General features: G+C 35.0%; 12 protein-coding genes, 1 non-coding gene and 4 pseudogenes across 17 annotated transcripts; 8 read left to right on the top strand and 9 right to left on the bottom strand.

Annotated features, from left to right (window-relative positions):
- The first annotated feature begins 27,349 nt into the window (after positions 1-27,349).
- Positions 27,350-28,678, top strand: LOC120185598 (annotated as a pseudogene).
- Positions 28,679-30,576: 1,898 nt separating this feature from the next.
- On the top strand, positions 30,577-30,649 carry TRNAE-CUC. The gene has a single exon. It is a non-coding gene; the product is annotated as a tRNA-Glu (tRNA).
- Positions 30,650-34,119: 3,470 nt separating this feature from the next.
- On the bottom strand, positions 34,120-36,809 carry LOC120185870 (annotated as a pseudogene).
- Positions 36,810-40,079: 3,270 nt separating this feature from the next.
- Positions 40,080-46,271, bottom strand: LOC120185619 (annotated as a pseudogene).
- On the bottom strand, positions 40,279-42,400 carry LOC120185728 (B3 domain-containing transcription factor VRN1-like). Its single transcript, XM_039189871.1, has 9 exons — positions 42,284-42,400; positions 42,066-42,181; positions 41,889-42,006; positions 41,611-41,793; positions 41,385-41,510; positions 41,024-41,152; positions 40,666-40,939; positions 40,490-40,581; positions 40,279-40,386 (listed from the first exon to the last, which is right to left on the bottom strand). Exons 1-9 carry the CDS (start codon positions 42,398-42,400, stop codon positions 40,279-40,281), a joined length of 1,263 nt encoding a protein of 420 aa, XP_039045802.1.
- A 378-nt stretch (positions 46,272-46,649) lies between the features above and the next one.
- LOC120185727 (DNA-directed RNA polymerase subunit beta'-like) lies at positions 46,650-48,804 on the bottom strand. Its single transcript, XM_039189870.1, has 2 exons — positions 47,497-48,804; positions 46,650-47,208 (listed from the first exon to the last, which is right to left on the bottom strand). Exons 1-2 carry the CDS (start codon positions 48,762-48,764, stop codon positions 46,650-46,652), a joined length of 1,827 nt encoding a protein of 608 aa, XP_039045801.1. The 5' UTR covers positions 48,765-48,804.
- A 16,066-nt stretch (positions 48,805-64,870) lies between these two features.
- Positions 64,871-68,696, top strand: LOC120185664 (mitogen-activated protein kinase kinase kinase 5-like). Of its 3 annotated transcripts, none has more exons than XM_039189830.1 (11): positions 64,871-65,471; positions 65,827-66,426; positions 66,504-66,591; positions 66,670-66,732; positions 66,835-66,998; positions 67,134-67,209; positions 67,481-67,540; positions 67,613-67,741; positions 67,868-68,027; positions 68,125-68,210; positions 68,311-68,696. In XM_039189830.1, the coding sequence occupies exons 1-10, from the start codon at positions 65,038-65,040 to the stop codon at positions 68,205-68,207; spliced, it is 1,857 nt and encodes a 618-aa protein (XP_039045761.1). In that variant the 5' UTR covers positions 64,871-65,037; the 3' UTR covers positions 68,208-68,210; positions 68,311-68,696. The 3 variants fall into 3 exon arrangements, with proteins under 3 accessions (XP_039045761.1, XP_039045760.1, XP_039045762.1); XM_039189829.1 differs by having other exon boundaries at positions 65,824-66,426; XM_039189831.1 differs by lacking the exons at positions 68,125-68,210; positions 68,311-68,696 and having other exon boundaries at positions 65,824-66,426; positions 67,868-68,087.
- Positions 68,697-69,017: 321 nt separating this feature from the next.
- On the bottom strand, positions 69,018-70,528 carry LOC120185666 (annotated as a pseudogene).
- Positions 70,529-73,812: 3,284 nt separating this feature from the next.
- LOC120185623 (probable 2-oxoglutarate-dependent dioxygenase At3g50210) lies at positions 73,813-77,777 on the top strand. The gene is made up of 12 exons (XM_039189795.1): positions 73,813-73,956; positions 74,279-74,394; positions 74,869-74,987; positions 75,088-75,151; positions 75,791-75,858; positions 76,247-76,305; positions 76,401-76,566; positions 76,684-76,703; positions 76,781-76,827; positions 77,219-77,299; positions 77,392-77,481; positions 77,558-77,777. Exons 1-12 carry the CDS (start codon positions 73,923-73,925, stop codon positions 77,684-77,686), a joined length of 993 nt encoding a protein of 330 aa, XP_039045726.1. The 5' UTR covers positions 73,813-73,922; the 3' UTR covers positions 77,687-77,777.
- Positions 77,778-93,156: 15,379 nt separating this feature from the next.
- On the top strand, positions 93,157-94,882 carry LOC120185578 (cyclin-D3-3-like). Its single transcript, XM_039189753.1, has 4 exons — positions 93,157-93,764; positions 93,860-94,061; positions 94,164-94,294; positions 94,380-94,882. The coding sequence occupies exons 1-4, from the start codon at positions 93,291-93,293 to the stop codon at positions 94,647-94,649; spliced, it is 1,077 nt and encodes a 358-aa protein (XP_039045684.1). The 5' UTR covers positions 93,157-93,290; the 3' UTR covers positions 94,650-94,882.
- Positions 94,883-99,545: 4,663 nt separating this feature from the next.
- LOC120185726 lies at positions 99,546-101,324 on the top strand. The gene is made up of 3 exons (XM_039189869.1): positions 99,546-99,905; positions 100,017-100,944; positions 101,020-101,324. Exons 1-3 carry the CDS (start codon positions 99,546-99,548, stop codon positions 101,322-101,324), a joined length of 1,593 nt encoding a protein of 530 aa, XP_039045800.1.
- A 3-nt stretch (positions 101,325-101,327) lies between these two features.
- LOC120185725 lies at positions 101,328-101,820 on the top strand. The gene is made up of 2 exons (XM_039189868.1): positions 101,328-101,648; positions 101,755-101,820. Exons 1-2 carry the CDS (start codon positions 101,328-101,330, stop codon positions 101,818-101,820), a joined length of 387 nt encoding a protein of 128 aa, XP_039045799.1.
- Positions 101,821-112,320: 10,500 nt separating this feature from the next.
- Positions 112,321-113,077, bottom strand: LOC120185809. The gene has a single exon (XM_039189919.1). It carries the CDS (start codon positions 113,060-113,062, stop codon positions 112,499-112,501), a length of 564 nt encoding a protein of 187 aa, XP_039045850.1. The 5' UTR covers positions 113,063-113,077; the 3' UTR covers positions 112,321-112,498.
- A 1,276-nt stretch (positions 113,078-114,353) lies between these two features.
- Positions 114,354-117,150, top strand: LOC120185807 (FRIGIDA-like protein 3). Of its 2 annotated transcripts, none has more exons than XM_039189916.1 (5): positions 114,354-114,477; positions 115,163-115,592; positions 115,686-116,238; positions 116,365-116,540; positions 116,630-117,150. In XM_039189916.1, exons 2-5 carry the CDS (start codon positions 115,197-115,199, stop codon positions 117,110-117,112), a joined length of 1,608 nt encoding a protein of 535 aa, XP_039045847.1. In that variant the 5' UTR covers positions 114,354-114,477; positions 115,163-115,196; the 3' UTR covers positions 117,113-117,150. The 2 variants fall into 2 exon arrangements, with proteins under 2 accessions (XP_039045847.1, XP_039045848.1); XM_039189917.1 differs by having other exon boundaries at positions 114,355-114,477; positions 116,010-116,238.
- A 9-nt stretch (positions 117,151-117,159) lies between these two features.
- Positions 117,160-118,165, bottom strand: LOC120185811. Its single transcript, XM_039189920.1, has 4 exons — positions 118,118-118,165; positions 117,841-117,955; positions 117,709-117,769; positions 117,160-117,640 (listed from the first exon to the last, which is right to left on the bottom strand). Exons 1-4 carry the CDS (start codon positions 118,149-118,151, stop codon positions 117,260-117,262), a joined length of 591 nt encoding a protein of 196 aa, XP_039045851.1. The 5' UTR covers positions 118,152-118,165; the 3' UTR covers positions 117,160-117,259.
- A 2,446-nt stretch (positions 118,166-120,611) lies between these two features.
- LOC120185808 (casein kinase II subunit alpha-2-like) lies at positions 120,612-124,320 on the bottom strand. Its single transcript, XM_039189918.1, has 10 exons — positions 124,075-124,320; positions 123,692-123,821; positions 123,206-123,400; positions 122,850-123,007; positions 122,207-122,297; positions 122,042-122,107; positions 121,495-121,577; positions 121,089-121,152; positions 120,911-120,979; positions 120,612-120,811 (listed from the first exon to the last, which is right to left on the bottom strand). The coding sequence occupies exons 1-10, from the start codon at positions 124,158-124,160 to the stop codon at positions 120,752-120,754; spliced, it is 1,002 nt and encodes a 333-aa protein (XP_039045849.1). The 5' UTR covers positions 124,161-124,320; the 3' UTR covers positions 120,612-120,751.
- Positions 124,321-137,731: 13,411 nt separating this feature from the next.
- LOC120185621 lies at positions 137,732-139,416 on the bottom strand. Of its 2 annotated transcripts, none has more exons than XM_039189792.1 (3): positions 139,205-139,416; positions 138,338-138,469; positions 137,732-138,253 (listed from the first exon to the last, which is right to left on the bottom strand). In XM_039189792.1, exons 2-3 carry the CDS (start codon positions 138,416-138,418, stop codon positions 137,870-137,872), a joined length of 465 nt encoding a protein of 154 aa, XP_039045723.1. In that variant the 5' UTR covers positions 138,419-138,469; positions 139,205-139,416; the 3' UTR covers positions 137,732-137,869. The 2 variants fall into 2 exon arrangements, with proteins under 2 accessions (XP_039045723.1, XP_039045724.1); XM_039189793.1 differs by having other exon boundaries at positions 138,338-138,458.
- Positions 139,417-144,179: the final 4,763 nt, after the last annotated feature.

The raw sequence follows: 144,179 nt of genomic DNA, 5'->3' as shown, positions 1-144,179 counted from the left end.
TCAGTTTCCTAAATTGATCCCTAAATTTCAAAAATTCTCATTTTAGTCACTGACCTGTATTTATGGATGTTACAAATCTCCCCTCCTTTAAAGAAAATTCATTCTCGAATTTTCACTTTACCTTGAGATGAAACAATCATTTATAATACTCAACAATTTTTATCTTACCCTTACTATTAACCTTTACTCATATACACTTCTCCTTTGACACTCAATATATATATATATATATATCTTTCTTACTCATTCCATAAACAACCTTCATACAATTTATTTACTTGGAAATCATATACTATTAATTCTTAACAATTCATTATTTCTTGCTTTTACTCAAATCTTCCCATTTATCTTTCTAATTACCACTTACTGAATACTATGTTGATTCCCAAATCTATTAAAAACCAAACTATTTTACCACGATATCAAAATTTACCTGCCAAAATCTCCGGGTCATCGAAATCTTCATCAGTCCTTAAATTATAAACTTGGGCATGTGGTTGCATATCATGTTGAGTGAATGACTTCGATCGATTTCTTCAATGACCCCTACCTCCATTTCTTTGAGATACCGCTATAAATCTTTCTCTCTGTATTGTCTCTTCAGTCATAAGTAGACAATCTCGAATAAAATGTCCAACATCACCGCATCTAAAACAAGCTCCTGAAATTATTCTACACACTCCTACATGATTCATTCCACAATATAAACATTGCTTGACTTGACTGAGATTTGATCTTCTATCAGGAAAAACATCTGATTCCAACATTTCCTGAGTTGTAGAATCACATTCTCTATTTTTCTTTGATGGCGAGGAACTCGAAGAAGCACCCATTCTTTTGGACTTTTGAACTTTATGTTCTTTAAATCTTTCATTCTGAGCACTCTCTAGAGCTTTAGCTCGATTAACTACTTCTTGAAACGATGACAAATTCAAGGCTATCAACAACTCTCTTAGCCTAGGGTGCAAACCCTCCACAAACCAATCACACACATCCTTCTCAGTCGTAATAAGTCAGCAGCCATATTCTAACTTGTCCCTTTAACAAAGAAACTATTCCATCAAATTTCTTCATATCAGAACAGTGGAGTCCATCTATCATTATATTGACATCATTCAACCAAAATTCCGCAGCAACCAGTTCTTTCTCAGCTTCACCCTTAAACTTAGGTGCTCCTAAACCATTCAATTCCTTATCTATATTCATTCGAGGAGCTGAGGGCGCACAAGGTTGAAAACACGACAAAACAACATTTAACGTCCCGAAAAATATCCCTTGATCTCTCACTGGTACTATTAGAGGTGTTCGCTCTTCACCATGCCTGGCCAGGGCAGGTGAATTGCTACTACCCTCAGGTCTATTACTTCTCCTTTCACTGCGAGGACTCTCACGATCAGACATCTAATACATAACAATATAACTTTATTAGAAGACAACATACTCATGACTCTATCAGATCAGAAACTTTCACTTTTTATTGGTATGTACACCTTTTCAAAATACTTTTGACTTCGTTTAAACCTAGAATCGGCTAAATCTTAGCTCTGATACCATTAAATGTAACACCCCCAACCCATACCCGACCCGGATACGAGTCTGATGTGTCACATTGACCAGTCAAATACTTTTATAAAATCCATAGAAAATTTAAAACTTCTATTTTATAAAGTAATTCTTTTACATAAACATGTTTAAAACCTTAACAGACTCTATCAGAGCATACATATATAATAACTTAGTTACATGCCAACGTACTAAATTATATGACAAGACATACTTTACAAAATATTTTTGATCTGAACTTTGCGCGGAGATATGCTGCTCTACGGATTCGAAGCTTGATCTTCTGACTGATCCACACCTACGTGTAAGACACTTACACGCTAGGTCATAGACTTAGTGAGACATGTAAATACATAAAGTAAACTAACAAATGCATGAACATCTTATATAATACATATTATACTTATATACCTATTGAACCCATCACTTACAGGTTTATCCTTACTTATTTCCTTGTCATTAATTCAATTCCATCATATGAGCATATATTGAATATAAACTTATAATATAATTTCCAAACACAACAATACATGAATAATTACTATGATTATATCATACATAACCATATAATATCTCATATCACCATTACACATATGCACTTGTTACCATTATTATTATATGATCCTAACTTATCACTTATACATATCACATATACCATTTCATGAGAAACACACATATCATTATATCAAATTATGTTTTCTTTTCAAAGCCCATGCACACTATTGAGAACTTAAGGTATGTGAGTATATAGAGGTTGTGCACAATGCTGTCACCACAGCTCGTATAAATCTCACTAGGGGCGCGTAGAATTTATCCCGTAGAACCACTATGTCCCGAAGGATCACTGTATCCCGAAGGACCACTATGTCCCGAAGGACCACGTAGAACCCTCGACTCTTGGCATGCCAACTATACCTATAGCTCTCATAACACATGACATGGGCATTACTTTTTATAATTTTTCACATATTCTCGTAGGAACATAGTTTACTTTCACATAGCATATTTTCATGTAATTCACATTCACTTATCACATAGCTTTTCACTTTTACTTGTATTCATTTTCACATAATTCATAGTCATGATTCTTATCTCATAACACATTTTCGCATATACATGTTCTCATACAATCCCTTCATTCAATTAGAACATCTAATCTATCTTATTATACTAACATGTATTCATATCATTCATTTCACATACATAACATATCATATAACATTATAATAGAAACATATATGAGTCATATTACTTTCACATATATTTTATCATATATCTCATGATCACATGACCTATTATCATAAATACATGCATTTACATAGTTCACACATAAAGAAGCATTCAACAATTAGACATATGTATTTACTCTTATACCATACATCTAACACTATATCACTACATGTTTATGCTTTAGTACTTATATCATATAATATCGAAATTAGACTCATCGCAAGTCTTAATTCCTTAACATAACGTACACTTACTATCATGTACTCACCTGGTCTCAATGAACACTCTTAAGCTCTTATTTTCTTTGCGTATCTTACTCTGCAAACCTATCCGAACTTTGCTTTCGATCGATGTCTACACAATCATATATTTATACTATCAGTATCCCATTGATATACTATAATCTATAATTTCTTAGACTAAAAGAAAGATTTATTCCATTTGCCATTGAAGTGAATCGGTACATTCTACAGTGTATCGATGCATTCTTTAACATGTGCATCGATGCACTACCCATGCATCGATACACAAATCACCTTTGATGTTTTCATTTTAAGGGGGTGCATCGATGTACTCCTTATGCATCGATGCACTAATGGCATTCGATGTTCATTTATTTGAGAGTGCATCGATACACATTGAAGATGCATCGATGCACACAACCCAGAAATTATATTTTAAGCTCGAAAATTCTTACTTTGTCTTCAAATTCTACTTATTAACCCCTTCTTATGCCTTAAACTTATCTATACATATGTAAACCTTCTTATAACACTATAACACTTCACTATCCCTCATAATTTACCATAATTCTTGAATAAAAGAATTTCATCAGATTTTCCATGTGTTCTCAATTCTATCACCTCTAACTTCTTAATTAACCTTTTGACAAGTCAAATCCATCATTAGAACTTCAAAAACCTTTCTATAACAAAAGTTTATTTATAAACTCTTAATATAAATTCATTTCTAATTCTCTATTCTTGGTGTTTTAAACTTATATAAGCTTTCCTTAAGCTTATATAATATATATAATACCCAAAGAATCAAAACCTACTTATAAATTAAAGAAATCAACACTAAAATCAAACTTACCCTTAACAATGGAAGCCAACGTGAAGAAGGAAGAAGAAGAAATAAGCTTTCCAGAAAACTCTCCCCATCCCCACGTGTTATCTTCCTAAATAAGGGAGATAAAATATCTTCCAAGCCAAATTACCATAATAACCTTATAATCTTTTCATATTTATCCTTTATCCAATATTTAAATATTCTTATAAAAATCCTTAAACTTTTTAATTTCCTAAATTGATCCTCAAATTTCAAAAATTCTCATTTTAGTCACTGACCCGGATTTCAAGATGTTACACACTCATTCCCACTTACATTAATTGAGGTACCTGAATCGACTATAGTAATCCTGAGGGATCCTGATGTTTCGCCTTGACTTGTTGGCATACTAAGCACTTGGTAACAAATTCGGACACTTCTTTCTTCATGTTTGGCCACCGAAACAATGGTTAGATCTCTGGATACATCTTGTTGCTACTTAGGTGAATGGAAAGGAAGGCTAATTGCGCTTCATGAAGAATCTTGTCATGCAGTTGCTTGTCTGTCGGCATACACAAATGCCCTCAGAAGTACAATACGCTCCCATTTCGTAAATCAAAACCTGGGCCCTCTCGTCAGAGGACTTGCTCTACTTAGGCCTTTAATCGGTCATCCGAACCTTGTAATCTCTTAACTTCGCCTACTAGCTAGGGTTTGACCCTTAACTTGGCTAACAAACAACTGAAATCAGTCGAACTTAGACGTGCTAGTAAAGCTCTCAGCTCTATTACGCTCTTCCTTCTTAAAGCGTCTACCACAATGTTCGCTTTACCCGAATGATAGTTGATCACACAATCATAATCATTCAAAAGTTCTACCCATCTTCGTTGCCTCAAGTTGAACTCTTTCTGAGTTAGTAAATACTTAAGGCTCTTGTGATCCGTGAAGATGTGACATTTCTCCCCGAATAAGTAGTGCCTCCAAATCTTCAAAGAAAAAAATTTGCATCTTTCTTTATGATGATCAAACTCTTAACAAATAAAATCATTACCAGTGATAATGACCTGGGGCCTCTCCTCGGAGGACTTTCTCTACTTAGGCCTTTAATTGGTCATCCAAACCTTGCAATCTCTTAACTTCGCCTACTAGCTAGGGTTCGACCCTTAACTTGGCTAACGAACAACTGAAATCAGTCAAACTTAGATGTGATAGTAAAGCTCTCAGCTCTATTACGGTCTTCCTGCTCAAAGCGTCTACCACAATGTTTGCTTTACCCGAATGATAATTGATCACACAATCATAGTCATTCAAAAGCTCTACCCATTTTCGTTGCCTCAAGTTGAACTCTTTCTGAGTAAGTAGATACTTAAGGCTCTTGTAATCCGTGAAGATGCGACATTTCTCCCCGAATAAGTAGTGCCTCCAAATCTTCAAAGCAAAGAATTCACATCTTTCTTTATGATGATCAAACTCTTAACAAGTAAAATCATTAGCAGTGATAATGACCAACCATTTGGATCATATTAGTTTCATCTTCTTCCATGATGACTGTCAACCTTTTGATGATTTGTCCCTAGCTTACATCTTGTCTTTGCAGTTATGGATTCCATGAAATCTTAGACTTTGAGCAGGGTTATCAACTATGGATTAAAGCAATATATGTTCTAAATACTCTTAACTATTTGACAATAAACGCTCAATCACATGTTGTAGCCGCTAGTGCTCGAACCCATGACCTCTAAGCAAAACGTGCTAGATCAGATCAATGGAAAACGACCCTTTAGCCATTGAGATGAACATGCGATGTTTCTCATTCAACAAAACAAAACATTGTACTTCCTTAACTACCACTGCCACCGAGGTGGTGGCGTCACCCATTTCACAACCTTCCACCACCATCACCACCACCAATGGTAGTGATGTTTCACTCACTCTAGGACTACGCCATGGCCGATAAGATTTCTTCTTTCATTAGTTGTAGAATTTGGGTCGAGGCTGGTTTTTCAATTTATCTCTCATGCTTGATAGTGGATGAACGGAATAGGTAAACAATAAAACCTTGTAATAATCTTTTGTCACATTATTCTTTTCCCCATTTTTCAATCTTTGATTGGGATTTGTTTGGTCTTTCAAGGAACTAGTATGTTGGGTTTTTGAGTTCAGCGAAAAGTTTGATATTTCCTTTGGAATGTATAGTTTACAAATAGATAACTTTTATGACATCTAACAAAAAAATATTGTATTATAGCATAAACAAATAGATAATTTTACGACATAGATCAATTATAGATGAAACTCTTATAAAACACGTAATTTGTTAAGTAAGACATGGTAACATTTTAGATTGAAATCGAAAATATTTCATTCTTCCTAACATTTAATTATTATAATTTTTATAATTTTTTTATTATAAACCCTAAACACATTGTAATGTAACTTTTTCGATTACAATAAAAAATGTTACGAATTGTATAATTTTTTAGATTAAATAGGATAATATTTTAAGTTGAAATCTATCTTAAATTAGTCTTAAATTAGATTATCGTACAATAGAATTACTCGTGTAGTGGCAATGATGGAAGGATACGAAAGCATAGCTTAGAAGGTGTCAATCCCAATATTTCGATCTTGTGGCAACCATTATGCAAGAAAATACTCTAAACTAAGAAAAAGCGATACAACCAACAAACCAACACTAAGGCCTAAGCCAACAATGTGACAAAAATGAGTCGATTACATCAAAGCACACTGTTTTCTCTATAAAACTGGAAGCAAACATAGACACCAGCACGATTCAAGAATCTTTTTGCTTTAAGAAAAAAAATGTGTTATAGAGTAGATTGCAATAAATGTGGTAAATACTCGTGGGACGGTTGTGGCAAGCACCTGTCGAAGCTTTACGCAAGCATCGACGAGGGAAAACGCTGCATGTGCCGACCATGGCCCGGCGTTATCACCACCACCATCCCATCAGCAAATAATGCAGCCAACACTAATCAAGCACCCGCCGCAACTCAAGCTCCAAGTACCATTAGTTTTTATTTTTCGTTTTTTCCCCCCTCATAGTTTTTGTTGTGATTTATTACATCTGAGTTTTTCTTTTGCAGGCATCTAGCAATCTTCGTAAGTGCTTTGAGTGCATGCCCGGTGATCCCACGAATAAAACAATGTAATTCTAGTTCGTGATTGTCAATGTTTCATTGACAAAAATCTCTCTTTTTCATGTGTATGGATTAATGAATAATATATCTTCCTCTCAACCCTAATACCCACCGGTTCTTGGTGGAGGAATAGTAAATAACTTTGAAATTTTAACTTGTACGATTAGCAATTCATTCTGGTTTACTCTATACATGGTTTGATGTTATTGGTTAGATCATCAATCTTCGGTTCGACTAACTCAACTAATCAGGTTCTGTAACAATTTCAATCTTGCCTAGACGAGAACCGAACCGATAATGTTGCATTGATTGATCATAATTGATTTTAACTTGAAAACAGACCAAATCGAACAAACACAAAGTCATTCAAGCAATCCATTGTAGGTCTGGACTAATATGTAAATGATACAAAGATTTGCAGCAAAGTACAAATTAAGCATAACAAGGTATAAAAGACTTAAAGATAGTTTTACATTATCTAACTATTGGTGTTAATACTAGACTATTGGTATCGATATTAAAAGAATAATACAAATACTTATTAAAAATATCGATACTAAAATAATGTATTATTTTTTAAAATTTGCTTAAGGTGAGGATACTCCTCAGTTGAGAGCAGCATCCAAGCCATATACACCAAATAATTGAAAACTTGAAATGTCCATTTAAAAGTGTCTTTAATCCTTCTAAACATCTACCAAACACCATGCAACACCTAAACATGCTAACTAACATTAAAACATGATCCAAACATGCGATGAACACGTAGAATTCATCAAGGATGTCATGTGAACTTTGAATATACTAAACATAATTATTTTTTCACAACACGAACTTCCATTTAGATCATCAAAGGCTAAACATGTACACACCATTCGTACACCAATTTACCATGTTTTTATAGGGGAAATCATGGATCTTGGTCGTACCCTTTTAGTATCATTAGTATGTTTTAAACATCAAAAGAACATAGCAAATCAAGACATGCATATCGCAGTTGTACAAACCACTAAACTTATACAAAACATATCTCAAATGCTACTCATCACACATAACAACACATCTATGCATAACCACCTTTCTAAGACTAATCAAAACAAATTAAAGGATGTCAAGTAACAAATCATAAACATATGGACATATCATATCACTTAAATGCATAACGAAGTACTTAAACATGGAAGACATACATGAATTGTCAGATTAAAATATTTTACAATTCAAAAAGCTCAATTTGTATCAAAGTGTAGTCCAATGATACATTAGTGTTATAAGAATACTAGAATTTCATCTCATTATCGGTAACACACAAAAATAATCATCATTCTGCCTCGTTAGGGACTAACGTTAAAATGTACATCATTTTGTCTCGCCAAAGGTCAAAGTCTATTCAGAACTCATACAAAAGTATCAAATCCATTGCTTGTCAATTGCATCCTAGAATCATCTAAATGATCAAGGGCTCAAGTGAGAAGTTGGTTTTAAGTTTTTCTCGTATATAAGAATTATTATGTGTTGCGAAAATATAGCGACCTTTTGAAGGTATTGAAGTAATTTTTTTTTATTTTGTTGAATCTACTAGAAAGATAGTGCGAACGTGACTTCTTTCAAGTTTTGAAGTACCTATTCCCCATATCATAACCGTTTGTTTAAATGTCTATATCAATTATGAAAGATCTATTTATCATGTATACCGACTTTCATATGTGTTCAAGCTACAAGAATATGAGTTCCCATAATGGATAATAAAAAAAATAATGGAATGCGGTTTAAACTTGGTCTACAATTCTATAAGATCTCATGTCGTGTAGAGATTCTTAGGGTCATCTAAAATCTACCATGAATTCATAGTGATATGGATATATGAGAGATGACCATGAACCTAATAGATGTGAGTAATGTAAACTATAATTATAATTAATTACATGTACACTTATTGTAGACACTAAATTTTTGTCCCGATTTTATTTATATTATTATTATTATATTATTTTTTATTATATATTTTTATTATTAATATTATTATTATTACAAACAAGCCCAGATTACACGGCCCAATTACAAATCTCGGAGGCCCAGATCTGGAAACCCAACCCATCAAGAAACCCTAAACCCAATTTAGGGTTTATATCATCTAACCCTAGCCGCCTCAGCATCACAGCCGTTGGATCTGAGAGATCCAAAGACCCACACTCATCCAGAACAAACCCTAGGGTAATGATACCCTAGGGACCACGCGGCCGCCGTTCGCCAACCTCTGCTACCACGCTGCCACGACGCCAACCGAAGGATCCAGAAGGCCAAGCCATAGCCGCACACGTTGCCCTCAATGGTGAGTCACCACTGGAAGTTCGATGACTCACCAAACTCTACTCTTTTACCCGGTCCGAGACAAGCGCCGGTGATGGCTATAAAAGCCACCATTCCCTGCAAAACGGAGGCAACCAACAGCCACAGAGCAACCAAACGGAGAGAAAAAATAGAAAAAAAAAACAAAGACCAACTCACAACAACCAGCAATCAAATCGAGAAGAGAGAATGAAGAGTTTACCTTACCGGAGAACCCCAAACGGCGCCTGAGAACCAAAAATACCTAAGGTATTTTCCTTAGATCTAGGAAAATCCATAACTTTTTAGGATAAAAGAAGGGTGAAATAGGGTTTAGGGTACTCGGATTTAGAGTTTGGGAAATTTCGGTATTCTCCGACCACCAGTGACGGTGCCTGGCGGTGAGGTTGGCGGTGGTGCAGGGCTGCCGCCCAGTGACCGGCTTCCCTCCGGTGAGGGAAGCTAGAGAGAAGCGAGAGAGAGTTTAAACTCTCTCAGTTTAGAGAGAGGAAAGAAACGAGAGAAATGAGAGCTGGCCCTTCGGGCCAGCCATTTTGGGACTTAAATACCCCTCCCCGAACGACGTCGTTTTGGGGAGGGGTCTGTCTATAATTAATTAAAAGTTAATCCCCGTACGCAGTCCAGTAACTTTGTAATTTTTCATTATAGTCACTGTAATCAAATTATGAACTTTTTAATTTGATCTCTTAATGTTATTTCTTTATAATTTAGTCACTGACATAAATATTTTAGACAAATAACCGATTTAGTCCTTTAATTCTAATTAATGTTATTTTAATCCCGGGCATGTTTTAATTTATTTTAATTTGACATTCGAATTTAATATAATTTTATTTTAGTCCATAAATTAATAAATGAGTAAAATAACATGTTTAATCCCTGTAATTTTAAATAATTAATTATGAATTAGGTATTTAATGCTATTAGTTTATAATTTAATCACTAATTTAAATTTTTATTTATGTTTTTTACAAGTTATATATATAGTTTTAATTTTATTGTTAGTTATATGTTAATGTTTATTTTTAATTATTATTACTATTATTATTATTATTATTATTATTTAACCATAAATATATATATTTATATAATAAATAATATGCATTTTATTTATTAAAATCTTAGATAATTATTTTTAACTTATTTTAATCCTATTTTAATATTTATTTATTTTCCAATATTAAGAAAGGGCAGTCTTAAAATAACTGGATGTTCATTTTCTGATATAAAAAAATATCTTATTTTATAAATTATATATTAATTATTTTAATTATTTATTTATTTTTTAATATCAAAGAAAAGAGTTTTCTTAAGGCACTTAGAAGTCCTTTTCTGATATTTCTAAATAAATAAATATTTTATTAATATATATTTTTCATAATTATAATTTTAAAATAATAGGATTATAAATTAAATATATTTTTAATTTTTAATTTCTAATAATAGAGACAATTTATAATTAAAAAGTACCAATTTTGGGCGTTGTAGGGGTGTTAATCCTTCCCTAAAAGTAACCGACCACGAATCCTTTTTTTTTTATTAAAAAGAACGAATTTTTGGTTAAAACGCAAATCAGTTTATCTTTTAATCGATGTTTTCTTAAAAACTCTTTTAAAGGATGATTTTTAGGTATTCGACCTACCTGACCCAAAAGGCCGATGGCGACTCCCAAATTATTTTTAAAAAAAAACAATTTATTCACATCACCTTTCCCGCCAAATAAATATCTCGTGCCCAGACGAAAATCGGTTACAACAGCTTGGCGACTCCGCTGGGGACCTGGTCAAACTTTAAAATCAATTATAAATTGTCTCTATTAATTATAAATTAAAAATTCATATATTTAATTTATAATTCTTTCTTTTCAAATTTTTTATATACTTATTATTTTTATAGTATTTATATTAATATTTCATTTTACTTGCAAGTATTTTATTTCATTATTTTATTTGTCTGTCAGAGGTTTGAACATTTCTCCTCACACACAACACTTGCATTGCATAACATAAAGCTCTATAATTGAGTTAGTCCCTTTTAAGTGGGAGTGTTCATTTTACTTCAAGTATTTTATTTCATTATTTTATTGTCTGTCAGAGGTTTGAACATTTCTCCTCACACACAACACTTGCATTGCATAACATAAAGCTCTATAATTGAGTTAGTCCCTTTTAAGTGGGAGTGAAAGCGACGTCTTCATGAGAATTTATTCTCCGTGTCAGACCTAGCCAGTAACTTTCGGGGTTCATATGCTCTATGTCTTCGTGAGAATTTATTCTCCGTGTCAGGCATAGAGAAGTGTATCCCCTCGAATTGAACTCGATCCACTTTAGTCTGTGATGGACTAGGATTGAGGGTTAGCAACCCAAGGGGGCACTAACAAGGACAATTCGAGTACCTTTATTCTTAGATCTGAAACCCTGCATAATAACCCTAGAACTCTTCCGATCTGAAGCCATGCCGAAATTTTGTCCAAATAGGTGTACACACAGAAATGAATTTTAACTTTTCCTTTTAATTTATTTATTTATTTTTTTCTTACTGAATAAATTGCATGTGAATTTAAATTATTTAAAGTATGAAGAAAGCATGTTTAAATAAAGATATTTAGTAGACATTATTATTAAATTTTTTTTTTTCCTTTATTATGTAACTAATTCATTTCTTTTTGTGTGTTCTTTATTTCTTCTGTTTGCATAGCATCATACAGGATAAAGGCATTGATCCTCGTGTTAATTGTCTCATTGGAAAACCTTCATCCATGGATAAAAAGTGTTTCAAATCAAATAGTTCTAAATTCAGAAGTAAGACATTGGGCTGAGGACTTACAAAGACAAGGAGGAGACAGTCTGGAGATGACTATGTATCTGAGTTAACCAGTTATGCTCCGGTTTCGCTAAAAGAAATGATATGCAAGATTTGCGAAGCATTTGGGAGAGTTGGACTCAAACAAAAGTTGCAGTTTTATCATACTTACGGAGACATCCCATATTTGCTCTATGTCGAAGTTGATGATGACTTACTTCGGCCCTAATTCAATTCTGGAATCCAGGGTACAATTGCTTCACTCTCAATAAGGAGGAATTGGTTCCTACTATTGAAGAGTACACACTTTGCTACATATAGAGGGGCTTTGGAGAATCGAATTTATTCAAGATCAATTAAAACTCAACCTTTTCGAGTTAAATTAGCAAAGATTTGCCGGAGTACGAGGAATGGTGGTATCCCGTATAAAACAAAAGGCGAAAGCGAAGGCATTGCTTGGACCAACATTAAAGAACTTATTCAGAGTCATCCAGACACTAACTACGATTCGATCTCTTTGCTCTGGGTATGTATGGTATGGTCATCTTCCCAAAAGTATTGGGATATATTGAAGCTGCATAGTAGATTTGTTTGAGCAGCTACCAAAAAGGATTAATCCTGCTTCTGCAATTCTAGCAAGACTTTCAGTCATTAAACGCTTGTAAAAGCTAGGAGGTGGACGATTCTCAGGGTGTACCCAATTGTTATATGTCTGGATTCGCAGCCATTTCTGGAGAACAGAAAAGGTTTCATACCAGCGTTTTAATATGGACTACTCACCATTGAAAGAATTTCTGGAGCAAGAATGGCCGAAAGAAATTAAGAAAGATATGTGGATTAATGCCTTTCGAAATCTGCAAAGCGATGACATTGTTTGGCGAGCCCCATGGCAAATCCAAAGGGAATTCTTTTACAAATGTGGTGATTACAACTGGATAATGCTGCTCGGATTGTGGGGAGGAATCGGATATGCACCACTTCTGGTCATAAGACAGTATGAAGGTCGTCAATTTGTACCTGTCACTGCTGGATTACATTCGTCTGAGTTCGCATTCCACATCAAAAATTATAAAAGAAATATCATGGAGGCCTTTACAGCTTGGAAAATAACTTTTTGTATCCGAGCTAAAGCAGCAAAAGAAATGTTAACTCCTGATTATGAGAAATGGAGATCTGTCAGGAAAAATGAAAATATTCCTCTACCAGACCAAAATGAGGATATCTCTATGGAAGATCGCATTAAGGTGGTTCCATCAGAGATTGAAATCCTGAGCTGAGTTTGAAGGAGAAAGAGAAGATTGGTCAAGAGAATTAGAGCAAATGAGACGAGATAAATCCATGTTGAGTGTTGACATTGACTTTCATTCATCACAATGTGCAATGTTAAGAGAAAACCAAGACAAAATTAATGGTGAATTCAGAACATTAAAGAAAATTACCAGTTATAAATCCCAGAAAGCATCAGGACCGAGCCGATCAACAGTACAGATGACCAGAGAATTGAACATCGAGAAAAATTGAGTTGAAAATCTGAAAAGAAAGAATAGCCATCTACTCAAAAGCCTTGAGAAAGGAAAGTAGAAAATGGAAGTTTTGAGGTTGATAGAAGAGAGCGAATTATAAAACACAAAGCTGAACACCGCGAGATCATGAATGAAATGCAAAGAGAAAGGGATCGAGCCAAAGATTTAGAAGAGATGAAGAATGACATCCTTGATAAATTTGAAGGTGAGAAAATATCATGTTCAAGGGATTTGAATCTGAAATGAACCATCTGATTGCCGAACTTGAAGTCAGGAGCCAAAGGATTGAAGATTTCAATGTTGAAAAAGAAAAATGGGAGCTGGAAAGAAAGAATTTCAACACCAAACTTGAGGTAGAGCAAGAAGTGGCTAGCAATTGGATGCAAAGATGCAGAAACAAGAATGTTCAAATCCAGAAGCTTAATCAAAGGACGCAAGAAGCGCGAACAAAACTTGAAGAAGATCTGGAACAGTCTAGAAGCAAAAACTCAGAGTTTAATGCTTACATTTTGCAACTTGAAGAATCATTATTTCAAGAAAAGGTTCGTCTAGGACCTAGTGATCTTAAAGAAAGTAATGAGGAAAGTGCTTCACTGCGAAGACGCATTAGAGATCTTGAAAAGACTCTGCACAATTTTCAAGTCAGAATCACTGAGTTAGAGCAAACTCTCGAAGGAACTAATAAACAATGGCAAAAATCAACTGGATTTCTATGTAGAAAAAAGTGAAGAAAGAAGTAATATGGTATTCGAGGCCATGGTACAAATGAGCGAAGTTGCTAGATATGTTGGGGAACTAGCTGTTGAAGCAAAAATAATTGAGCATCACGTTGATCCAGTTTCTAAGTTCGGAAAGAATGTGTCATGGCTAATGAAAGAAATTATAGAGCTTAATAGGAAAGATATGCCTTATCTGTAGTTATGAACTATTATAAAGAAACTTTTGTATGACGATGAAAGTTGTTCTATGACAGTTAACTTTTTGGGATCAATACCTTTTGCATACATGCATTTTTGCATACATTCATTTTTGCATACATTCATTATTCATTACATTATTTTCTTTATGTATAATTTTTATTATTAAGATAACATTCATTAATTAAAATTTGAAAAAATAATATCAAAAGAATTTTCAATCGCAGTTATTCTAGCCAAAAGAGAAATACAACATCACTACGGTACTAGACAAACTACTAAGAAAATTATGGAGGATAAAATACAACGTATTGAGGAACAGCATAATAAAGAACAAGCAGAGATGAGAATGAAGCTAGAGAAAATTAAAGCCAGTATTGCAAACTCACAAGACAGCATGATGCAGAAAATAGAAGACATGTTTAAAAGGCATGCTATCATAGGAAAAATGCATGAAAATCCTGTATCTTTCGACCAAGAACCTATGTATCCTCTAGGTTTCCCACCAGAACCAATTTATCACTCTGGTACTACACCTATACAAATCAATGCCCGCACATCAGCATTTCAAGAAGCCAAACCACATGAAAATCGACAAGTGGATCTTGCATCTTCAAGAAAAAAATCCACTTATATCAGATGTGAAAATAGGGGATTTTAATGCTGAGCATCTAATCCCAGATTTGAATAAGCTGAATGAGAAAGAAAAAATAAATGAAGAATTGACCAGACAGATCAGGAGCTTAGAAGAACGAATGAAATCTGTGGAAATAACTGAATCATTCTATGGGTTTGACGCTAGTGAGTTGAGTTTGGTTCCAGACCTAATCCTTCCCATTAAGTTCAAAGTTCCCGAATTTGATAGATATGACTGTACCACATGCCCTTCATCCCATATTACTATGTTTTGTCGTAGAATGGCAGGATATGTGAAAGACGAGAAATTGTTAATTCACTGCTTTCAAGATATTTTGACAGGACCAGCCTTAAAATGGTATACTCAATTGACCAAAGCCAACATTAGATCCTGGAAAGATCTGGCTAAAGTATTCCTAGAGCAATACCGCCACGTAACATACATGGTCCCTGATAGATGGACTCTCCAAAATTTGGAGAAAAAGAATAACGAAACATTCAGACAGTATGCTCAGAGATGGCGTGACACAGCAGCCCAAGTTCAACCACCTCTATCAAAAAAAGAGGTCACAGTAATATTTGTCCATACGTTAAAAGCTCCCTATTTAAATCATCTAATGGGGAATGCAACCAGAAATTTTGCAGATTTGGTCATTTCTGGAGAACTCATTGAAAATGTCTTGAAAAGTGGCAAAATTAAATCAAATGAGGGGTCTAGTTCCAAAAGACCTATGTACCAAAAAAAGGAGAATGAAGTCAACAATGCAAACTCTTAAAACAAGGATTCATCGAAAAGTGTTACAATAACCCAGCCAAGGGTTAAAAAAGAAGAAACAAACACTAATCGAGCAGAGTCCAGAGGATCTCGAAAGGAAAATGAAAGGTTGTCTTTTACACCTTTACCAGTACCCTATGCTGAGATCTATGATTCGCTATTAAAAGCAGATGTCATACGGCCCTATCCTTTGGTTCCCATGCAACCACCATTCCCTCCATGGTATGATGTAAAGGCACACTGTGTTTACCATAAAGGAATTACGAGTCATTCTATTGAAAACTGTTTGACATTCAAAAGGGTGGTTCAAAATTTAATCAACACTGGAAAGTTGGAATTCAATTCACCATCTACATCAAATCATCCATTGCCAAATCACGGAGATAAAAACGTGAATGCAATTCTGGAAGAGAACAGAAAGAAAGCAAAAACAGACGTTTCTGAAATTAAATCTCCTTTTGTTTGGATATTTCAACAACTCTCCTTAGCCGGTATAATTCCACAAGAATTCAGGCCAAAAAATAATGAAGGCAAGAATTATTGTGAATATCATCAAAAGAAGGGGCATGAAATTCAACCATGTCTTGAATTTAGGGATTTGGTGCAAAAATTGATGAATAACAGATATATAGAATTCTTTGAAGAAGAACCAGGGAAAAGAGAAGATGATGTTTGCTCATCAGAAGATTCTAAACCTAATCAGAGAACAAGTGATCCTGTGATCAGTAATGTGAAATCATCTACAGTGATTCCTGTACCAACAAAGACGAAAGTAGTTATCACAACTCCTCTACCATTTCCATACAAGGATACCCGCAGGGTACCTTGGAATTATACTACCAATGTTTCAATGGTAGGAAGATCTGTTTCTCTGGAAAAAAACAGAAGAGAAAATATAGAATCTGGATTCGACGTCTGAAGCAGTGAGTGAAGTCGGATTCTTTACAAGAAGTGGAAGATGTTACTCTCCTGAAACATCCAATGCATCAGAACAGGTGAAAGCAAAAGGAAAAGCCATGGTAATACCCCAAAAGGTATTTGATGATGAATCCCCTCCAGCATTCAATGAGCCTGTAACAGAAAAACAAGCGCAAGAATTTTTGAAATTCCTGAAACATAGTGAATATAGTGTGGTTGAACAACTACATAAACAACAAGCGCGAATTTCTATTCTTGATCTATTGATGAATTCAGAAGCACACAGAAATGCTTTGATGAGAATGCTTAATCAAACCTTTATCCCTGAAGATATATCCCTCAATAAACTTGACAGAATTGTGGGACATATAGCCGCTGACAATTACATAACGTTCACGGATGATGAAATACCTGAAGGCGGAATGGGGTCAGTAAAAGCTTTGAATATTACCACACATTGTCATGGTCATGTTTTGCCAGGAGTATTGATTGACAATAGATCCGCTCTTAACTTGATGCCTCTAGTCACACTTCAAAGAATGCCTGTGGATAAATCACACATGAAAAGTTATCATAATGTAGTGCGAGCTTTTGATGGCATTCAAAAAGAGGTACTTGGGAAAATGGAAATATCGTTGTTAATCGGACCAGCCGTGTACAATATTGACTTTGTGGTGATGGGCATCCACCCTATATATAATTGTTTATTAGGGAGGCCATGGATTCATTCTGCAGGAGCCGTTCCTTCTTCATTACATCAGAAATTGAAATTCGTTGTTGATGGACAATTAATATGCGTAGGAGCTGAAGAAGAAATCATTGCGTCTATAACAAGTGATGTTCCATATATTTAGACCAATGATGATGCTCTCGAATGCTCTTTCCGAGCTTTTGAATTTGTCAATGCAACCTTTATTGCAGAAGGAAGCAAAATTCCATATCCCAGATTGTCTGATTGCACCAAGATGACTGTACGACAGACTTTAGGCATCGGAGCTAAAACTGGGAAAGGTTTAGGAAAGAATCTTCAAGGGAGTTCAGTTCCTGTAAGTATGAAGATAAAGAAAGATCGTTTTGGGCTTGGATTTAAGCCCAATTTTCAGCAAAAGAACAAAGAGATGAAAAGAAGATGTGAAGATAGAAAGGCAAGGTTGAAAGGAGAAGAAATCCTTTGGGAACACATGTTTTTCCCATAATTGAAGACCACATTCAGATCAGGGGGAACAATTAATGTAGAACAACAGCTTGTTGAGGCCTTGAAAGAAGAAAAGTTGACGAAAGATCAAAGCATAGTTGAAGAAGATATGAAAGGATTATTTATCAACATGATCATGAATGACAACAAGACTGGCAAATACTTGGCTAGGATTCGCCCTTGTTTTCCTGGAGAAACACTCAACAATTGGACCACTGAAGACATTCCTGTAGTTTTTAATATTAACACAGAGTAATATTCAGAACTAATCTTTATGTTTAGCCCAAAAGTATGAAAACATTTTGTTATCTTGTAAAGGAAATTATGTTAAGTTCACCAAATATTAAATATAAGAAATTTTCTTTAAAATTTTCAGATGGCAATCATTCTTTACATTTTCTTACATTTTTACATTTATTTATTTCATAAATTTACTTTATTCTTTCGGAAATATGTCTGACTTAAATTTGCAGGTGTCACAATGTTAATAGCATGTTTATTCCTAAATTTAATCGAGAGATAAATTTAGAGTAGCCCATATGTCTGGAGGAAATCAATGAGTGTGAGGATGAACTGGAATGTGATGTTCCTACTGAATTATTAAGACTGATAGAAAAAGAAGATAAGCAAATTTTACCTCACAAAGAAGAGATTGAGACTATAAATTTGGGAACAGATGAAGAAATGAAGGAGGTAAAAATTGGTACTACTCTAACAATCCAGATAAAACAAGAATTGATAAATCTCCTTCAAGAGTTCAAAGATATCTTCGCCTGGTCTTATCAAGATATGCCTGGTTTGAGTACAGATAGTGATGCACAAGCTTCCAATCAATCCAGAATATAAACCGTCCAACAAAAGCTCAGGCGAATGAGGCCAGAAATGTTTTGCAGATCAAAGAGGAAGTGATGAAACAGATTAATGCAGGTCTCCTACAGGCAGCCAAATACCCAGAATGGGTAGCCAACATTGTTCCAGTACCAAAAAAAATGGTAAAGTTTGAATGTGTGTGGATTACAGAGATCTCAACAAAGCTAGTCCGAAAGATAGCTTTTCATTACCCCACATAGACACCTTGGTGGATAATACTGCAGGACACGCATGGTTTTCATTCATGGATGGCTTTTCAGGATATAATCAAAAATGAATCCTGAAGACATGGAAAAACAACATTTGTAACCATGTGGGGCACATTCTGCTAAAAGTAATGCCATTTGGATTGAAAAATGCAGGGGCAACGTATCAAAGAGCCATGGTAACTTTGTTTCATGATGCACAAAGAGATTGAAGTATATGTAGATGACATGATTGCCAAATCCCGAACTGAAGAAGAACATATTCAAAATTTGAGAAAGCTTTTCCAGAGATTGAGGAAGTATCAATTAAAGCTCAACCCCGCTAAATGTACTTTTGGGGTAACTTCCGGGAAGCTTTTGGGATTTGTGGTTAGTAAAAAAGAAATCGAGATTGATCCAGATAAAGTAAAAGCAATTCAAGATCTTCCACCACCCAATACAAAAAAAGAAGTTCGAGGCTTTTTGGGAAGATTAAATTATATATCTCAGTTCATTTCTCAATTAACTGACAAATGTGATCCAGTGTTCAAATTACTTCGAAAGAACAATCCAGAAGTCTGGAATGATGAATGTCAACAAACTTTGGATATTATTAAGAAATATTTATCCAATGCCCCCATTTTAGTATCACCAATGCCTGATAGACCGTTAATTCTCTACTTGACAGTCTTTGAAAATTCGATGGGATGTGTATTGGGACAGCATGATGAATCTGGAAGAAAAGAAAAAGCCATTTATTATCTGAGCAAAAAATTTACTGATTGTGAAATTCGATATCCACCAATACAAAAATTAGAAGACTCGACAATACATGTTATATCATACTACTTGGTTGATATCCAAACTTGATCCTTTGAAATTCTTATGGAATCACCATTTGACAGGCAGAATGGCTAGATGGCAGATGTTATTATCCGAGTTTGATATTGTATATGTCAACCAAAAAGCGATAAAGGAAGTGTCATAGCTGATTTTCTGCCAGTCGTGTATCGAATGATTATCAGCCTTTGAGTTTTAATTTTCCAGATGAAGATTTGTTGTGCATATCCATGAAGGAAGAAGTCGGAACAAATGATGCATCTTGGAAGCTTTACTTTGATGGAGCATCCAACGCCTTGGGACGAGGAATCGAGGCAGTGTTAATTTCTCCAGAAAATATTTATTTTCCCTTTACAAGTAGACTGGAGTTCTTTTGCACCAATAACATGGCGGAATATGAAGCTTGTGTCATGGGATTGAAAGCAGCCATAGAAGAAAAATTAATGTCTCAAGAAATATGGAGATTCATCGTTAGTGGTAATCAATTACGGTGAATGGGAAACAAAAGATCCCAATTGTTGGAATACCGAAATTTTACCCTCGAATTAGTGAAAATTTAAGAGAGTCACCTTCAATTATCTCCCTCGAGAAGAAAATCAAATGGCAGATGCTTTGGCTACATTAGCTATGTTTCAGGCAACTAAGAAAGTTGATATGATGCCAATCAAAATGCAAGTATATGAAATTCATGCACATTGTTATAGTGTGGAAGAAGAGGTAGATGGAAAAACATGGTATTATGATATTTTGCAATATATCAAAAATCAAAATTATCCACAAAATGCATCTGAAATTGATAAAAGAACCTTGAGAAGAATGGCTACTTGATATTTTCTTGATGGCGAGACTATGTATAGAAGAAGCAATGATCAAATGCTATTGAGATGTTTAAATACCAGTGGAATATGTGGAACACATGCAAACGGTCTTTCCATGGCTAGAAAAATAATGAGATATGGATATTATTGGGCTACCATGCACACAGATTGCATTGATTATGCAAGGAAATGTCATAAATGCCAGATATATGCAGATAAGATTCATGTACCCCCATCTCCTTTACATGTAATGACAGCACCTTGGCCATTTTCTATGTGGGGAATAGACGTCATTGGAGCAATCACACCAAAAGCATCAAATGGACATTGTTTCATCCTTGTGGCAATTGATTATTTTACCAAGTGGGTTGAAGTTGCTTCATATGCCAATATTAAGAGGTCCACAGTCTGCAAATTCATAAAGAAATAAATAATTTGCCGGTATGGCCTACCAGAAAGGATAATTACAGATAATGCTCTGAACCTGAACAACAAGATGATGACCGAACTTTGTGCACAATTTAAGATCAAACATGCAAACTCAGTGGCATATCGTCCAAAAATGAATGGGGCAGTTGAAGCAGCAAATAAGAACATCAAGAGAATCATTACAAAGACCACTGAAACTTACAAAGATTGGCACGAGAAGTTACCTTTTGCTTTATATGCATACCGAACTACTGTTCGAACATCTATTGGGGCAACACCTTTTTCTTTAGTCTACGGGATGGAAGCAGTCTTACCAATTGAAGTTGAAATTCCATCGCTTCGAATTTTGAGAGAAACAAAATTGGATGAATCTGAATGGATTTGATCAATTGAACCTTATTGAGGAGAAAATATTGAAAGCTATTTGCCATGGACAGATGTATCAGAAACGGATGATGAAGTCTCATGATAAGAAAGTACATCCAAGAGAATTACAAGAGGGTGATCTAGTACTAAAAAAGATCTTGCCTATACATAAAGATTTCCGTGGGAAATGGATGCCTAATTGGGAAGGGCCATACGTTGTAAAAAAGGCCTTTTCCGGAGGAGCGTTGATCTTGGCAGAAATGGATGGAAAAATTCTGAGAAATCCAATAAACTCAGATTATGTCAAGAAATATTATGCTTGAAGAAAAAAAGAAAAAAAAAGAAAAGAAAAAGAAAAAAAAAGAGAGAATAAGAAGAAGAAAAAAAAAGAAAAAAAGGGATCAAGATGAAAACCCACAAAGGGCATCTTGTAACCAAATGAAGGATTTGAGTTGAAAACCTGAAAGGGCGGCTCAAATGCATGTTGATATTAGGCATCTGGCAATTGAACCCTCTTAAGATTTTGATAGTTTGTGAGGAACTTCACATCTACAAGCATTCTCAAAATCTTACATCAGTACTCTAAATTATATTAATTTGATTAATTTAGAAATACTTATGCTAATAATTTGTTGAGTCATTTGAATTTTTATCATTCCCATGCTTGCCATAACTTTGAATACAATTCTATCTATTTATTAATAAATTCTAAGTTTATTTTCTCTAAATTCAATTTATTTGAGATTCAATTTATTTTCGAAAATTCAACTTATTCTTTTATTTGGTAAATGGATTAACATAATTTTGAAATAAGTTAAAGATTTCTGAATATCACTTTATGTTAATACTTTTAAAGGCATGGAATACAAAGTAAGTCTTATCAACGTTTGCAATCATTGTTAAAAAAGCAAACAAATTATTACCATCATAGAGTTATTTGGAAGCGGAACAAGAAGAAATCTGTTCTCAATTGGCAGATTATGAATATAGCCCCTTTTCAGTGTAGCAGCATGAAAATGCTTCGAATCTACAAATTCTGGTTTTACATCGAATAAGTATTGTGATATTCCAGTCCAAACATCAACTGGAGCAAGTGCCACGTTATCATGGTAGAAATAAGGAGACCCATTAGCATCTTCTAGAAGTGTTCTCTGAGTTATTTGATCTGGTTCGGTAGGAACCCCAGAACCAATCATTAGAATTGAAAGGTGAATTGCATGATCGTCTTCATTAAGAAGCTTCTTTTCAAGCTTCCTCTGCTTCTTCTTTTTTAAGAAAATCATAGCCCAAGTTTCACCTTTTCTTGTAATTGGGATCATTGTATAATGGCTTCCTATCTTTTACCGGAAGAAGTGTGTCAGCAGCCTTAGCCATTTGAGCAGCACATATAAAATCTGTCAACTCTGCAATTGATGAATCAGGATTATATCTCTATGACTATTGAAGACATAGCATTTGAGTATCCCATTTTCGTCAAGTATAACAGTTTACTCTCCTCATCAGAATCAGAATTCAGGATTTTCTCGGTATCAAATGAACTATCAATATCTGTGAAATCATATTGAGAGATCACTTCATAATTAGATGAGTAGTTATCAGAATCAACATGTTACATGAGTGCAAACTTTTCAAGAGCTTGTGCCATTGAGTTTTGTTCTTAAGGGGTTTTGTGACATTATATCCACATCTACATTTTTCACAGATGATAGATTCTCCGATTTAAAGAAGAAAGATTTATTGAATTTCTACACAACTGAAGAAATACTAAGTTCATCAATTTGAAATCAAATAAAAATAAACTTAACATTCATGCATCATATTTAGGCATTTGCAAAAATAGGTGTATTTTTATTCATTTTATCCATGTTGAATTTTGACATAAATTTCAAAGATTTTAGCAAAGATTTAAATCCATCATTCAATGGATCAACAGTGCCAGTTAGAGTTCAAAATGAGAAGAACTCATCTTAAGAAGAAAGAAGAAGTTCATAATTAGAAGAACTTGTTCAACTTTTTGCTTAAATTCATCACTCGGTGGATCAGCAGTGCCAGTTAGAGTTCATAATGAGAAGAACTCATCGAAGAAAGAAGAATTCATAATGAGAAGAATTTGTTCAATCTTTTGCTTAAATCCATCACTTGATGGATCAGCTTTTCCAGAAAAAGTTCATAATAAGAAGAACTCATCTGAAGAAGGAAGAAAAAGTTCATAATGAGAAGAACTTGTTCAACTTTTTGCTTAAATTCATCACTCGGTGGATCAGCAGTGCCAGTTAGAGTTCATAATGAGAAGAACTCATCTGAAGAAGAAAGAAGAAATTCATAATGAGAAGAATTTGTTCAAACTTTTGCTTAAATCCATCACTTGATGGATCAGCTTTTCCAGAAAAAGTTCATAATGAGAAGAACTCATCTGAAGAAGGAAGAAGAAGTTCATAATGAGAAGAGCTTGTTCAACCTTTTGCTCAAATCCATCACTTGATGGATCAGCATTTCCAGAGGAAGTTCATAATGAGAAGAACTTGTTCGACTTTAGTTTGATTGATGGATCAGCATTGCCAGAAGGAGATAGATCAGCATCAATATTTCCAGGAGTGTTCATAATGAGAAGAACTCATCTGAAGAAGGAGAAGAAGTTCATAATGAGAAGAATTTGTTCAACCTTGCCTTAATTCATCACATATGAAGTTGAATCAACGACACCTCTTTTGCGGATCAACATTTCCAGAAGGTGTTCATAATGAGAAGAACCCATCTGAAGAGGAAGAAGGAGTTCATAATGAGAAGAACTTGCTTAACCTTTTGCTAGATTTTATCACAGAATGAGATTGAAAATCATCTCCAGTGGAAAAGTTCATAATAAGAAGAACTAATCCCAGAGGAGAACTTATTCAACATTTCCATCTTAATCAGGAGAAGTCAATTGAACAAAAATTTATTGTCTTTTCGTCTTTGCTCTATTCTTGTTAACACAAGAATGAGCAAAGAGGGGCAGCTGTAGACACTAAATTTTTGTCCCGATTTTATTTATATTATTATTATATTATTATTATTTATTATATATTTTTATTATTAATATTATTATTATTACAAACAGGCCCATATTACACGGCCCAATTACAAATCCCGGAGGCCCAGATCTGGAAGCCGAACCTATCAGGAAACCCTACACCTAATTTAGGGTTTATATCATCTAACCCTAGCTGCCTCAGCATCACAGCCGTTGGATCTGAGAGATCCAACGACCCACACTCATCCAGAACAAACCCTAGGGTAATGATACCCTAGGGACCACGCGGCCGTCGTTCGCCAACCTCTGCTACCACGCTACCACGACGCCAACCGAAGGATCCAAAAGGCCAAGCCATAGCTGCACACGTTGCCCTCAATGGTGAGTCACCACTGGAAGTTCGGTGACTCACCAAACTCTACTCTTTTACCCGGTCCGAGACAAGCGCCGGTGATGGCTATAAAAGCCACCATTCCCTGCAAAACGGAGGCAACCAACAACCACAGAGCAACCAAACGGAGAGCAAAAATAGAAAAAAAAAACAGAGACCAACTCACAACAACCAGCAATCAAATCGAGAAGAGAGAATGAAGAGTTTACCTTACCGGAGAACCCCAAACGGCGCCTGAGAACCAAAAATACCGAAGGTATTTTCCTTAGATCTAGGAAAATCCATAACTTTTTAGGATAAAAGAAGGGTGAAATCGAGTTTAGGGTACTCAGATTTAGAGTTTGGGAAATTTTGAGGTTGGCGATGGTGCAGGGCTGCCGCCCGGTGACCGGCTTCCCTCCGGTGAGGGAAGCTAGAGAGAAGGGAGAGAGAGTTTAAACTCTCTCAGTTTAGAGAGAGGAAAGAAACGAGAGAAATGAGAGCTGGCCCTTCGGGCCAGCCGTTTTGGGACTTAAATACCCCTCCCCGAACGACGCGGTTTTGGGGAGGGGTCTGTCTATAATAATTAAAAGTTAATCCCGTACGCAGTCCAGTAACTTTGTAATTTCATAGTCACTGTAATCAAATTATGAACTTTTAATTTGATCTCTTAATGTTATTCTTTATAATTTAGTCACTGACATAAATATTTAGACAAATAACCGATTTAGTCCTTTAATTCTAATTAATGTTATTTAATCCGGCATGTTTTAATTTATTTAATTTGACATTCGAATTTAATATAATTTATTTTAGTCCATAAATTATAAATGAGTAAATAACATGTTTAATCCCTGTAATTTAAATAATTAATTATGAATTAGGTATTAATGCTATTAGTTTATAATTTAATCACTAATTTAAATTTTATTTATTTTTTTACAAGTTAATATATAGTTTTAATTTTATTGTTAGTTATATGTTAATGTTTATTTTAATTATTATTACTATTTTATTATTATTATTTAACCATATATATATATATTATATAAATAATATGCATTTTATTTATTAAAATCTTAGTTAATTATTTTAACTTATTTTAATCCTATTTTAATATTTATTTTTTCCAATATTAAGAAATGGCAGTCTTAAAATAACTGGATGTTCATTTTATGATATAAAAAAATAAATCTTATTTTATAAATATATTAATTGTTTTAATATTTATTTATTTTTAATATCAAATAAAAGAGCTGTCTTAAGACACTAGAAGTCCTTTCTGATATTTCTAAATAAAATATTTTATTAATATATATTTTTCATAATTATAATTTTAAAATAATAGGATTATAAATTAAATATATTTTTAATTTTTAATTTCTAATAATAGAGACAATTTATAATTAAAAAGTATCAATTTTGGGCGTTGTAGGGGTGCTAATCATTCCCTAAACGTAACCGACCACGAATCCTTTTTTTATTATTAAAAAGAACGAATTTTTGGTTAAAACGCATATCAGTTTATCTTTTAATCGATGTTTTCTTAAAAACTCTTTTAAAGGATGATTTTTAGGTATTCGATCTACCTGACCCAAAAGGTCGATAGCGACTCCCAAATTATTTTTTAAAAAAACCATTTTTTTCACATCACTTTTCCCGCCAAATAAATATTTCGTTCCCGGACGAAAACCGGTTACGACACTTATAAAAATATATTTAAAAATAATTTAAAAATATTTTTTGATGATGTGACATCATACATGGACCTGCTAATCAATAAGAAACGTTGACGATTACATTAGTCAGCTAATGATTTCCATCCACCGAGAGACATTTTGTTTCAAAATAAAATATTAGGTTTAAATTGTTTCAAAAATAAAGCTAAAAGAAAGTTATTATTTAAATAAATGTTAGAGGTAATTTGTTATTATGTTTTTTTTCCTAATATATATCAGCTCACCATGTTATCCATAACCTCAATAAATGAGAGTCATAAATTTTAAATAACTGCTAATTCTTCATTTACATACGAAGATTCACATTGAATAAATGAAATAAAAAATTATTATCGGTTAGAGCTACAATGACGTGGTAAAGCAGGACAATCTAATAATTTTTCGATATTTGGACTTTGTCCGGTTCAGCCCTAAGTTGAGTAAGAAAAACCAACCAAATTTATGTGGCCCCAAATCCGCACGAACCCCTCCACATCAGCTCGCTTGGGACCCAACACAATCTTTGAAACCAGAGTCACTGATTCATTCCCACCAATAGGATCATCCCTTATCCTCCACCCAGTTACTTACCACAAAATATAGATTCCTCCACACAAGAGATCTCCTCATCCTATCCCCTTGTTTTACATCAAAATAATTCCCACAAATATAAGTTTTTCTTCAATACAAAATACAGAAAATTTGTATATAAAAAAAAAACTGAACCATGGCAGCCTCACTACAAGCAGCAGCAACCCTGATGCAACCGGCCAAGGTTGGTGTGCCATCTAGGACTGGCGTACCGCCGCTCAGGTCCTCTCCGAGCGTTTCTAAAGCCTTTGGTTTGGAGCCTGTGTGTGCTAGGCTGACTTGCTCTCTGAAAACTGAGTTTCAAGACTTGGCTCAAAAGTGTGTTGATGCTACCAAGATTGCTGGTTTTGGTCTTGCTACTTCTGCTCTTGTTGTGTCGGTATACTTCTTCCTTTTGCTTTTCATTTGATTTTGGATTCCGGTTAATTCGTTTTGTAATTAAAGGGGCCTTGTTTTGGAAGGGAGCTTGTTTTGGAAGGGAGCAAGCGCTGAAGGAGTTCCAAAGAGGCTAACCTATGATGAAATCCAGAGCAAAACGTACATGGAAGTAAAGGGAACTGGGACTGCTAACCAGTGCCCCACCATCGACGGTGGTGTGGATTCATTTGCCTTCAAACCAGGCAAATACTACGCCAATAAATTCTGCTTAGAACCCACTTCTTTCACCGTCAAAGCGGAGAGCGTTAGCAAGAATGCTCCCCCGGAGTTCCAAAACACCAAGCTCATGACCCGTTTAACCTACACCCTCGACGAAATCGAGGGTCCTTTCGAAGTGTCCCCTGACGGAACCGTCAAATTCGAGGAGAAAGATGGGATCGATTACGCTGCTGTCACGGTTCAGCTCCCTGGTGGCTAGCGTGTGCCATTCCTTTTCACTATCAAGCAACTGGTTGCATCAGGCAAACCCGAGAGCTTCAGTGGAGACTTCCTCGTACCGTCCTACCGTGGTTCATCTTTCTTGGACCCAAAAGGCAGGGGTGGTTCCACCGGTTACGACAACGCCGTCGCCTTGCCTGCCGGAGGGAGAGGAGATGAAGAAGAATTGGCCAAGGAGAACAACAAGAGTGCAGCTTCCTCATCGGGGAAAATCACTTTGAGTGTTACGAAAAGCAAGCCCGAGACCGGTGAAGTGATCGGTGTGTTTGAGAGCCTTCAGCCATCGGACACCGACTTGGGTGCCAAGACACCAAAGGATGTGAAGATCACCGGTATCTGGTATGCTCAGCTTGACTCGTAGACTGATTACCAAATCTTGGTATAATTTGAGGTATCATGTTTGTTTGCTACAATTTAATGAAATCCGGTGAGAAGCACACTGAGCTTATTATCTTTTCTATATTGGCTTCTTTTAATGATGTTTTTATTATGTTCGACATCTTTTTTCATGTCTGACAAGTACTTCACCCTGTAAGAATCTTGTCTATATTGAACAACTCTCTTAATACAAGTATTATGCCTCAAAATTTGGGTTGCGCACCAAATATCTGAACTTGGTATCGAGGCCAATCCAGATGTCTAGTGATCCAAATTGATGAAACAGTGTCGGAGTTTGATTTCCGAGACGGCAATGTTGCAAAGAATAACTTTTATTGACCCATGTTTAACCTATTTACACCTAATCGAAATCTCTGGCGAATTGTCACGTGTCAAGTACTCATTGGTGTTTGGTTCGATAATTCGAATGATCTCTCTCGAAAAATGGAGCGATCAAGGTGATGACATCGAGATCTAGGCTGTTCTCCCATGGTTTTGGAATTAAAATTTGGAGGGGCAAAAGAAGTTACAATCCTCCATTGCCTTCACCCAAGAAAACCTCATTCATGATGTTCAAGGTTAAAAAAGAGGAGTAAAAATGTAAGGAGGCAAGAAGATAAGTTCCTTTAGCTTAATTTTTAATGCCTTCAAATTCCTTTTTGAAAATTTACCCTGCTTCTAAATGTAATACAATTTTATACAAACTTAAACCCAATTTTCTTTGGTAGAGAAACATAAAAAAAAAAGAGAATATTTCACTATGATATTATCTTCCAAGCATGGAGATTTCGAAAATTTCACTATGAACTGATGAAAAAACTCCAAAAGAATGTGAACAAACCAAATTATCTGCTGTGGTTAACAAACACCAAATTTTCTGCAGCTGTTATCATTTTGTATACAGGAGTTACAAACACTTTTCACGTCCAAGGTGGTGGCTTTGTCCGACCACCTCCCTGTCCTTTATGTTTTTTTCTTAGTATATTGTTGTTCGATTTTATTATTTTTCAATTGTATTTTAACGCATTTATAACAATGTTTAATCTTTGTTCTTTCCTTGATAAAATATATCATAATTATCTGTGTTTTTGGATTCCCGGTGCAAATTTGTTGTGTTGGTTTTCTTCTTGATCTCTATTTCTATGAGAATCCTTGATTATTTGCTTTCTTGATGTCTGGTTTTTTCTTTCGTTTGTATATGATATTATTATGGTTTCTAGATATATGTGTTGGTTAGTGTTTTTTGGGAAGATATTGATTTCTTCGTTCACCATGAGTTTACTGTGCGGACTAGATATTCCACTATCTATTCAGTTTCTGATCTCGCTCTTCTCGCAATGTCATCTCTTGATTGTATTTTTCTTTACGATTTCTTTTTGACGACCAATCCTTTGTCCTCCCTCGGTTCATCTTGTGATGATAGGATGAGATTGTGATTAAAGAGGGGTTGATTTTTCATTCGTTTATTTTGGATACGTTCCAGATTTTTCAGGTTCAATTTTGCTTATTAAGCTATCATTAGTTGTTTACCATTATATTTTATCGAACCAAACACCAATGAGTACTTGACACGTGACAATTCGCGAGAGATTTCGATTAGGTGTAAATAGGTTAATGCGATCTACGTACTTATTTTTTTTTTAAAAATAATAATGTGAACAACTTCACTTTCTTTTGTGCAAATGTTATTGCAGGTCATATGATGGTCAGATGTGTCTTGGTTTCTTGAAGCTGTTACGTACTTATTTTTTTTTTAAAAATAATAATGTGAACAACTTCACTTTCTTTTGTGCAAATGTTATTGCAGGTCATATGATGGTCAGATGTGTCTTGGTTTCTTGAAGCTGTATTTATATATATATATATATATATAATATGTATACGTCGTAAAGCATAGATTACGATTCACGAAACCGATGCAACGAATTGGGAAGTTCACCGGAAAATGAGCAAAAAAGAAAAGAAATGTTTTGAATTAAAAATATTAGTACACCGTTAAATATCAATCCGTTGTAGTCTAGTTGGTTAGGATACTCGGCTCTCACCCGAGAGACCCGGGTTCAAGTCCCGGCAACGGAATTACTTTTTTAGTACTTCTCCATTTTGCTAAACTTTTGCATGGATTGCTTCACTGTGTCAATTGAAAACTTGAAATTTGTCATGTATTATCCTTGTCCTGTATGAGTTTTAAATCCTTCCATATAAAGAAACCAAACAGCTATGTCTTAGCTAAACAGCAGAACTAGGTCTAAAATAAAACTACAATTCCATTACCAGAACTCAAACTCCAGTCCTTCCGGTGAAAGTTGAATACTCTATCCAACTAGACAACGTCGATTTGCAATGTCGGAATCAAAAGCTTTCCACTTTCAAATCATATTGCGTCTTTGGTAGATGATAGTGGTGCTATTTATGAGGGTGATGAGGAGTTGAGTCGTATTGTAAAGGAATATTTTGAGTCTTTGTTTACGGATGGGACCACTACACTACAAACCCTTGGGCTATTCTGGAAGAAATCAATAGTTATATCACGCCAGACATGAATGCAAACCATACTCGTAAGTTTACATATGTAGTGTTGGCATTGAAGTCCTTTAAAATCATCATGGACGATGGAGTGAGGGGCGTGTTCGACCAAAGCTTCTGTCATATAATGGGAAAAGATGTGCCAAGTTTTTGCCTTACAGTAGATGTCCCTCTTGAGTATGTTAACCACGCACGTATTGTCCTCATTTAAGCCAATAAGCTTATACAATTTCTTTAAAATTGCATAAAAAATGTTGGTGAACAGGTTACAACAAGTTATTTGTAATACCCCAATCCGTATCCGACTCGAATACAAGTTTGAGGTGTCACATTGATTTTTCAAACTTTGACTCTTGACAAAAATTCAAGGAAAATTTAAAACCTTCATTAACATAAAAGCGGTTTATTTACATAAAATAACCAAAACAACCAAAATCGATCAGAGCATTTATAACTGACACTTTACTTACATGCCAACATACTATACACGGCAAAATATATATTTTATCAGTTACTTCTTATATGATCTTCTCGCAGTACTGTTGTTATTGCCACTCCTATTTCGGTTCTGCTCGATTCTTGGTACCTACGTGTAAATCACTTACACGCTAAGTCATAGACTTAGTGAGGCATAACATAAATATATGTATACGTATGTATAACAATGGATTTATGAACATGCATCCTTACCATTGATCATGACATCTTAACTTGCATATATTTACTATACCATAACATATATGATGATAGTATGCACATATAAGACATATATTTTTATTCTGATTTCGCTTTAATTTATCTATGGATTGCCCATGTACATTATTGAGAACAAAGGTATGTGAGTACATAGAGGTTGTGCACTATGTTGTCACCACGGCTCGTATAATTCCCTCAAGGGGCACTGAATATTTGTCCCGAAGGACCACTGATTGTTCCGAAGAACCACTATGTCCCGAAGGACCACTGTATATGTCCCGAAGGACCACTCCTTAAGAACAATATACATAATACAATGGACCAAATAAGTGTACCAAAGTACCACATATATGTTCCACAGAATTACATATATGTCCCGAAGGACCACGTAGAACCCTCGACTCTTGGCATGACAATTATACCTACAGCTCTCATATTAACTCACATGGATTTAAATATGAATATATTTCTCATTTTTATATCTTCTCATCACTTTTCATATAAACATGTATTTCACTTCATATACACACATGTGATCACTTTCATTATTTCACATACCTGGATTGATCCTCTGACAATTTCATTCTTTCATATAATATCATAGTAAAGCATAAATGAATTATACATGAAATCACTGTATCCAATATATATATGTGGATGCATGTACATGAATATGAAATCAAAAATTCAACTATAAGAGATAGACTTATCGCAAGTCTTGTCTCCATATAATTATATCCAGTATGGGCACTCACCTTAGCCTTGCTTTGACTCAATTCTAATCTCTCGATTGTTCCGGAACGAGATTACGTTCTAAATCTACTTAGTAATACATTAATACATATCAGTATACTAATTGATATATTCTAAACTATCACTACTTAGGCTAAAAAGAAAGCTATTTTTATCTTTTAATGAAGGTATGCATCGATGCACTACATCATGTATCGATGCATCCCTTGACGGGTGTATCGATGCACTATCTATGCATCGGTGCATAAATCACATTTGAAGTTTGTATTTTAAGTAGGTGCATCGATGCACTCCTCATGCATCGATGCACTAATTGCATTCGATGTTCAATTATTTGATAGTACATCGATACACATTGAATGTGCATCGATGCACACAACCAGAATTTATATTTTATGCCCGAAAATCATCAATTCTTCTCTCAATTCTTCTATTTAAACCCCTATCATGTCATTAAATCCAACCATCATTACTTAAACCAACTTATATCCATGAAAATCATCTTTAACCTCAAAATCCTATCCCTCATATGTGATTCAAGAATCATATTCAAATTTCAATAACTTCTTCATCTTGTTACTTTAAAACAAATTAAGCTTTCCAAAAACTTAATTAGCATCTAAGGATCAAAACCATACTTAAATTTCAACAAACCATTAGCTTTTAAAAGATCTCACCTTTGTTTAGCCTTCTTCACGTGTGGAGAAAGAAGAGAACTCTGGAACCTTGTTTTTCTTTTTTCTCTTCCACGTGGAGTTAATATATAAATATCTATTCTTTAATTATTTCCCATGCAAATGACCATTTTACCCTTCTATTCCTTCTTCCTTGCAATTTAATCCTATACCAATTAAAATACTATTAAATTATTATGCTTTAGTCACCAAATTCTGAAGTTTTACAATTTAGTCATTAACCCGATATTGAGGCTGTTACATTATTCATTTGTGCATTGATGAATCTCACAGCACTTTTATCACATAACGATTCAATTATGACAATATTGTGGCTACTTATCACTCTTTTAAAAATAGGTGGTTAAGTAGAAAATAATACTTTCCAATTAAGTTTGATACGAGAAAGACATGATCAACTCAAATCGAAGATGGGTTTGTATGTATGGAGTGTATCTATGTGTTTTATCTCCTCGGTGTCATATTCGATGGTTCTAAATGAAGTGATTGATGCCCAATTTCAGCAATTCTTCACCTCTTTTTGATATGTAACGACGGAGACTTTGTGCTCATACATAAGTCTTCTATGGCCAATCGAGCTAGAATAATTAGGAGAGCTCTTTTCATTACACACCAAGTGATAGTTTGATCTTTAACAAGGCTACAAATGAGAGTAGTGTACACTTGTTACTCGATGCAACTTGAAAAATCGCCTTTTTCAATAAATATCACCCAACTTTATTTAACAAAAACATTGGAAATCTTAATTCAAATTATATCTGAATAATATAAGATTAAACAAGTATATGTTAAATAATCACTTTACCAATTGCTTTATACAATATCCGGTTTCAACATCGCTTGCAAGTTTCTTTTTCTTCTTTTAGAAAGAATAAAAATGATAAATATAGTGCAGAAAATATTATAATTATGGGAAAAAGGTATTCACAAAAATGATAAAAGAGCAAGTACTAAATAAATAATAAACAGTTACCGTGAGGTCTCATTCTCGCTGAGATGCATTAGCCAACGAACTGTTTGTTGAAGGTGAACTTCGTCCACTTAGCCAATCATCTTGGACTGAAACAGGGGAACTATAATCTCCTCTCCTCTGCTTCACAATCAGTCTCCGACTTCCGATCACCGACGGTGATGACTTGACCGTCTTTGTACTTAAAGATTTTGGCTCTCATCATCTGATGATGGAGAAGAGGTATCCGATGGTGATTCGATGCATAGGCCGGGAACCCAAGCAGTGAGCCGGATGTGTTCTAGCTCTTCAGCGACTTCAGACATGGTGGGCCTCATGTCACCATGGAAAGCAAGGCATCTAAATGCTAGCTCAGCCACATTATGAATTGATGACAGTGTCCATGCATCCCTATGTGGATCGAGATATGGATCGATTATCTCATTGATACGGCCTCTTCCTATCCGATCATTAGCGAGTGCAGCCAAGTTTACCTCGCTATGTGGACGGGAGAAGTCAACCACTTTCAATGCAGTTATTATCTCCACAAGAACAACACCGAAACTATAAACATCACTTTTATCCGAAAGATGGAAATACTGATGGTACTCCGGATCAAGATAACCCGGTGTTCCTTGCAGTGCAGTCGAGATGTGGGATGATTCGGTCATCCCAAGCCTTGAAAGACCAAAATCGGTCACCTTTGATCTGTAGTTATGATCCAATAGTATATTGCTAGACTTTATATCTCTATGAAAAATAGGGGGATTCGCAGAGTGTAGATATGCAACAGCCTTGGCAGTTTCAGCAGCAATAGTAAGCCTTACAGTCCATGGGAATCCTTGACCCCTCTCTCGTTGCAGATGCTGGAATAAAGTTCCGTTGGGCATAAATTCATAAACCAGGATAGGCTCGCCCTCCTCTATGCAGCAACCTAAGAGATGTACGAGATTTGGGTGACTGACCGACGAAAGAAGCTTGATCTCATTCATCACTTGATCGATGCTGGCAGGGTCTCTGAACCTGAACCTTTTTATGGCAACCCAATCAACATTTTGGAGTTTCCCTGAATAAACTGCACCATAGGCTCCAGTCCCAAGTCTATGTTTATCAGAGAAACCATTTGTAGCTTTTTCAATCTCTCTGTAGTCATAGAAAGGAACACTAGAATTGTTGGCTCCTTCACTTACAAGACGCTTTGCGTTCATCAGTTTGTTCACCGAAACAGTTCGCCTTCGTACATAGCAACATAAAAGAGCCACAGCACCCATCAGCAAAGCCCCACCGGCGAGCCCTAACAACACAAACACAACAACATGGTCCATATGTTAATCAAATTCGGGTATGAATTGATTTCATTTTTTCCGAAGATCTCTACGTATTTGGAGGATTATCTCGAAAACCCGTGTCCGGAATCCAGATATGCATGGGCAGGAACTATAAGAAGAATGATGGAAACTCGATTACCTCCAATAAGAACAAAGACTCTAGTATTCCCCCCTCATTTGCCAGACATGTACTTTGAAGCATTGCATTTAGAAATTGGTGAGTTGCTGCATTCTGAAGCATTGCATTTGGAAACTGGTAAATTGTAGAGGAGTTAGTGAATTTATCCAATTACATGTAAGCGAACATCATCAGAACAAAACATGCATTTAAAACTTTTGTTTCATTTATGTAATTTAAAAGGTTTTATCAAATTATAGCCTAATCTTCATATCAAAATACACGATGACGCAAACGTAGTGAAGTAGAACAAAATTATTGACCCAGTTGAGTTGACTCACCTCTCCGGCAGCCAGCGCCAGCTCGGAACCCATCTCCTTCAAACCCTTCGTTGCACAAGCAGTTAAACCCCAGCGTACTGTTACCTCTTTTGACTAACTCACAGCTGGCATTTCCATCACAGTCACAGGGCCCTTTAATCCACCATCCCAAGTTAACTCGCTCGAATTCCAAAGAAAACGACGAGTTCCTCGCCGAGTCAACCACAAACGAAGTCGACGAAAGAAAGAAACGGCACTCCGTTTTATTAACTTCCTCGAAACTGAGCAACCGCTCGCTCCGATTGCTGGCGAAGCAAGTTATGTTGTCGCTGTTAGCAAGGCAAGGGTCGAGATTGAGTGATGGGTCTAGAAACCTCGGCCTTATTTCACAAGGAGCTGGAATGGGTTTCGAACAGCTTTGGAGAAGAAGACTATTGGTGGTCGAAACGGCGTAGCTTTTGCTGAACAAAGCGGAGATCGAAGCGAGCTGTCGGTCGCATTTGGAGGGAAGGTGAACGATGATGTCTCTGGATGTTACGTTGTGGACATCGAAGTTTCCAATCATGGCCCCGGTTCCGGTGCAGTTGAGTCGGATCGGGCAACCCGACGAGAATCCGAATGGAAACGGTAAGGTTCTTGTGAAATTGCTGGTTTTGCAGGAGCCATGGCACGTATTGTTCTTAGAGTGAACAGATTTTGTTTGGGAGATAAGAAAAAGAACTCTTATTGCTATTGAAAACAGTAATTTTGCTTGAAACACTATCATTTTGGATTATCCAAGAAGAAAATAGAACAATCATCAGCTTCCTGAAGAAGAAGAAGAAATCAAACAAGGAGCTCCATTAAGAGAAACAGAGTAATCAATGGGCACCGAATCTCAATATATGCTAAATATAAAGAAAGGTGAAGGCGATTGTTTATTGGAATCTTCTTTTTTCGTTTACAAAAATTTCGTAAATTTGGATTAGTTGAGAATATTTATGAACTTCACCTCTGAACTTGTTATTCTTCAATGGCTGAAGGCATCTGTTATGCTTTTCTTTTCTTTTTTAAAAAAAGAAAATTTCATTGGGATTGAGATAGCTACTGATTTCTTTGAATAAAGTTATAAATAAAATATTATATAAAATAGACTTATTTAGTGGAATATTGTGCTTAACAAAATTAGAGGAAGGGTATGGACAGAAATTATTTAAGAAAACGAGATAGTTTTCGGGCTAAACTATATATTTAATCTTTTTTATCTTTCTGTTTTAAAGATTTTTTTTAATTAATTGAGATTGATATATATCGAACATCCAATTTTAGTGGATTAATATATTAGAAAAGACTTTTTTTTAATACACAAAGACTCGAATTAGAATTATTAATTTTTTTATAATCGCCATTAATATTATTTTTTGGTTTTATTTATTCTTTAAGTAAGTTTATTGGTTTTAAACAATAATTTAGGGTTGAGAGAAATTCCAAAGCATCCTCATTAATTTTTAAAAAAAATTGTGTAATAGTTAACTAATATTTGACTCAATGATATAAATATCGCAACCGTCTTTCGATTGGACCGGGAATTGAACTTCGACTTGAAATAAAATGTTAGAGTTGCCACCAATAATTTATTTTTAAAATAGAATGAGTTGATTGGATACCTCGATTTTTTACTTGATCTGCGCTTTACCGGCAATGTGTCGAGTTCGGGAGTCAATTACTGTCAAGCAAGGATTAGCATTCTTAAACTGCCCTTTCGATACCAATTAATTTTTTGGTTGTCTTTAATTGCAAAAATTAAAATTAAAATTTAAAAATTCAATTCAAATTACTTACCTTTGATTAGTTAGAATGTATTCTAAAAAGTCGAAAATGTGATATAAGAAATAATAAATAAATGTTAAATAAATCAAAATAAAAAAATATTAAATAACTCTCTCGTTGGGACAAGGACCAACACTGTCACAAACATATCAAATTTTGTTTTATTCAAGCTTAAACAAACAGAACGGAAATATATTAAATTATTCATTCTAAAAAAAATAGGCTAATTCCCATTAAACCGTATTAAGTTTCCTGCCTCCACATTCAAATTTGTCTTTGAACTCTGTGGAATTATATTATTCCGATAGTATCCAAAGAAATGGTCAATAGCATTATAAAAGAAAAGATCCAATCAGCAACAAACATGCAACTTACAATTTCAAAAAACTTGATACTATACTCATCAGCAAGAGATTGACCCTTGGAGGTCGGCACAGCCCTTCTGATCTCATCTGTATCAACTTTGTTTCCTACCAGTACCTAGTTGACATTGTCTGAAGCATGTTATTCAATATTACGAATCCAATTCCTGATATTGTTGAAAGATGACTCATCAGTAATATCGTAAACCAGCAAAATTCCCATAGCTCCGCGGTAGTAAGCTGTTGTAATAGCTAGAAATCGCTCTTGACCAACTTGATGAACAGAAAATCCACATGAGAGTAATCACCATGTCTGCAATTGCAAGCTTTATTGGACCCATTGTTTAAAATCGGACTTTTTCATACAAAGAATGAAAATTGAAGAAAGTGTTTTCAGGAAGACTGGAGTTTGCTTTGATCAGGAAGAAGACGTTGTTTTCCGGTTGAAACGTCGGGATCTTCTTGGCGAGAATCAGGAGCGAAACGCCGAGAGCACCGGCCATCAAGATCGATGCGATGGCTACGAGTTTGCATTTCAAAGCCTTGGTTCTGTTGTTGGCATCATGACGAGGAAGCAGCTCGTCGTCACAGGTACATTGCAGAAACCATGGAAGGAAGAGAAAGAAGGCCAAAGAGAGAGAACCGAGCCCCGTGTTTCTTCCCCCCGTTTTCGTTTGTGCCTTTTTGATGCTTTGTTCTTCCTCCCCCTGGTCTGTATCAAAAGAAGAAATAAATAGAAAGGAAGGGCCCCCCAGTGTCCCTTTTTCACACGTGGTCGTCCCCCCTCCAAAAATAATTTGAACATTTGTGTTTTATAGAATATATATATATATATATATATATATATATATATATATATATTCACAGTAAACTAATAAAAAAAACAAATAATGTCTCATTAAACAAAAGATTTGTTAAATTTCCAATAAGCTTCTGAGAATCATCTTTCTCATACTAAATACAAGGCATGCAATGAGCCAACTACAGAATTTGTAAGGGGCTCTGCCCTTGGGTTTTAGGTATACGTCAATTTATTATTTATTATTAGATGGAGATCAGCACATGTGTAGATATACTCATTTGTACGACAGCCCACACGTACTAGTCCTAGACAGCATTTGTGTTTCGCATGCGGTTCCTTGGGACAAAGGAAAATTCCCCGAAACGTGCAATTTAGGGTATAACGACCATAAATATATTGATTACCAAGTCATGCATGACCATTAGATTTTCATGGGTGGGTCCATAATTATCTAAGAAAGTCGTACATTGATTTTTCCCTCTTTACGACGGAGATATAAAGGATTTGAGTCGGGTTTGAATATTATTGAATTTAATTTAATTAAAAAGTTTAAAATTTAATTTAACTCAATCTATAAGTTCACAAACTTAAAATTTAAACTTGAAATATTCTCAGACTTAACTTAATTGAAGTTCAAACTCGAGCTCAGTTCAAATTCAAACTTGAACCTTACGTATATGAAAATATTTTTTGTATTTAAAACAACAACATATAAATATTAATATTATTAATAAATTAATTTTAAAAAATAAGAATTCAATTTATTATTTTTCTAGTTGTTTGTGAACTCTTCGTTTCGATTAGTTAAGAACTCGAGTTGAGTATATTTTGAATCAAAACTATTCAATTAAAATATTAACCGAGTCAAACTAGAGTAACTTGCGATATGTTTCGTTAACTTTACACAAGTGAACGTTGATGTAATATTGAAATAGTAGCACGAAGCTCTATTTGTCTTTCGAATATTATAGTAACAAAGCTCACATAATCCTATTCCCACGATGATCTATGGGGTTTGGTTTGGTTTGGTTTAGCTTTCATTTCACGCTGAGATGGATCGGAGGAGGCGATTGTTTTTTTAAAAGTTTGAAATTTTCATATATTCAAATTCATACTTTTTCCACCTGTAATTGCTCCAAACTAGAACAGAATGAAAAGGAACCCTAATCATATGGTTTCGAATAAATAAACAAAGAATTCATTACAAGTTCAATGACAAGACCTGGAAATGGATACATTTAACAAGCCATGAACCACCGTATCTACCTCGTACGCACATATATCTCCTCCTTTCAGTAAGTTGTCCTCTGCGAATTCGATCCAACCCCTTGTGAATTTAGCTAGCCGACATCACCGGTTGCTCGTTATCTTCACAGGCCACCATCGATCTTCAACCTTAAGTCTCACCATCTCGCTACCAGACGTTAAATATCGCTCAAAAATTGCATACGGCGTGCCCTGCACAAACCAGTTTTCCAGCATACTGTTATTGTGGGTTTAAAATAATGGACTGTAACGTATAACTTAATAAGCCTACCAAACGTTTTTCCTTTAGGTGTACTGGCAGCACAACTCTTTTGAACATTGGAGACTTTGAGGTTGAGGCCATATCTATATCGGCTTTATGATGCTGTGGAGTCGAGCATAAAGGTCCTGCACCAGAACCATTTGCCCGTATAAGTTAATCCGTGTTCGATATTTACATTCGGAGTCCGAGTAAGGTAATTTAAAGCGCACCTTTTGCATCTGCAATGGCATGGAATAAGTGTACTTTGAAGGAGATTTTAGTGTCATGATTTGTCATCTCTAGGACACATACATCACCAACATGTAAATTGTTGTCATCGACGAATGCCCTCCATCCATCATGTATTCTTACTTTTGAACTTCCCATGTTGCTTCTTTGGAGAAGCATTGCCGGCCATGATTTCCCGTTCGAAAGACATAGGTTTACATTGATGTTGGTGACGGAGCTCTCCAAATGTATCCAGGAAAAGGGTTTTGGTATACGCTGGCACAAAAACAAAATTCATAACAGTTGATTTAAAGGTTGGATTCCCACACTCACGTGGCGTTTAAATGAAGAAAAACTAACCAATGAATGGTTCATATATGATGCTCGTAAGACAACAACAAAGTAAGGATTATCAGAAATGAAAGCCAGAGCTCTCTGAAGAGCTGTTTCCTGGGCTATCAGCTTGCTTCCGAAAGCTGTCTCACCGCCCTACAGTGGCTGCTGGCATTGTTGATGAGTTGATGGCGAGGTTTCGGTTTTACTTTTTTCCGGACAGGGAACATCAGTAAAAGCTTGTGATCCATGAAAATATGACTTCTTACATTAGAAAATGGAAACTTTGAATGAGATTTCTTTGCAATTAATTAACTCGAAGGTGCAAACATCACCTACTCGTAAGTTTTTATCTCGTACGAAAGCACCCCATCCATTACAGTCTCACATATGCCCATCCGTTACTTCCAAATGTAGACATGTACTCGGCAGCCCAAGTTTTCCCATCAGAATCACAGAGAACAACATCGCTATTGTCCTTGAGATATAACCTGGAAAAGTCCTTTGGTATTCCCTGCACAAATGTAGAATAAAACACTATAAAATAACACACAAGATAAAATAACACACACACAGTGGCAACACTGAAATCTAGCATAGTTTTAGTAACTTACCACTGAACAGCTATGGTTGGTAATAGGACCTACATAACTTGGTGGCATGAAAACAGAAAAGAATGGATTTGTGGACTTGAAGGCACGGCTAACCGTTTGTAAAGCAATATATTTTTCATCAGATCTCGTACTCGATATCGTTTCACTCGTTCCAGCCCAAGACCCTGCAGGCACAGGTTTGACCTTGGGAACATTTGGTCTCACATCTTATGAAGCCGAGGACATTGCAGCCCCGGCTTGTCTCTCGAGCCATTAGAGATTCCATTTGCGATGTTTACAAGCTCTTCATCGTCGTCGGACTCTTCAACCTTCACTTCTTGTTCAAAGTCTGGATATTCGATCTCCGTTGCGGTTCGATCGAATATGATGACATGGAAATGGCAACCCCCTTCATATCTGAAAACAAAAAAATGTCCAGGCTCCACCGAGTAGTGCTTTGCAAAGTTTAGCCAAACATTTCGAAACCACATTTTACCAATTCTAATTCCCAGATTTTTCCACTTGGGACCTTAATGAACACTGGGTTCGATAGAGAATTCCCATAATCTCTTGCAAATTTAGCAGGAATCCCCTGTTTAACCAAACTGCAGACATTAGCAAATGGCAAAAACCCAGATTCTCATTGAAATTAGACAAAACAAAAATCTTTCGGAAAGAAAACACACAGACTTACAACTTTGCCACTCCGAGTAGCATCTTCAACGACTACCTTAAAGAAATGGTGTGGCTTATGGCATCCACCGAGATGAGAAGCCAATGTTAAAGAAATTAACAGTGATTTGGATGCCATCGATCGATTCAAGTCTTAAGATTTGGATTACGACATCTGCAATCCTTTCCCTGTAATTAGCAGATTGTTTCGAGTCTTAAGATTCGGAATACGACATCTGCAATCCTTTCCCTGTAATTAGCAGCACGAAACAAATGTGTTTTACTCACCAGCACCTGCCCTGGAGATTTCCCCACACTTTCATGCACTGTAATTTGACACCAAAACATAGCATAGACGAAGTCTAGCAGGAAAACCACTCTAAAGTGCCTTTCTACAACAAATTCACATATCAGAATTGAACTGCAGAGGATAAACTTAGCGTTTTCTTTCTACAGAAGAAAATTGAAATGTGTATCAATCTAGAGCAGAATTCTAAGCTATGTTACACCAGCTCTTCATTTTCCTTGAAATGCAAATATCCGAAACATATATCGATGTAGGTATAGGAATTTGATTCACCAATAACCTACCAAATACATATAAAAAACGTAGAACAAATTGAATAAAGATTCTAAGTGGTAATAGTTCTGTTCTTGAACACTGCTTTGAGGTCACAGTAACATCCAAAATGGTACATATTTTTGAAACTAACTGTACGAGAGCAAGCCCAAATAAGAGAAAATTTCAAGCAACAATAAACATTAGTTGACATGAGCATGGAATGCATATATGAGTACCTCTAAATCCTCTCCAGGGACTTCCGAATCTTCCGGTCAGACTCCATAATTTAGCAAATGATTTTGAATTGCTAAATTTCAGAAGTTATGTCTCAGATTCTTCTTCTGCGACCGTTGGAAGTGTACCCTCTCTGATGAATACCGGGTTAAGGAACTTTGCCACAAAGGCCCACAACTTATATACATCCTCGAAATTAGTAAGGAAGCCGAGTGATGCTGTAACGACTTCAACTCTAATGAACCCACTTTTCCTGTTATGTTGATCATTTTCCATTGGTTTGCACAGTGTTGTATCCTGAAGATTTGAAACCACTTGTCGTGGACTGTCTAATATTCGTATGTGACTAAGGATACCTATACCAAGAGAGATACCTTCTCTTTCAGCCAACTTCTGTACAATCTCCGGATTAATGAGTCCCCGGTTTCAATCCTTCACATTGAAAGCCACTGCTGCACCCCATTCATACTTTATTTTTGGGCCATATATGTGAACGAGATTCGCCCTTCCATCTCCATCTGAGTTAGGTAATTTGAGCTGCAGTAATGAGGTTACAAGCCAATTAATCAAAAATCGTAATCTAAGAGTGGTTCTTCATCGCCAACAAGATGCCAACAAGATATCTCGGGCTCCCTCCTGTCCCAATCTTGTCCATCACCATATTCTCCATCGCTGGTTCTTCATTATCAAGGCTGGTCCCAGATGCCTCTCCTGGCTCCAAAGAACAACTCGTGTTCCCTTTATGACTATTCTCTATGCTAAAGGAGACCCTTATATTTATTTCCTTCCCTCCTCCCCAGCAACCTAAATTCACCTTCTGTTTCTCTTATAATGGCACTATCTTTAATCTCCGATGTAATTTCCGATGTTGAGCCATTCGCTAGGCCATTATTCCGAAACACAGAAGAATTAGATACAGACTCCACAGCCAGTGATTTGCTGGCATCCTGTTCTTCCTGGATTTCCAGAAGATGCGAAAGATCTGAAGCCTTCTTATGTGTTCCTGCAAATTGTGCTTCACTGGGGATCTCCTTCACGCAGTCCAGTTCCTGTGAAACTGATCGAACGGCAGCATCAAATGATAACACATGCTGATCACCACGCCCCAGGTTAAGATCTTTATCATCATATATCGGGCTACTATATATTGTTGACGTTGGCTTTGGAGAGAGCCGCTTGTGGTTCTCCCTGCCACTAAACCAAAACGGAGGCAACAGGGAGGATATTTTCTGCCAACGGACTCTGACCCAAATCAATCCAGAATGAGTTATCCAATGACTCATCTTCACTGAAGATGGGCCTTTTCATCACTTCTCCAACAGAAATGCTCTCGCTTTCTTCAAATATGGTGCTTGTACCATCTCTGTCGGTACTATTATCTTGATCCATTTCCGTCTCAAATACATCCTGAACTTGAGCGGATGTGAACGAACCAGAAAAGGCAGGCAGCTGCGTTCCTGGACGGTTTTCTGAGGGCTTATCATCATTCGCACCAACTTCATTTTCCTCGATTCCACCCAACCCATCAAGTTCATCTACAGAATCACTCAGATAGAGAGGGTACTCAGGGATAATCTTCACCATTCCAGAACCAGTCGACCCAGACTGGTTCTGAAGGCATCCCATAACTGATTTTTTAAAAGAAGGCATCCAAATCCAGTTGGATCATATCCAAACACTCTGTAGAATGATGTGATAATGAAATCCGGACGAAACAACGACAGGCCAAGTGAATACATGTCTTTGGGACCCAATGAACCAGCATCGAGCAAGACGTGCCAATTGTTCTGCTGAGCCAATGCCATCCACTAGTAAGTATACTTAGACCCCGTTACTCTAGACTGCACCGGAAAAACGAAAAGGCCAGTAGCACAATCCTTCTTCCTCCTCTTTTTATTCGAAATCCGCTTTCTCAAATCAGTGGAACAAAGCTTAAGAGTTGACCATTTAAACCAAGAACTGTAAACTTTTGCACCCTTTTCCCTGGCACTCTGAACCATCCAATTTACCGATTGACTCTCGTAATCAAACATTGTCAACAATTTCTTATTCGTTTGAAATGGATATGAATCGGCCAGCAACTTAAAGGCAGACCCCCTACTTACAATAAACAGAAGGCCATATTCATGTTCAGGAATGTTCAAGTGATCCATTATCCTACTCTTTATATCATACTCCACAGTGCCTTTCTCAGCACCACCATAGAGTGCATGATTACACAAATTTGCAGTAATCTCAGACAAGCTAAACGTTGAGGATTCCCAGTAATGCAAAGTTTGAACATAAGAGAAAAGCCCGAATCCGCAATAATCAAGGCATACCTTGGGTGACAAATGTGAATACTCATTTTCCCTCAATTGATCAATCTTCTCTGATGACTGGTACTTTGGGTACATTGTGAGGAACTTGCTGAATGCCTCATGGACATCAGGGATAGAATCTTCTCTCTCGAATGTATGCTCGGCGGCGAGGGCGGTGGCTCGCAAGAATTCGCGCTGCACATTGAGTCTTGCGAGGGATCTCGATCGCCCCAAGCTCTCATCTTGATCGGCTAGTGAATCGGGGTCAATGCCCTGGGACTTGAACAAAGACCCTTCTTCAGAAGCCTCTTCCAGAGCTTCCCTGAGCTTATTTTCATGGAGTTTACGGAGAATTGAAGGGTTCTTGGTTTCAGCAACTGATTCAGAGCCATCCCTGCTCTTTCCCTTCTTGTCTAATATCAGATAAGCACAGTGAGCCACGGGTTTCCACAGTGAAAAATGCATCAAAGCTGCAAATTTGAGACAGAGAGGCTCAGGATTCAGCACAAAAAAAGAAAGGGGTTTTATTTTTCAACACATCTGACAAAAAACCCAAATCTTTTTTTAACCAAGTGGGTTCAATTTACGAACTTTAAGCGGTGTGTTAAAGATCAAAGAAAGCCCTAAATTAGGCCAAAAGGGATTCAATCGAGAGAGTCGTTTCAAAACCACAAGGAAACTAATACAGGGCAAAACCCACAGAAAAGAAGCCATATTTGGAAGTCAAAAGCCAATTTTTGAAGAAGATTACAAGAAGAAAGACAAAGGCTAGAGTCAAAGGCTAAAACACTTGAGGAAAACAAAAACCACGAGGATTAACAGTTACAAAACTTCAACCCAAAATCCATAGCTTTTCATTAAACAACAGGGAACAGTTGGGTATTTCTCTGTGTTTCTCTCTCTCAAGTGCAACATATACCAAACCCAACTCCTCTGCATCAAATGCGTGATCAATAGAATTTATAATTAGCTTAATTATAAAATAAATATTTAAACTATACTTTTTTTTCTCAAATATGTACCTAAATTTTTTTTCAATTTATCTAATCTAATATTATAAACGTTATTATTTTAGGTTCTCGACATGTAATGAAAATTAAAGAACACTTGTCATCTTTATAAAAATTAAATTAAAAATTTTAAAAATATTATTATATTTATAAAAAAAATTAATTTTTCTAAAATTGTAAAAAAATTTCCTAAAATCATCCTCAAATCTTTAATCATAACCCTAATTTCTTCCTTTTTGACCACGTCCATCGACGTCGTCACTATCCTTGTCATCTCCATTGTCATTCATTTTTGCCCATGTTATCGTGGTTGTCGCCAAAGTCATCGAGTAGCTTCAATTTTATAATTTTGGTATTATTTTCATCGGGTTTAAATCGTCGATTAGGGGTTCTTCGAGTGGTTGTGTCGTTGGTGTTTGTGTCATCAATGGTGATTTGGTCAGGTGGAGGTTCATCGACAGCAACAGCGATGAACAATAGCGAACATGGGTGGGCGGCGTGAGTACTAGCTCCTGAAAAAGACATTATATGGATTGGGTTAAACGAGTCAGTAATCCTAAAATTAGGATTCATTTCTTGTCGCAAATATTCACTTGTAGCATACCATATCTCAATAGATTGGCGTAATTTTTCTACCGCGTATACATTCCCAAAATGATGGTATTTTTCCAAAATCAAACTTTGTTGTTCAGCATCTTGGACTAGCCATCCCTTAGAAGGTATCGTTAAAAGATCATCAATTCCTAAGGAAATGGATGTAGCAGTGGCTTGCTGGAAACCCAGAGTTTTTACTTGATCCATGATGTGGGATGTATATGCCATTCCGAAGTGATCTATTAATCTGCTAATAAGTCGTTTAATGACAGTTTCATATATCACTTTATTGTGAAATACCATATTGGCTCGTTCTGCCATAAGTACCCCCTTATTCCGCTGAGTGGACTTCGCCAATGGGTTTGAGTCAACGATTGGAAAACTTCCTTTTCTCGATCTTGATTTTCGTAGAAAGTCGGGTCAGGAACTAGGGTCCTAGTTGAACCGAAGAGACCCGAATTCGTACTAGTGTCATAGAATTTTTTAGCTTAGATACCATATGATTGGGTATCGTATGAGTAGGCCCGAAAAAAACCTTGTATAGCTTCTTCGATTTCTCGGTAAAGAGAAATATGACCAACAGTGGTTCGAATGTATATACAAAGAATTTTTTTTAGAACTTCTTACTATTAGATAATGTCCATAAATCTCATGATAGGTACCCAAAGATTCATAGTGAACTTCGATGGGAGCTTCTCTTGAAGCAATAACACATTGATCTAGTCGCCACTGGAGCCACAAAAGACTATCTAAATTGATTATTTTCTGCCTATAAGCTCCAATTGCATCATAGGAATTACAAAAAAAAGGCTCCCTTGTATACTTATAGTTATTATCGTCAATTCTTTCATTTTGATAGTTTTTTCGATTCCATGGATTATACCTATTCGCACAAATACCTCGACGATTCCCGCTCGTTAATACATAGAGGCCAATAAGCATGTCTTGAGTCGGTACAGAAATGGGATCCCCAATGGCTGGAGACAAGAGATTCATATGAGAAAACATAAGTAAACGAGCCTCTGCTTGCGCCTCTAAAGATAAAGGTACATGAACAGCCATTTGATCCCCATCAAAGTATGCATTGAATCCCTTACAAACTAATGGATGTAAACAAATCGCGCGTCCTTTCACTAAAATAGGTTGGAATGCCTGTATACATAATCTATACAGAGTAGGCGCTCTATTCAGCAATACAGGATGTCCCCGCATAACTTCTTGCAATATTTCCCATACAATCGGCCCTTTTTCCCGAATTTTACTCTTAGCAACTCCTATGTTTGGAGCAAGATGTTGTCTAATTAGACCGCGAATTACAAATGTCTGGAAAAGCTCTATTGCTATTTCGCGAGGCAATCCACACCGATGTAATGAAAGTGAGGGGCCAACAACAATGACAGAACGTCCCGAATAATCGACTCGTTTGCCAAGCAAAGTCTCGCGAAATCTTCCCTCTTTGCCTTCAATTACATCTGAAAATGACTTGTAAACCTTATTATGACCGTCCCTCATTGGTTGTCCGCGGATTCCATTATCAAGAAGTGTATCCACGGCTTCTTGTACCAATTTTTCCTGACACATTACTAATTCCCCTGACGTAGATCTACTTGTTGTTAATAGATCCGTAAGAGTATTATTTCGATAGATAACTCTTCTATAGAGTTCATTCATATCCGAACTCATTAGTTTACCCCCATCTATCTGAATGATCGGTCTCAACTCGGGAGGAAGAACCGGTAATAGACATAAAACCATCCATTCTGGTTCTATATTTGTTCGAATAAAATGCTTAGCCAATTCCATGCGTCTAACCAAAAAATCCTTTTTTCTTCCAATTTTTCGATCTTCCACAATCGGAACACCAAAAGTGATAACGCTTGTAATGTTAGACAATGAAATTGTTCAATAAAGTTTGAAACCTATTTAAAAAAATATTGTAGTTTAAACCCTTTTTTATAATTAAGCCTTTATAATTTAATAATTCTTGTAACGCTCCCAACCCGTATCCGATCCAGATACGAATCCGAGGTGTCACATTGACTTTTCAAATCATTTACTTTTTAAAACATAGTGAAATTAAACATACATTTTTAATTAAATGGTGGAACCTTTGCTCAAAAGTAAATAAACAGAAATTTAACTTATAATGAAAATAAAATTCAATAATTTACATAAATATAGTAGTGTATGTTACAAAACTGATCAGAGCATATACGATTCAAACATTTAATTACATGTCAACAATATTTAATATAACAAAAGAACCTACTGTTTAAATCTCTTCTGATCTGATCCTTAGTAGAGATATGTTGTCCCGACTTCTTATCCTTGCTCCTCTGTCTTCTTTGATACTATGTGTGAGATACTCACACGCTAAGTATTTAACTTAGTGATGTGTATAATATATAAATGAACATAATACATGCAATCACAATATTACTTTTATAAACATCATAAGTACATAAACTATCATACACTTCACCAAGCAAAACATGTAACATCATGCACTATTCTTTCAGGTTATTTATTTTAATAGCCCATGGTACATTTCTGAGAACCTAAGGTATGTGAGTGCATTGAAGTTGTGCACAAATGCTGTCACCACAGCTCGTATAAATTGCACCAAAGTGTCGCATAGAAATTGCACCAAATTGCCACATAGAAATGTCCCGAAGGACCACATAATATTGTCCCAAAGGATCGCATAGAAATGTCCCGAATGACTACATAGAATTATCCCCAATGATCTCGTAGAACTCTCGACTCTTGGCATGCCAATTATACCTTTAGCTCTCATAACACATACTTATGGGCTTTACCATTTTTAACAATTCACATAACTTATATCACATAGGCATATAATCACATAGCTCATTATCACATAGCTCATGTCACACTTTCATATAGTTACGTAGATCAATACCATACAACTTATATCACATAGGTCAATATCACATAACATATAATACAAACAATGCATATTCATATAATACCGAGTCATAACTATGCTTCTATTCATGTAATCATATAATTAAAACATTGAAAATAGATTTATCGCAGTCTATTTTCCATATAGCAATATATATCATAATAGTATGCACTCACCTTAGCTTCACTAGTCAAAGCAATACACTTATAACTCTTGATTGATCTTAGTCTTAGAATCGTCCTGAACTTGCCTTCGATCGATACCTACACAATAATACAATTGGTAAAAATATCAGAATTCATATCACTATAATCAATTCTTACTAACATAAGCTAAACAAAGCACTTAAATTCACAAATTCCATATGAATAGTATTGGTACCCAAGGTACATTACCAATACTTCCTTACTCTGGTATCGATATTATACTTCAGTATCGATACACTTTTTACATTCTGGAATTCAGCCCTAAAAATGGTATCAATACTTAAACATTGGTATCGATATCATAGTATCGATACTACTTTGGTATCGATACTCTATGAAGGGTTTATCAACTTTTTCCTTATAGTGTTGATACTGTTCATCTAGCATCGATACCTAAACTCAAATATCACCTATTTTTGCTTTAGAGTATCGGTACTGTTCATCCAATATCAATACCCTTGCCTAGAATTTACTCATTTTATCCCAAAAATTTATTAAACCCACCTAAATCCTTCATTTTGACCTCCTTTCAAACATCTAAACTTAACTACACTTATTCAAACTAATTTATATCACTTTCACACACTTTCACATACAAAATCCCACAATATCACTCGAAACTAAGAATCTTACCAAATTTTCAACATGCTTCAAATCAATTTCTAACTTCTTAAACCAAATAATCTGACTAATGACAAGTTAAATATGACTTCAAAATTCAATTACTAACTTTTTTGTCATAAATTCACTGAAAAACCCTCTTTATCAAATCACCCATAACTTCTTCATCTTTTAGTTTCTACTTCTCTTTAAGCTTTTTCAATCTTTCTTAACACTCCAACAGCCAAAACCAAACATAATTACAAGAAATAACCTGCTGAAATATTTCTTACCTTAGCTATGAAGCTCACGATAGAGAGGAGGAAGAAAGATGAAAAACAAGAGAAATTTCTGGATTTCTTTTTAACTCCCTTTCTTTGTTCCACGTATATTTAAAACACTAATAATGAACTTTTAATTCGTTTCCTTGCTAAATGACCATTATATCCCTTCTTCTTTCAAACTTTGATATTCAATCCTACACCAAGAAATTCCAAATTAATCCCTAAACTTTTTAATTTATCTAATTTGATCATGAAATCTTAAAATCTTACAATTTAGTCACTAACTTGGTTCTTGGGATGTTATATTTCTCTTTCATCGGCTCCTTCAAGAGATCCCTCTTAACAAACAGTAAGAATGGAGATTGATTTCATATATCAAATTAAATAGCGCTTCTTATTATATCCAAAGGTGATTAATGAGTTGAGCAGTTTGTTAACAATTTTAATTCAATTTGATCAAAATTTGATAAAAATCCGACTCATGTTAATCTGGCTTAAACTCGAGCTTGACTCAAAACCTAAATGAGTTGAGTCGAGCAAAGTCTAACTCAACTCGACAAGTTTATGAGTAACTCGTTACTTTTTTATATAATTTTTTAATAGTTATCTTAAAAAAGTATTTTATTCAAAAAAATTAATAATTTATTAATATATAATAAAAAAGATGATAAATTGTTAATCTATTAATTTTCTAATAAATAAAAAGTACTAAATTATTAATTAATATTTTACTATACCCAAAAATCAAATCATATTTATTAGTATTTTAATATATTTGTGGATTGTTACATTAGAGTTTAGGATTTGAAATTGTTTCATATACTCTTTTGATAGTTTTTTTTGGTTAATTTTGCTAATTTATGTTTATATGAAGCTTTATATAGTATTAGTAGATTTTACCTATAGTTAAGAAAAATAAGCTAAAACTTTTAGTTAACTTAACGAGCAATGAGCATCGAGCTTAGCGAGCAACGAGTAAAGTAACAAGTTTTTTTAACGAGCACGAATCAAATATTAGCCAACTAGCAATTGACTCGCTCAATAATAACCCTAAATATATTCATTTTCATAATCGTTGTTATTGATAATATAAAGAATTAATATCTTATTTTTTCCTTATATTCATTTTCATAATCGTTGTTGATAAATTTATTTTGTATGTACTATTATTTCTTACAATCAGCTTACTACAATTTTACTTTTTATTTACTCTTAAATTTTAGAAGGATAAAATTTTTAATTTTATCGTTTTGAATACAATATATAGGCGATTCCTTAATGTCAATGCACAAGACCCAATAATATGCCCAAAAGTAAAAGGCAAATAGAGTTTACTTTTCTCTTCCGCTAGCTCAGCAAGATTTGCTGAATAAGATGGATGAGATGTTCAGGAGGCACGTGACTACTAGAAAGAGTATTGTTGAAGACCTTACGCTTCCCCCAGGTTTTACACCTATTCATATTCCAGTGACCACCCCGATGCATCAGGAATTTGGACCCCGAGCTTTCTTTTCTACTGAAAAGCCACCATAGTATCAGGTCGGAACGTCAGTCTACATTAACTACCATGTTGTGTCTAGAGTGAAACCTAGTGATTTTTATGCTAATAATAAAGTTCGGAATCTGAATGATATATTTGAGAAGGAAAGGGCCAAGGATGATCTCACCCAACAATTGAAAAATTTAAAAGAAAATATAAAATCTATAGAGATTGTTGAGCTGTTTTATGGGTTCGATACCAAAGAAATAAGTTTGGTCCCCGACCTAGTCCTTTCGTGGAAGTTCCAAGTTCCCGACTTTGAGAAGTATGATGGAACCACATGACCTTCGTCTCATATCATGTTTTCTAGAAGAATGGTTGGCCACGTGGAGAATGAGAAGTTGTTGATGTATTGTTTTCAAGACAGCCTAATTGGACTCGCTTCCAAGTGGTATAACCAACTAAATCATACTCAAATCCGTTCTTAGAAATATTTAGCTCAGGCCTTCTTATGTCAATACAAGCACATGATTGATATGGCCCTCGATCGAACATCATTGCAAAATATAAAGATGAAGGGTAAAGAGAGCTTCTAATAGTACGCACAACGATGAATGGGCATTGTATCTCAAGTACATCCACTAGTGACTGAAAGAGATTTTACCATTTTGTTCATCAATACATTAAAATGTCCCTATATTAATCACATGATTGGGGTAACCACTAAAAGTTTATCTGACATCATCATGTATAGAGAAATGATCGAAAGAGCTATTAAGAATAATAAGATAAAGGGCACTAGCAGTGTTGATATCGTGACAAAAGTTAAGGTCAATACAATGGGGTTATATTCAACTAATCATGAGATCAGATACCATAAGGTGATCGGAGAAAACACTCATATTGGTCCAATCCCAATTATGTATGAAGAATTGCTTCCAACACTTGTTGAGAAGAACCTTGTGACTCCAATTCAGTCCAAGCCAAATGAAGCTCGTTTCCTAAAGGGTACGATGTTAATGCCAATTGTAACTACCACATAGGAAGCTCAGGGCACACTACTGAGAATTGTGGGGTAATAAAGCACAAGGTCAAAATTTTGATTATTTTGGGGGATGAACCTTTAATGGGTGATTGAGCATTCTAATGCAAACTGAGAAGAAGCCATTGCATCTAACATGAATCTTTGTTGTACTTGCAAGCATATTGTCTTGTTTGAGCATGTTTTTCTTTCTTTCTTTAAAAAAAAGTTTGTAATTCGCTTGAAATTTGAACGTATCAAAAAAATGTTACCTTATGAGTAATGAGTGAATTTCAATCTTAAAATTCTTTAAATATCAACTGGGTTAAAAGCTCTTTCAAGAATCAGAGTTATAAATATTTGATAAATGACAAGATTGAACCCTCATAAAACATCGACCCTTGATTCTACTCTAGAAGATACACCAGAACATTATATATTTCTCTTGCAGGAACCAAGATAGCCTTCCTATCCCGCGAAGAGATGATCAAAGGGCTAGACATTTAGGTACATATAAGAGCAGACAAAATGAGGCATCACTTGCACATGATATCACAAATCTGATTGAGAGCGTTCAATGATGGTCATAATCTTCACAGATGGAATAGTTGAGTAGATGAATTTATTTTAGGCTAGTTACTTGGGAATTGAACTCTAAAAATAATTTTTTTTATTCTAAATGACACCAGACTATATCATTTTCTTCTTGATGAGCTTAAGAAATCGAATTTGTATACCTAGGAAGTTAATGAAGTATCTTCATAAGGTAAGTGTAATAAAGCTGAGTTATTCCGCTAAAACAATTGGTTATAGAGGTAACTCAAAAGCCCCGACTTTATGAATATGTTACATTCAAACCATGATATTGATCAATGGTAATTCGATGTTTGCTCCACTGTGATTATCAGGTCGAATACTTTGTGATGAGATGAATCCCTCAACTATGCCTGAATAAGGAAAAATGATTAGAGTTAGTAAATTTCAAGAAATAAAAACAATAATGCCTAGGGTCTGAATTAGTAAGGAGTTTATGTGGAAATGGACTAAGGGAGTTGAGAAACACTTGTTATAGTCAACTTCACACAAGAACTCAGGAGTTTTGTTTTTATATCAATATTCATGCACTACCTCTGCTAGAGGAGTCTATGAAGCTTGAACAAATGGAAGATTTCAAAAAACTTAAATAGAAATGTTCTAAAAGGTCTAGCCTAGTTGCATCATTTTGTCTGCATCTTATTAGAATGTCAAGTCGAGACAAAGGGGCACATTACACTGTTCACACTGACAGAAAAAAAAGGACTCGATGGATGAAACTTTAGAAAATTATGAAGCTAACCTGCAATCGACCCATCAATCCTGGCACATGTCAAAGGGTTATAACTACAAAAATTTAAAGTGTAATTGATTCTTTTGATATTCAGTTAACTCATGTTTTGTGATTTTCTACAATTGTGAGCCTAATAAAGGGCATTATTTTGTTTCTTCAACAAACTTTTCGAATAAAAAATATTTTCAAACAAGATAATTTCCTTTGAATGGTATCTTAGAAAGGTCTCTCAGACTTAAAAGCTCAGAATCATAAATTGGGGCAAAGTAATTGAATTTTAAAGGGCAATATTGTTTGGGCCAAAAGGAAAATTTTGTCACGAGATAAAAAATCAATGAAGATAAAGACTCAACAAAGAGAATAAAGCAAGGGTTTATGAGATAGTAGAATTTGCAATACTAAAATGACATCATGCATGCATATTTAGGCATTTACAAAATAAGATGATACACGTTCATTATTTTATCAAGTCTTGAATGTTTGACAAGAATTCAAAAGGTCAACTAATATTTCATTTCATGACTTCATGCAAAAGAAGAGGATTTCAACAAAGATTGAGTTCACCTTTTCACCATTGAAAAAAAAAGAACCTTAGTAAATAATTAATGACCTTCAAGTCACTTCTTTGGGTAGTTTAAATAAATATAATGACATATGATAATCTTTTGCAGGTTTAAAAATTCTTCAAAAAGAAGATAGACTAAGCATTTTCAGTGGAATGGTTCATAATGAGAAGATTTCGTCCGATGAGGGAGAAGAAGTTCCTGACAAGCGCCATAATTGTTAAATAAATAAGTATTTTTTCTTAGATAAGAATGTAAAAATTAGAATAGGGAAGAATGGGTCGGTCCACAGGGATTTGGAAATTTCTAATTTAGATTTGATTTGATGCTAACCAAGAAATCTGTAAAAGAAGAAAATTAAAAAAGAGGGGGTTTGAATAATTAAGCAACTAAATAAATAAAATAAAATTAAAGTAAAAACAATGAAAATAAGAAAGTAAATTAAAGAGAATTAATAGAGATGGAAGATAGCCTCTTACTTCGTTTTGCCTCAATCCGTCTCGACCAATGAAATAAATTTTACTTCGGATATCTACCGATTAAAGTCTACAAGGCCCAACCCTTTTAACTTGCTATTTTCTCTAGTGAACTAATTTCCAAAGCCGATCTTTGAAATTTAGTCCTTGTTTGGATTAATATAGACTATCGATATTAATGCAAATACTAGTTTAGGAACTGGAAAAGCCCGTGCTTGGATTATGATGTCTCGATGAGAATCAAACACGATCTTGTTTTCCCTTAGCGGACCGCAGTTAAGTTTGTTCTTAGGGAATTAAATTTACTACAAGCCGACTCTCCTCCCCAATTGTAGATCAAAACGGCGATCAAGTCAATGCGTGCTTCTTGGATTTAAGGTATTGAGATGCTTGAAGAAAGGCCGATTACCTTTCATTTTCTACCAAAAATCAAGGAAGAATCTAAATATGTAAAGCGTTTTTACAATTCTCATGAGATTGGATCGAGTCGTAGCTTAGCTGTTGGCTAAAGAAAAATTTAGCTCAACATGGTAAATATCATGCTTGAATTGTAGAAAGAAAGAAGATGAAGAAGAAAAATATTTTTATTAAACTGGAAACCTAAAATAAAAGAAAAGCCATAACCAGTTCTATATTGAATTCAAACTTGTACATCTGTCAAGCTTTACCCCGATGGGTATTTATAGCTTGAAAAAACCTAAAGAAAATAAAATACTAATTCTCAAAAAAATTGAAACATTTAAATTCCTAATAAATAATAAACTAAAAATCCTAATAAATAATAAACTAAAAATCCTAATAATAAATAATTAAAATCCTAATCAAAATTCTAAGCAAACAAAAATCCTAATTAAATAAATAATAAAATTTAAGATTTTTTAATTTAATTATAACTTTTAATTCCTAAAGAATTGAGGTTCGCTTTTCTTTTCTTATTTGATTTTGCTGACTGGATTATTTAATCAGAGTTTGTTCTTGGATCGATCCTCTAATCAGAGTAGGCGTCGACTTCTCCTAAAAAAATAGGAAAATATGTTTAATTAGCATTTTAATTGTTATTTCCTGAAAAATGGAGTCATACACATATTCAAACAAAAATAACCTAAATTAGCACTATAAAAGGAGGTAACACAAATTAATTAATAAAAATATATTAACCAAATAAAACACTCATCAGTCCTAATAAGAAAAACTTGTTAAACTTTTCTCGCCCATTACAGAAATATGTGGATCGACATTTCCAATGGAAAGGTTCATAATGAGAAGAAAACGTCCGATGAAGGAGAAGAAGTTCTTAATGAGAAGAACTTGTTCAGCCTTGGCTCATCCATCATAGAAGGAGGTGGATCAGCTTTTCCAATAGAAGGGTTCATAATGAGAAGAACTCGACTGATAAGGGAAAATAAGTTCCTAATGAGTAGAACTTGTTTAACATTGGTTCGTCTATTACAGAAGAATGTGGATAAATATATCCAATGAAAGGGTTCATAACGAGAAGAATTTATCCAATAAGGGAAAAAATTTCCTATGAGAATAACTTGTTCAACCTTGGCTCTTCTATCACATAAGGAGTTAAATCAACATTATCTCGCTTGAGATAGTTTCTTTTGAAACTCAAACTTCAAAATCATTTCACATAAGATTTTATCTCACTTGAGAGTGTTTTTTTTAAAAACAAATCTTATCTCACTTAAGATTGTTTTTCTTAAAAACAAATTTCATCTCACTTGAGATTGCATTCTTAAAAACAAATTTCGTCTCACTCTAGATTGTTTTTCTTAAAAACAAATTTTGTCTCATTTGAGATTGTTTTTCTTAAAAAAAATCATCTCACTTGAGATTTTTTTCTCTCAAAATAAGTCTTACCCCACTTAAGATTCTTTTTATCTGATTTGAGATTATTTCCCTTGAAACGAAATTTCATCTCTCTTGAGAATCTTTCTCTCAAAACATGTTTTTGTAAAAAAAATATTTCCCTTAAAATTTGTTTTTGTAAAAAAATGTCTCTTAAAAAATATTTCTCTAAAAAATTTCATCTCTCTTGAAAATCTTTCTCTCAAAACATGTTTTTTTTAATATTTCTCTTTAAAAGTATTTCTTAAAACCATGTTTTCACGTATTTCAAGTACCATTGGGAAGCTAAGAGACAATCAGTCATGTCTCCAAAAAAATATGTTAACTAAATAACACCCAAATCTCATTAAAAAATTCATCGCAAGTCTGTTGTTGTGTTGGTCTTCTTTTCTAATGCTTAGTTGTGTGGGTCAATTGGAAGAGATAGTCCATCTTCATTTGATTTGAGCCTTGTGATGCATGTATCATCTTCCATATCTTTAAAAAGATTCCATCTCGAATATGAAACATCAAAGGGAGAAATGTAAGAATCTTTGAATGATTTTATCACGTTATATTTACAGAATAGATATGCTTTAAATATCCAAAACTTTGTTCTTCTAATAGGTTTGAGTAAAAACAATAGTCAAAAGAATAATGCATTGTGATCATTATGGATTCTAGAGCATGTATCATTCCTCCTCTCTTCAAAAGGATTCATCCATGAATATGAAAATCTAAAAGAAAGAAAATTAGATGTGTTGAAAGGAATGCTTGTAAACGCTTGCCCAGTTCAATGTGATGTGCCTTTACTCAATTTAGTAGAGGTTTCTTCCTTGTTGGAACTGATTTCTTGTTATCTTGAAATCCTCTTTTGCACAGAAGTCTTGTAATCTGGTGTTTAGGTTAAAATCCAATATGGCGTCAGTCACTATTGACTATGTTTGTGATTGTTCATAGGTTCTCTCCATAATTTTACTTGTGTGTGGCGAGAATGAGTGTTTAAAAACCATGTGAAGTGGTTCGTTAAAATAATCCATGAAGTCTCATAAGTATGGTTCAGGAACTAATAATTCTCATGGGGAGCTTTTTGGAATAAAAAACCTATGTAGTTGAAAAGGAAACCCATCTCAGTCATTTAACAACTTAAATGATTTGTGGTTAGAATGTATGATAACTTCAAGGGCCTTAACCTACACAAAATTGAAGAAGTAGGTTAGAATACCATTAAAATGAGTAATAACATACTTACCTTTAGATTCATGTAAATCGTGATTTATCACTGATATGACACAATGATTTCAACTTTATGGTGGTAACTCGTAAGGTGGGTCACCTAACACCATTCGATAACTCTGTAAAAGAGGAATAAACATACTAGGCAAACTAGTGTTATTGTTAGAAATTGAAACAATTGATTGTCTAAAGTGGACAATAATACAAAAATATTTACGAAAGAAGGTTTTCTCTAAACTCTTTTGTGGTCACATTTGTATTTTGAATCACTATTTTCTTATCACAATTAGGTTCACTCACATCCCATATGTTATTATTCTTTTGGCTTTTGTAACTAGTGATCTCTTTTGTTTTTTTTCTTTTTTTTCATTGCCTTTTTCTTTTTGTGTTTCCCCACCCTCCTCACAAAGTGCCATCACTTGATTTTTAGGTGCATCTTTTGTTTCAAATGGCTGAAGATTGATTCTTCCATTACAATGTCGCTAACATCGTATTCATTGATGTTGTTATCTGATTCATTATCCACGACAAAAAGATTGAGAAGAAAAAGAAGCTGATTGGTTTGAAGTACCTTGATATTATTCTCTAAATCGAAACTTTCTTTGAAGTTGTGCCTCAATTGTAATTATTTTCTTCAATGTGTTTTCAAGACTTTCATAATCATGTAGGTTAAGAAGATCAACGATGTTCGGATTTAAGCCAACGAAAAATTTGTTGACTGTATATTCTTCCGCTTCTTGTATGTCTGCACGATTCATTAAGGGTGTCATCTCCTTATAGTAGTCTTCCAATGAGCTTGGACCTTATCATAGTCTTTGAAGTTTTTGTTTAACTTCAAGGATGTAATGTATCGGAAGAAAACATTTTTGCATGACTTGTTTTAATGCTTCCCATGAACTGATTGCTTGTGTCATTCTTTCTTGAATAATTTTATGTGTTTGCCTCCACCATGTGAGTGCATAATCTAAAAAATTCATCGTTATTTAATGTACTTGTTCCCACATAGGACAAATGTACTTGTTCCCATATAGGATAATCATGATGTGAAAAATAAGATCAACTTTGCTTTCTCAATTGATGTAACTGTTTGGATCATAGTCTCATTTCAATGGTGGGATTGTGAACTTCAGTTTAGCAAAGAGTTATGTCATTAGAAGCCTAGGTTTTCCATGTCTTGGTTACATTATGTTTTGTGGAGTTTTTGTTGGTTGAATGTCGACATTGTGATTTTCTTATTGTTGTTTTTCGATGTTCAGATCATTCATATGAGTTGTTTGTGTAGCCATTTATTGTTGTTAAATGGCATTAAGCACGTCTATTTTTCAATTAATAGTAACCATGAGGCCTCAAAGTGCATCGGTAACTTCGTTGTCTTTTATTATCCTGAAAAGTCACAACACTTAAAAGAATAATGTAAAGTGAAAAAGAAATCAAAGAAACAAGAAACCTCACAATTCACTCCAAAGAAGTAATACACCGAGAGGTAAGTTAGTCAATCTTGTACTCAATAAAACTATCTTACTAATAAGTCTCACAATGTTCATTTTGGAGTTCAATCTCTATCAAAGACGAAAAGAAACACTTAGTAGCTCTAAGAAGTCAAACAAAGGGTAAGACTCCAATTGAATGAGAATGCAAAAAAGTAGTATGCAAACTCTTTTAATTCTACTAACATAAGAACAAAAATGTGTTAGATTATAACACCCCTGACCCGTACCCTACCCAGATACGAATTCGAGATGTCACATTTGAGTTTTTAAACATACGCAATTCACAAAATATGAGTAAATTAAAATTTGTTATCCCAATCAAGATAGAGAGAATATATATATTCTAAATAGAAAATCATTTCACATAAAATTCTTAATAATTTACATAGATATCCCAAAAGTAAAAGTTTACAAAATCGATCAGAGCATTCAAATTAAAAGTTTAATACATGTCAATGGTTTACAAAAGTTAACCAAAAACCTACATTTAATTTGTTCTGATATGATCTTCTGGTGATATGCTAATCTTCACAATCAGTCCTCTATCATCTTCAAACATATGCGTGAGAAAACACACGCTAAGTCGATGACTTAGTGAGGCAATACTAATAGTGCTAACTTATTAACAGAAATCTTATTTGTTTTATTCAAAAATGTTTTTCAAAGAACTTTCTTTATTTCCATATCAAAGGTATACTTATGAATAATTATACTTTGAATGTCTTTGTTTCAATTTCCCAAAGTATACTACTGAGAAATCTAGGTATTTGAGTACTATGAGGTTGTGCACTAATATTATCACCACAGCTCGTAATTTGCACTGAAGTGCCACATAATTGTCTCGAAGGACCACATAGTTTGCACCAAACGAAGTGCCACATATTTGTCCTGGAGGACCACATAATTATCCCGAATGACCACATAAAACCCTCGACTCTTGGCATGTCAACTATACCTCTAATCCTCATACATATACTTTGGGCTATTATTCACATAATATTGCTCAACCCTTATTCAAAGTGTTTCTTATTCACATAGTTCTTTCTCATAGAATTTATTCACATTCACTGGTTCAAAGTTCAAAATTACTTGTTCAAGGTTCATATTTCCATAACATATAATCATAAAACATAGTTTATATAATAGAAATTGCATAAAACATTGAATTAGAACATAAAATAAATATAAAGTTTTCGATCGAAACACAGAGGTTGGCTTATCACAAACCTTCATCAACTCTATTACTAGAAAGAAAAGTTGTACTCACCTTAGGCTCACTAAAGTCTAATCCAAGTCCTTTCGAATGGATACTCAAAATACAAAGCTGACTGGAAGTCAAATACGTTCAATCACTACATAAAACAATCTAAAATCAATATCGTTCTTATCTCAATTATATCGACTCATAATAACTTTAGATGTAAGAAACCCTATATTTCATTTCATGCTTAGAGGCATCGGTACCACCCTAAGGGTACCGATACCACCCTTCAAGTGTATCGATACCTCTGCATGTACCGATACCAAAATAAGGTTCGATGTTTCAAGGGTATCAATACCTCCTCAAGGTACCAATACCAATCTAACATTCGATGTTTTAAGGGTATCGATACCATCCTTAAGGTACTGATACCTATCCCTTAAAGTATCGATACCACTCTCAACAGGTATCGATATCACTCTCAACAGGTATCGATACACCTTTACAAATACGCATTTTCAACCCATGAGGTATCGGTATTGCTCATAAGGGTACAGATACCCTAAGCCCAGAATGGCCATTTTCATCCCGAAAATCACCTCAAAACTTTCCTAAACACATGTCTTAAGCCTTTGAACTCACCTTGATACTTCCACACCCATTAATATTCATTAACCACTCTTAATTATCTAAATTCCAATTTGAACACTTGAATCTCAAAATCAAACCAAAATTTCAAACATGTTCTTAGACATATCTAACACTTCTAACTCTTAAGTTTAATCCTTGACAAGTCAAAAATCTTATTCAAACTTCAAAAACTCATCCATAACAAAATTTCATCTAAAAACCAATTTTACAAATCCCTCTCTAAAATATTCATAATGTTATTTTAATGATATATAAGCTTTCCTTAATCTTATATAATACCTAAAATTTCATAACCAAACAATAAATTAAAGGAAAACTATCACTTTAAAAAATCTTACCTTTGTATGGAGATGGCCATGGCAAGAAGAGAAAGAAGGAAAGAAAGAATGAAAAGCTTCAGAACCTCCTTTTCTCGTGTTTAGCACCTAATTATATAAGATAAATATCCTTTATCATGAAAAGACCATATTGCCCTCTCCAATATATCAAAATTTCCATTAAGCCCTACACACAAATTCCACTATAAATCCTTGAATTTACAGATTTATTCTAATTCAAACACTAAGTTTAGAAGTTCTTACAGTTTGGTCACTGACCCGCTGATTGAGATGTTACATAGATGATATAAAAGAACAAATAAGGGAAAACAAAAGAACCTAAAGCAATAAGAATAAAAATTACTAGAAAACCAAACCCAAAAAACCTACAAAACGCGTGATCAACTTGAGCAACGTGTTTGAAGGGTTTTTGATGTCCAAACAACCTGGATTTTGTACTAGAGAACACTCTTATGATGAAGAATATACTTGTAAAAAATCAGTTCCAAATTCATCCGTTTGTGTTTTTCTATATTTTTCTTTTTTTCTGTCTTTTCCTCTTTTATTTTTTTTATTTTTTCATGTAAAACATCAAACTAACAAGAGGTAATTATACAAAATTAAAAGAATGCAAAAAAAACCCTGAAAATAATTAATCATTACAAACTAGCTCTATAGGGTACCTCGGTAGTTTATACATATAAGAACAAGCAAGATTGCTTGATTTTCTCCAAGGATTCAAATATGATACCAGTTGATAAAGATGGTAGTGGAGTGATAAACATTACTTGTAGTTGAAGAATCAAGCCTAGGGATCTAGACTCAATAAAAGAGCAGGATGGAAGATGGATTAGATTGTTGCCACAATCTAGGATTTTGAATGGGAAAGAAAGCTACTAGAAAATTAAGATAAAAATAAAATATTAATATGAAGATTAAGACAATAAGATAAACTATAAAAAAATAAATATAAGATGACTTAGCCAAAATTAAGGTTTTGGTGATGATGGACGAGAATTGTGATTTGATGATGATGATAGTGATTGATAGATAGTTGTACAACGAACTCTCTTAATCGTAATTAACTAGGCAAACATGATAATCGGCTCTAATAACAAGCCATCCTAATCACAATGAGGAGGAAAATTGGAGTGTGAAGATCTCCCTCACGAAGAAGTTGAAGAACTTAATGATGAAGAATGCTTCGAGGGCACAAGGTAATCAACACTTGCAAAAACGAACTTTAATTGTGTTATTAATCAAAGAAATCTCGTTTACAATGGTGAATGAAGCCTCTTTTATATTGGGTGAGGAGTTCCATGAATCTAAGCAACTACTGAATAAAATAATAATAAACTAAATATAATGTTTAGATTCTATCTTAATTCTTAAAATAATAATAAACTAAAGATAATATTTTAACTATATCTTAATTCCTAATAAAATAATAAATCTAATCCTAAAAGATAATGTTTATCCTATATTAAATTATATTACAAATAATCAAGAAAAATATCGATAATTCATAATATTTACAAAATCTCGTAATAATCACATATAAGAATTTTTGCATGAGTTGTCTTCACTAAAATGAATGTATCTTGAGTTCTCGACATCATATTGACGTGTTTCAAGTACCGTTGAAAAGCTAAGAGATAGTCGATCGTATTTCCAAAAGACATGTCGACCAAATAACACCCGGATTCCATTCAAAAAATCTCCGCAAGTATGTTGATGTTCTGATCTTCTTTTTTAAGATTTGGTTGTGTGGATCAATTGGAAGAGGTAATCCGTCTTCCTTTGATGTGAGTCTTATGGTACATGTATCAATTGATCAAATCAAAACTTCAATTATCAAAATAAAAATGAATAATAGTTTAATGATAACATGTGTAGTGCACCCTAAAAATTATAACCTAATCATAAAAACAATATTATAAAAAATGAAATTATATTCTCCGCTCAGTGTATTTAATTATTAGAAACGTTATATTGTAAGATAACATCTTATTTATTTATTTTTTAAAATTTACATTATATTTTTTAATATAAAAAATTTAACCCGAAAAGTTTGCCATTGTGAGTAACTAATCTATGCAAATTGTAGATTTTGTTTTCTACTTAATTATAGAATCTAAAACCACGAAATCTCCATTACTTATCATGAATTCGTTAATTCAGCTTTTTTTAACATATATAAATTAAGTAATACAATTATTGCAACAACAAAAAAATGACAAAAAGGGTATTCAATTCTGGTGTAAACTGTGCTGTTATGTTTTTTCAGACAACGTAAGGGAAACGGAATTGCTGACATACCGAATTCAAAACCAGACTCTTTGTTCTTTCTCAAACCTATGGATTTTCTGTCTTTTTGTTTTTGATCGAAACTCCCATTTCGAATCCTTTATCATTGGGATTGAGAATCTAATTATTTTTGTGTTTAGAATGATCTTTTAGCCATGCGTTGGCTTCGGAGTATTTCTTTTTCATCCTTTTCTTCTACTTCCTCGTCTTCTTCTTCAGCCACCTCTCCCAAGAAACCTTGTAAAGATAATGATAATAATTCTAACAAGCATCGTTTCAGTTTTGGGTTTCGCTTATCTAGACTGACGAGGGCGAAGGAGCTGCGGCGTGTCAGGGATCAGGGCGTTGCTCCGACGAAGGAAGTGCAGGTGCCAGTGCAGCCCAGCTGTTACCATACTCCATCTTTTTCGCCGAGTTCGTCAGCGAGGATATCGACGCCGGCAGTGGCGGTTCCGTTGCCGCTCCCGCTTCCGGCTCCCGAAGGAGATTGCGAGCAACGGTTGTCGCCGAAAGATGCTGGGTCTGGCAAGGGTTTAGAGGGCAGAGATAAAGAAAAGGAAGCTGAGCCACGGTTGTCGGCCAATTCAAGGTGAATTTGCTTCTTTTCTTCTTCTCACATATTAGTTTTGATTAAAGTTTTGTTGCAGTTTTAGGAATTTATATAAGATTCTGCAATTATTCGTTAATTTTATGTTAAAATGAAGAAAAAATTATTATTATATGTTCAAGGAGATTGAAATTCCAACTTGTTGCTAATCTTAGGATGTTTTACAAGAAAATTATGAGTTTGAGGAGAATTTATTCGTGAAATGCCGGTCGTTTTGTATTGATGGTCTGAAAATCTAAACTTAAAGCTTATTTCTTCTAGTCATTGCAGACATTCTGATAAGCATTTTGCTTCTTGTTGTTATAATTGAGACTTGAGAGTTTCTTGATTGCAGCAGGTTTGCTTCTCGTCGCTCATCGAAGAGGGCTGATTGTGCCAGAAGATCATCTGAGAAAATACTATATCAAGAACTGATTAGAGGGGACAGCTTCGAGGATGACTTTCGGGCTAATGACCCGATTAGTAGTGCCCCTGGGAGTCCGTTAAGCCGTGCCGTTATTAGCCCAACCGGAAAGAATCCAAGTCACAGGTTTCTACACTTCATGACTCCTGCAGGTGGTAACCATGCTTGGTCTGCTCCGGAGATGCCGACTTTAGACGTTCCGGGGCATTTTCCCCTGGGATATTATGATTATGGTGCATATAGCATTGATTATACCCCATTTCATACTCCACCAAATAGAAGTCCTCGTCAAAGGCAGAGAAGTGGACCTCCTTCACCGATAAAACAACGGATTTCACTCGACAGCTCACCATCTCGGAGCAGCAATGTCCATCCATTACCTCGTCCTCCAGGAGCAGCAATGACTTCTACATCAGCTTCCATTCCCCCCCAAGTTACATCTAATCCAGACCCGTTGCGGATGAATTGTCAATGGAAAAAAGGCAAGCTTATTGGGCGTGGTACATTCGGAAGTGTTTATGTTGCCAGTAACAGGTATACAAGTTCTCTGTATCTTGGTTTCCCGTTGATCTTGCTATCTAAACACTAAAGGGGCTTCTTGTTTTGGACAGACAAACTGGAGCTTTATGTGCGATGAAGGAAGTTGAGATATTTCCCGATGACCCGAAATCTGCAGAGTGTATAAAACAACTAGAGCAGGTTTTTCTGTCTGCAGCAAATGTTACATATCGTGTTTATTTCTTCCACGGTCATCGTAACTACTTTATTTCATTGCAGGAGATTAAGGTTCTTAGCCAGCTCAGGCATCCGAATATAGTTCAGTACTATGGTAGTGAAATAGTAAGCAACATGCCAATTGCATTTTTACGGTTTTACTCTTTCTTCTTGCCTGACTTATTATCTCAGTAACTTCTATTAAGAATTCAAATTGTGCGTACACAGGTTGAAGATAAGTTCTATATATATTTGGAGTATGTTCATCCCGGTTCAATTAATAAATATGTTCGTGATCACTACGGTGCCATAACCGAATCTGTTGTTCGCAATTTTACCCGTCATATTCTTTCAGGGTTGGCTTACCTGCATGGAACAAAGACGATTCACAGGTATATAGTGATTTCTGGTTTAAAATAAGGTTTGACATGCACACTAAAATAGTCCGTTACAGCATAAAATCAAGTGGTCTTATTATGCTTGCATGAATTATCGGTGGCTTAATATGCTGTTTATATGTTTTTTAGAGATATTAAAGGAGCTAATTTGCTTGTTGATGCATTTGGAGTTGTGAAGCTTGCTGACTTTGGGATGTCCAAACATGTAAGTTCGTAAAGTTATCGTTATCTTTGGATGTGTGCTAGTCACAGGTAAGGCTTGTAATGTCGTAGTCAAGGATCTTTTACGAGTTGATGTCCGTGCACCTTCCCTGCACGAAAAGTGATGCATATAACTATCTTACTCTGTAATATGAATAGCCAACTGTGGCTGTGATGGATAATGATAAATTGGAGTCGATTAGCTTGGTGTAATTTCTGTTAGTTGTTATTATTCTGATTCCGATCAAATAACTTTGGATACGTTTGATGCACAGCTTAGTGGACAAAGAGCTAATCTATCTTTGAAGGGAAGCCCATATTGGATGGCTCCGGAGGTACCATCTCGAATCTATTTCGATGTAGTGGTCTGTAATTTAAACATGCTGACAGTACTCATTTAACTGCAGCTCTTGCAAGCCGTAATGCAGAATAATAATTGTTCTTCTGAACTTGCTCTAGCTGTTGATATTTGGAGCTTGGGTTGCACGATTATTGAAATGTACACCGGTAAAGCACCATGGAGTGAATATGAAGGGGTAAGCTGCTAATGTAAAGATTGTACTGATTGTCTCAGCGGCACCAACATGGTTCAATTGCTCGGTCTAGTTTGTTTTCAAGTAAAAGCCATTGCCAATTTCTCAAAATTGACACTGTTAACGCAGGCTGCAGCTATGTTTAAAGTGATGAGGGATACTCCTCCGACACCCAAAACATTATCACCTGAGGGGAAGGATTTCCTGCGCTGCTGCTTCCAAAGAAATCCGGCAGAGAGACCGTCTGCGAGCATGTTACTAGAGCACCAATTTATAAAAGGCTCAAACGGTCGGTTGTTTAAGCATCTAATAGATAATGTCCATGATAGATAAGAATACTTCCCCCTTCCGTTGCTTCTGACATCTAATTGTTTGTTTACTAATAGGTTTAACAAGAGACCGATCTGAACTTAACCTGAATCAATTTCCAGTTCAGCAGGGCCCGCAAAGGAATAAAACTGACTTCTAACAGGTAAGAATTACATGTCGCATTGCCATTTGCGTATCATTATATATCCATCCATTCGATCAAGTCAGGAAACTTGTGCTATATTCTTGTCCTTTCGGTGCAGCTTCATGCATTAATAAATTTCTCCGGGGAAACTGTTTGATGAGAACCGTCACCATTTTACTCTCCTTGTTGTACCTTTGAGGCTCTACCTAGTTCGTCGCTTCTTCATCATCCCAGTCCTACTGTTATCCGTGACATAACGATGAACCTGGAGTCTAACAAGAACCGTATTCTCGGGTCAAGTCGAAGAGAGGAAGTAGCAGTGGTTTCTGCTGGTAAGACAGCTTCAAGGCTTGCCGTGGAGAGCTAAAGCACGCCCCAACTCCCCTGCTCTCTGTCTTGCTGATCTGGAGGCATAGGTAGAACATTATATATGTTATGCAAAGAAGCAGAAAAGGCAGAGTTTAGTATTCATATATTTTTGTTCAAAGTGTTTGTCATGTAAATATAATTGAATTCTTGACTGAGTTTAATGTTATCGAGTCCAATTATATCATTTTTTTTTCTTCAAGAAATTACACTAGTTTAATGGATGGAAAACTATTTTATATATTAAATAAAAATAAATTTATATAATATATTTTAATAAAAAAATTTATCCATTCGTTTGAAAATTCACCTCTTAAAAGCTTAGCGGTTCTGTTGTAATGTAAATAGATTAAATTTATATTGATTTTTATAAAATGTTTAAATTTTCTTTCTCATTCAATGATGGGAGTCAAACGATCATACATGCATGCCATTGTCGATATCTGTTTGATATTATGACATGAATACACGGATTTTAAAAGAACAAAATCCCAATGGACATACAGGAATAAAAACACTATCCAAATATGAATGGTTCATCCAAATATTCATTAGTTGAAATGTACAAACCGTCCATATATGATCAATAAGATCCAAATCAATAGAAAAGAAAAATGGTCAAGGGCTTCAGGGTATTTGCTTGCCTGATTGTTTCTGGCATGGTGAACATCGTGACCTCATGGCAGACAAAATGGGGAAAATGTTCAGTCAGTCTCAGCAATAAAAACTGGACAAAGATGCCATCCATGAGCTTCTTTTTGCGAGCTGCAGTCATTCTTAATAGTCGGAATGAAGGAATCTCTCGTATTTGGTCCCGTTTAGTGTCTTGTTGACATCGTCCCAGTTGTTCACCGAATCGGATAACGGACCTTTGTGTATCTTAACCTGGCCACTAGTTAATTCCATCTGTGGAAGGCCTAGGAACTCTTGAACATCTTTGAGTTTCTGGTACAAACACACGAAAAAACAAAAAGGATTGCGGGTTAGAAGATGATTATTCTTGGACTTCCACAAAACGTTGCTTCATGGTCGAGAAATATTATAAACATTTCATGAAAGTTAATTGCCGACCTTACGGTACGGTTTGTGATGAGATCCGCATAATGCAAAACCATCAAGAAATGCTATAAATATTTCGTGGAAGTTGGTCGCCAGCCTTACCGTATGGTTTGTGACAAGATCCTCGTAGTACAAAACCATGTGACGGGTACTATTGAAGTACTCTAAAGCCCTAACAACGGACGCTTCTGCTTCTTTAAGATCCCTTATTAATGATGTAGAATTGATCATCGGCTTGTAACTCGAAAGCGCGGCAGCCTAAATTAAGTGACCAGAAATAAGTTCAAATGTCGGAGCAGAAAAAGCGGATAAAAAGAGTAAATAGGGAGAGTCCGTAACAGAACGCAGGGTAGGAAGAGAGGCCTCTTGCTCTGAATGAACATGAGACTTGTGGGTTCCATTTAATAGCTTTGCATAGCGATCATACGAATTCGCGAGTACTGAAACCATCCTCCGAAGCAAATTTCTCCGAAAGAGAAATATGGCAGAACCACCCCGACCATTGAAGTATTCTACTATTTCTCGATGGTGCTCTATCAATCCCTGCAGGAAAAATATATCAACAAGCAGCTCGTAAAATGCAAATGATTTCCTTCCATCACATAGGATTGCCACCATATTGATTACGGTATTCTTTTGCATGGTTTATATCTAGAAAACAAGACTCCCTTATGTGAATAAATAATCGTGCTAAAACAGAACAGATCGACAACTCCGGGTCGTTCTCATACAGTTCCGACAACTCGACAACAATCCATCACATTTCTCAATAAGATCACAAGGTCAAGACTAAAATAAGAAGCTAAGCTGTTTACCTGATTTAGCATCCATTTGAAGCCAACAGCGGCCGAGCATTCATTCTTCGAAGCACTAGTGAACCAATCTAAATTGTAAATTTTCTCTTAAGATTTATATATTTTTAAACTAAATTTAATAATTATATTTTTTCATATTTATAATTCATGATTATATATATAATCTTAAGTTGAGTATTTCTAATATAATTAATAATTTTAATTTCTTATTAAAAATAAAATATTCAAAAAATATAAATGATTCATACATTAATATATGAATATATATTTTTATTTATACATCTAAATATAAATATACATTTATATAAATATATTTTTATTCGTATATTGAAATATTTTGATTAAAATATAAACATATTTTAAATACTAGTTTATACAAGAAAAATAAAATATATCAAAAAATATAAATGATTCATACATTTAAATATAAATTGAATCATTTATATTTTCTATACATCTATATTTAATAAGAAAATAAAATTATTGGGGGACTGTTTTGCAAGTTTTAAAAGTTGGGGACCTAAATTCAAGTGCCTGAAAAGTTTAATGACCGTTTATATAATTTACCCTAATTTTCTAACAGTGATTTAAGTTGGGGACCATATTGCAAACGGAATAAATGTTGGGGGACTGTATTGCAAGTTTTAAAAGTTGGAGGACCTAAATGCAAGCTTCAGAAATGTTCAGTGACCATTACTATACTTTACCCTAAAATCATCCAGTGAACTTAACGAACAATACATCATTGACTTACCCCTGCTTTACCAGGGATGGTGCAATGCCACGCCATCAAATTCACCGTTCCACCCGGCAACGTCTCCGGTTTGGCGACAAAACCCTAATATACACGAATAATCAGGAAAAAAAATGAAACATTGAAAATGAAAACTCAACAGAAAAACTAACATGGGGATGGTTCTTCCTCCATGCCTTCCGTTCCTCGGCGAGTCTACCACGCGCTATTCCAACCGACATCTCTCTCTATGTATCTATCTAATCTATTTCTTTCACTAAATAATTTCCACTAAAACAATTAACGATCCTCTCCTCTTTCTCTTTCTTGAATAATTGGTTCTTTATATATAAAAAAAATCAAAACTTTCTTAGCAGAATACCGGAAATTAGGATGATATTTCCCTTTCCGATTTCCTTTTATTCTCCTCGTCGTAGAAAAATAATATTCTCTCCGTCTTATTAAATATATATATATTTTTAAAAAAAATATTATATTAAAAAATTAACAAACAACAACTTTTATATTTTTTTACTCTTATACATCCTATTTTTTTACCCTGTTAAAATAAATCAATCAAATTTAACAATAATCCTTCAAAGATAAGAGTGGTAGTAGTGATTTATTTAAATAAATAAATAAATTAAAGAGTGGCAGTAGTAATCTATTTAAATAAATAAATATATTAGTATCCGGTTGTGCTGCCGTATAGGAGCAAAAGAGTGCTAGGCCCGTAAATAAATTGAACGTTCAGCGAATCATTCATGAACCGTGTAGCAGGAAGATCGTTTATGTTTGTTTATTTATTAAATGAACGAACATGAGCAAGATTTTACGTTCGTTTAATTAAATGAACGAACATGAATAAAGGGTTCGTTCGTTCATTTACGTTCGTGAACGTTCGATTATATGTTCGTTCATTTATGTTCGTTCATTTATGTTCAAACAGAGGGCAAGTTGAATATGTTACGAAGAATATTGAAGTTGTTTGGATTTCAAGAAGATTGTTTTGTTGAACAAATTAACATTAAGACTTTATTATGTTCATATAGCTTATTTATGATTTATGTATGTTTTTGTCGTATTCGAACAAATTAACTCTAAAGTTACAGGTTATATTAATGAATTTTAAGTTGTTATTCTTGTTGTTTTTTTTTTACATTCGTTTGTTGTGTTCGAATAAATTTTTTATTATTATTCGTTTATTGTGTTCGTTTATGTTTGTTCTAATAATATTTTTTACAGTGGTATACTAAGACGTGACACCTGTCCGAGCGGGTGATTTGATCAGGAAAACGGAATAAAACAAGGTGGGTCCCAATTCCATTGGTTGCTCATATATATATATAAGAATTTGTTTATTTACAATTTTACCCTTAAAAGTCAGTGAATTTGCGGTTTTGTATTCCAGCGTGATACCAACGCCACTGTACCCCTCACGTGAAGCACTGTATGTTTATCCGGCTCATTTTTATATTAATTGTTTATTCAACATAATAGTTCGAAATTATTTTTTTAAAATAATATATTTTTTATGACTGAAACTATTTGAGTGTGGTTCCACTTCATGGATTCCACTGCGACAGAAGGTCTGTAGACGTAGTCGTCGCGAACATTTTATAACAAAAATATAATTTATTACTTTAAATAATTAATTTAATATCGTAGAAAAATAATTAAATTTTTTCTAACATTAATTTTATTGTTTTGTTAAGAAAACACCTTAAATACGATTAATAGATTAAAAATTGAAAATTAGTGTGAATTATGATTTGGAGCTTAATTTTGAATAAAAAATTAAAAAAAGAATATTGTATAATGTTATCGTTAGATTCAAATTGGAGAAGATTAAGAGTTAAAGAATATTTGATAAATTAAAAAATAGGATTTGTAAAAAAAAAGACATGTATGATTAGATTTAATTTAAAATTAAATGAACAAACAAGAGAGATAGAGAAAGGGATGAAACATGGAGAAATTTATGAAATTGAAAAAAAAAATTGGAGACTTTAATTATAAAGGTATAAATTAAGATAAAAAATAATTAGTGGACTCAATAATTGAGAATGAAAAAACTTATGGGCCTCAATTATAAGGGTAGAAAGTGAGATTGAAAAAACTTAGGGCCTCAATTATAAAGATAGAAAGTGAGATTGAAAAAACTTAAAGTCTTAATTATAAAGTTAAAAAATTATATTAAAAAAATTAGGGTCCTCAAATGCAAAGATATAAAGTGAGATTGAAAAAACTTAAGAGCCTCAATTATAAAGTTAAAAAGTAGGATTAAAAAATTTAGGGCTTCAATTATAAAGGTAGAAAAGGTAGAAAGTGAGATTGAAAAAATTTAAGGACCTCAATTATAAAGTTAAAAAGTATGATTAAAAAATTAAGAGCCTTAATTATAAAATTTAAAAAAAAAGATTGAAATATTAGAGACTTCAATATAAAAATTAAAATTAAAATTGAATAAAATTAGAACATAAATTATAAAAGTAAAAAATAAAATTTAAAAATTAAGAGACTAATTATAAAGATGAAAAAATGGGGGCCTGAGCCCGTAATAGCCGTCTCTGCCTGTAGACGACAAAAGAGGAAGAACAGTAACATGACAAGTTTCTCACGCCTCTCCATGAACGGAAATCTAATAAAATATAAATTTTAATGCCTCCATAACTATTCATCGAATCTTTGTACATCTGAGTGGCATTCCTTAGTAAAACAATATAGTTGAAGAACAAAAGGACGGTCCTCGACGCCATGGCCACCGACTTCAAATCCATCCCAGTTATCGGTAATTTGTATATTATTATCCCCATGATTTACCGGTCCTCGAAATTTATCTTTTTGATTGATTAATTTTGCATGGCCGCAATCAATACAAGTTTTACTTGCAGAAACTGTTGGTTTTTCTCCATTTTATGGTTCAAATTCAAGTTCTAAGGTTGATTGATATTGGAATCACAGTTTTGAATGTCGAGTCTAGGCTTCAAGCAAAAGAAAGAAGGGTTTGATTAATTTAAACCTAAAGCATAAGAACTCAATCAAAAAGTGAAATTTATTCGTATAAATTTATCTGTTTGGGTTTTTATTGTTATTTATAAATTGTGGTGTAGATATTGCTCCTCTGTTGGCCGAATGCAACGATCCGAAAATGGATCAAGACCCTGGTGTATGTGAAGTTGTTAAACAATTGGATCAAGCTTGCCGTGAGGCTGGATTCTTCTATGTGGTAAAATTTTCACTTCTGTTTTTTTTATTCTATTTCTATGTTCTTCTGAACAAGGGGAACTTCATCTATGATACTCAAACTCGGTTGTAACATGTTCAATTTTTTCTATGTTTTTCAATATATATGGAACCCTTGGAGGGTCATATCCCTACAGTCGAATCCGGATATGCAAGGACGTTAGACACAGTTTCTTAAAGAAAATAAAGAGTCGAAGCAAAATTGGTTTACAATAGTATTTCGCTAATGGTTAAAGAATCTAGGTTTTCTAATTGAAGTTTCTGGTATGGTGGAGCCTATGATCTGATTCTGATTTCAAAATTTGACCCCGGACAATTTTCATAGATGAAATATGGAGCATTCTATTTTTATGCATACAAACTAAAGTTTTCTATATATCTAGTTGATAGCCTAACTTATTGATGGTTTTTGTTTTTGTTTTTTTGCCCTTGATTCGTTCGCTTTTTGATTCATTAGAAAGGTCACGGTATCCCTGAGACTATGGTGAACGAGGTTAGAAATATAACACGAAAATTCTTTGATCTTCCGTACGAAGAAAAACTGAAGATCAAATTGACACCAGCTGCTGGATACAGGTCTGTTCGGTGAAGTAAAATCTTTAGATAGATGTAGTTTAAGATTATTGATTAGTGTATATGAATCTCATTGACCTGGTCAGGTGACACTCAAATGCAGGGGATACCAGAGAATTGGAGAAAACATAACCAAAGGCGTGCCTGATATGCATGAAGCTATTGATGTGGGTGTTACTTGTAGCTATTTCTTGTTCCTCCATTTCATTTTCATTGATATTGCAAGGTTCCAATGGGAATCATTTTCTGTTTAATCGAATAGGATGTTTTGAACGGAATACATGGCATCAAAAAATTTTCTCTACTGGTACCATGTTTCTAGTATTAGTCAGTCATCATCATCAAAAGTATTCTGTCCACTACTTTTCCACTACTTCATATACAGAGGGAGAATAATGAACTTTCAACTTATTCTAGGGTTTATATTTGTTTGAACCTTATTTTCTTTTTTTGATTAATTATCATTCACTTTTTTCTTTGAAGGGGTATTTATCATCATATTCAATTTAAAATGTTTGAAGTTTCAGTCAAAGATTTAGTTAAAAACACATTACTCACTCTTAGATAGTGTGGTGGATACTTCCAACACTTGAGTGGATCTTTGCATGAACTATCTCAAAGCAGTTGGTTTTTACTTTTTACACTGTTATGTTATGCTTTTAACCATCTCAGTTATATAATTTTTCCCCTTGCTATTCGGGATTATCTTTGAAAGTTACATTATAGGAAAGTATTCTCATTAGTAGCACATTATGTTTGCTACAGTATATATATGATACTGATTTCTGTGCTACTTTGGATTACAGTGCTATAAAGAATTAAAACAAGGGATGTATGGAGCTCTTGGCAAACCAATGGAAGGATGCAATCAATGGTATGTCAAGAGACTTGGTCATTTCTCAACCATATCCATTTTATAGAATTTTCTTTTGCTGGATGGCAGTTATTATTATCAAATGACATTTGCGATTGATACACTTTGGAAGGGCCTTAGTGCAATGTTAAGATTATTTTTTATTCATACAAGGACCTTGAATTTACTATTTGTATTGCTGCGATTGATTGGTCATACAAAATGTTCTCAATACTTAAATAATTGGCTTAAGCCATTGCAAAATGGTTGTATATCCTACAAAGATTTTGGATTTGCCATGTTCATGGGAATAATGGTACTAACAATTTTGCATATAGCGGCTAATCTGAAAGGTTGAAGGTTGAGTTTCGGAGTTGACTCTTTCGTTTTGCGACGTTGTATATGACAGGCCACATAATCCCCCAAACTTCAAAGAACTGATGGAGGAGTATATCAGCCTCTGTACAGGCATGTTTGTGTTTTTCGAGTTTGAGTTCTCCTTTGATAATTTTTTTACTTGGCAGGAAAATTCATGGCAGTTTATGAATTCTTGGTGATGACAGAACTGTCAAGGAAAATTCTTCGGGGAATAGCTTTTGCATTGGGTGGATCACCGGATGAATTTGAAGGAGAAAGAGGCGGTGATGCATTTTGGGCGATGCGTCTTATTGGTTACCCAGGAGCATCAACCGCAAACGGAAAATGCAAACCTGATACTGACATTGGATGGTAACGGAATGTCAATGCTGCTTCTGGTTTTTCCTTTTTCTTAATTTCTGCAATTTTAGCATGTCCTTACTTTTTCTTGTTTGCTTCTGTTTATCTCTTCCGGGCCGAACAATTCAGCGGTGCACACACGGATTATGGTGAAGTTCCCATTTAACTTGAGATGAGTGGCTTAGAAGATTTAAACACCATTCTAAGTTTTACAATATTTCAACAGGTTTGTTAACATTGGTGAATCAAGATGAAAATATCACAGCACTTCAGGTATGATCCTCATAGTTTCCAGTTTTAAGAAATTAACAAAACCGATCGTTGTCTCGGAATCTCTTGATTGAAAGAGAAGTGCTAACCAAACCATAATGTTTAGCCTCTTCTTTCTCTGTTTTAGCTCCGAAAAACATTTCGTTGCTTATCGTTCTGAAGATTACCGCTGCTTAGCAAGTTAATCTTGTATGACCAAAGCAATAGTTGATCTTTGCTTTGTCAACCAAATGTGAACCGTTTTATTGTCTCAGATTTATTCCTTTCTTTCTCGATACTAAATAGTTCATGGTGGATGATTTCACACTTTCCCAACTTCCAGCTTTCGGTTTCCAGCTCATTAAATCCCACTGCTTTAACTTCCAATGACAGCTTATCTAAACAAGTTATGCAGGTGAGAAACCGATCTGGTGAGTGGATCTCAGCTCCTCCGATTCCAGGAACATTTGTATGCAACATTGGTGATATGTTGAAGGTACGGCATTAACACAACGGTAAAAGCGGTTTCAAATGTCTGTATTTTCATTTTCTTATTATGCCCTGCTAAAATTTTGGGTGTAACTGCAGATACTATCCAATGGTTTATACGACTCAACACTTCACCGAGTTATCAACACATTTCCGACATATCGCGTTTGTGTTGCGTACTTTTACGAGGTTAATATTTACACAAGTTGCCTTCTATTTTCTGCCGGTTTTGTCCTTTCTGAATATTCCTGTTTTCCCTGAACAGCCAAATTACGATGCAGCAGTGGAGCCTTTGGAAGTGTGTGTACAGAGGAGCGGCGGAACTCGAAAGTTCGAAAAAGCTGTATACGGCCAACATTTAGTTAGCAAAGTTCAAACAAACTTCGTTACGTAGAAGTTTGAGGTTCAATTTTGGGGCAAAACTTTCCATCCTTTGATTGTACATTTGACTTCATAATGTCTCAAAATGCAGTGGTTAAGCTTGACATGAAAACTGGTTCGCCCCTCAAAGATCTAATTCTAAGAAAAAGGGCTTACCAAGAATGTCCATATATATATATATATATATATTCTTTTTTTTTCACTCATAAAGAAGGGATACCACCAAAGGTTTCATTAAAAAACTTTCTAATCTAGTTGGAGGAAAATAATATTTAGGTTGATCGGACATTATCTTACCTGATCTGCGTTCTATCAGAAATATGTCGGATTCGGGATCAGTTACAGTTAAGGAAGAATAAAAACTTTTGAACTGTCATTTCGATACAATTTTAATTTATTGGTCGTCTTAATTGTGAAAATTAAAATTTAAAAACTCGATTCAAATTACTTACCTTTGATTAGTTGAAATTTCTCTAAAAAAAAGGTCAAAAAGAATGTTAGATTATAAAAATAAAAATAAATAAAATAAAATAAAAGGTTTTTAAATATATATATATATATAATCAAGTTTAAAGAAAGAAAAAAATGAAGAAAATTTAAATTTTAAAAGAGATAAAGAAAGAAATAATAAAAAGAGTGAAAATGTTAAATTTTAAAAAGAAAAATAAATAAATAAATAAATAAAAGAAATATTAAATTTTGAAAGTAAGTAAAAATAAAAGAAAAAGGAAAAGTAAGAAAAATAAAATAAGAAACTTAAACGATTAAATTCGAATAAATTAAAATTTGTGGATCAAATTGATGCTAAAATGAGCTGTAAGAGAAAAATAAAAGGTTAGGGGACCAAATCATAAAATATAATAAATATAACGAAGGATGAAATTGAAATAATTGAAAATGCGAAGGCCAAATTGAAACAGGTGACCAAAATGAATTACACATCAAAATTTGAGGGACTATGGAAATGATTTAACTATTCGTTAATTACAAGGTGGTCCCTCCCCTATAAATAACCTAAAACCCAGAGAAAAAAAACATTTTATCTTCCATTCAAAAAAAAATTCCCACACTCTCTCAACAACCGGCCATCTTCTCCAATGGAGCCTGATTGATGAACGGTGGCCGAAGACCCATAAACTACACCCTTCGAAAGCCCTTTTTCCCCTGACCCCGAATCTAGCCATCAATCATCGAAAAGGATTCTCAATCATCGTAGATCTATGCAAATAGATCTCGAACTTTATCTTTCCCCGACGACTATTGGGCTTCTCGACGACGCTTCCCTTTTTCTCGGTTCCGACGCCGAATATATTTCTGTGGTTTTTACTTTCGAATGCTTTACTTTTCTTGTCTTTTTTTGCTATGTTGGTTTGTTACTGTTTTTTGTCGTTGTGTATTTCGTTGTGATTGCTTTTCGTGGTTTTTGTGTTACTCTCTGTGTTGGTTGTGGTTCTGGTTGCTTGTTGATGATCATTCAATTGTCCCATGGCGAGGTATTTATAGCCTCCCATCGGGGCTGTTCTCCTTTAGCTTCGAGGGTTGTTTTACCCCATTTTCTGATTTAATGGGGATAGTCGTTGTTGTTGAATATCTGGGATGATTCAGTCCCGTTCGACGATGGTGGATGTTGGTGCGACCGAAAATCTCGTTGGTCGTTTGGTGTGTGGCCGCCACGCGCGCTGTGCGTCGCCCTCTTACTAGACATTAAACCCTAATCGGGTTAGGGCTGTGTCATACCCTTTATCTGATTGGGTTTCTGCTAGACCCGAACATTGGACCCATTGGACATGTAAAAAAACAAAAAATTAAATTAAATAAATAAGAAAAAAATTAAAAATTATTTTCAAACTATATGATATATATATATTTTTAAAAATTGTTTTCAAAACCATATAATATATATTTTTTCATATATTTTCAAAACTATATAATATATATTTTGAAAAATATATTCAAAACTATATATTATATACATTTTCAAAAATATTTTAAAAAATATATATTATATATATTTTCAAAATATTTTTAAAAACTATATATATATATATATATATATATTTAAAATATTTTCAAAAACTATATATTATATACACGTTTTCAAAATGTTTTCAAATATATATAATATATATTTTTTCGAAGACCGATTTTTTTGAAAAAATTATATGTTCCAAAAAAAGAAAATTCTTTCAAAAACTATATTGTATATATAAAAAAAACTCTGGACGAAAATGAGTGTCTACAGAGTGTAATCTCTTCCTGAGAAAATCGTTAACCACCTCAGAAGACAATCATTCACTGAGTTGGATTATGCCTTCACTTTCTACAAAATTCTCATCAAATAGTAATTTTACACAGATTTAGAATAGTTAGATGATTTAAAATAGATAATTGAGATTAAAAGTAGAAAATAAGAAGATATTTATTGAATCTATTTTCATTTATCTAACGATATTAAATATGTGTAAAACTAAAAAGAGTTTTACATTGAGTCCTAAACCATTTTTTAAATCATGTAGATGCCAACTCATATTTCAATCATCATTTGTTATGATTGATCCTTACTTCAACTATAGTTGTGGTTATTAGGCCCTAAAAATTTTAAATCATCCTATTAAGATCCCTTGGACCCAAACTCGACCTCTATTTCATCCGAATCCAAGGCGATCCTAATCCTCAAAACTTCCCAAGGGTTTAAAAAGTGGAGAAAATCGCCTCAGTGACCAAAAATGCCTTATAATATACAATTTTAACCAACTTTTTTTGGATTTGCCAAAATGACCAACAAAATCGCAATGCGAAATAAAAATCGCAACGCGATCTCTAGAATCGCAAATCAGTTCCCAGAATCGCAACGCGATTATGAAGAATCGCATTGCGATTTTCCATAATCGCAACGCGAACATATAAATCGCAACGCGATTCTGACTATCGCAACGAGTATCCGTAAAATCGCAACGCGTATTCGTAAATCGCAACGAGAATACGTAAATCGCAACGCGTATCTATAAATCGCAATGAGAATATGTAAATCGCAATGCGTATCCGTAAATCGCAATGCGAATACGTAAAATCGCAACGTGTATCCGTAAATCGCAACGCGATTTTTAAAGCGCTATTATAATCGCTACACGTATTTTATTTTCAAATTCCAAACACGAATATTAATTATCGGAACACTGAACGTCCACAGTATATCCCGTAATCGCAACTCATAACCTAAAACCTAAAAAAAGCACAACTCAGTCTCATCTCCATCTCTCACTCTCTACGGCAAAATCCGTCCCCATCTCCGGCGAAATCCCTCACAACCATTCACGGTCAGAAATCCCTCACAATCATTCAGAAATGGAAAATCAACCTCCGAGGGTTAGTTTTTTTAATTATTGTTATTTTGAAATTTTTGCATTATTTTAGGTTTTTCATATTGAAATTGATGATAAGTTTACTGGTAATTTCAATAATAGATTAACCATTTCATTTAGATTTCTTATTAAATTCATTCGATTGCTGCCAATACTGCTAAACTGTTTAGTCTTTAACCCTGTGAAGTTAGTATTTGTCTTTGTTTTGTCTTTTGGTTGAAGTAATGCAATCCATTAAAGTTTCAATTTACAAAAGAAGAATAGTTTCTAAACTTAAAATCGCAACATGAAAATGAAAATCGCAACACGAAATTGACTATCGCAACGAGAGAAATGAAAATCGCAATGCAAAATGAAAATCACAACGAGATAATCACAACGCGAAACCAAAATCGCATTGCGATTTTCATTTCGCGTTGCGATTCTCTCGTTGCTATTTTAATTTCGCGTTGCGATTCTCTCGTTGCGATTTTAATTTCGCGTTGCGATTCTCTCGTTGCGATTTTCATTTCGCGTTGCGATTTTCATTCTCTCGTTGCGATTTTCATTTCAACCAAAAGACAAAACATTGTTGCAAATTTTAGTTTCAAGAATAAACTACTACTCTTTATGTTTATTGTTTTTGGTATATCTTTACAGTGTAGTTTTTGGTATATCTAACTTGGTATGTTTATTGTTTTTGTAGAAATTTTTTTCGGCTTCATTGACATTAAGGAATAAAGTTAGCCTAGCCACTACAATTGCTTCGAAGCTTTCACCTGCACAAAGAAAATTGTTTGAGGAAACCTGCTTCGGGCCATGGCTGAGAGTACAACATCCGGGTGGAGATGTTAATTTGACCCATTTGTGGCTTCAGACCATGACTAGCGATCTACCCGACAGTATACAACGTGGTGAGGAAGAGATATGGTTTCATTTTCCACTGGCGTATACTTGTTTTGGGCGGAAGGAGTTATGCTTAATCACTGGTCTACGATTCGGACACGATGATGTAGGCCGGTACACTCGTCATATCACCCGCCCATCATGGTTATCCCGGGTTTTTCCTGATGAGTCAATAGAGAAGCCGAACTTACACGTCGAAGACCTGAAGAAATTGTTTAATAAGAAAGATGGTTTTACTCGGATGAATGACGTCGATGTTGTCCGAGTATGCCTTCTATACTTTTGGTTGCCGGCTTTTTAGGCAGAGAGGCCAGACAACCTATTCCTCAGGAGCTAATATTATTGGTAGAGGACCTAAATGTATGGAATCTGTTTCCGTGGGGTTCGTATATATGGAAAGCTACCTGGACTAATTTGTCGTCTGCCTTTGATGACCGCAAAAGTTTGCGTGGCGATGGGTCAAAATACACTTTGTCAGGCTTTGTTTGGGCCTTTAAGGTAAGAATTTCTATATAATGTTTTCAAAATTATAATTAATTATTTAACAATTACTAATGTTTGTTATTATATTGTTTGTAGATTTGGATATTCGAGGCTTTCCCCAGCATGCGGACATATGCATTAAAAACTTCAAATGATATTCCTAGGGCTATTTCCTAGAAGAGGAAACGTCTGTTGGATTGGGAAGACTTAATACCATATGCGACAATAAATAATATAAGTTAACACAAATACTATCATATATAAACAAGTTATTAATAGTAGACGTTTAACTTTGTTTGAGTTTTTATATTTTTAGGAGGCCAACACTCCATTACAGAGACTGACACCCACGGAGGCTGAGCTTGCCACTGATTGGTGGCAAGCTAGTCAGCGTTTTTTTGATGGCACGAATGATGAGCATCCTCCACTTCCTCCACTTCGAGAGCCATCACCTCACCCAGAGCCATCACCTGATTGACTCGACTATACACCTCTACAACGAGAGCCATCACCTATCCCATCACATCATCGAGCCTCTTCTCCACCATCACCTCATGATAGGCGACCGGCAAAGATGCCACGACTTTTATCTCCCTGTTCTCCACCTCCACGGGATGAGTCAAGGGAGTTATGTGATGAGGTCAATGCCTTGCGTGAGGAGATCGGTACTCTACGCGATAACGATGGTGCATGGCGTGTGGAGGTGTCTACTTTACGTGGTGAGGTTGCCGCTCTATGTGAGATGGTAGTATCGTTGCAGAATGAGGTTCATACTCTACGCAACGAGATAAGTTTAAGATTTTCCATATTTAACTTGATGATAAATTTACTCGTAATTTCACTTAGATTAACCATTTCACTTAGATTGCTTAGTAAATTTATTCGGTTGCTGCCAATACTGCTAAACTGTTTATTCTTTAACACTGTGAAGTTAGTATTTGTTTTTATTTTCACTGTTTAAATATCATGTCTGCTTATTTACTGATTTTTGTATTTAATTATTTAGTGGCCCGATAAGGTGGATGCTTTACGTCAGGTTTTTCTTGCACGACGGAGTTCACGCATCAGACGGCGTGCACGTGCTATTAAGTCTCCGTACACCCCAATAGTGCGAAGACACCGCAAGAAGAAGCCCGACTCTCCTGTCATCCCTCAAGAGTCCACTCCTATCGTTGAAGAGGCCCCTATCATTCCTTGAGAGTCCCTCCCACCGTTCAAGAGACCACTGTCATCGTTGAAGAGGTCCCTCCCACCATTCAAGAGCCCGATTCACATGGCGTCATATGTAAGATTCTTGAGAAACCCTCTGACGTGCCGGACATGATGGATGAGAGCTGGCTCTCGTATGAGTTACCGGCCAGTACCATTCCTGTATCTGAAGTGGAGAGGAGACAACTACCGGACACAATTCTGGATAACACCCTTTGGGCTAAGACCGCAGTTGATTTTTATCTACATGAGCAGAGCCAGGGGTGTTTCACTGACATATGCAAGCTCAACGATGATATCTATTTGTTGCTTGATCGGTCTTGGTGGGGCGTATTATTAGGGGTCGAAGACAATGGCTATTTCGATGGAGGGGTAAGTCTTATATTTTTCTTATATTTCAATTTGATTATTTTTTTAAATTTATGTAAGTCACTAATATATGTCTTTTTTTGTAAAACAGCATATCGATGCGTGGGTGTCACGTCTTCTAATAATTAAGAAACTTAAGAAAAATAAAAGAAATACACGATATATAATTATGCTGACGTCTTTTAACGCCGTTCACTTGAAGAATCAACGAGATGAATCATTTGCGTTGGGCAATGGACAAGCTAAACTTTATCCTGCATGGTGGGAGGTCGATAAGGTTAGTATTTATTTTAGATTGAGTTTAAAGGTATTCATAAATAAGTGCGCAAATGAATGAATTATTACTTATGATTGCAGGTGTTTATCCCTGTTTTGGAAAGTAAACATTGGTTTCTCGTCGAGCTTCAGCTCCCATCCCTTAAGGCAATAGTATATGACAGCATGATAAATTACATATCATTGGCTGATTTAAGATATATTATTAAGGGATGGAGCTCTCATTTGGCTAAATTCTTGGATGCGATAAATTATTGGACTCGTTCTGGAAACAAGAAGCCAAAGAAGCTCAATATTACAGTTAGCAGAGACGAGACCGCACCACAACAAACGAAGGAAGCCAGAGGGGATTGTGGTCCTCTCGTATGCATGTGCTTGGAGCGTTTGACGACAGGAAGTATACATTTTCTACCTCCCACCGATAGAGATAGAGGTACAGTAGGCTTGTGGTTTCGGTATTTTATGGCTAGAGTGATATATGCGAGACGCTGCCTACCTGCATCCGCGTTATGAAAGTGTCCATAAACAATTTGTAAGTCAAATGCAAGTGTTGTTAAACATATTTACTCTTTTTGGTTTGAAAATGTTTGGTTAAGTAGCTAGAATTCAATAATTTGTTGTTTGTAGGTTTTAGATGTGTAGAAAGTGTTGTTGATTCAATGTTTGGTTTCTGCAGGTTAATCCTGAAGTGAGCTGCGTGAAATGGATGTATGGGTGCAAAAGTTGATTTCATTATTATTTTTTGATTGTTTAATTGATTTGTAAAATATGATTTGTAAATGTTGATTTGTTTAATTGATGTGTACATAATATTTGTGCTTGTTTAATTGATTGAAATGTAATAGTTGATTTGTTGATTTCAATCTGCATTATGTTGAATGCAAAACAGACTATCGCAACGCGGAAATGAAAATCGCAATGCGAAATGAAAATCACAACGAGTGAATCGCAATGCGAAAATGAAAATCGCAACGCGAAATTAGTTTCGCGTTGCGATTTTCATTTTCGCATTGCGATTCACTCGTTGCGATTTTCATTTCGCATTGTGATTCTCTCGTTGCGATAGTCATTTCCGCGTTGCGATAGTAAATTCCGCATTATGATAGTCAAATGAATGTCTAATAAGTGATAACAACTGAACTTATCATAGCAATGTTCAAACTCAAGTTACTAATACATGCCTAACTGAAAATGTTAAAAGTTCACACATAATATACACATAATACAACGTTTGTATTTAAAAATCACCTAAGTTAACAGTCCCAAAAGGTGAAGCCGGTTGTGATTGGGATTTTGATGAGGATCCATATTTTGGTAGAGGAAAAGATGATTGTGATGGCACTGGTGATCCACATGTCAACCTTGTATGACCACTTTTCTTGCACCGACTACATGTCGATCTCTTCTTCTCTTCACCCTTAGACGGTATACGATCGTGACTTTTTGGTCGGCCAGGTAGCCTTCTGTCCATGGCTGGTGGCAAAACTGTTTGTAAGTCATCTGGTATGTCCCACTCAGAAGGATGTGGAATAGGGTAGACAATCTCGCCATAAGTCTGTCGATATACTTCTGTAGTGTAGCAATCCATAGCGTATGCGCTTGAATCATCTTGGTTTAGATGAAGAGAAACTTTTATAACATGGCCACACGGATAACCATATGTTTTCCATTTCATACAACTACACGTCTTTGCATTTAGATCGACAAGCCCATTTAAGTTATTATCCAGTACCTCAAACAAAGTGTTTGAACATGGTTCAACTCTCCATGACGTTGACTTCACAACACGTTTCGTTATCTTTTTTTTGTCAATGGTGTAACACGATGTTCCAATGTTCCTGTAAATTTAAATAAATAATACTTAGTAAAATATATGATAAGTTAAGAATTTAAAGAAATAATACCTGCATGATTTCTTTTCTTGTAGTACCACTGTTGAATAGAGGCTCGAAAAAACTCCATTAACATAGTAATGGGTAATTTCCGGGAATGACGACTTAGAGCGTTGATTGATTCTACACTATTAGACGTCATGAAACCATATCTTGCTCCAAGTTGATGTACTCTTGACCATCTTTCAAACCCGACATCTTCTAGTGTTTGAGCACACTGAGGCAAAACACGTCTTAAACAGTTTATATGCTTATTAAAATCCACTTCCCGATAAGCTTTTACAGCCTTCCAGTATGTCCATTTGTGATTTTTTATACCAGCAGACCTTGATTTTAGATTTCTATACAAATGAACACCACAAAGTCCATGAAAAGCATCTGGGAAACACCTTCTAACAGCGTTGTCAATTGAGTTTGTCCTATCGAATATGATTGTCAGATTGCTAATAAGACCTATGCAATCCCTAAGATGCCCCATAAACCATACACATGAATCAGAGGTTTCAGATTTGCTAACCCCGTAAGCTATTGGCAGTATCCCATTGTTAGCATCAATGGCTACTACTAATAAGTTTACTCCAAGGTATCGACCTTTTAAATGTGCTCCGTCAACTATAATAACTGGGCGCATGCTTTTAATAAACGAACGAATCTACAAAATCATATACACAAGAATATAATCATTTAAATGTGAAATGCATGTAACTAACAAAAATGAGTCAACAAAATTATATTGATTTACTAACCGCAACACCAATGGCGATAAACAGCAACTCAAAGCATCCATCTCTATCTGTTTTGATATGAGTTACCGACCCAGGATTTTTCAGCTTTAAATTGTGACAATAAGCCGGCAGTTGGGCAAACGATGCTTCTGGCGACCCCCTCAACAATTCCAAGGCATAACATTTGGCTCTCCAAGCTTGAGAATATGAGATACTAATCTTGAACCGAGCATTCATGTCAGTCATAATTTCATGTCCCCGATATACCCTACCATTCAAAAATATTAACTCAGCCAGAAAACCACCCAACACTTTTTTGTTTGCCTGTCTATGGTGAGGAAAAACTTGGGTTCTTGAACATGTATGTTTATCAATAAAAGTCCTAACTTGAAACATTTCACAATCTTTTATCCTCTTTGCAATCATACGCCACATACAGTTTTTATCAATCATACACATTGTTTCGAAACGATCTTTGCTTGATTTGTTAACTTTTAGTTGATAGCCATCTTCCACACATTTCGTATACAAAGCTATCTTCAAGTCTTCCTTTGTATCAAAACAATAATCTTTCTTGATACGAATAATTTTTGTGTAACAATCAACTGCTATCTTTGCCAACTCTTCTTCCGGTATCTGAAGTAATTCTGGCATATTCCAGTTATACTCCCGTGGTATTTTCTTCGGGGACTTTTCTTTGGGGATTTCTTCTTCTTCTTTTTCTTCTTCAGTGTTATATGAATTACAGAATGGATGTTCAACATGTTCATTTACAGTCGTAACTTCCTCCTCATTATCATCAACAACATCTTCCTCGGCAACAGCTGTTTCATCATCAAAATTCGGGTATTGACCAATATCAAAATCATTACACGCAAGGTCTATTTCTTATTCTGAAAAATCATCAAAATCCGAGTATTGACCAAGATCAAAGTCCGGGTATTGACCAAGATCAAATTTCGAATACTGACTAATACTCACAATTTTTTCTGTTGGCTCATCATCGTCTAACTGGTCAATACGAAAACCGGAATTTGGTGCTGAAAGTTGATTGGGATTTGGATTAGGGAAATGTTGTGGGTTTTGAGATTGTGTTTGATATTGGAAATGTGGTGAAACAATATTTTCTTGGTGATGAAATTGTGGTGGAACCATTAAATTTTGAACACCATAAACTGGGGATGAAAAACTTAGTTGATTACTACCCGCTACTGACCAAACTTCACCACTTCTAGGTTTAACAACATACAATGTAACATCATCACTTGAAACACTAATGTAAGCAATGAATCGTTCAACATCTTCATTGTCGGTTAACAAATAAACTTTACCATTTCTCTGATAAGATAGCCTAAATCCACTTAGGGGCTCTAAATTCAATTTATTTGCAACACGTAACATTAGAGTTTCATAAGTTAACTTTTTTAATGACAGTTTTAGTTGAAGATTCATGGGTAAAGGCATATATTGTAAAACACCATGAACATTCTCCCATGACCCTCCAAAACACAAATCTATCCAAACATGATCAACATTAGATGATTTAATTATTGTAAATTAATTTACTAAACAAACGAGCTGTGAAACTAAAACCTGTTGCCGGATGGGGAAGGATGTCTTTGGATATAGGAACGGATGTCGCCGGAGAGAATGATAGATGGAGATGGAATGAGTTGCGATTTAGGGATTTAGGTTATGAGTTGCTGCTGCTGCGTAGTTATATACCCAAAACATTTGTGTTGCGAAATTAAAACTTGTTGCGAATTCAGAAATCGAGTTGTGAATTTGAAATTCAGTATTGCGATAGTCAGAATCTCGTTGCGATTTACAGATTCGCATTGCGATTTACGTATTCGCATTGCGATTTACGTATTCGTATTGCGATTTATGGATACGCATTGCGATTTACGTATTCTCATTGCGATTTACAGATACGCGTTGCGATTTACGTATTCTCGTTGCGATTTACGGATACACATTGCGATTTTACGTATTGTCGTTGTGATTTACGGATACGCGTTGCGATTTTACGGATACTCGTTGCGATAGTTAGAATCGCGTTGCGATTTATATGTTCGCGTTGCGATTATGGAAAATCGCAATGTGAATTTGTACTATCGCATTGCGATTCTTCATAATCGCGTTGCGATTCTGGGAACTAATTTGCAATTCTGGAGATCGCGTTGCGATTTTTATTTCGCATTGCGATTTTGTTGGTCATTTTGGCAAATTCAAAAAAAGTTGGTTAAAATCGTATATTATAAGGCATTTTTAGTCACTGAGGCGATTTTCTCTAAAAAGTGTGTAGCTCTCCACTTGCCTTCAACCTTGTCATCTGCTCCATTGCTAACTGTTGTTTAAGCATGGCGGTCGTCTTTTTAAACTTTTACTCAACCTATATGATACAATCATTCATTAGGCATAAAGAAGAAATCATAAAAAAGTTCACCTTCAATTTTGGTGGATCCCTAAAAATCAGAGTCTATTTGACAAGCTACTTTTGAACGAGGGGTAATATACCTATGTTCGAGTTCTATCCAACGACAGAGTAAATATAGAAAAATAAAAAAAAATTAAATGGTTGGACACAAGATTCATGAAGTTTGTAGTGTTTTCTAGTTAAGTAAATATCTGATATGAGAGGAAAAATAAATTTTTAATAACTAATTTAAAATCTATTTTTATGCAACCATTAATGCAATAATAAATGATTTACTATACATAAATTCTCATTAACAAAAGATAACAAGTGTTGGATTCAAATTTAAATAATCCTACCCCTCAACCCTAGTAGAAGAAGAAGAAGAGGAGGATTCCAGAAAATAAATGGATTTCGAATTGAGCCGACCCTACCTCCACCAAATCCATAAATGGGGGGGGGGGCATGGAAGCATGCTTTGGGGGAAGTGATAGAGAAAGCAAGAAGAAGAGAAGTTGACTTGTAATCAAAAGATTCAAAATTGCAAACAACTCACAGAGAGCTTTGTAATGATGTTGGGAAGTCAAATAATATGGGTGTCAAAATGGGGGCAGCATTATTCTGTGGAAACTCAATATTGCGACAAATATAACTTGTACAACCTCAGAACTCGGTGGCTGTAAAAAAGGAAGATTCTTTTGTTTTTGAATGTCTCGAATGGGATTTTGCTCGCTCTTTTCACCCATATTTTTTCAATGCTTGGGGTAGCTTGAAAATTTAGACATTTGTCTATATTATCTTCCTTTTTAAAAATTTAACGTTGTATGTCTAGATAATTTGCGACTTAAAAGGTTAAAATTATTAATTATTACAGATTTTAAACACGTGCGATAAATATTTTAGTTGCTAATAGAAATAAGTTTGATTTGTCGGTCGTTATAAATTTATCTCTTTTGATTTATGTAGGGAATTGCCGTATGTAAGAATCGCCAATGTTTTTATGTGAAATACAGGGAAGCGTTGAGTGTAGAAGAAGAAGAAACCTCCTCTCACTAAGGGCTAAAATATATTTATGGTGACTCTAAATTATTATGTCATACATATAATAATGATAATTATACGTAGGCGAGTAGACCAAACTGATTTGATAGTCAAATCTTTAGGTTTCACACTAGTAAGTTATTTTAGACTCGTTTCAATTAAACCGATAAAAGTTTCTAAAATTCTAATTCCCTATTTAAATTTACGAATTTTTGGAATTTTAGCGATAAAAAGAGATTATCGACCAATAACGAATAAGTGTACGCTCAACGAAGACATTAACCATCGACAACGATTATAAACTTAAGAATTTAAGTAGGGAGGATTTTGGAATTTAAAATTTATGACCTTTGAGGCTTTGAGACCAGTCAATAGACATCCTTACTCCTCTAATTATGCTCCATGAAAGTACAAATAATGTAATTTGACACATTAACAGTGTATCGGAAAAACCATATTCTCAAATCAAATAATTAATATGTTTAACTTATGTTATAGTTGATAATTCGATTAAATTAAATTAATAACAAAAAATTATACTAATTTAACTTCAGAAATCTTTTCTGTGTTGGACTGTAATGAGATGTCGCTGTTTGTGTACGTTGTGCGGCTCTGACTGTTGGCCTTTATATCGATTCCATAAATAAATACATAACCTTCTCATGATTTATACGTCAATGATCTTCTTCTTTTCAATAACTTATAAAAATAATATTTACTAATTTTAATTGGCTTAATGCCCAAATAAGTGCCTAAACTATACTTTTTGTGTCAAATAAGTGTCTATAATTTTTTTGGTTTGTTCGGGTGCCTAACGTACAATCGTTACTCATTTAGGTGTCCGGATAGTTAACGACATTAGTTCTTTTCGTTAAGTGAAACGTGTCACAATCTGATAATTTTTTTAAAAAAAATTATATAAAGTTAAAAAAATATTATATATATTTAAAAAGAAAACACATAAATTTTGAAATAACCTTAAACCCACACCGACAACGTCCTTTTCCATCGAAGAAGCTCCACTCGACCTCCTTTCCCCCGATAACCAAACCCCCTATAAAATCATGACCGATTGAAGATTGATCAGTTTTAAATCCCATAAACCCTAAGATAAAAATCGCGATCTCACGTGATTCCGACATTGAATTGACGGCAACTACGAGGGCATATAACTAGGATGATGACAAAGACTACGTTGACGATGGTGGTCGTGGCTGGAGAGGACGACTATGACGAATTAAGGTTAGGATTTAGGATTTCAGGGCTTTTTTTATATAAATATAATAATTTTTTTAATATTTAAAAAAAATCAAAATTACCAAGTTACAACACGTGTCACTTAACGGAAAAACTAACGCCGTTGACGGCCCGGTCACTTAAAGTGCTAATGTTTGTAACGTTAGGCACCCACATGGACCAAAAAATATAGGCACTTATTTGACAAAAATGTATAACTTTAACAATTATTTGAGCGTTAAGCCATTTTAATTTAATGGGTTGTTAGTGTAATTTTCCCTTTTCGAAAAAAAGTACTATTTGTTATGCTCACTCTCAATAGAATAACTAAAAATTCTATAATTAAATATAAAATATTATCACACGTTGTTAATAATAAAAATTCATATACTATCAACTAAATCCTTTTATAAAGTTTTTGTAATTATACCCATATAATATTTTTCTAATTCAGTTTATAAAATTAAAAAAAATTATAGTATTGTAAGATATATAATGATACTAAGTATAGAAAATAACTAATTTAAATATGATACCGGGAGTGACAGATCAACTCGACCCCTCGAGTTCTTTCCCGTCTTATCACTAATAAAACAAAAATTACACTATTACCGTTATATATATTTATAAACATCAAAACTTCTTTTCAACTGCCAACGTGACAAATCCCTGTTTTAGACGGTCAACAGTTTTATACTTCCGTAATATCTAAAAGATAAAATCCCACCCCAAGTCAGCGCGTCGTTTTTACTGCGAAATTGACCGGATGATCATTCGCGTGTTGGCCAGTATCTTGCATGTGAGAGTGGTTTTGGGATGAATGTAACAGAATTGGCAAAATCATGATACGCTTTCGTAGATAATGTACGAGAAACTTATGATACGTATCCACTGACATAAATACGTATCAGATTTCTGAATACCCTTTTGGTCTTCTTTACTTTTCGTAAATACATTAATTTTCGTATAAATCCGAAAATTGAGTATCCGATGCCAATTCGTTTATATATATATAAATATATTTCTTTCTAAAATAACTCTAACAAATATTATTACATAACAAAAATATAATATTAAAGTAAAATTAAAATTAGATATAAATAATTATAAAAAACTTGAGTAAACTATGTATTTAGTCACTCAGCTATCATTTTGATTTCGTTTTGGTTATCCAACTATTTTTTTGAACATTATCACTAACGTTACGTTACGTTTTGATTTTATTTTGATTAATTGCTGTTAAAAAATTAACAGAACTACTAGTGTGATATTTTTTATTTTTTCAATGATAATGTAACATTATATAATGGTGACATGTCAGCATTATTGTTAATTTTTTAACGATAAGTGGTCAAATTGAAACAAAAATATAACATTAGTGATGATTTTTAGAAAAATAATTAAATGACCAAAGTAAAATTAAAATGATAATTGGATGACTAAATAACATAGTTTACCCTAAAAATATATAGGAGATATTTTCAGCTGATTTTCTTTAAAAAGAACATAATGATAAATATATATGGGAAAGAAGAAAATGGAGTTAGGAGGGGATAAAAGGGGCAACTTTGACAGGCTTCTCAGATAAAGCCCTTACAAGTGTATAAGAAACTGCAAAGACAAGTGAAAAGAAAGGGGAAGAGAATGAGATTTAGATTTGCTGTGTTTTGTATGGTGTCGGAATGAAACAAAAATTAATCTCCTTTATCTTTGAAAAGCTATGCCTCTGCAAGAAGAAGAGATTCAGCAGATTCAAACTCCACCATTGTTGATTTTCGACTGGCTCAGTTGTGAAGAAAACGGAAGCCAAAGTTGTGGCGAAACTGAAACAGTTGAAAATGAGACATTTTTACCTTTGTTTCTTATTGAACATGATCTGCTCTGGGAAGAAGATGAGTTAATCTCTTTAATGTCAAAAGAGAAACAAACCCATCATTGTTTAATTGATGTTAACTCAGATGAGTCTTTGATTTCAGCTCGTGAAGAAGCTTTGGAGTGGATCTTCAAGGTTAAAGCTCGCCATGAGTTCAATGCTTTAACCATAGTTCTTGCAGTGAATTACTTTGATAGGTTCATTTCAAGCTTTAAGTTCCAAAAAGATAAGCCATGGATGGGGCAATTAGCTGCTGTTGCTTGTTTGTCTTTAGCTGCAAAGGTCGAGGAACTCCAAGTGCCACTTCTTTTAGACCTCCAAGTATGTGTTAAAATGTCTGATTCTAGTCCATTTTTTGTTCATAAATTTCAGTTTTTGAGTTCTAACAGATGGGGTTTTTGTGATTTTTTCCCTAGATTGAGGAAGCAGAATTTGTGTTTGATTCAAAAACTGTACAAAAAATGGAGCTTTTGGTGTTGTCTACTCTGCAATGGAGGATGAATCCTGTGACCCCAATTTCCTTCTTTGTTCACATTACAAGGAGGCTTGGACTGAGGACTCATTTGCATTGGGAATTCCTTCACAGTTGTGAACAATTACTTCTCATTCTCATTGCAGGTGAAATATATACTTCAGATTACTTGTTCCAAGAAGGAAACTGAGAACGTGTGACCATTTCTTGAGTTCTGATATTAATTTTCCAATTCAATATCGATCCAGATTCGAAGTCCATGCTTTATGTTCCTTCAATATTAGCTGCTGCAACAATGTTGTATGTCATTAAAGATATTGAACCAGGCCATTACCTTGAATATATGAAACAGCTTATTCTAGTACTCAAGACAAATGAGGTTTGTATTTCGTAAACAATTTACCTTGCATAGAGTACATTGAAACTCATTTTCTTTTAGTTAATTGTGCCTTTCCTTTCAACAGGCTGAAGTAACTGTGTGCTGTGAGCTCATCTCCGAGTTATTGGAAGGAAAATGCAAACGAAACAAAGGTGGAAAATGCAAGCATGGATCAATATCAAGCAGTCCTGATGGTGTTATTGATGCATTGTTTAGCTGCGGTAACTCGGGTGATATGTGGACTATGCCGTCATCACCACAGCTGCTATTCAAAAGGAGTAGATCAAAGGATCAGCAAATGCGGCTACCTTCGGTAAATCGTATGTTCATCGATGTGCTTAGTAGCCCTCGTTAATCTTTCCTTGTCATAATAACTAGTAGCATCAAACATGTTACTTAGAATTTGTTCTTTTGCACATTAGCGGATGTATTTGTTCTTAATTTGCAATCAATGTGCTTCATAGATTAATGTTACCTTCATGGCCAAATGTGCTATATAACATGGATCGGAGATGGATTGATATCCCCCAAAATTTTCAACTTAGGAGGTCGGTTTGGAATTTTCCGATGAGTAGATTGATAGTTTTTACTTATTTTTTCCGGGGTCTTGTCTACTTGACATGAATGCCATGCTGTGCCTGGCTTTGGATTCTTCTAATTTTTGAACGTGAACAAACTTAAATCCAAGAAGTCCTCTGTATCTGCATATCTCTATATCGTTCTGCACATTTATCCTACAACTTAGGTCAGAGTTAAGAACAAGGTAGTTGACTATATGCCTTGAACAAACCGATTTGATTTATGTGCTTTTGGGGGTAGACGAATGCTCATTCTTGTTTTCGTATTATATAAACAATAGAAAATATTCTTGACTCTGCTTGTCCTTGTTTGCATGTTTTGGTGCCGTTTAATTTGGATAGATTCCTTGTCATCTTGAAGTTTGTTGAGGTATGCTCTCGGGTTTGCGAATGTCTAGTACGGAAGGAGCTTGCTGTGTAAGTAATCATAAAGGCATATAAACTTAACCGTAGGAGAGGAACTTTGAATAAACCGATGGTTTTAGTTAATGCCTTCCGATGATTTCCCCGTTTTTCTTGACCGTTGTCATATGAAATGCATAAAGAAACTTTCAACAGACATCAAATAGCTAGATTAGGAGAAAGAAATAACTGGTCCCCGGTTTCGTTTCGACTTGCGTGAGGAACATTAGCATCAGAACATGTTCTGGGAATATTACCGTATCGAATGCTTGAAGAAACTTATGATGAGCATCAAATAGCTACTTAGGGTTAGGAAGAGGATTTCTTTCATGATGAGCGTTAGCATCAGAAAGTGTTGTGGGAATTATCGTATCGAGATTTGGTGCTTTTTCGACTTGCATGATCAACGTTACCAACTGAAAATGTTGTTGGGATGATCAACGTTATTAAATACCAGTTAATTTTATAAATATACAATTTTGATAAATATTTTGTTTGTTAACATTTAAAGCCATTTGTTTTAATTATTTTCTTCACAAAAAAAAAAGACTCTAAAAAACTGAAAATTAAGTAGCTTTAAAAAAATCTTTGATGTAAGTATAAAACCATGCACAACACGTGTGAAATTAGAAGCTAGTTAATCTAAAGATCCTTGAATTATAAAACGTGATTCTTTAAAAGAAAAACAGAAAACATACGGTCAATAATAAATATTAGACTAACAAAAAAGCAGTTTCCCTCTATCAAGTGTACAAATGCATTCGGACTAAATGTTGCCTAACCTGCAAATTTTTGTTTTGGTGGGGGGTTTGAAACCAAGAATCTAACATATTCTACTCTTACAACATTTTCAAGCTTGAAAGTTGATCATAGGTCGAATTCGGGACAGCCGGTCTAGTTATCTTTCCCTTTACCCTCCGAACCTCTAGATCCGTAGTACGCGGATAGAAAAGATGTGGACTAACTTGCATTCCGTATAAGAGGCTTTTTGAATAAATTCTATAATAATAAAAAAGAAAAAATTGAAATATAATTTGTGCTCTAAATAAGCCAGAGTTTAAAAGATTAAATGCTCTAGGCAGTGAGTCGATACTTGAGAAAATCAATTAACTTCTGTTGCAAGTGAGTCAAGGTTTCCTCTTTAATTTTCACATATGCCAATAGCTCAGGAAACTTAACTGCGAACACAGGAGCATGTTATCACTATAGCAAAACTTATAACATTCGCATGGAATTGATATCATCAACAACGTTTTGATGCATGTTTCAAGGTGATGTCACCAAAACAGGCTCTCGGGACTTGATGGTATCGGCAAATAGATGTTTTATATGTAAATAAGAGCAAAACTAAAAGAAATGGGGGCGGTGACATATTCAGCACAACATGATTTTTGAAACTTCATCAAAGAAACATTCAGAAGAGCAAGCCCGAGAATTGGCCATACCGAAGAGGCGTAGTAAATGCTCAGCACCATAAATAGTTGATGGGGATACATCATCAACTATTACTTCACGGAACTGCTGGCGCTATTTTTTATATAGAAGCATTACAGGCAAAGCTTTGTCGAAGTATCGCTTGAGTGTAAACTAAAAAGCGACTTTAAATCAAATATTCTGGCGCCGAAACGAGTTTCTTTGGGTGCACGTTAGCAGGGCTAACGGATTCTGGTTTCTCCGTCGTGTCCCGACGTTCTTCCCTACTGTCTTCAGCGTTCTTCCCCCACCCTGTCTGCTCTTGATCCCTCTTTATCAATTGAAGCGATTCTCTATGGATTGGAGGCAGCTTTTTGGGTGCACAGACGGCCACGATCTAGAATTTCACCCTCCTAGGGTTAGCGAAGGAACAAAAACAGTCCAACCTCCACAAGAGGTGCTTGATGCCAGAATTAAGGAGTGGAATCTTTCACTTGTGGGTCAATTCCTGGGTGTTGCACTGAGCTTTTCCTCAATGCAAAGGCTGGTTGATGGATTATGGAGGAAATCTCTTGCAGGAGCTCGAGTCCAGGTAAGCATTGCTGGAAACAATTTATTTGTCTTTTCTTTCCCTTATGAAAGTGCTAGGAACTGGGTACTTGAAAACGACCCCTGACATGTCTTGAACAAGCCTTTAATTTTGCGAAAATGGGAACCGAATCTTTAAAAACTAAGCTTTGATCTTTCCTCCTTGCCAATCTGGGTCCATCTGTTTAACGTTCCTCTAGAGCTTTACTCCCGCTTAGGCCTTAGCTACATAGCTAGTGCTATTGGTTCCCCGCTCTCTATAGATTCTGTAACAGTAGCAAAAACTCACCTTGAGTATGCTAAGCTATGTATTGAAGTAGGAGCCAAAGATACTATCCCCAAATATGTACAAGTTGAACTTAAAGAGGGGAAAAAGGTCTCCATTTTGGTGGAAGTGCCTTGGATGCCAACACGATGTAACTATTGTAAAACCTTTGGCCACAATGAAAAGAGTTGCACTCTGTCTAACAACCCAGTAAATGCCAAACCTCAAGACTAGAGGAAGAAGGAACCTTTGTCTACTGTTCTAGAAACCGATGTATCAATAGGAGGCATAGAGTTACTACAAGACAAAGATGACATCCTTCCAAAGAAAATTAATGACATAAGTGATGCTGTTGAAATGAGTGAGAACAACAAAAATGAATCCATAGGAGATCAAATTCACCTTTCTGTCACTACTGATGAAGAGTCAAGAATTAATGTGGAAAATCATATTAATGAATATGCCGAACCTAATGTGGCTCATCAAACCCATTCTGCTAAGGAGCTTTCCAATTCAACCTCTAAAGAGACACACCTCAAGAACAAAGGAGAACTTTCTTCTATCCCTAAAAAGGGGCGTGGAATACCTGTAAAAGAGAAACAAAAAGTGGATATAGCCGGCTCAACTAACCGTTTTCAAATTCTAAATGATGTTGATGATCTTTCTTCTGCTCCAGTGGAAAATCATAGAAAACCTCGTGCATCTTCACTAGGAGTGGTTTCCATTGTCAAGGAACTTAAGGTGAAGAAGAAAGACTTACTTGATAAACCTAAGAGTGCAGAGGTTGCTGGTGGGGGGGGTAAAACCATTACTCCATCACAATAATTCTTGCATTTTGGAATGTTAGAGGACTCAACTGTCCTCTTAAACAAGAAAGAGTTATTAGGAGAGCTACTAAGAATAATTTGGACGTTTTTCGTTTATTGGAAACCAGAGTGAAAATTTAAAAGTCTGCTACTATTATCAATAAAAAAATTTGCTGGCTGAAATGAAATTTCAAACTATGATCATGCCTTAAATGGTAGAATTTGGATCCTTTGGAGAAAATGTCTCAACTTCTCGATTATTCATTCTTCAAATCAGTGTTTAACAATTCAAGGACAGTTTCTAAATATTCCTCTTGTCATTACTGCTGTCTATGGAAGCAATAATGGTATTGCAAGAAGGCTCCTCTGGCAACAGTTACGTGATTTGGAAGATATTGTTGGCCAAGCCCCATGGATTATTGGAGGATACTTCAATAAAATCCTTTTTCTCTCATGAAAGTTCTGATTGCGATCTCATTAGACCTTTATCCACTTCAGATATGAGAGACTTTCAAGAAGTGCTTTTTGATCTTGACCTTACTGACCACCCTTTTTTTTGGCCCTTCCTTCACTTGGATCAAAAAACAACAGAATTCTTACCTTGCTAGAAAACTCGATAGAGTTCTAGTTAATTCTAATTGGGTGACCACCTTCAAGGACTCTCATGTAGAGTTTCAAGCTCTTGGTATCTCTGACCATTGCCTTGCTCAAGTTTCGCTAAAAAAAGAAGCTCAAACCAATAGGACAAAGCCTTTTAAATTCTTCAACTATTGGACCAATCACCCTAGTTTCATGGAGGTGGTGCAACAGTCTTGGCAGAGACCCACTTTTGGTAACCCGATGAAGATTCTTTTCACTAAGTTAAAGAGATTGAAAACCTGCCTCAAGAAACTAAACCAGACATGGTTTAGTGACCTCCCTGCAAGGGTTAAACAATTGAAATCTGTCATTGAGCAGCAACAACTAAAAACTCTTAAAGGAGAAGATGACATTGCCAAAGAACTACTCCTCCAAAGTGAGTTAAAATTTCTGGAAGAAGCTGAAACATTTTTTTCAGACAAAAAGTAAAAGTTCAATGGTTAAAGGAGGGGGATAAATGCACCAGATTTTTCCACTCAGCTGTTGCGCATAAAAATAAAAAAGACACTATTTGTATCCTCATTGATGAGAATGGCAATAGACTGGAATCATTTGATTAAATGTCTGCTGAGGTGATTCAATTCTTCACCAACTTGATTGGCACTGAAGTCCCTGCAGTCAATAATATCAATCCTAATTTGTTAAAGGATTTATTTAATTTCTCCTTGCCTACTGATAAGGCTGATTCTCTAGTGCAGGAGGTTACTAAAGAGGAGATAAAGGAGGCATTCTTCAATCAAGGAAACGAAAAATCTCCAGGCCCAGATGGATTCTCACCTTTCTTTTTTAAAAAAACTTGGCATGTTATTGAGAGTGATGTTGTTGCTGCTATATCTCAATTTTTTCAAGATTCTTTCCTCCTCCCTGCCTTCAACACAACTATTATTGCACTGGTTCCAAAGCTTCCTAACCTTAGTAAGGTTAAGGACTTTAGACCAATCTCATGTTGTTCTGTGGTCTATAAGGCTATCTCTAAGATTTTGGTTAAAAGAATGACTTCTTTTATGCCTGACCTGGTCATACTTAATTAGTCTTCTTTTGTTAAAGGGAGAAACATTACTGATAACACCTTACTGGCTCAAGAACTTGTTAGAGCTTATAGTAAGAAAAACCTCTCCCCTAGATGTTCTCTGAAAATTGACCTGCACAAAGCTTTTGACTCTCTCAATTGGAACTTTATTTCTGCCATTTTGAAGTCCATTGACCTTCCAAGGTCCTTTGTCACATGGATTGAAATTTGTTATTCTACTGCAAGCTACCCAGTCTCTTTTAATGGTAGTCTGACTGGATTCTTTAAGGGAGCCAAAGGTCTAAGGCAAGGAGACCCCCTTTCTCTTTTACTGTTTGTCCTCTCTTTGAATGTCATTTTTCATCTCCTTAATTTGGCAGCTTCTAGAGGATTATTCAACTACCACCCCAAATATAAAAAAATAGGTTTGACACACCTATCTTTTGCTGATGACCGTCTAATATTTTACAAAGGGAATGTTAATTTTGTTACTGGGGTTACTTGTGTGCTAGAAAATTTTTACGAGATTTCAGGTCTTAAACTTAATGCTTCAAAAAGTGAATTATTTGATGTTGGAATGTCCATTGCTGCAACAGAGGAAATTAAAAAGATTAAAGGCTTCAAACTTGATATTCTGCCAGTTCATTACCTTGGTATCCCTCTGCTCACTAGGAAAATTTCTGAAAAAGATTGTGTGATTCTTATCGATTCCATCAAAACAAGATTACACAACTGGTCCACTAAAACTCTTAGCTATGCAGGAAGGCTGGAACTCATCAAGATTTTTCTGTCAAGTATCACCAATTTCTGGTGTAGACAGGTTTTCCTTCCTCACTCAGTTTTGAAGAAGATCGAGCAACTATGCTCTCGGTTTTTCTGGAAGGGGACAGACAAAGCTGGTACTGGAGCAAGAGTGAGTTGGAAAAATATTTGCCACTTGAAATCTGAAGGTGGTCTTGGGTTAAAGGACATGAAAACCTAGAATAAAGCCAGCATGATTTTATTAATTAAAAAAATCCTTGCAGGCGAAGGATCTATATGGGTCGCTTGGCTACAAAACTACGTTTTTAAAAAGAAAGATTTCTGGACTGTTGATATAAACTCCACTGCCAGTTGGAGTTTAAAGAAACTGTTGAAGCTAAGACCAGAAGCTCACCAAGTTCTGTCCTCTGGAGCTTTGAATGCTACTGCAATATGGGATTTTATTCGAGAAAAAAAGCCTAAAGTTCCTTGGCAGAAACTTCTATGGTTTCCCTTGCATATTCCCAAGCATAGTCTGATAGCTTGGATGGCTTTTCTTGATAGGCTACCAACAAAAGAAAGGCTTTAAAAAATGGGACTTATCAATGAAAGCTTCTGTGTTCTCTGCAATTCAGAACTGGAAATAAGGGAGCACATGTTTCTTACTTGTCCCACGGTTGTCATCATCTGGGATTCTATTTTCTCTCTATCTGGTTTGCATTTTGTTGCTCGTTCTTGGGAAACATTTGAAGTGTGGGCTTGCTCATCATGGAAAGGCAAATCCTTGCTAACAATGGTAATGAAGATTGTTCTCAATGCTCTCATCTACATAATCTGGGATGAAAGAAACAAAAGGGTGTTCCAAGGTCGTTCCCGGTCTGTTGAAGAAATCTTTAAGGCTATAAAGGATATTGTAAGTATACAACTTAGAGGTAGGAATATAAATAGAGTTGATTGTGTTAATATTTCTCTATGCAACCATTGGGGTATTGTTGATCACTAATTCTTTTTGTATGTAGATCATTTTTGTTTTGAACCCTCTTGTATTTTGTAGCAGATTCTGCTATTTGGATAATAAAAGCTGACTTATCCAAAAAAAAAAAAAAAACTTTGTCGAAGTAGCAGCGAATTCCTTTCAAGATCTCTCCAATTGAATCAGTCATTCTGTCCTCACGAGAGAAAAAGTGTCTGTCACCCGTTGTATTGTAAACTTAAGATTTCAGAGGTAAACAAAACCAAAGGAGAAGGAGAATTTCCTGTTTATAACCATCGGGCAAAGTATAATCAAAAGTTCGAACAATATTGCCCCTAGAATTCTCCTTTTGAATCCATATATAGGGTTTCTCCTTTGAATACTTCATTTAGTTTTTCTTATCTATCGGACCTTCAGATTACACCTCATAAAATGTTGTTTCAAATTTTCTTTCATGATAGATGTTTTACAAGGAAATATAAAATCTAAATATAACTAATATCACAGGATGTAACAAATGGTAAGATAGAGGACAAAATGGAAACTAATTATTCAAAAACAAATTACTATATGATTAATCAATGATTGTTTGGAGGAGTAAACGAATATTCAAGGTACTTTGTCAAAATATCATCAACATTTGGCGAACGAGGAAGTTTAACAAGCTGCAGAAAAGATGGATTACAGCCACCAAACCAGATTATTAGTGTACCAGGGTACCAGCGACGAATATCATTAAAGATGCTCTGACTAATTCAATAGAATTATTAGACAATATAAACTAAATGATTCAATTGCAAGAGTTTTGGTGAATTTTAGCTCACCCACGAGATCAAGGTTTCTGAAGTTTCATGTCAGGGCTACAAAAATGGCATTGCCATCGGAAATGTTCATGGCCTAGGTCAGGTCCGGGTTCTGATCAGACTAATGATACTATTAAACTTTATACTAGTCCAAATCCATTTTAGCCTCTCTCATATTATTTTTCTTAAAAAAATATTTATTCAATTTTTAATTTAATATTAAATATTTTTTTATTATTAAAATTTAATATACGCAACTTAATACAATTTTTAAATGTTTATATTTTAACAGTGTTAAAAAGGGCGCAAGACACACCAAGGCGATAGGGGTATCATGGCCGAGGCACAAGGGCGCACTTTTTGAAAATAAAAGATATATATATTTTTTCTAGTTGTATAGTCAAACAAAAAGAACATATCTTGCAATGTAAACACCAAAGAGTTCATATCATCATTTTATGTATTAAGCATCACTTCAAAATTATTTACATTCTATAAAATTTTGGGTGATACGAATAATATGATTATTTAAATGTTCAACTTCAACATGAATCAATCAAGGAGAATAAATGCACATGAAGCAATTATCAATAAAAATACTAGATTAAAGATTAAATCAAATTATCAATAAAAACATTATATTAAAGATTAAATCAAATTATCAATAAAAAAACATCTAAATTATATGAGAATTCGAAATATTTAGGATGCTATCACACTCATCACCCCCTTTAACTATCCCTTATCAATATGCATAGTTATGTTACAAGGCAATTCTAATAGCTGTAACTCTCGAATCAGTAATAATACATATACAAATCATAAGGTTCTAAAAGAACACGGAACGCATACTGCATGAGTGGATGAACCATTGAAAAAAATTCTCCTTAAGATATGTAACAAACTAGAATTTAAACATTATACAAGAGTCATGAGAAATGCATAATATACTAACAAGTAAATATCAATTTCACAATACACTGATACAGATAAGATACTTCACAAAATCAAAGCAGCAGATGGCACCATTTTCAAATGTGAAGTAAAATGGTTCGATAATGTCTTTACCACATCTTTAGCATAATGTCACGGGCTAGGAACTTGGGTCTGAGACACTGATGCAAGTGTCCGACAGAGAGGTTCAAGACAGAGGATCGGGCTTGCTAAGACATTGGTGCAAGAGTCCGAAAGGGAATCTCAAGATAGTTATCGGGCTTGCCAAAGCCACTAGACTTGGCCCATCGCTTGGAGAATGCTATGGAGCCCGTTCACATTGGCCGTGCAGAAAAGGAAAGTGGCATCATATCTGAAGATGATCACAGAAGCTCGGTAAATATGGCAAGAGGCAACAAAATCAGGAAGATATTGTGGGAAAATCTTACCATATCCAGTGTGAACACCTATCCAAGGAAATAATCCTACTAATGGATGTAATTAGGAAGGATTTGGTTGTAATTCCTTGATTTAGGGGATTTTTCATTAATTGGGCAAATCTTAGCCGTTGATGTAAAACGATCTTAGCCATCGATTGAGAGGGAGCTCAACTATAAATAGAGAGCTCTCCTCCTCATTTGTAATCACCCAATTCCATTCTTCTCTTTGAGAGAGTAATATAAGCTCTGAGGCATTTGCTCTATTCTTTCTGAGTTCTTTAGTTTCTTTGTTCTTGTTGCCTAGCTCGGTGGCCAGGAGTAGCCACCTTCGTGTTAGCACTTCCACACGATAGTCCGACCTTGTCGGCATTCTAAAGCTTCCGCAATCCGAAGCCTTGAGGGCTTGGTTCCAACCTTTGTGAGTTTGCACACTCACTTAGCTTGGGTAAGGCTTACTTAGTCACCGAGAAGACCGAGGAGCGTCTAAAGCGTCTAAGGTCGCACGACCCGTCAGACCTTGACTCTGATATTCCGACGGTGTGAGGCGTCGAAGTTCTGGGGGCGTGACAATAAGCATAAGCATGGATTCGGGCAATTGGATCCTCTAGGGTGAACCTAACCCTTGCTAACCGAAAAAAAACCCAAACGACAAATAAGCACAACACAGAGAACAAAGAAAATGGAAAGGCGGCGCCTTTTTGCGCCTTAGGCGCGCCTTGCTACACCTGATCAAAGTCGCCTCGCCCAGGCCAAAATAGATTGACTGCCCATCATCCAGGGTAAAATGGAGATATCGAGTGAAACCATCGTTGGGATTGAGTAATGGCCTTGTAATGTTACTCCAAATCCAAGACCTATGCCTAGCAATGGCAAAGGGGGCAATAAACTTCTCGACTCAAACCCATTTTTTGCATCCACCACTCTCCTCCATAGGGAGAAAAGTCCGTTCCCATACCTCCATAGCCATTTATTTAGAAGAGAGCGATTTTGGATATTTACATCGAAGAAGCCGACACCACCATACTATTTAGTCTTTGTAATCTTCTCCCATTTTATCCAATGAATCGACTTATCGTCCGATGATCCCCAAATGAAATTAGCTACCATCTTATTCAACTTCGATGCAATAGCCGCAGGAAGTTTAAAGAGGGACATATAGAATACCAGCAAATTGACCAAAACCGATTTAACTAACGACAGCCGACCTCCAAACGACAACAGATTGCTTTTTCATCGGTCTAATCTTGCTTGGACTTTATTAATGATGGGTTGCCACATAGCCTTTGAATTACGACGAAAACCCAGTGGAAGTCCTAGATAATGTGTAGGGAGGGAATCGACCCACACTTGATAGAAACTGCCCATGTTAAGAGGAGAACGTTACATAAGTTGACACCATACACTTTCTTTTTTACATTCAATTTCAGCCCGGAAGAGAACTCGAAAACTCTTAGCAATCTCTTAATGTTTAAAACATAAGATTTAGAAGCATCTAGGAAAACTAGGTCATCCGCAAAGTGCAACACCTCTATGCCCTACGACCCCACCTTCACTCCTTTTATATAACCAATAGTAGAAGCCTTACGAATTAGAGCTGATAGAGCTCGGCTACAATGTTGAATAGGAATGGTGATAATGAGCACCCTGCCTTAAACCTCTGCTCATACTAAACAACCCAAAAGAAGATCCATTTATAAGAACGGAAATTGAAGCATTAGATACACATAACTGAATCCAATTTCGCCATCTTGATCCAAAACCCATCTTCTTGAGGATGAGGTCCAAAAACGACCAATCAATCGTATCATACACCTTTTTAAAATATGCTTTAATCATCACGGCCTCACAATTATTGCGCCTTAGGGAATCGATGACCACATTAGCAATTAAAGCACAATCAGTGATCTGCGTGCCTGCTGAGAAGGTGAATTGAGTTTCACCAACAACCTCGTTAATGCATCTCGCTAATCTTTTAGAAAGAACTCGCGTAAGGATTTTATAGAGACTCCCCACTAGGCTAATAGGCCTGAAATCTTCGATGTCAACCGGCGAGGATACCTTTGGTATGAGTGTTACAAAAGAATGATTAAAGGATTTGTCGAAGATTATTCCCTGATAGAAATTCTCGAAGAACACCATCACCTCACTTTTAAGATCACTCCAGACTTCTTAAAGAATTCCATATTGAAACCATCGGGGCTGGGGGGAGCACCATACCCCTCTGTTGGTTTTTGGCAAAAGTCCCGCATTGGTTGTGTATAAGGAGGAGGGGAAATTCTTTTGTTATAAATAAAGCCCTCCTCCTCCTTATTTAATCATCCCACAAATATAAGCCTTCTTCTATTTTAAAGGCTATTTGTATTCTTTCTCTCTTTGTAATATTTCCTCTATTAGTGAAATATTTTGGTGTTCTCTTTTATGTCTATTTAATAGCTATTTTCGGGTATAGTTGTTGTTAATTATTGTCCTATTAAAATTACTTGTCTTGGTAGTTCTGTCTAAGGAAAGTGGATTTTAAGAGGGACCATTGTGACCCCTCCTCTTTCCTGGGAATCTACCTTGGGGTGATTTTTAGTACAATCATTTTCACACTAGTCACCTAGATAATAGTTTCGAAGGTGAATTGTTATTGGTGGAAATTAACCCAAATATCACAACAATTGGTATCAACACTCTTGGTTTATTTTAGTATGCTTTGTGGTTGCGGCTTAGGCTGATCTTCCACATCAGAAAAATTTTCTTGGGATAATTGACATTCCGCATTGGCAGCTATTAAATATAATTTATAGCAGAAATGACAGACGCTTCTTCATCTTCAATTTTGGCAAGAAATGCTGTGACAAATGTTAGATTTGCAGTGGAGATTTTTGATGGCACCGGTCATTTCGGCATGTGGCAAAGCGAGGTTCTAGATGCCCTATTTCAGCAGGGTCTAGACATTGCTATTGAAGGAGAGAAACCAGATGATGTTGAGGAGAAAGAATGGAAGAAGATCAATAGAATGGCATGTGGTACTATTCGATCGTCTCTTTCTAGAGAGCAGAAGTATGCATTTTCTAAGGAAACTTCTGCAAGTAAATTATGGAAGGCACTAGAGGAGAAATTTTTGAAGAAAAGCGGTCAGAACAAACTCTACATGAAAAAGAGATTGTTCCGCTTCAACTATGTACCAGGTACCACTATGAATGATCACATTACTAGCTTTAATCAGCTGGTGACTGATCTGATGAATATGGACGTGACTTTTGAAGACGAAGATCTGGCTCTGATGTTGATGGGATCACTTCCTGATGAGTTTGAGTATCTTGAAACTACTCTACTTTATGGGAAGGTTGATGTGTCTCTCAGTGAAGTAACTGCTGCCTTGTATAGTTATGAATTGAGAAAGAAATACAAACAAGAAAACACAAGTGTCGAAGCAGAAGCTCTTGTTGTTAGAGGCCGTTCCAAGAGTCAGAATAAAGGAAGCAGAGGGAGATCAAAGTCAAAGTCCAGATTGAGCAAAGATGAATGTGCCTTTTGTCGAGAAAAAGGGCACTGGAAGAAAGAATGTCCCAGGCTAAAGAATAAAGGCAAACCTGAAAGGGGGAAGGCTGTCTCAGAATCAAATGTGGTCGAGTATGATGATGGAGATTCAGATTTCGCATTCGTTGCTACGCCATCAACCAGCTGTTTCAGTTCATGGTTGTTAGATTCAGCTTGTAGCCACCATATGACCCCCAATAGATAATGGTTCTTTGATTTTAAAGAACTAAAAGGTGGAATTGTCTACACAGCAAATAATTCCCCTATTGACACACTTGGGATTGGTTCAATTCGCTTGAGGAATCAGGATGGATCAATCAGAACCTTAACAGGTGTCCATTATGTACCAGATTTAATGAGAAATCTCATCTCTGTGGGAACCTTAGAGTCAAAAGGTTTAGAAGTGAGGGCAAAAGATGGGATTATGAGGATTATCTCTGGTGCACTGGTGATAATGAAGGGAATCCGAAAAAGAAACAATGTGTATTACTTTCTGGGTAGTACAATTGTTGGGACAACAACAGTGGCAGCTTCTACTTATGAACAGGAGTCAGAAGCAACCAGGTTATGGCATATGCGCTTGGGGCATGTTGGTGAAAAATCCTTGAAATTACTGATAGATCAAGGATTATTGAAGGCTGCTCGGGCTTGCAAATTAGCTTTTTGTGAGCATTGCATCAAAGGAAAGAAGATGAGGGTGAAATTTGGAACATCAATCCATGATACTAAAGGTATTTTGGATTATGTTCATTCAGATGTATGGGGGCCTTCCAAGACAACTTCATTAGGAGGAACACACTATTATGTCACATTTGTTGATGATTTTTCCCGGAGAGTTTGGGTGTATCCAATGAAGACAAAGGATGAGGTGCTAGGATTTTTCCTTAAATGGAAAAAGATGATGGAGACTCAAACAGGCAGAAAAATCAAACATCTCCGTACAGACAATGGTGGAGAGTACAAAAATGATCAATTTCTGAAAGTCTGTGAAGAGGAAGGTATTGTTAGGCACTTCACTGTCAGAGGTACACCACAACAGAATGGGGTGGCAGAGCGTATGAACCGGACATTAGTGGAGAAGGTTCGGTGTATGTTGTCTAATGCTGGGTTAGGCAAAGAATTTTGGGCTGAGGCTTTGGTCTATGCTTGTCACCTTGTCAACCGGTTACCATCGACTGCTATTGGTGGTAAAACACCATTAGAGAAATGGTTTGGAGTACCTGCTACAGATTATGATTCCTTACATGTGTTTGGTTCCACTGCATACTACAATGTTAAGGAGTCAAAGTTGGATCCAAGAGCAAAGAAGACGATCTTTATGGGGATCACCTCTGGTGTGAAAGGCTATCGTCTTTAGTGTCCAGAAACAAAGAAAATAATCTTCAGTAGGGATGTTACCTTTGATGAATCTACCATGTTGAGAAAGGTGACTTCAGAAAAATTGGAGCAGACAGATGGAACTCCCAAACAGGTGGAGTTTGAAGGAAGCAAATTTGTCCCAACCAATAAAGAAACTGATGTTGATTCTCCTATGGTAGAAGAAGAGTCAGATGAACAAGAGGTTCAGACCCAAGAACCTCCACAGCAATATGAATCAATTGCACTCAGAAAGGGAAAGAGGACCATTAGACAACCTGCTCGTTATGCTGATATGGTCTCTTTTGCATCACCAATTGCAATTGATGACGTTCCTGCCACTTTTAATGAAGCAGTTCAAAGTTCAGAACATAAAAAGTGGAGGATCGCCATGAATGAAGAAATGCAATCCCTTCAAAAGAATCAGACGTGGAAACTAGCTAGTCTTCCGAAGGGAAAGAAGGCAATTGGGTGCAAGTGGGTATATGCAAAGAAAGATGGATTTCCTGACAAGAATAACATCCGCTACAAAGCAAGATTGGTGGCTAAAGGCTACGCTCAAACGGAGGGAGTTGATTATAATGAAGTATTTTCTCCAGTTGTAAAACATTCCTCCATCAGAATTTTGTTGGCTTTGGTAGCGCAGTTGGATTTGGAACTAGTTCAGATGGATGTAAAAACTGCATTTTTACATGGAGACTTGGATGAGGAAATCTACATGACTCAGCCAGATGGATTCAAAGTTGCTGAAAAACAAGAGATGGTGTGCAAATTAGAAAAATCGCTGTACGGATTGAAGCAATCTCCAAGGCACTGGTACAAGCGATTTGACAAGTTTATGATAGGGCAGAAGTACACAAGAAGCAAATATGATCATTGTGTGTATTTACGCGAGCTAGAAGACGGATCCTATATATATCTTCTTCTTTATGTTGATGATATGCTGATAGCTTCCAGGAGTCAGACAAAAATTGCGAAACTAAAGACTCAATTGAACAGGGAGTTTGAGATGAAGGATCTTGGTGAAGCGAAGAAGATTCTAGGCATGGAGATATCAAGGGATAATAAATTGGGGAGGCTTTGTTTGTCTCAGAAAGAATATCTGAGGAAGGTACTAAAACGTTTTGGCATAAATGAGATGTCAAAACCAGTTAGTACACCTCTTGCTCCTCATTTCAAGCTCGGTGCATCCATGTCACCTAAGGATGATGCAGAACGGGAATACATGTCAAAGGTTCCGTATGCAAGTGATGTTGGTAGCTTGATGTATGCAATGGTGTGTACGAGACCCAATATTTCACATGCAATTGGGGTTGTGAGCAGTTATATGCATGATCCTGGAAAGGAGCATTGGCAAGCTGTGAAATGGATTTTGCGGTATATTCTGAACACCGTAGATGTTGGTTTGGTCTTTCAGCATGACAAACAAGATGGTCAGTGTGTGGTTGGGTATTGTGATTCAGACTATGCAGGTGATTTGGACAAGCGTCGATCAACTACTGGTTATGTGTTTACATTTGCAAAGGCACCAGTCAGTTGGAAGTCCACCTTACAGTCAACAGTGGCTTTGTCTACTACAGAGGCAGAGTATATGACAGTTACAGAGGCTGTGAAGGAGGCAATTTGGCTTCAAGGGTTGCTTGGTGAATTGGGAATGGAACAAAAGCACATCAAAGTGCACTGTGACAGTCAGAGTGCTATTCATTTAGCAAAGAACCAGGTTTACCATGCAAGGACGAAGCACATCGATATTCGATATCACTTTGTACGAGAGATTCTAGAAGAAGGTGGAGTCATAATCCAGAAGATTCGGACCACTGAGAATCCTGCTGATATGTTGACAAAAGTGGTAACTGCGGTCAAGTTTAAACATTGTTTAGACTTGGTCAATATTGTTACAAATTAAAAGATTGTTTTTTTTAGAGATATGTGTGGAATTTTCCAAGGTGGAGATTTGTTGGTTTTTGACAAAAGTCCCACATTGGTTGTGTATAAGGAGGAGGGGAAATTCTTTTGTTATAAAGCCCTCCTCCTCCTTAGTTAATCATCCTACAAATATAAGCCTTCTTCTATTTTAAAGGCTATTTGTATTCTTTCTCTCTTTGTAATATTTCCTCTATTAGTGAAATATTTTGGTGTTCTCTTTTATGTCTATTTAATAGCTATTGTCGGGTATAGTTGTTGTTAATTATTGTCCTATTAAAATTACTTGTCTTGGTAGTTCTCTCTAAGGAAAGTGGGTTTTAAGAGGGACCATTGTGACCCCTCCTCTTTCTTGGGAATCTACCTTGGGGTGATTTTTAGTACAATCATTTTCACACTAGTCACCTAGATAATAGTTTGGAAGGTGAATTGTTATTGGTGGAAATTAACCCAAATATCACAACACCCTCCGCTGAATTTATAGTTTCCCACACTTCATCGAACGAGAAGGGCATTTCTAAAGCATTGTTCGAATCTCTACTCAAGCACCTTAGGTCTACCTCAAACTCCTTTACTGGTAACGCAACATGGTCATTGTAAAACTTACAGGAATGCTCTTAAAAAACTAATGATATCTGCTTGGGCTCTGTGAATACTTGGTTGTCCACTCGTATCTTGGAAATGTGAATGGCCCTTTGTTTCATGGTCACAATCGTGTGGAAGAACTCCGTATTTCTGTCTCATTCTTTAAACACCATTTTTGCAGCTAATCTCGCTCGTCTTTTCCGTGTTTAGCCCATAGTGATGCTTTTAGAGCAGCTAGTTCTTGCATAATGGTTGTCGAATCCTCGAATTGTGTTTAGCCCAATCCTTCGTGTTTGAAGGTTTTGCTGTTCATATTGGAACTTACTTATCGGTCTTCAAGTTTGTCGAGTCTTCGCGTGCTGCTTTGTCCGGTTTAAGTGATGAAAGTTTCAAATTTGTACTGTAGATTATTATTATTTAATTAATTAAATATTTTATTATTTATCAGTAAATAACATATTATATGAAGTGGTCAAATCGATAGAATTTTAAAATATTTAAAAATTATTAAATAATTTCTAATTATAATCAATTTGGTATAATGTATAAGTTTTAACGATTAAAACTATCTATACTATGCAATATTATCGATTTCATTAAGTTAGTAGTCAAATCTAATAGCGAGTAATCAATAAAAATAAAATGTAAACTTAGAAATATTTTTTTAAAAATAGATTACTAAAATAAGAACACGGGTAGATAGCTGAATAAGTAATCTACCATTAATTTTATTATATATATTATGTCATCCTTTAGCATCAACTAACTCCAACTAAAATCGTGATACGTATTTTATAATAAAGTTTAAGTTTTAATACTTATTTTATAATTTTTAAAAATTTATTGTCTAAAAAGATCAATATAGAATAGTTTAGTGAAATTTTTAAACTTTACCCATTAATTTATTATAATTAATTACATATACTATGTTTGTATGTAGATATATTCCATATAAAAGATAATCGTATTAACAAAGAATCTCTTATTTGAACTACCGAAGAGTAAAAAAAAAAACTTGTATTTGCATTTTTATTTATTAAATATTTAAAAAAAATTAATGATAATGAACTAAATAAATGAATTTATAATACAAAACAAATCTTTGTTGCTAAATGTATACTGCTACCTGTAAGCATGATAACCCTACTCTGTTTTACCAAGCCTCGCACCAGAAACATTGTTATCTCCCGGTGTTCGGCTCGAACCATGGCGCGGACAAGAGCCCTCAATTTCCCACACCAGGGCTTGGACCGGAGTCCTTGATGTCTCCATGGGTTCGAGTTCGACTATCAGTGAACTTGTTCCCCACACCGGGGCTCGGACCAGAATCCTTTATGCCTCCAAGGTTGATGCTAACAGTCACCCTGTTCGAACCCGAGTTCTTAATGCCGCCGAGGATCGAGCTATGTCCCTCACCAGGGCTCTGACCCGAGTTCTTAATGCCACCCAAGGTTCGACTATCGTGGAACTCGTGTCCCTCACCACCATTGCTGGGACCAGAATTCTTTATTCCCCCGAGTTCGAAAGCGTTAGTTAACTTATGTCCCACACCAGGGTTCGGACCGGAGTTCTTAATGCCACCGAGGGTCTGCTTGTGTCCCTCACCAGGACCGCTCGGACCTGAGCCTTTGATCGCACCGATATATAACCCGACATCGAATAAAGTAGGGACCTTTCCACCGACTAAGTTCGGGGACATCAAGACATTGAAAGGATCTCGACATTCAGTGACACTTATCGACACTAAAACAAGAGCAGAAACGATTAAAAAAGAGTTGACTGTGTTCATCGAATCGGGAAAAAAATAAGTAGTTTTATGTTTCATGGAGATGAGAATATGAGGGGATTATTTATAGTGAGGGGGAGATTTGACTAAGATTGTCATCGCTTGGAAAATACTTCAAATAATATACCAAAACTGAAAAGAAAACGTGGTGAAAATTATGTTATTTGGCGAGGAAACAACGGGGGAAGTTTCTGCGAAATAGAAAAATGGGGATGGAGATTGCGAGTCCAAGATGCAAACTTGAATTCGAACAAGAAAATATACGGAAGGACAGCCAAAGTGTTTGATTTATTAGAATTCCCGTGGCCGCCTGACGGCCTCACCAGTAGTCTCCGAAGGTATTTCTTTCCCATTGGCAGCCACAACACCCAGAATTCATTTCAATCCATGGTATTTACTTAGATTTTTATAAGTTCGATTCGTTTTACTTTGATTTTTTTTTATTAAAATATATTTTACCGGCTCAATTCATTTATGTTTAGTAATTGGACCAATTTTATAGCAAAAGAAAATATTATTCTTTTTAAGTTATAAACTATATCAGTGATCACCCATCTATAGCAAAAGAAAGTATTATTTTGACCATCTATAGGGAAAAGTCGACAAAATACAAACATAAGAGATCAATCATTTAATTAACCCTTTTTTTATTTGATTTTTTTAAAGATCAAAAAGTAAAGATATTGAAACCAAGTTAATAGAGGTAGGGGCGTAGGGCATGCAAAAAAGAAAAGGAAAGGTTTGAATATGCAAGGCCATGACGGCTTGGTTGCATGTGTCATGTGGAAATAAAAGCTTTGACTGCTTTTCAACACTAGGCTTCAAATGCTAACAACGTTTAAACTTTATAAAACGAAAGGTTTGAAAATGCAGAGCCTAAACCATTGGGTTTATGTTTTAAATGTTCAATTTGTGGGAACATTAATTAGAATCTTGATTAACATTTTTTGTTTTCACTCAACCATCCCTTTAAACAAAGTATACAACCCAAGATATATAATTGAGTTTATATATCTAATTGGGCAATATCTAGTTGAGTTTATATATCTAATTGGGCATAAAAGATTTTAGATATTAAATTAAATCTTAAAACAAAATTCAAGTACCAAAATATATATTTATCCATTCAGAAAATAGTCCGAGAAATTATGGAAACCCAAGCCTGTAAATTTAGGAAATTTTAGGGTTGAGCCCAGTTTTATGAAACAGATGGACCAAAACCCAGATAAATTTTCTTTTGATATTCTGCAAAATCCGCGGGAGAAAGACGATGGAAAACAACGAAGTAAACCCAATGAAGGAAAAGGACCCTTCGCATGACAAACCAAGAGCAAAGGGTTTATTCATTTCCTTTTTCTCTGCACCCACAGCCTCGCCTTTCTGGAATTTTCGTTCCATATTTTTTATCGACACCCAAGGTATTATTATTATAATTCATGGTATTTTCAGCTAAATTTCTCCTTTTTTTTTAATTTATGCATTTTGTTGGATATTTGGATGTTCTATAACTCCTCCATTTTCCTGTTTGTTGGATATCTGGATGTTTTTGTTTCGATAATGTAGATTGTTTGTCTTAAAGTATGTACGAACATAGTAAAGAATGGAACAAGAAGAAGATAAAATCATGATTCTTTTTTTCAGAGGTATTCGGAAAGCAAGGGATATAGCTTGGGGTTTTATGAAAAATTGAATGCAAATTAATATAGGAGAGTTTCATGCTTTAAATAATTGGTGAATAAAACCTAATTTTCATGAGCTATTTGTTCGTCTTTTTTTAACACGTTGGTTGATGGATTTTGAATTGGTTTCTATTCGTAGTTTTTGAACAAATGTACCGCATTTTTTTAGTTAATCTTGAGAACATTGGGTAGTCAAGCTCTGAATTAATGTTCCCATGGATGTTCATGTTTCTTGATAAGGTAGGGTTTCGACCGCTAGACTTATCTTGAAATCCAGGTCTGGTCACCGGTGTGCTTTGTTCGGTTCATTTCTATGTTGATAGTGTGTTGGTTGCAATATTCCATGAAAACTTTCTTTATGTTTATATTGCTGATTCTTTTTGTTTGGTGATTTTTTTTAATTATTTGCAATTGGTTCTGGTAGCGTTGTCTTGAACCACCGGTGACTTTGGGCAACTATGGACGGTATTGAGCAACATGAGCCAAATGATTCTGCTTCATCTCTGATAGATCAGCTTTATAAGGCGGTTCATGAACTGGAAGCTTTCAATGGTGCTTCTGAGAGTAAGGTTCATTGGACAGAAATCGAACAATATTTCTGCAATCTCAAAGTGACGTTAAAGAAGAAATCTGAAGACCTAGAAGCTAAGGAGAAGGAATATGAGGTGAAAGAAGCCAAAACTATTGCATTGATTGTTGAGAAGGAGACAATTGTTGCTACTAAGGAACAAGATTACCTAGACCATGTGCAGGAGCTGAAAAATGCTGCTGTTGCTTCCATTGCTGAGGCACGTGCGAGTTTCCAGTCAACAACTGCAGATTCTCTTGATGCTGGGGAAAATGGAGACACCAAGGTAAGCAGTTCTGTTGGTGATAGAAACTCCCCCGAAAAGGACTTTCCTCGTAAAACAAATGAAAATACTGAAAACATGGCTGCCGATGTTAAGCCACGTCCAGAGCTGACACACTTTTGTGAGCAAATGGACGCGGAAGGACTTCTGAATTTCATAACAGAGAATCAGAATTTTATTAATGAAGCTTGTCGGGAACTTCTCCTTGCACTCGAAAGTGCAAGCAGACCTACCCATTTGGTGTTCAGTTCACTGGAGGGGTTTTACCCTCCGGATGAAACAACTCCAACGGTGGATAAGATGGATGCTGCCCTTCAGGGCATGCGAAAGTCCTGTGTCCTCTTATTGGAAGCCATGGCTAGCTTTTTGGCCAGAATTGACCCCGGTGATACTCACCTTTTGAACCCCGAAATCAAGCAGCTAGCCAAGGCAATTGCTGATGAGTGGAAACCTAAGTTGTCTAATGTAGGCAGTGTTGCTGCCGATGACAATTCATTGGAAGCTGAAGCATTTTTGCAGCTCCTTGCTACTTTTAAGATTGCTTCGGAGTTTGACGAAGAACATCTCTGCAAGCTTGTTTTTGTAGTTGCTCATCTCCGGCAGGCACCTGAGCTTTGCCGTTCCATTGGATTAGCACTGAAAATGCCAGGTCGGTATGGAGGCAGGACCATTGTTTCCATACGATGAGTCTCGAGTTTATGCTAATGTATCTGTCTTGTTGATGGTTATACGACTGTTTGGTGTTGATTTGCTAAACCGAGTCTTACTTTTGCAGGTCTTTTTGAGTTACTGATTAACAGTGGTAGAAAAGTCGATGCAATACGATTTATCCATACCTTCCAGCTTTCTGAAAGGTTTCCTCCAGTGCCCCTCTTGAAGATGTTCTTGAAAGATCTGCTGAGAAACTCACAAGGGAAGGGTGGTAACTCTCGCGCTGCTTATGGTTCACAGGTAAACTGTGCTTAAACCGAATGGAGACCCATTGCTATGAATTTTCTCTACAGTAAAATACCAACGGGTGATTCATTCTTCATATACATGATGACATAAATGCACGAGAACTCGCTGCACTGGAAGCCGTAATAAGCTGCCTTCAAGACTATGGCCTAGAAGCTGACTACTCCCTTGATCCGCTCCAGAAAAGGTTGGCTCAACTTGAGAAAGCAAAAGCAGACAGTAAGAAAAGAGGGGGAGATTCCAGTAAACATCACCCGTGGAAGAAATCAAGGCCCAACGGTGGGTTTCGAGGATTTCGGGGACCTCCAGGTAGGCAAGCTCCACAGGTTTACAACCAAAGGGCTGCGTTTACAGGGAGGCCCGAAAGGTATACTCCTGCCTGTTCGAACCCCTACAGTTATCAAGTCCTGTATCAACCGGCATATGCTCCTCAAGCCAATGATCAAAGATTATACTACTATACTCAAGATGACAAAATTCCAACGCCGTTGTATAACGCAACTACATCTAACTATGGAAGCTACAGTGGCGGCGGATTGCAACCATCACAGCAGCCATATATGTAGTTTATCATAGATGCACGATTAGTTTATCAAAGAAATTTTGCTCAGTGTGGTTTATAATTTTATTATATATAAAACTACAACTTTGCATAAAACATGGAGCACGTTAAATATAAGCTTGAGTGAGTTAAGCGAAAGGCAATTCATCTTTCAATCTGTAGGGGAAGGTGGTTGGAGTTCCTTGGCCGCTTCAGGCTCAAGTACTTTCGGCTTATCGTCATTAAATGACACAGATTTGCTCGGCATGGCCTTCACGCTTCGCCTGTAAAGCCTTCTCGAAAGCTTAGAAATCACCAAGGCCGCCATTGTCACTGAAGGTACAAACACGACATCGGGGATCGACTTAATCATGCCCATATGCGGCAGAAACTCTCCAGCTCTCTTTGCCGCCATGGCCGCAGGCGGCGTCACGATTCCGGTCATGATGGTTGTGTTATCCAACTTGCTAATCTTTATCGTCCTAATAAAATCGATAAAAATCGCTTTCTTCTTCTCCGGGTCTTCTTCCATTTTCCAGTCTTCGAAACATTTCTGAATCGTTTGAATTTTATGAGAGGACGGTCATGAAAAAAAATCGAAGCAAAAAAACATAGACAGACCTCAACGTCATAGCGAGAAGGGGCATCGTAATGTTTACCGGGTAATGCTGAGTTGATAACACTACAATCAATGAAATCATATCGTTAAAATGAATTAAACAGTGATGATATATAATTTTATATATTTATTACTTTAAGATATCGAGGATGGCATCGTGAAAATCGTCGAAGTTTTTGATTTCGGAATCAGTGAACTGTTCGTGAAGGGATTTGAACACATGGCTTAACATCTGTGTAGATGGCAACCCTGTCATGAACCAAAACTTGATCATTGCATGCATGGCAAATTATTATAACTGTATTTGAATTCCAATATCAGTTCAGTTTGATATGAATAGAATTTAAAATTATTTTACATAATTGAGATTCAAGTTTTCTATATATATAGAAGAAGAAGAAGAAAGCATACCTTTTCCCATGAAATTACCCATGGCATTGCCCATGTTGAACAGACCCTTGAAAGGAACTTGAGAAGATATAAGAATTGAAGAATGAAATGGAATATATATGGGAAGTAAAGGAATAGGTTGTTGGTTCATTTGTAAAGTTAAAGAAAGGAATTCATGCTCTCTTCAACCTGCATCTTACATCCTTGTACCTTATTCTTGTCTTGTAAGTTGTTCCTACCCAAAATAAAAGATGTTTTTATTTATTTATCAGCTTAGCTGTTTTTGTATGAATTAATTAATAGATATTGGGTAAACTACATTGATGATTTTTTTGGCATGTCTTATTTTGGTCACTAATTCTAAAACAGTTACGTTTTAGTCACTTGTGTTATTGATTCATTACATTTTTTTTGTCATTGACTCATTCATTTCTGTTAATTTGATGACATGATATATTAATAAAATAATTAAATTTTAACTTAACCCTTGATATTTAGATGGAATATTATTTTTATTTAGATAAAATAACAGTTCAATATATAAATCTAATCAAAGTCCCCGCCCCCAAGTCGCCACTCATCACCATTAATTTATGTCACCAGTCACCGTCGACCCTTTCGAGATGAAGTTATTTTTTTTTTAGGAGTTAAAAAATGTTTGTTTTGCTAGTGGAAGTGCACGATGGTCCTTTGCAAAATTTTATGTCAAACGTTGGACCTTTGCTCTGCAGCACAGTTTTTGGTTCAGCCTCAGGCTTCACTGATATGCTGGTTCAGCACATACCCTCTCCAAGCGATGCTGCAGCTAAAAACGTTGATCACACATACACGAGACCTGAACATTCTACGATTTACAAGGCATCCTTTGGAGCGTCTTTGATGCCTTTGGTAGGGTTTACAGAATAACAGTGGTAGAACCCAAACAGGGCAGACTTTGAGAGTACTGGGAGAATGCTATTCACCAGAAGACGAGGAGGGCATGGCAGTAACATTGACCGGTGATAACAACCGATGGTGATGAGTGACGGCTGACGACGAAAATATTAACCGAATTCCGGGATCAATTTGATATTTTATTTGAATTCAGAGCTAAACAATGTGATGTAATGGATGAAATGGAAACATGCCATCGGCTTTTGTGAATGTTTGGTTCCGAAGAATTACTTCATTGATTTTGGACGAGAAAGGACAAATGTTTGGTTCCTTCTTCAGCCTGGCCTGAAAATTCCCCACATTGATGATGTTGGGTCTCAGATACCGACATTGACGGAGTCGGCGAATGAGCCAAAGTTGAAATCTTCATCAGCTTTAATATGTTGACTCCTTGATTGAACTTGGTTCTCCAATGGCAGATCACATAGTGACAACGCTTCTTCTTCACCATCACTGACTGCAGTGCTTCCCATGGCTTCCGAAGTTGAAACAAACTCACGCTTGTTATATAATTCAAGCAATATTTGGTCCTTTTTGGAAGTGAAAATGGTGCAGAAAGTGGGATTCTATATTAAATTTTAAATTGCAGAGGAAGAACTGCCGTGCAGTGCTGGCCGGCCATTTGTTAAGAGAGTAACTTTTATGGTCTGTTTCGGGACAATATTGAGGTATGCACCATCACTTTCATGTTCATCAATATTATTGTGGAATGTGGAGGAAAGAGTGGGGGCGGTTAGATTTTAGGCACAAGTGGGGCCAAAGCTTAAAGAGATACTAGACTACTTTTCGACAAAATATTAGTAACAAGATGATGTAGGTTTATATAAATGAAAACTTTGGACCATCAAACAATCTCTTTCTGGCACTAAAACAAGCTCTAGGATTATTAAAGGAATATCTTTGTGGCTCTTTTTAACTGTTTATAAAATGGCATATGTATATGTCTAATTTATAATGGAAAAATTGGATGTTTGAATTTGTAATGTCGGTGCCCTTGGTTTTGGTTAAAGTGGTAGCTAGTGTTTGTGGCTCAAAAATGGAGCTTTAAATACTTTTGAACATTATATACATTGAATGGTTTTGTATGCCCAACAGGTGACCCTTGAAATTGATAGCATTGCCTCTTTGGCTCTTCTTTTTTATTTCTTTTATTTTTTGGGGGCCAAAATTCGTATACTTTCTTCTTGAAAGGTGTTATCGCCTTTGCCGATTTAATAGGAAATGATTGACTTGTTTTACATTTGGTAAATAAAGGGGGTTTTGTTTGTCTAATCAAACTGATCAACCATAAATTAAAGACGATAAATAGTAATTATAATAATAAAACAAAACACATGATTTAATGACCTTGTGAAAGGTATATAAACTCCTATGCCTATGTTTTTTTTTTAAAAATGCCCACCTTATTCTTGAAGCATCATCTTCTAATAATATTTTTCCAAAGTGTACAGTGTTAAATAGCCATTAAATTTCTTACTCTTACAAACAGTGTAATTATGATGTTCGAGTTTAGAGAAAATGGCATGAACAAACTGACAGTATGTCTTCTTAAACAAAAGTTGCCAAGTGCGAGTGGTAAAAATTTCATAGACAACCCTTTCAACTTCCCTAAATCTGACGAGGACAACCATTAGAATTTATATGGTTTATGTAAAATTCAAACACGACAAATGTATCCAAATGAGTCTGATTTCGTTTACAAAGGAACCCAGAGTGTACCCCTTACTGCGTGCGCATCCTGCTACTTTCTGCTGCCCTGACTTGAGAGAAGTAAGGATGGGCCTGCCGGAGGAAAATAAATTATATCACATGCCAAGCAATGGGATTTATTACTATGATACGCAAATGCTAGTAGCAGTGTTTAAGCTTATATAGACCTACCGTGGCTTCTTTCGCAGTTAGCCTGTCCTGGTGGTCGTACCGAAGCAACTTATCAAGAAAATCGATTGCCTGAGAGTCAAAGAGGTCAAAGAATGAATTTAAATATTAACATTAGTTCATTATAACTGAAATTGTAGTATTCAACTTCCTAATAGTATGCCCCGAGAAGAAAAATGACCTCTGGGGAAACAAGATGCTGATTATCTGCATTAATAAATTTGGACCAAGGTTTGCGGCTATGCCTGAAAACAACATACCAAATACGTTAATGGAGAACGAATTACATAACACATTGTTAACATGTCTACTCATCAGTTTGAAACTGCTAACCCTAGCTTTTGTTCATAATAAGTACAAAAGCCAATACCATGTTGCATTGACACTTCATTTTTTTATTTAAACCCGAATCCAGCACATATTCGGACATGGTTATAAGAATATGACCTCCAAGGAGACTCCAACTATATATATATACTTAGAAACAATTAAGCATACCCATGCCAGACACACACCCATGTCCAATATTTACACTGGAGACTGAGTAACAATGACCTGCTTATTGGATATGTTAATTCTTAGTATACCTTCCAACAAGAGCATCAAGTTGAGGGTCCAGCTCTAAATGGTATTTGTTCAGATATGCATTTAACTCATCAGTTCCTAGCACCTGAAATTACATTGAAGGCAGTCAAAAGCATTGTAGCATCAGACCATAAATTGGCAATACTTTGTAGGAAAGCCACGAAAGAAAAGTGAATATAGAACTTCTTGTTTGATAGCGCATGTAAAGTAAGCGTACACCCCCTTATCTCTTATCAAGTAATGACTGTGAAGAAGGAATAAATACGTAAATAGAAACCTGCAAGCATAACATTGCATCTACACAAAATAGCAAATAAACAGCACTAACAGGTGCTTGAAAATTTTATGCAGATGTAGACCTGAAAACAGGATGTATAATATGATTTGGACGAGGTACAATACAAATATCTAGACCAATACATTACTGCTACCAGTCAGGAAAAACATGCATTATACCAGCCAGAATGTCAATTAAACAAGACAAATGATGAGAAAAAATAAACACAGCAACAACACTATAACATCTGCCAATATGCTGAAGCTTGTTACCTTGGCAATTTTAACTAGTTGATCATGGTTGTCATGACCATAGAAGAATGGTTCCTTCCTGAATATCTACACAATCAAACATCATAACTACTCTATTAGGCACCCAATATTGAAGTTTCAAATGAAATTTTAATGCATATAAACTAGAATAATAGTATTTCTCACCATTCCTGCAAACATACAACCAAGGCTCCAGAGGTCCAAGGAATAATCATAGTCCTGCAAATCTACCAGAAGTTCAGGCCCCTTAAAGTACCTGAGAAATGGAGGGAAATTAAACTTCTCAGAATTGAATCTATGTAGATGATACAGTAAAATATAGGAAAACAATAGGAAATATATTAAGATTTCACAAAATGCAAATCTGTTGTGTTATTCGTAAAAGATTATAGGCCTTTTATTTTTAAGAAGGCTCTTGTATCCAGAATAGCATAATCTAAGGATCTGAACTCTGACTCCATCTCACCCTTGAAGTAGAAAGTGATAAATCTTGTCTATATAAAAAATAATAACATAACCCCAGAAGTACTCTTCAAGAATTCAGCTAGTTGTTTAAAATAAATAAATAAATGTAGCACTATCTAATTTCTCAAACCTTGTTTTGTTTAATTTGTGCTAAATTTTGCATCTATATGACTGTAACACAACGTATTCAGTGAGGGAAGCCACTTCAAGGCATAGCACAGCAAGAATACATGTAATTAATCCCAAAATAATTTTCTTTACGAGGAAAAAGGCAATTTTGAAAAATACTAAAGTATATGATGGGGAAGTTGGTCATAAATTCACAATGTCTTCAAAGCATTACCGAGAAGCCACACGAACGTTATACTCTTTGCCAGGATGATAAAACTCTGCAAGTCCCCAATCTATCAATCGAAGTTTGCGCAACTCGTGATCTATCATGACATTGTGAGGCTTGACATCTCTGTGCATTATTCCTTGTGAATGACAGTAATCTAACGCCTACGAAGCAAAGAAATATCTCCTTATCATTCTATACTGCAAACATGCATGGCAGGAACCCTTCAAAAACTTCAAAAGAGCAGTCCATTTTTGGAATCCAATCAAGTGTAGAATAAAACTACAAGAAATCTCTAAATAATACCACGATGGAGCAAGGTTCAATACACAAGAAAGCTAGAATGACGAACACGATGTTACCTTGAGAAGTTCATATATATAGTAGCGAATGTCATAGTCTGTCAAAGTTGGGTAGAGAACCTTGAAATCTGTACTGTTGACATACTCAAATATCAAGCTTGGTGTTTTCGAGTGCGGATCTCTTACAATATCAAGAAGTTTAACAATATTTGGGCCACCACATAGATTCTGAAGGATTTTAATCTCTCTCTTAATCTGCCAATAATAACAATAATATTAAACAAAGCTTATTTCTATAATCTATAATCAATGATTCTCCGACAAACTGCCAATGTTTGGCATATATATTGGGGCAAAGGGGATTACGACTCTCCAAGCCAAGTACATATAAAACTTCTATATAATTCATACATGTGCCAAACACATTTATATCTACTCGAACCCAAATCCGAGTAACATAGTCTAAATGTGATTATGCCATAATATTTTCTCATTTATATCTACTCGAAAATCAATCAAATTTCACAGATAACAAAAAGTACCAACCTTCTTTTTCTTGACAGGCTTGAGGATCTTGATTATACAACGCTCATTGTTATTCACATTTATGCCCTCCAAAACCTCACTGTATTTCCCCCTTCCAACTTTTCGAACAACCTCATAATCATCTTGATCACTAAAAAGATCAAAGTAAAACATAAACAGAATCGAACAATTAAAAGATTCGGGTTATATGAAAAAGTTATAATAATTTTCAAAGTAAGCGCGGTTATTTAGATTCAAAGATCTCGTTAAGTTAACCTAACTCCAGAAATCCTGAATTGGCGTTACTTGACGAAACCTAGTGTAACTTTCAATTAAAACAATCAAGGGGACAATCAAATGATCAAGGATCAAGGAACGTTTCCAGGAATTAATTTAAAATTTACCCCCATTGAACAGTGAGGGACTCGTAATCCCAGTACTCCTTGGGACGAAGAACGTTGACATCAGTATAAACGCGAGATTTGGACATGATTCGTCAGCGACTGGGGTAGGAGATCTCTTCGACCTTAGGGTTATCGCCACCGCGGTGGGCGAGGGGAGGGCAGGAAACGACGATGGCGCAAATTAGTAATTAGCAGAACAAAAGTAGGAGGTTGGCGCGTCGCGTTTCATTCATTCATTCAAGCCAATTAAAAGGCTTATTTGTTTTCATTCTTTAATGGGTTATTTGTCTGAGCTTACTCGTGTTTCCGATATGAGTAATATTTGGAAGCAAGATGAAATCAAATTCGGTAATACAATTAAATAGTCATCCGTTATGATATTCTTTTTAAGGGTTAATACATAGAAGTATAAATTATATCTCAAATTTCAAATTGATTTTTTGATATTTAAAGACTTTTCGTTAGAATCAATTGTTTAATATTTTCAATGTTACACTTTTAGATATATGTATCATAATAAATATTAAATTCGATATTTATCTGACATGTATTGCGTATATAAAATTTTTAAAAATTAATATTATAATTAAAAAATCCAAAATTTCATTGTCGACCAATCAACATCAGTCTGTGGTCGTCACCATTAACACCATCAAAACTGTCTCGCCATCACGACCAAAACTCAATCTCACATCCACCATGAAATTGTGCCGATCATCGTGAAAAATATCACGAAGAATCGTTGATTTTCTAAGTTTTCTTTCGACGATTACAACTAGTCGTATGTTACACGGCTATTACCATTGAGTTCCTTGTCATACTCCGATCAAAACTCAGTCGATGATGACCCTTAGTCTTCGTTGAAGGTAGGGGTAGAGGGAGAGGGACAAAATGAAGATTTTTTTTTGTTGAATTTGTTTTTAAAATAATGTTTTATTATTAAAAGTTAAAAAAATAAAATATAACAGTATATACTTAAAAGTATAACGGAAAAAAATTTATGCACCTATTTTTAATGAAAAATTCTTTAGATATTAAAAGTCAATTTAAAATATAATCTAGGCACCTAAAAGTTTATTAAGACTTTTTTTATATAAAAATATAACATATTCATTTAATTTAATTTTTTATTAATATGAAGTGATGCTAATGTAATATTTATTCCTTATATAAAAAAATTGTAGTATTTATTCCCAAAAAAAATGGTTAATTGATAATAAACACATACATTCCGTAGGTATTAGCTGCTCAAATCTGAGCTCTCTAGTGAGAATGACACCTTTTTTTTACAATCAAAGTCTTTTAATGAATTTTAATTATGTAATTTAAAAAAAACAAATTAATATTTTTTTATTATAATTTTGATGGAATGATGTAACGATTATTAGTATTAACTTAATGATATATTTAATTCTTATTTTTTATAATTTATTTTAATTTTAAAAATTTACTTATCATCCTTAAATAATTATTTTTAAAAAGATATTTGTTTTATTCCTCCTCATGTCTCCTAAATCCACACCAGAAACAATTTTATTTTATTTTGGTTACAACACCAACAACAATTTCGAACACATAACTAACTAAGACCATCTCTAGCCCTCATCTTTACTCTACAGCATCTCTATATCTACTCTAAAGATGAAACAATAATTCATCTCCAGCACTATCTATACATTACCACCAACTCTGTAACACCCCCAACCCGTACCCGAACCGGATACGAGTCCGAGATGTCACATTGACTTTTTAAAACAATATTCTTACAAAATAACAAAATATTTGGACTTATATTAAGGAAATACAATAATATACTGTTGAATTATGTTTCATTATAACAAATTTGAAGAAAAACGTTTTTATGAATAGTACTATACTATATGAATAGTACCATGAACGATACACGTGAACAGTGCCCATGAACAGTGTTCCGATGATATAAATTTCAGAATGCTACAGGGGTATCGATGCCCTGCTACAGTGTATTGATACCCTGCTACAGTACTTTTGTTCAATTTATATAAAACTTATAAAAATTTAAACTTTCATCTCTATAAAGTTACCATTTACATATAAACGTTTAAAACATTAGAAAAGTCGATCAAAGCGTTCGTACTAACATATTTCTTACATGTCAACACATTTTATACAACAAAATACATACTGTATCAGTTACTTCTGATCTGATCTTCTAGTAGTGATGATGTCTTTGTCATTCCTATTTCCGCTCTTCTCGACTCTTGGTACCTACGTGTATATCACTTACACGCTAAGTCATAGACTTAGTGAGACATAATAATGAACACATAACTTAGTGAGACATAATAATGAACACATAACAATAATATCATGAATATGTACCACGATCAATCCATTATGACATTGCAATGCACATGTAGATACCACACTATGACATATATAAATATGATATGCATGAATGAATGTTTATGTCTCATAAGAGTTTTCTTTTAATTTGTATTTGGATGCCCATGTACATTATTGAGAACAGAAGGTACATGTAATACCCTTAACCCATATCCGACCCGAATATGAGTCCGAGGTATCACATTGACTTTTCAAACTTTGACTCTTGAAGAAAAACAGGGAAATTTTAATCTTTCATTAAACCCAAATACATTAATTTACATAAAATAGACCACAAAATACAAAATCGATCAGAGCATTCGTAATTAACCACTTATTACATGCCAACACTCTATACACAACCAAAATACCTACTTTGTTAATTACTTCTGATATGATCTTTTAGTAGTGATATTGTCATTGCCGCCCTATTACTGCTTCTCTTGATTCTTGGTACCTACGTGTAAATCACTTACACGCTAAGTCATAGACTTAGTGAGGCATAATATAAAAATATATATATAACAATGCATTCATGAACATGCATTCTTACCATCTGATCATGACATCTTTATTTATGCACATATAAAACATATATTCTTATGCTAATTCCACTTTAACTTATCTTTGAATTGCCCATGTACATTATAGAGAACAAAGGTATGAGAGTACATAGAGGTTGTGCACTATGCTGTCACCACAGCTCGTATAATTCCCTCAAGGGGCACTGAATATTTGTCCCGAATGACCACTATGTCCCGAAGGACCACTGATTGTTCCGAAGAACCACTATGTCCCGAAGGACCACTGGTAATCCCTCGACTCTTGGCATGCCAATTATACCTATAGCTCTCATATTAAATAACATGGGCTTAATTATAAATACATTTCTCATTTCATATCTCTTTCATCACTGTCCATGTAAACACATAAGTCACTTTATATGATCATTTTCATTATTTCACATATCTGGAAGAATTCTCTAATAATGGCATTCATTCATATAATACCATGTTAATCATGAATGAAAAATGCATGAAATCAATATAATGTTAATACATATATATGTATACATATGCATGAATATAAAATCATAAATTCAATGATAAGAGATAGACTTATCGCAAGTCTTGTCTCAATTCCATTTCATCTAGGATATGCACTCACCTTAGCCTTGCTTATTTTGACTTGATCATAATCCTTTGTTTGTTCCGGAATGAAATTACGTTCTATATCTACATAGTAATACATTGATACTAATCAGTATACTAATTAATATATTCTAAACTATCACTCCTTGGGCTAAAAAGAAAGCTATTTTCATCTTTTAATGAAGGTATGCATCGATGCACTACACCATGTATTGATGCATCCCTTGACGGGTGCATTGATGCACAATCTATGCATCGGTACATAAATCACATTCGATGTTTGTATTTTAAGGGGTGCATCGACGCATTACTTGTGCATCGATACACTAATTACATTTGATGTTTTTATTTTAAAGAAGTGCATCGATACACTTCATGTGCATCGATGCACATTAAACAATTTATGGGTTTTTACCCTTAATGCATCGATACACATTGAATGTGCATCGATGCACATAGCCCAGAAATGTTATTTTAGCACGAAAATCTCTTCATAATCTTCTCAACACTTTATATTTCCCCTCGTTTTATATCCTTAACTTGCATATACCTACTTAAACTAAATAATACCATTCAATACCTCTTAAACTTAAAATCCAATCATCCACATAAATTTTAAGAATCTCCCTCAATTTCCAACATGTTCTAAATCTAATTTTAACACTTCGTATGTCTTAATTAAGTCGATGACAAGTCAAATTCAACCTCCGATTTCAAATAAGAACTCTATTTCAAAATTCCATTCAAGAACTCCTTATCTTTAATTCTTCCTACACCCTTCATCTTGTTGTTTTAAAGCAAATTAAGCTTTCCTTAAGCTTAATTAGCATCTAAGGATCAAAACAAAACTTAAATTTCAGCAAACAATTAACTCATGAAAAATCTCACCTTTGTTTTGACCTCTTCACATTTAGGAGAAAAGAAGAGAAGAAGAGAACTCTGGAACCTTGTTTTTCTTTCTTCTCTTCCACGTGGAGCTAATATATAAATCCCTTCTTTAATTATTTTTCCTTACAAAAGGCCATTCTATCATTCTATTATTTCTTCTTTGCAATTTAACCCTATACCAAATTACAATACTATTCAATTATTCTATTTTAGTCATCAAATTCTGAATTTTTACAATTTAGTCACTAACCCTGTATTAAAGATGTTACAAATCTCCCCCTAAAGAAAATTCATCCTCTAATTTTCATTGCACGAAAAGATGGGGGTACTGATTCCTCATATCCTCTTCACGCTCCCATGTTGCTTTCTCTACTTTGTGATTTCTCCGTAATACTTTGACTAATGGAATAGTCTTGTTCCTTAATTGCTTAATCTCATGAGCTAAAATTTGAACCGGTTCTTCCTCATATGTTAAATCCGGTTGAATCTCGATCTCTTCTGGAGTCACAATGTGGGAGAGATCAGATCTATACTTCCGAAGCATTGAGACATAGAAGACATCATGAATCTTTTCCATTTCAGGTGGTAATGCCAATTGATATGCCACTGGTCCAACTCTCTTTACAATCTCATAAGGTCCAATGAATCAAGGACTTAACTTTCCTCTTCGACCAAATCTCAAAACCTTCTTCCAAGGAGACACTTTGAGAAACACTTTATCTCATATTTGATATTTGATCTCCTTTCTCTTTAGATCCGCATATGATTTATGTCTATCAGTTACTGCTTTGAGATTACTTTGAATTACTTGAACCTTTTCTTCCACTTCCTGGATCAACTCCGGACCAAGAATTTCTTTGTCTTTAAGCTCGAACCAATTTAGAGGCGTACAACATCTTCTTCCATAAAGAGCTTCATAAGGTGCCATTTTGATGATTGATTGATAACTATTATTGTACTCGAATTCAGCAAGAGGCAAGTACATTTCCCATGATCCTTTGAACTCGATAACACAAGCTCTCAATATATCCTCCAAAATTTGGATTGTTCTCTCAGATTGCCCATCGGTTTGTGGATGAAACGATGTACTAAAGTTCAACCGAGTTCCCAACGCTTTATGTAATGATTTCCAAATTCGTGAAGTAAATCTAGGATCTCGATCCGAAATAATAGAAACAGGTACACCATGTAGACGTATAATCTCCCTTATATATAACTCAGCATACTTATCCATGGAAAAGTCAACTCGTACTGGAATAAAATGAGTTGACTTAGTCAATCTGTCTACAATCACCCAAATGGAATCTCTTTTATTTGGGGTCAAAGGTAACCCCGTTACAAAATCCATTATTACATTCTCATATTTCCACTGAGGAATAGACATAGGTTGCAACAGTCCGGATGGAACTTGATGTTCAGCTTTGACTTGCTGACACGTCAAATATTTGGATACTAATTCCGTAATGTCTCTCTTCATTCCAGGCCACCAATTTCGACTCTTGAGATCCATATACATTTTATTTCCTCCCGGATGCATAGTCAATGGACTACAATGAGCCTCCGTTAATAAGTCTTTCTTCCACTCATCATCATCTGGAATCACTAGCCTCCCTTGATAATATAGGTTCTCATCAGCTTTCACTTCATAATTTGTAACCTCTCCATTCCTTATCTGTTATAACTTCTTTAAACATTTTTCATCTCTAGCTTGCAATTCTTTAATTTGATCTATCCATGATGGCTTGAGAGTCAATTCTGCACATATGACACCATCTCCTCTTAATGATAGTCTGGCATCCAAAGCTCTTAAGGCTGCAAACGTCTTTCGACTTAAGGCATCTGCTACCACATTCGCTTTCCCCGGATGAAAATCGATCACTACATCATAATCCTTTAAGAATTCCACCCATCTTTGTTGTCTTAAATTTAACTCTTTCTGAGTCATCAAATATTTCAAACTCTTATGATCCGTATACAAGTAGCATCGCTTACCATACAAATAATGACGCCAGATCTTAAGAGCGAACACTACTACCGCCATCTCCAGATCATGTGTTGGATAGTTCTTCTTATGTGGTTTTAATTACCTCGAAGCATAGGCCACCACTTTGCCTTCTTGCATTAACACGCATCCCAACCCGTTATGAGACACATCACTGTACGCTACAAAGTTCTTGTTAGACTCGGGTTGAACCAAGACTGGAGCTTCTATCAAAATCTTCTTTAACTTTTCAAAACTCTCTTGGCTCTCCAGAGTCCAAGCAAATTTTACCTCTTTCCTCAATAACTTGGTTAGGGGTAATGCTATTATCAAAAAAATTTTAACGAACCTTCGGTAATAGCCAGCTAACCCTAGAAAACTCTGAACTTCTGACACATTCTTTAGAACTTCTCACTCTAAATAACTTTAATCTTTTGGGGATCTACTTGAATCACTTCTGTAGAAATTACATGCCCAAGAAATGTCACTTCCTTTAACCAGAATTCACATTTGGAGAGTTTGGCATAAAGCTTCTTTTCTCTCAAAGTCTGTAGAACGATCTTCAAATGCGAACTATGCTCTTCTTCCAACTTCGAATACACTAAAATATTGTCAATGAATACCATAACGAATCGATCCAAATAGGGTTGAAATATTCGGTTTATAAGATCCATGAAAGCAGCTGAAGCATTTATAACTCCAAACGGCATTACGATAAACTCATAGTGACCATATCTCATTCTGAATGTTGTCTTTGGAATATCTTTATCTTGAATCTTCAATTGATGGTACCCAGAACGTAAATCAATCTTCGAAAACACTGAAGCTCCCTTTAACTGATCAAATGAATCATCAATTCGGGGGAAGGGATACTTATTCTTGATGGTCACTTTATTGAGTTGCCTCTAATCAATGCAAAGATGCATGGATCCATCCTTCTTTTTGACGAACAAAACTGGAGCTCCCCATGGTGAGACACTCAGTCTGATAAACCCTTTGTCCAGTAATTCTTATAATTGGATCTTTAATTCTTGTAACTCTTTTGGGGCCATTCTATATGGTGACATGGCAATAGGTGCAGTTCCCGACATTACTTCAATATGAAATTCTACCTCTCTGTCTGGAGGCAAACCCGATAACTCTGCAGGAAAAACATTAGAAAACTCTCTGACTATAGGAATTTGTTCAATTCTCTTCTCTTTTGCTCTCACATCCAGCACACTTGCAATAAACCCTTGACATCCCTGTAGCAATAACTTCTTTGCTGATATCACTGATATTACATTAGCCAATGGGTTTCATCCTTCACTAAATACAATAACTTCTATATCTTCTGAACTTCTCAATGTTACTCTTTTCAATCTACACTCAACATTAGTGTAATAACGATATAACCAGTCTATTCCCAGTATCACCTCAAATTCGTCAAAAGGTAATTCCATCATATTAGCAGGGAATTTAATTCCCTGAATCCGTATGAGACACCCTCGATACACCATATTGATTTGAGCACTACATCCTAACGGATTAGTCATTATTACCTCACTGCTAGTAGATTCTAATGGAATATTCAATTCTTTCACTAACTTACTGCAAATGTAAGAATATATAGACCCCAAATCAATCAATACAAACACATTATTTTCATACAACTGAAAGATACATGTTATTATTTATGAGTCATCTCTATCCTCGCTAGTCTTGAGATTATACACCCGAGCTGTGGAGCGTATCTCTTGTGGAGTCGAGGATTCTGACTGACTTCTTTCTCTACCTCTATCTCTTCCTCTCTGTGTAGCTGAGGCAGACCTCTCTGGCTGAGCAGATTTACCCGCTAACACGGGACAATCCCGAACAAAATGTCTAGTGTCTCCACATTTAAAACAGGCTCTAGAAATTATTCTATATATCCCCGAATGGTTCATTCCACAATGTGGACATTGTCTGAATTGGCTCTGGTTAGATCTCCCAGCTCCATATCCCACTGACTGTGTCTGTCGACCCCTCATCTGATTTGATCCCCTTGCAGAAGATGCAATTGACTCTGATCTCGCTTGGGGTCGAGAACTCATATTTTTGTCCCTTTTTTATGGTGCATCACTCGATGATGCGCCTGATCTTTTCAAAGTCTGAACTCGAGAATCCCCGAACCTCTCATTTTGAGTTATTTTCAGAGCTTTAGCACGGTTCACCACTTCTTGAAACGAAGATAAATTCAACACAATAAGCATCTCTTTCAGACGAGGACGCAATCCCTCAACAAACCAATCGTAAACATCATTCTCTATAGGAATTAACTCCGCAGCGAAACGACTCAACTTGTTGAATTCACATTCGTACTCATACATTGTACGATTTCATTGCTTCAAATTCATGAACTCTTGTTTCATCTGTCGGATGAACTGATCTCCGATATATTTATGCTTGAACTCTTCTAAGAATAAAGACCAAGTTACTTGATCACCGGTCATTCTCAATATAACGTTGGTCCACCAAATCCTTGTTTACCCTCGGAGCAAGGAGACTATTCCATCCAGCTTCTCTGGATCAGAACAATGAAGTCCCTGAAGCATGATTTTTACATCATTAAGCCAAAGGTCCGTAGCAACAGGCACTCCAGAGGGTGCCTGATCTTCACTCTTCCTGGCCAAGGCAGGTGAATTACTGCTTTCAACAGGCCTATGCTGAGAATCGACAAAACTGTAGCTTTGATACCATTAAATGTAACATCCTTAACCCATATCCGACCCGAATATGAGTCCGATGTGTCACATTAACTTTTCAAACTTTGACTCTTGAAGAAAAACAGAGAAATTTTAAACTTTCATTAAAACCAAATATATTAATTTACATAAAAGGGACCACAAAATACAAAATCGATCAGAACATTCGTAATTAACTACTTATTACATGCCAACACTCTACACACAACCAAAATACCTACTTTGTCAATTACTTTTGATCTGATCTTTTAGTAGTGATGTTGTCTTTGCCGCCTCTATTACTGCTCCTCTTGATTCTTGGTACCTATGTGTAAATCACTTACACGCTAAGTCATAGACTTAGTGAGGCATAATATAAAAATATATATATAACAATTCATGAACATGCATTCTTACCATCTGATCATGACATCTTTATTTGTATGCATCTATTTCACTATAACATATATGACGGTAATATGCACATATAAAACATATATTCTTATGTTAATTCCACTTTAACTTATCTTTGAATTGCTCATGTACATTATGGAGAACAAAGGTATGTGAGTACATAGAAGTTGTGTACTATGCTGTCACCACAGCTCGTATAATTCCCTCAAGGGACACTGAATATTTGTCTCGAATGACCACTATGTCCCGAAAGACCACTGATTGTTCCGAATGACCACTGATTGTTTCGAAGAACCACTATGTCCCGAAGGACCACTGATAATCCCTCGACTCTTGATATGCCAATTATACCTATAGCTATCATATTAAATAACATGGGCTTAATTATAAATACATTTCTCATTTCATATCTCTTTCATCACTGTCCATGTAAACACATAAGTCACTTTATATGATCATTTTCATTATTTCACATATATGGAAGAATTCTCTGATAATGTCATTCATTCATATAATACTATATTAATCATGAATGAAAAATGCATGAAATCACTATAACGTTAACACATATATATGTATGCATATGCATGAATATAAAATCATAAATTTAATGATAAGAGATAGACTTATCGCAAGTCTTGTCTCAATTCCATTTCATCTAGGATATGCACTCACCTTGGCCTTGCTTATTTTGACTTGATCCTAATCTTTTGTTTGTTCCGGAACGAAATTACGTTCTATATCTACATAGTAATACATTGATACTAATCAATATACTAATTAATATATTCTAAACTATCACTCCTTGGGCTAAAAAGAAAGTTATTTTCATCTTTTAATGAAGGTATGCATCGATGCATCCCTTGACGGGTGCATCGATGCACAATCTATGCATCGGTACATAAATCTCATTCGATGTTTATATTTTAAGGGGGTGCATCGATGCACTACTTGTGCATTGATATACTAATGACATTCGATGTTTTTATTTTAAAGAAGTGCATCCATTCACTTCATGTGCATCGATGCACATTGAATAATTTCTGGGTTTTTACCCTTGATGCATCGATACACATTGAATGTGCATCAATGCACATATCCCAGAAATGTTATTTTAGCACGAAAATCTCTTCATAGTCTTCTCAACACTTTATATTTCCCCTCTTTTTATATCCTTAACTTGCATATACCTACTTAAACTAATTAATACCCATTCAATACCTCTTAAACTTAAAAATCCAATCCTCCACATAGATTTTAAGAATCTCCCTTAATTTCCAGCATGTTCTAAATCTAATTTTAACACTTCGTATGTCTTAATTAAGTCGACGACAAGTCAAATTCAACCTTCGATTTCAAATATGAACTCTATTTCAAAATTCCATTCAAGAACTCCTTATCTTTAATTATTCCTACACTCTTCATCTTGTTGTTTTAAAGCAAATTAAGTTTTCCTTAAGCTTAATTAACATCTAAGGATCAAAACAAAACTTAAATTTCAGCAAACAATTAACTCATGAAAAATCCCACATTTGTTTTGACCTCTTCACATTTAGGAGAAAAGAAGATATGAAGAGAACTCTGGAACCTTGTTTTTCTTTCTTCTCTTCCACGTGGAGCTAATATATAAATCCCTTCTTTTATTATATTTCCTTGCAAAAGACTATTCTATCATTCTATTCTTTCTTCTTTGCAATTTAACCCTATACCAAATTATAATACTATTCAATTATTCTGTTTTAGTCATCAAATTCTAAATTTTTACAATTTAGTCACTAACCCGGTATTGAGGATGTTACAGTACATGATACACTGAGGTTGTGCACGAATGCTGTCACCACAGCTCGAATAAATTCCTACTAGAGGCACTGAATATTTATCCCGAAGGACCACTGATAATCTCTCGACTCTTGGCATCCCAATTATATCCACAACTCTCATATTAAATAACATGGACTTAATTATAAATACATTTCTCATTTTTATATCTCTTTTATCACTATCCGTGTAAACATATAAATCACTTCATATGCAAATATATGATTACTTCCATTATTTCACGTACCTGGATCGATTCTCTTATAATGTCCTTCATTCATATAATATCATGTTAAAGCATGAATGAATTATACATGTAATCAATATAACATTAATACATATATATGTATGCATGTATATGAATGTAAAGTCATAAATTTAACTATAAGAGATAAACTTATCACAAGTCTTGTCTCCATACAATTCTATCTAGTATATACACTCACCTTAGCCTTGCTTACTTTGACTCGATCCTAATCCTTCGATTGTTCCGGAACAGGATTATGTTCTATATCTATATAATAATACATGGATACATATCAGTATACTAATAACATATCCTAATATTTCATTTCTTAAACTAAAGGAAAGGTAATTTCATTGTTTATTTGAAGTAGGTATCGGTACCCTCTATAGGGTATCGATACATCCCTCAACTGAGGTATCGGTACCCCCTGGGTATCGATACCCTAATTGTATTCTGTAAAATTTTACTTTGGAGGTATCGGTACCTGTTGAATAGGTATCGATACCCCTTGCCCATAATTCACATTTTTCAACATGAAAATTACTTCATTTCAGTTCAATACTTTATATTCCGCCCCCTTTAATAATCCTAACTTACAAACACATGCTTAGTCTCACTAATATTCATTTATCCCATCTTTAACCTCAATATCCTCTCCTCTTTATAAAATTCAAGAATCATACTCAAATTTCAACATGTTCTAAATTCAATTCTAGCACTTGTTATGTCTTAACTAGATTGATGACAAGTCAAATCTAACTTCCAAATCTACTTATGAACTCTATTTCAAGATTTCATTCAAGAACTTTTAATCTTTAATCTCTCCTAACTCTATCATCTTTTGATTTTAAGATAACTTAAGCTTTCTTTGAGCTTAGTTATCATCTAATGATCATAACCCAACTTTAAATTTAACAAGAAATCAATTAACCAGAAACTCACATTTGGTTTTATCTCCCACGCATGAAAGAAGAAGAAGGAAAATTCTGGAGAAATCTCTTTTTTCCTCTTTCTCACTTGGTTCCCTTATCTAATAAGGGAAATTAAAAATCTTTCTTATCAAATGATCATTTTACCCTTTAACTCATTTCATAATTACTAACAATCCTTCATAACTTATTTCCAAATAAATCATTAAATTATTCAATTATTCTACTTTAATCACCAAATTCTGAAGTTTTACAATTTAGTCACTAACCCGATATTGAGGATGTTAAAAACTCTACTTTATTCACAATATTTAACTATTATAATATTGATTTTGCAAATATAAAATAAAACATATACATTTCTAATAAATATCAAGATAAAAAGTATAAATAAAATATTCATAAATAACATTACGAAAATACAAATAAATAAGAAAATTACGATTCATAATAATAATGCGAAAAAATATAAGTTACATAAATATATATTTTAATTCTCCAAATTAAAATATTCATTCCACAAATTAACAAAAAAAAGAAAATAAAAAAATAAACAAAAAATCAGACTCTACTCTAAAGATGGGTTACATTGTTGCGCTACATGTAAAGTGTCAATGTAGCATCTCTACATTCCATACTCTACTCTAGAGATGGGCTGAAGTTGAAATTCATCTCCAAAGTAAAGATTTCCTTACTTTTTGGAGATGCATTGGAGATGCCCTAAGTTTTCAGTAACTCATTTAACTCTCCGCCACGAATTCACTTAAAAAGTAATAAAATTCATCATTATTCAGCATAATTGTTATTATAAGACAGGCTTGTTCTTGTAGTGTACAATTGGGGACAAAAATGTTCTCTTGCACTAAAGCTACTGTGAAGGTAATGAAAATGATTCCACTTTACAGATTTCTCCAATCCGGTCTGTTCTTTAATGGCAACTTACCAAACATGTCCACAGCGAGTTCATGCGTACTAAATAATAGAAATGCACACCAACTCCATATGACATTGCCCTGCTTTTTTTGTTCACTTGATCTCTCCAGTTATCTTAGATTCGAATCACATCGGTTGATAAGGTTGATGTTAATTATGTCGACCACGAAATGAATGATTACTTCTTTATGTTATATTTAACTTATAATTATTATTATAAGATAACAAAATCGAAAACAAAACGATGATAATTTGATATTTTTACATAGAACTCTCATCACCCATCTTGCTAAAACAAACCTAAGCAGAAACATTCACACACACACAGACACCCCAATAGAAGAAAAAAGTGGTCGATAAGAAGCGACCTAAGTCATTTTCATAGTTAGAACTTGGAAAATCCAAGGAGCTTGTATTAGTCTCTCCTTTCTCAATTGTTCTCCAAGATCAGCATTGCTTTCACTTGCGTTTCGAAACCCCGTTGTCGTATGACATGATTCCGTGGAGGACGAGGAGAAGCTCCGTCCGGAATCCGATGTTCGAGGGGGAGTCGATATCTCATGTTGTTTCTTTGTCGGTGGCCCTAACGTTAGTTCGATATTGCTTTCGTCGATGACTTCTAGCATTCTGTTGCCGTGATGCTCGTTGGCCGGATGTCCCGAATCGAATTGTCTTTTCCTGTTAGGCCTGCTGTTTTCGATGCTTTTCATCAATGCCTTCTGGATTCGATACAGACGATGGAGCTCGTACACCTGAAAACATTACTTGAACCTTAATAAATAAACATAAATATTATATACATATATAAAAGTTATATATGTGAATCATAAATATACTTGTTCTTTGAACGTTTCTTCATGTTTTAACATTTCCATCCTCATTGACTCCTTGTCATACTCTTTAAAAAGCTTCTCCATTGAAGCCCAATGTAGTTTGCTTGTAAAATATTCAATTCACCTGCAAATTTACTAAAATGATATGAAAAGTTAATATTTGAAAACTATATCTATATATATATATATATATATATATATATATATATATATATATATATATATATATATATATATATATATATATATTACTCATTCAATACATTTTAATTTTCCACATGATCCCCGGATCCATGATATTGTTCATGTTTTTCTTTTTATACTATTATAATAATTATTGATGAACTTATTGAGTCGTCACAGTAATTAACTAGAGTATTAATCTTTTTTTGAGACCCTGAGTTTAAGTAATTGTATTTACATAATTTAGATTATTAGATAGACAGAAACATATGTGGTTCACGCGAAGGGAACAAATCCATTCCAAATAATTTAGTTTAAGAAGTATTCAAATTGAAATTGGAAGTTTTGGATTTGCAGATTTTATAATTAGTAAAGCTGGAGAAGAGAATAGTCGTAAGGAAATCCATTATTTAACAAGAACAAAATTCATGCAAACATGAAATTAAGCTGGTAATTATGTAATTACTATAGGATCATCATCATACATTCTGAATGGAAATTCTTTTGAAGAATTATTGGAGATCAATGAGTCTGTTAGATCTCAAAAGAATGATGGAAAAAACATAACCATATATATATATATATATATATAACGTGTAAGCTATCAAAATCAAGCTGTATATTTGGGTGTTTTTATTTTCTTTCATGAAATGAATCCATGCATGGAGAAAAATATCATACTCTAACCTGTTTGATAAGCGGTTGGTCTCGATTTTGAGCCGATAAGTGCTGGGGAAAATTGTCCTTTTGAGGTTCAACTCCGAAACAATCGGTGTCTAATGTGAATATCGAATACCGAGACGTGCTGTAGAACAGAAAAACGAAATAGAAGATGAGAGGCTTGGTTTGACAGACAAAGAAGATGGTATGTAGCATAGAGGTTTGGAATACAACTGTATAAACCGAAGCTCAAGGATGAGCAAGCAATGCAATTTATATAGTATTGCTATATATGTAATGCTGGATATCTTTAACTCTTTATCAAATATAAACACGTATTTGATTGTCAGACAAATAGATTTTAGTTATTTTAATAAAATATCGTATATCGGTAATTATTTAAACAATATAAATAATTTTATTTTAATTATAAAGAATTTGATATGTATAATATAAATAAAGAAATAGACCCGCTTATTTATTGGCATCGGTAACAGCACACTTTCCCATGGTGAAGGGATAAGAATTATTGGATTCTGTTTCACCAAAACATGGAAGAAGGGAAGACCCCATCGCAATGATTATAGACCGTTAATTGGCCATGTGAGGAGGGTTGTTGGGAAATCAATCAACCATCACACGGGTCGATCAGTGGACCCCGTAATATTCCCCTTAAATCTATTAAAATAAAAATGAAACATACTTTTTATATAGGGTAAACTACTCATTTGACCACTTAACTATTTAGGCATTTTACTTTTACCATCGATTTTTAAATTTTATCAATCACACCACATAATTGTTTAATTATTTCAATCAAACCACTAGCCGCTAATAGTTGATGGAAATGATGACGTTGTAGTTAAAATGAATTGGTATAATTATGGTTATGTGGCTTGACTGAAATAATTAAATAATTAAGTGGTCAATTGAGTTGTGGCTTTTAACTGTAATGTCATTATTTCCGTCAACGTTAACGGCTAGTGGCTTGATTGAAATAATTAAATAGTTATGTGGTGTGATTGAAAAAATTATAAGATTGATGATAAAAGTAAAAAAGGATACAAAATAGTTAAGTGGTTCTGAGTAGTTTACCCTTTTATATATTTTAATAATGATGATAATAAATCATTTTTATGACGTGTAGGTTTGAACTTCGGAAAATGCTAAATAAAATAATATATAACGTAAATTACATCGTTATTCACTTAATTATATTTTTCTCATATTTTTCTCACCCAGCTTTTGATTTTTCTATTTTGTTTATTGAATTATACAATTTGAATCATTTTACTCAACTCCATGACGTTTTGATGATGTGCCATTTTTTTTATTATTTTAATATTAAATAATTGAGAAAATAACAAAAACCAGAAGGTGGTCGAATGTCACCATCAACCGTTGTAGATGGTAGTTGTTCGGTCTCAAATTTCACGGGTCACTTCACTTCAATATCATGATTTCGAATCCGACCTCCATTTCGTCAGAACTTGTTTCAAGATCCACAAATTTGAGATTAAAAGTGAGAGCGTCGAAATGTTTTAGTCGAGATTCACGAGTTTTGAGACATTTTCAGTGAAACAATCATCAGATTTGAACTCAGAAAGTTGAGATGAACCGACCCATAAAATTTAAGACAGAATGACCACCATCAACTACAATGAATGGTAACCGGAAAAAAATAGCAATTGTCCGACGAAGAAAAAATGAAAAAAAAAAGAAGAAAAATAGTAAATTACACCATTCTCATTAAACTTTATTCTCTCTTATATTTTACTTCTCGAACTTTTAATAAAAAATTTGAAACCACGTCGTTTTGATGCACATCTTCGCATGCAAACCGGGAAAATGTTAAATTATTACTAGGAGAGAGTTGAACTTTAATAAATAATAAAAAAAAGAATGGAGAGAGTGACAGGAAAGCACGCGTTGCCGGGGAGAGGAGGAGCAACCGTAAGGGGCGGTGGGACCATTTGGTGGTCGCTGAAAAAGCTAAAACAAAGGGCTTTGTATTGCCATTTGGCCCCCACCCCTGAAAAGAAAATTCTCAGAAACCATTGATTGCTCTCAGAAGGAGAAGGAAGAGTCAAACAAAACAAAACAAAACAAAATAATTGTCAAACATCTCAGAAGATTTTACAACCCAACTTCATTTATTATTTACAGGATTTCTCGTTTCGTGTTTCTTTCCTATTGGATTCATATAAGATTTCAAAACATGAGTGTTTCAGGAATCTGATTGCTGCCATTTCTCTGTTTCTTGAATGTACTGCCTGCATCTTTTCCGCCTTCTTTTCTCCCTTTGGCAGACAAAAAGCCCTTCAAAGTTGAAAAAACGATTGTAGTTTTAGATTTTGGGTTCGGCTGCTTCGGCAAGGGAAATGGATGTGAGCTTAAAAAAAATCGAAGATGGCATTAGATTAAGGCTTGATGTATAAATAAGTGTTGAAATATACTCAAAAATAATTTGATGTGTCTAAAATTTTTCGCTAAAAATAGATATTTAATGTTGTTAATGTTATACTTTAGATGTATGTATTAAATTTAACCACTATTAACATGTGTCATGTTTATAAAATTTTATTTTAAAATAATAAAATTTAAATTTAAAAAAAACTTAATTTTTTTTAAAAATTTAAAAAACCCCAAACTCTAAAAATTCTAATTTCAAATCTCTTTGCTCACGTCGTTAGTCGGTAATGTTGTCCTGATCACCACTCTTTATCTTTGAACACTTCATTTAATTGGACGCACGAAGGAATTGCTTGATCACCAAAATCGTTAGACGCCATTGAAATTATCTAGTAGTTGTTATCATCATTTTTTGTTGCAATCATCACATGAAGTATGGGTACAGAAATTAAAGTTTTCGAGATTTTTTTTATAATTTCATAGAATATTGAGTTCTTTTTAAAATAATATATTTAAGTAAATTTTTAAATAAAATTTTATAAATCTAATACTATTACTTAATGGTTAAATTTAACGGTCGTTACAATAAATACACTTAAAAGTATAACATCGAGAATATTAAACACATATTTTAATGAAAAAGCTTAAAGATCTAAAGTTAACTTTGTATATATTTTTAGCACTTATTTTTAAATTAAGTTTTAGAATAGTTAGAAAATTATGTATACTCTTACGATAAAAATGAAATCGTTGATAACTGAAATTATTAGCAGCGGTTGACGATTTGTTTTCTTTTTTATATTTTTAAGATTAAATTAAACAATTAAAAGTATAAATAAAAAAATAAAATATATAAAAAAACTACAACAAAATAAAATAATAAATTTAAGGAGGCGCTAATATTCACTTAATGTTGTTTTTATATGTTAATCGTTTGCAACTGTGATTTACTTTGTCAAAATTATTCTCATCTCCAAGTGATTTTACATTTTTTATAAAAATATAGGTTCAATAAAAAGTAATATATATTTAAAGATTTTCAATCAATTGATAATGAACACTCGTACTCTTATATATACAGTGCTCAATCCCAAAACTTCAAGAAATAATAACAGTTTTTTTGGCCTAATACCTCAGGCGGGTAAAATATTTAGGGTATTGGGCCTACGCAAATTTTATTTAGCAAAATACGGCATGGGATATTATTTTTAATAATACATGTTTAGTGGGCCTTATGTGGGACATTATTCTAATGATGTTATAATGACTCGACATGTCAAGGTGATGAGTCCATCAAAAAGGTACTTTTCAAAAACTTTTAAAAATTAAAATTTATAAAATCAAATAATTTCTTTTGATGGAACTCGTTACGTCGAGGTGACGAGTTCCTTCAAATTAAAAAAAAAACTAGATGTTGTTCAATGTGCAACAACAATCACTTCGAACTTATCACCTCGAGATGACGAGTTTGGCCGGGGATAATTTAAAAAAAAATTAAAAGAAAATTCAATTTATTTAATTTATTTAATTTTTTGAAATACAAAGTAAATTAATTGTAAAAAATAAATTTTTACATGAAAACCACAAAGAAAATTTATATATGTCTTCTAAGTTATTGACAATGTCCCGGAGTGGTCGAATGATAATGTCGCGAGTGTCGTCGAGTACGCCTGGGTTGTAGGCCTTGATCGTCATTGACGTCGTCTTACCGAGGAGGTGTACCTAACACACTCTGCGATCCACCTTCGAAATACGGTGATGAATTTATGACATTTGACGCCATCATGGTCATAATTGCTTCGACTTGGCTCCTACTTTGTTGACCATATAAGATATGGTTCTAGTCACCCACAACCGCATGTTCTGTCAAAGATATTTGAGTGTATTGTGCTGCATCCCATGAACCTCCAACCCAATTCGGTTGAGTCTCGACTGAAGTATGAAATGGAGAAAAGAAACCGAAACTAACATGAGATGTATAATAGTACTCTTCAGCCGCAGATGCTGAAGCAGAAGACGACTACGACAATGTTTTTTTCTTAGACTTGAACTTGGATTTGGTGCATATATCCTGATGATGTTTTCATTCTACCCTCTCTTTCGGTGTCGTAAGATATGGTTTTCCATTTTTCTCGTAAAGCCAGAGATAGGGAGAATGATCGAAATCTAAGTCTAGCGGTGTAATAAGTGTGTCACGCCGACCAATTTTCATTATATTTCTCATGCGTATTGATTGTATAGAGCGTGTCCATATCAACCTCAATTTGTGTAGGAATCGACTGGTGCGCCGCAAACTGGTGAATCACTCTATAAGTTGCGTGGCACTCAACAATGATTTTGTGCAATAACGACATCATGACACACCATAAGTGGGACCCCTCAAGAAATCGCCCCGACAATACCTGTTTGATCTCCTCATCGACATACAGAAGCCAAGAGAACTTTGAATGTAACACCTCCAATATCGGGTCAATGACTAAAGTGTAAGGATTTAAAAGTTAGTTGTAACATCCTCAATACCGGGTTAGTGACTAAATTGGAAAGTTTTAGATTTTGGTGATTAAAATAGAATGAATAAATAGTATAAAGA

The sequence above is a fragment of the Hibiscus syriacus genome, unplaced genomic scaffold (assembly GCF_006381635.1).
Source record: "Hibiscus syriacus cultivar Baekdansim isolate YM2019G1 unplaced genomic scaffold, ASM638163v2 tig00113124_pilon, whole genome shotgun sequence".
NCBI classification, from domain to species: domain Eukaryota; kingdom Viridiplantae; phylum Streptophyta; class Magnoliopsida; order Malvales; family Malvaceae; genus Hibiscus; species Hibiscus syriacus.
This window is presented reverse-complemented; position numbering and strand designations above follow the sequence as displayed.

Bases quoted from the DNA above. Each gene is read 5' to 3' on its own strand.
- LOC120185728 (XM_039189871.1), bottom strand. From the start codon at position 42,400: ATGGCATCCAAATCACTGTTAATTTCTTTAACATTGGCTTCTCATCTC. The intron at 42,007-42,065 runs GTTTGGCTAAAC...TTTTGTTTTCAG, and splicing joins GTAAAATGTGGTTTCGAAAT to ATATGAAGGGGGTTGCCATT. The intron at 41,153-41,384 runs GTGAGACTGTAA...CAGCCACTGTAG, and splicing joins GAAGTAACGGATGGGCATAT to GGCGGTGAGACAGCTTTCGG.
- LOC120185727 (XM_039189870.1), bottom strand. From the start codon at position 48,764: ATGGAATTGGCTAAGCATTTTATTCGAACAAATATAGAACCAGAATGG. The intron at 47,209-47,496 runs GTTTTTTTCGGG...ACTTATTAGCAG, and splicing joins AATCGAAGAAGCTATACAAG to ATTAATAGATCACTTCGGAA.
- LOC120185664 (XM_039189829.1), top strand. From the start codon at position 65,038: ATGCGTTGGCTTCGGAGTATTTCTTTTTCATCCTTTTCTTCTACTTCC. The intron at 65,472-65,823 runs GTGAATTTGCTT...TCTTGATTGCAG, and splicing joins CGGTTGTCGGCCAATTCAAG to CAGGTTTGCTTCTCGTCGCT. The intron at 67,210-67,480 runs GTAAGTTCGTAA...TTTGATGCACAG, and splicing joins ACTTTGGGATGTCCAAACAT to CTTAGTGGACAAAGAGCTAA.
- LOC120185623 (XM_039189795.1), top strand. From the start codon at position 73,923: ATGGCCACCGACTTCAAATCCATCCCAGTTATCG. The intron at 76,306-76,400 runs GCATGTTTGTGT...TGGTGATGACAG, and splicing joins GTATATCAGCCTCTGTACAG to AACTGTCAAGGAAAATTCTT. The intron at 76,567-76,683 runs GTAACGGAATGT...CGAACAATTCAG, and splicing joins CCTGATACTGACATTGGATG to CGGTGCACACACGGATTATG.
- LOC120185578 (XM_039189753.1), top strand. From the start codon at position 93,291: ATGCCTCTGCAAGAAGAAGAGATTCAGCAGATTCAAACTCCACCATTG. The intron at 93,765-93,859 runs GTATGTGTTAAA...TTTTTTCCCTAG, and splicing joins CACTTCTTTTAGACCTCCAA to ATTGAGGAAGCAGAATTTGT. The intron at 94,062-94,163 runs GTGAAATATATA...ATATCGATCCAG, and splicing joins ACTTCTCATTCTCATTGCAG to ATTCGAAGTCCATGCTTTAT.
- LOC120185726 (XM_039189869.1), top strand. From the start codon at position 99,546: ATGTCTGCTGAGGTGATTCAATTCTTCACCAACTTGATTGGCACTGAA. The intron at 99,906-100,016 runs GTTAAGGACTTT...ATACTTAATTAG, and splicing joins AGCTTCCTAACCTTAGTAAG to TCTTCTTTTGTTAAAGGGAG. The intron at 100,945-101,019 runs GTGGTCTTGGGT...AAATCCTTGCAG, and splicing joins TTGCCACTTGAAATCTGAAG to GCGAAGGATCTATATGGGTC.
- LOC120185725 (XM_039189868.1), top strand. From the start codon at position 101,328: ATGGGACTTATCAATGAAAGCTTCTGTGTTCTCTGCAATTCAGAACTG. The intron at 101,649-101,754 runs GTAAGTATACAA...TTTTGTATGTAG, and splicing joins TTAAGGCTATAAAGGATATT to ATCATTTTTGTTTTGAACCC.
- LOC120185809 (XM_039189919.1), bottom strand. From the start codon at position 113,062: ATGAACACAGTCAACTCTTTTTTAATCGTTTCTGCTCTTGTTTTAGTG.
- LOC120185807 (XM_039189916.1), top strand. From the start codon at position 115,197: ATGGACGGTATTGAGCAACATGAGCCAAATGATTCTGCTTCATCTCTG. The intron at 116,239-116,364 runs GTCGGTATGGAG...TTACTTTTGCAG, and splicing joins ATTAGCACTGAAAATGCCAG to GTCTTTTTGAGTTACTGATT. The intron at 116,541-116,629 runs GTAAACTGTGCT...CTTCATATACAT, and splicing joins GCGCTGCTTATGGTTCACAG to GATGACATAAATGCACGAGA.
- LOC120185811 (XM_039189920.1), bottom strand. From the start codon at position 118,151: ATGGGCAATGCCATGGGTAATTTCATGGGAAAAG. The intron at 117,956-118,117 runs GTATGCTTTCTT...GGTTCATGACAG, and splicing joins GGGTAATTTCATGGGAAAAG to GGTTGCCATCTACACAGATG. The intron at 117,770-117,840 runs GTAATAAATATA...CATTGATTGTAG, and splicing joins GCCATCCTCGATATCTTAAA to TGTTATCAACTCAGCATTAC.
- LOC120185808 (XM_039189918.1), bottom strand. From the start codon at position 124,160: ATGTCCAAATCTCGCGTTTATACTGATGTCAACGTTCTTCGTCCCAAG. The intron at 123,008-123,205 runs GTAACATCGTGT...TTTGCTTCGTAG, and splicing joins ATATATATGAACTTCTCAAG to GCGTTAGATTACTGTCATTC. The intron at 120,980-121,088 runs GTCATTTTTCTT...TTTGACTCTCAG, and splicing joins AGCATCTTGTTTCCCCAGAG to GCAATCGATTTTCTTGATAA.
- LOC120185621 (XM_039189792.1), bottom strand. From the start codon at position 138,418: ATGGAGAAGCTTTTTAAAGAGTATGACAAGGAGTCAATGAGGATGGAA. The intron at 138,254-138,337 runs GTATATTTATGA...TAATGTTTTCAG, and splicing joins AAGAAACGTTCAAAGAACAA to GTGTACGAGCTCCATCGTCT.